General features: G+C 38.7%; 7 protein-coding genes and 1 long non-coding RNA gene across 10 annotated transcripts; 4 read left to right on the forward strand and 4 right to left on the reverse strand.

Moving 5' to 3' along the window:
• Nucleotides 1–8,914: 8,914 nt before the first annotated feature.
• LOC108676709 (hydroxymethylglutaryl-CoA synthase 1-like) lies at nt 8,915–22,680 on the forward strand. 2 transcript variants are annotated; one of them, XM_047881751.1, is made up of 10 exons: nt 8,915–8,950; nt 13,038–13,273; nt 13,539–13,653; nt 13,925–14,125; nt 16,504–16,629; nt 16,786–16,944; nt 17,386–17,545; nt 17,981–18,151; nt 18,974–19,260; nt 19,671–22,680. In XM_047881751.1, exons 2-10 carry the CDS (start codon nt 13,046–13,048, stop codon nt 20,012–20,014), a joined length of 1,791 nt encoding a protein of 596 aa, XP_047737707.1. In that variant the 5' UTR covers nt 8,915–8,950; nt 13,038–13,045; the 3' UTR covers nt 20,015–22,680. The 2 variants fall into 2 exon arrangements, with proteins under 2 accessions (XP_047737707.1, XP_018020327.1); XM_018164838.2 differs by lacking the exon at nt 8,915–8,950 and adding an exon at nt 9,179–9,322.
• Nucleotides 22,681–23,398: 718 nt separating this feature from the next.
• Nucleotides 23,399–31,059, reverse strand: LOC108676673 (protein amnionless). The gene is made up of 11 exons (XM_018164792.1): nt 30,955–31,059; nt 30,122–30,270; nt 29,461–29,605; nt 28,591–28,805; nt 27,852–28,016; nt 27,306–27,390; nt 26,553–26,765; nt 25,950–26,118; nt 25,347–25,575; nt 24,509–24,643; nt 23,399–24,119 (listed from the first exon to the last, which is right to left on the reverse strand). Exons 1-11 carry the CDS (start codon nt 30,977–30,979, stop codon nt 23,631–23,633), a joined length of 2,019 nt encoding a protein of 672 aa, XP_018020281.1. The 5' UTR covers nt 30,980–31,059; the 3' UTR covers nt 23,399–23,630.
• Nucleotides 31,060–32,580: 1,521 nt separating this feature from the next.
• LOC108676684 lies at nt 32,581–58,196 on the reverse strand. Of its 2 annotated transcripts, none has more exons than XM_047881753.1 (6): nt 58,182–58,196; nt 42,118–42,227; nt 37,676–37,822; nt 35,732–35,881; nt 35,015–35,093; nt 32,581–33,983 (listed from the first exon to the last, which is right to left on the reverse strand). In XM_047881753.1, the coding sequence occupies exons 3-6, from the start codon at nt 37,812–37,814 to the stop codon at nt 33,950–33,952; spliced, it is 402 nt and encodes a 133-aa protein (XP_047737709.1). In that variant the 5' UTR covers nt 37,815–37,822; nt 42,118–42,227; nt 58,182–58,196; the 3' UTR covers nt 32,581–33,949. The 2 variants fall into 2 exon arrangements, with proteins under 2 accessions (XP_047737709.1, XP_018020292.1); XM_018164803.2 differs by having other exon boundaries at nt 32,582–33,983; nt 35,015–35,096.
• Nucleotides 51,670–66,886, forward strand: LOC108676683 (serine/arginine repetitive matrix protein 2). The gene is made up of 6 exons (XM_018164802.2): nt 51,670–51,736; nt 59,515–62,513; nt 62,857–62,963; nt 63,365–63,486; nt 64,468–64,762; nt 65,022–66,886. Exons 2-6 carry the CDS (start codon nt 59,520–59,522, stop codon nt 65,671–65,673), a joined length of 4,170 nt encoding a protein of 1,389 aa, XP_018020291.1. The 5' UTR covers nt 51,670–51,736; nt 59,515–59,519; the 3' UTR covers nt 65,674–66,886.
• Nucleotides 66,887–74,241: 7,355 nt separating this feature from the next.
• Nucleotides 74,242–77,123, forward strand: LOC108676672 (dynein light chain Tctex-type protein 2B). Its single transcript, XM_018164790.2, has 4 exons — nt 74,242–74,624; nt 75,123–75,256; nt 75,990–76,126; nt 76,450–77,123. The coding sequence occupies exons 1-4, from the start codon at nt 74,578–74,580 to the stop codon at nt 76,495–76,497; spliced, it is 366 nt and encodes a 121-aa protein (XP_018020279.1). The 5' UTR covers nt 74,242–74,577; the 3' UTR covers nt 76,498–77,123.
• Nucleotides 77,124–77,299: 176 nt separating this feature from the next.
• On the reverse strand, nt 77,300–83,066 carry LOC108676697. Its single transcript, XR_001931188.2, has 2 exons — nt 83,029–83,066; nt 77,300–82,191 (listed from the first exon to the last, which is right to left on the reverse strand). It is a non-coding gene; the product is annotated as an uncharacterized LOC108676697 (long non-coding RNA).
• Nucleotides 83,067–94,015, reverse strand: LOC108676666 (protein bicaudal D; the record flags this gene model as incomplete). Its single annotated transcript, XM_018164782.2, has 15 exons — nt 93,443–94,015; nt 92,982–93,122; nt 92,473–92,687; nt 92,054–92,132; nt 91,534–91,711; nt 90,904–91,100; nt 90,421–90,588; nt 89,748–89,911; nt 89,175–89,312; nt 88,625–88,734; nt 88,361–88,485; nt 87,748–87,898; nt 87,394–87,524; nt 87,124–87,241; nt 83,067–83,218 (listed from the first exon to the last, which is right to left on the reverse strand). Coding segments are annotated over exons 1-15 (2,271 nt in total), but the record flags the coding sequence as incomplete, so codon positions are not given.
• Nucleotides 94,016–104,555: 10,540 nt separating this feature from the next.
• LOC108676690 (E3 ubiquitin-protein ligase PPP1R11) lies at nt 104,556–107,981 on the forward strand. The gene is made up of 4 exons (XM_018164812.2): nt 104,556–104,727; nt 105,038–105,152; nt 105,478–105,633; nt 106,328–107,981. The coding sequence occupies exons 1-4, from the start codon at nt 104,650–104,652 to the stop codon at nt 106,345–106,347; spliced, it is 369 nt and encodes a 122-aa protein (XP_018020301.1). The 5' UTR covers nt 104,556–104,649; the 3' UTR covers nt 106,348–107,981.
• Nucleotides 107,982–108,506: the final 525 nt, after the last annotated feature.

The following is a 108,506-nucleotide window of genomic DNA, read 5'->3' on the forward strand; positions in this document are numbered from 1 at the left end:
TCAAAATCACCAGTTTAGCAAAACATATTCATCATCACATTATTATTATTATTATTCATCGTGCGACATTCATTTTCAAAATATAAATAAGCCTTTTTATAAGCATGAGATTATCCTGATATTATTTCTGCTACAGCAATTTTATACCGTTTACATGGTAATTTTGTGTGATTTACTCTCTTCAATCCCAATTAGGAACTATACAGGCCACCGTTCATACAGCAGTAGAAAGTTACGTAGGCTGTCTCAATTGACTTAACAACACCAGGCAGCCTTTCATTCACCTATGTTATGGCTCAAATGTTATAACACTCATTGAACAATATTTCTTTTAAGAACACATTCTCCCCAAAATACTCTTCAACACTTAACATACGTTCTACGTATATGCTACCATGTTCATGAATGATCGGTGTTCATGAATGATGAAATGTTCATGAATGATCGGTGGCTCATCAATGTCACTGACTTTCATCTCTTGTTATGTCCTCAAAATTCGTCCTCTCTAATAACCAACTCAATTACGGAGCTTTTCTGACCACTTTATTTCACTGGCAGGAAAATAATTAAGCCGTAAAAGCCCATTAATTACCACAACGATCTGTTATAACTCTCAAAAATTAAGCTGTAAATTCACAATCTGCTGAGGCAATCATTTCCTGCATCGTGATCCCAGAATTACCCTGCCTTTATATGGGAATAGTTTTACGAGGATTTTAATTGATTTGCAAGGCTGAAGTGAAATTATAATTATGTCGGCCTTTTTTTAATAGGGAAAAGCAAAATCATTTATCTCATATAATTGTCGTAGCCGCAACAGTCGTTAAAAATTTAGGTTTAACACATAAATGTGCATCTGAAATTTGTCTAAAAATTTAACATTTTTAACCTTAATACCGATTTTAATACATTGATATTTATTGTTTTGATTAAATTTAAGTTGTGAATCTCGATTGGTGGTGCAGAGCGTCCGCATGTGAACGCACGTTTTTTTTCTATACGGAACATCACTAATGTGTCACCTCAAATTTTCAATCAAATATGCAAGCGCTTGTTATTTAATAGTCTCGATAAGAAGCAGTAATGTTGTTTATCTTAAAATAACATCAAAAATTTGTAATCAATTGATTATACCAAAGGGAGCTTATGGTTTTCGAAACGAATATTTAAAGTAGGACTTTACAAGTTTGCGAGGACATACGACATCTAAATGTGTTACATGTACACTCTGAGTCTCATTTCCAAACTACTGAGGGCCAAAATTGAGCGCTTGAGTTATCAAAATAAAGTGCTGAGAGGACAACCTTAATAAATGACAAACACATTCCCGTATTTATCATTATCTTTCATTGTCATCCAATTTACCACCAAAGTACCTTCAATGCATCAATTTTGCAATGTTTGAACTTTTGCATCTACAAAGGCGACATCGGTAGGAAAAGCGACCTAGCTGCCCAAAAAACTCATGGCGTCTTCTCGACGCTGCAGAGGAACTTTTCTGAAATGTTCAGGTTCCTTTAATTCCTTTTCAAGACTTGGGCCGACAGGAGATTGTAGTAGTTCAAGTCCATCGCACCTCGAAAACTTCTTCCAAACTTGCAAATGTGGATTTGCTTGAAAGAATTTCCAGGCAAAACAAGAACTTTTTTTCTCTGAACTAACCTTAGATTGAAAATTTCAAGCATGCAATTTCTAATTTTTATTTATCATGAATTGAATCTTGACTATCCACTCATTCTTTTTTTATCAATCATTTCTTATTTATGAGAAGGAGAGTAATTCGAAAATTGCCATAGAATGAGACACCTCATAAATGCATAAATGACTAAATTATTATATTCATAACTCTTGACATCGCCAGGAGTGATGAATGATGTTCTATCCTGGTACTTTTTTGTTAATTTCTGGTGCCGATCGCCGTATGCCTATTTGAGTCACATGAATCACGTAAGTTTTTCATTCAAAACGCACGTGGGCTCATGGCCTTAAAATACTGCGTGTACCTTAAAATACGCCACTCACCAGGCACGCGTGATCACGGTTTCAACATGCATGGGCACGGGCACGCCACTCACCAGGCACGCGTGATCACGGTTTCAACATGCATAGGCACGGGCACGCCACTCACCAGGCACGCGTGCCCACGTCCTTTAGGCAAGTCTTCCTCGAGACGTTGCCAGCGGCAGCCCTCGAAGGGACTTACGGGAGCTCGGGCCTATAAGCTCATTTGCGCCTCGCCGCTCCTTGGGGCGTATAGTTTCAACATGCATAGGCACGGGCACGCCACTCACCAGGCCCGCGTGATCACGTCTTTTAGGCAAGGCTTCCTCGAGACGTTGCCAGCGGCAGCCCTCGAAGGGACTTACGGGAGCTCGGGCCTATAAGCTCATTTGCGCCTCGCCGCTCCTTGGGGCGTATGGCGCAGGACGACCCGCAGCAGATTACATGATGACGCACGGCAGGCGCCTCCTGCACGACTGGCTGCCGTGCATTTCGAGTGCATTTCCTGAATATCTTGAGGTTTTCGATGTTATTATTCGCTTATGCAGCCATGATATTTGTCCTATCTCTGCCGCAGAAAGTTACAAAGAAATCCTTCTTGTGTTCCGCAAACAATCAATCCTGCTTTTTTATAAATATATACGAAGTTTTGATACCCGCCAGAAACATGGGTATAAATGTTGTTGACATCGTTTAAAGTTTTACAAGCAGAACCAGAAACATGAATTCAATCTGGCATCGTAATTGCTTTAGACACCCAATAATTAAGCACACGTATGCTAATTAAGGTCGAGAATACAACAATATTGACTATCATCGAGCACCTGCTGCAGTCGCTACATCCTGTACATGCAGCGTAAAGCTTCGGTCATGAAACATGTCGGTCAAAGGAGAAACAGGAAGTGCGTGCGTGACACTTTCGCTGCGATGGATGGTTCCTCGTGTGAAAGGTTTCCTTGTGAAAGTTCCTTAAACCACAGCGAAAAGCTGCTCTCTACGAGCAGGTAGCGTGAGTTGAGCAGTTACTGGTGTCAGCTAGTCAGCTGAGCAGTGAGGCAAATAGCGCTTCTGGATACTTGTGGCTTATTAAATGGTGTTCATCTTTCCGTGTTTCAGTTCATGTTGTCGTAGAAATATTTGTTTATATAGTGTCGGTTTGTCAATTTTTAAGCTCAATGTAAAACAGCGCTATCTCTGAAAAATGGATCAGGGCGCTCATAAATAATTTTTTATCCAAAATGTTCGTATTCATTAAGAAAGAATTCGTTCTAATATGCTTGCTGCTGTGCATAAAGTGAAATAATCTATGCTTCACTTTTAAAACATTCTAAAATTTCTCTTAGATAGGTTTAATTTTCAGAAAGGATTATAAAATTTCGATTGAGACCAACACGGCACTTAGGGATATTCTTATTGCGCAAAACAAAAATTTTTAGCCATACGAATTTGCTATCTGTTGCGTGCACTGTGTGATCTACAGCCTCCACTGCGTGATCCACCGCCTCCACTGCGTGATTCACTGCCTCCACTGCGTGATCTACTGCCTCCACTGCGTGATCTACTGCACTTGTTCACTTTAGTTTAAATTGAAACATTTTTGTACAATATCANCAGCCTCCACTGCGTGATTCACTGCCTCCACTGCGTGATCCACGCATACACGGTGTCAATTATGTGTACTTGTTCACTTTAGTTTAAATTGAAACATTTTTGTACAATATCAACTTTGATGCCCCACATATCTGAAAAAACCTTGCTACAAGAAGCATATTGTTGTAAGACATGAAAAATCATATGACTGAGTCTCCGTGCAGGAAGTATTTCTCGAATGTGGTTCGCCAGATCCTTGATAAAAAATCAACTCTGTTTCTGGGAGCATATGCCTGCTAAATCCTTTTTATCCCACTGAGGAATTTCCCTTCTCACTCTTTGTGCAAATATATCTAGAGGCTAGAAACAAAATCAAGATCCATCTCAATTTTCTGTGTCTCCAGAAAATCCTTGGTACTGGAAGCAGGCATGGGCAGTAAATAAGTTTCCGGGGCTGCACGCAATTTTTTCTGTATCCATGAAATGAATTCTTTGTTCCCAACTTTGGGCTCGCAGAAAAATCCTCGGTGTCAGAGTCAGACATGGGCTCTGGCCGGGGAACCTTAACGGTAAAACTTTGCAGAAACTCTAACAAAAGACGAGAGCTTCCTCAACCAATCAAAGCTTTTCGGAGACACAGGCAACTTTGTCCCCAGGGTCTCAGATTGAACAAGTTATAAGTTTTCCTGAGTTCTTCCTTCTCAATTATCCTTTTATTTCCTTTTTATCAAATGCGTCAAAGTTATATCAAAGTTACATAGTTAGTTAAATGGTTGAGCCTGTGGCGTGGAATGTATTTATGTAAAATTTGGTAATCGGATTTTGTAAATGTTTAATTTTATTCGATTGTTTTAGGTTTCATGTATGTGCTATGTGTGCGTGCATATTCCATGTAGTATGTGCGCTAGGATAAGTTAGCTACTGACGTAGGTACATATCTATTATCCAGCAACTGATTATGACTTCTTCACATCTATTATAAAAACCTATATTCTTCCGTAAGATTTCAATTTTCTCATATGCAAAATTAATTAAGTAAAGAGTCGATTTCACCAAACTATTTATTGCTCAATTGTTTTTTGATGTATTGCGAATTGTTCATCCAATTTATTAGTTATAAAAGCTTTCAAACCAACTAACAACTCGGTCCAATTCTTTATTCAAGTCGCCGTTCAACGAGCATCACATGAAAGCGTCAAATGATATTAACAGTAAATAATATTTCAAGAGAAGCTCATGAAAGAAAACGTCGAGGTTTTGTAGGCCATCACTGACCACAAAGCTCCATTGTCACCTTTTGTATAGAGTGCAATTTTTGACAGCTAAAATTTGGCATACATACATTTTGGACTAATTGCATTATGTGCTAAATTTAATTGACCTCATATAAATACAGTGCGCACCTGCGCACTCTCAGAAGCGCTAGCTTTTCAAATACATGCTTGTAACTTTCATAATTTTTTACGATATTACAATTATACTTAGCACTCAAGATAACATTAAGCACACATACAAGATATGCAAAACTCCTCGCCAGTATATTTTAGTTCCCGAAATATCGCTACAATTCTTTTGTGTTCACACACAATGGGGTCTGGCTAATCGCTCACCGTCCCATAATAACTTCTTTAAGGCATAGTAACCAACAATTAAACGTACCAGATAGGTTGCCGTCAGTGTGCAGCAAACAAAAGAACGTTTACCAGGCATTGTGTATTCTCAGCACTGATATGGTGGCTGCAATTATACCTCCTGCATTGTATGCTTCATTAATAACTTAATGCTTCTGACCAATCTGGAAGTCATCTGATCATTTGTGGCAGTGGCTATGTGGTGTGGCACAAATCATGCCTTATGTAGCCGCAATTATTTTGATTGTATTATGTACCTGCATTATATGAGGATTCACTGTCTCCACCGCTCAGCTACGTTGCCAGTTTATAGGCACATTTATCGGCCACCATTGTTCTACATCGTCAGTTTACGGCCACATATATCAGTCGTGACAATAGCAGAGCACTTCAAGCAGCCTCATCTCCCGCATTCGATTATTTAGTAAAGCTCTCTGTTGACTTGACTTCTCGGAGACAAGTTCTCCACGATACGCTGGGTTAAAATGTGCTCCAACAAGCGGTGCATTTCGAGACTGACGCTAATTTCGCTTTAGTCAAAAAGGCGACCGTCGCCAACCTGAGCACGCTATAAAATTCCACAGACCATGTTTCCAAATGTGGTCCCGAGTCATAAAATTAGTTTCAAATGAATAACTTAGTATGTGTAGAGAATTCATGGTGGGAGAAAGTTCAGCAAAACAAAACTGACGAGAGTTAAGTTATTGATTGCTTCCTAGCTTATTCTTTACTAAACGTCCTTCCAGAGAGAGGAATTCAAATCAAAACGCGCATCTAAACTTTACGATTTTTATTTTTTCTATGTTATTTTTTTCTATAACAAATTTTTTGCCATAGACTTGAATACTAGAAAACGCATTTTAAGCATTTCAGAAAACTGAATTCAAACTTTCTGAACAGAATGACGCGCAAGCGATTTTATTAGTCTCTTAGACGCGCTCACATTGCCAGCTCAGCGAAAATGGTTCGCCGCGGGATTGTTCTATGATTAGCTTATTAGCACGCCATGCCTTAGCACATTACCTGGAGGTTTCGTAGCTAAATACTTGAAAGGCAATATTATATCAGATCAAACATCAGTTGGGCATTTTTATTAGCAACATAATTAGGATTCAATGTAGATTATTGTCGCTTTTACCTGCCTTATTTTCTTATTGTTGTCTTGCGAATCTAGTACATCTCGTGAGTGTCTAATGGGGTACTTGAGAAGAATTTAATAACACTGGATTGCGCTCGAAGAATCTTTCGTTTGCGGCACTCCTCGAGCACTCATGATTTAATTTTTTGGCAACATTTCGGTGCTGAGTGGCTGCAGAAGAAGATTTTGTATCCATCATATAACAGAAGAATGGAACATTAGATGTATGGATCAAGTTTCTAATTTTAGTTAAATAAAATACTTATATTTTAATGCAACCAAACTATAGTTTCGTCCACACCACAATTATTATGACTACAGTCGGTCAACAACATTCAGTCAAACGAAATATTCTAAATTTATAGATATATAGGTAGAAATGGTATTTTATGTATCAGTTATAATGATAAGTTTCGACCAAATTAAGCAAGCTCCTAGTGCAAGCTCCTACTCGAAGTTCTTTTCGGCATCGTTTCACAGCATAAAAATCAATGACGCGCGCGATTCCACGCGCGATTCCATCAATTCACACGCGCGATTCCATCAATGTAAGATTCTCAGAAGCCAATGTAAGAACAGTCACGATCAGACTTTTCGTTTTCCAATTCCTAATTTCGACTGTTACAAACTTTCGAGAAAAGTTGAGTGGAGAGCCTAAAGGCTGTTGATATTGATATTGATGGTAAAGGCTGGACTCACACCAACAAATAGCAGAGACTGTGAGATGCCTGAATAGCGAACAAAACCTGAAGGTATAACATGATCGACGTGAGCAATTAAACCAGCAGAATTTACAGTTCTTTTACTTATACGAGTGCGGGACGATTAAATGTGTGCGAGTTCTATAAAGAAGAATATGTACCCAAGAATTTAGAATAGCGTCTAAATGAAAGCAACCAAAATAAAGGTCAAGATTTTCATGACAAAATTAAAAATTTTGGTCGCGCGAGGATTGTTAAAGAGATTTGGACACTCGCATCTAAAAGATAACGAGTTTGGAAATTTTAAACTGGGTATGTGCAACTCAGTATTGAATTGTCAGAACAAGTATTGATACCTAGAGAAACAACTTCATCCGGTTCGACCCGCGGCGAGAGGCCGAAAGCTATGCGGCAGGCGAAGGCGGTCATGGATGGCTATGACCCGGACAGTGGCCAGACATTGGGGATGCAGATCTTAGCGCTCGCCATGTTGGACCTCGCCCCTACACCCTTAAAAAGAGGAAACATATCAGGGCCAAAAGGAAGAAATGTCGATTGGAATTTCCAATTACTCTCATTGGAATTAAAAGTATTTTTATTCAGTATTCATCGCATATTAAGTCTTCATCGACATTCGTTAACTCTAGCAAATTCGGATGCAGGAGCTCACTGTAAATTCGAATGAGGTTCAATTCAGCCCTTCGATCCGTTCATATGTACAAAGTCCTATCAAAAATAATCACCTATCTATTCCCTTTACGCGCCACTGTTTTCTGTACAGGCTAGCATCAACGAAGTTTTTAAATATTTGGCATGCGATATTATATTCATCAAGCACGCAAGCACGGATCGACGTAAGCATCTTTTCTTGCGATGCAGCATTTTTGTGGTAATACTGAGTTAAGCATTTAAGGGAACGTAAAGGCAGTGAAGCAGACCGCGGTAGGCGCAAAAAGAATAATAACGTTGATGGTAAACGTAATTATTCAATTTCAAAATTTCTTGTGCGTTCAGCAGAAACGCAAATCATGCGACTCTCACGCATTCATGCGATCAAAGAAGTAATAATATGTTTAAAAAATACATTTTAATGACAACACTTCTAAAGAATCCAGTGTCTCCAATGTTACATATGTACAATAAATTTCTAATTTTATTTTCGAATATTAAAAAATTTATTTTCCATTTTTTTAATAAATAAAATTTTTTCGAAATTATTCATTCTGTCAATTGATTCATGCATTGCCTCTGACTTCACACAAGTATGCAAAATTTCAGATAAATTGGACAGGTAAAAGTGTGTGGAATATAAATTATAAGATTTGTAGCGGACAAAATTATTTTTTTTTTCAATTTTTTAATATTGGAAAAAAATTGTACTTATTAAAATTATTCATTTTGTTAATTGATTCATGCATTATCTCCAACTTTTCGCAAGTGTGCAAAATGTAAGATCGATAGGATAAGTAGAAGTGTGTTAAATTTCGATAATGAGATTTGTGGCAGACAAACAAACAACAAGAAGTGAAGGTAAAGAGAAGTGTTGTAAAAATTGCACTAATTAATATTAGAATCTAATTATAACATTCGCTACCCGTTCTCAGCACGTCTGCAGGCCTATCAGTTACGTAAAATCTCTTCAAAAAACTCTAGTAAATTTATCGGTAGCGTTATAATGCTGTTAATAGAATATTTTTACCTCAACCGAAATGGTTGCTTACAAGAAACACAATTCAGAAGAGCTGATTTCGACGAAAATTATAGAAGTAAATATCGGATATTACTTCAGCTTTTTCATGGTTGAACTAGTAACTTGTTCAACCATGAGTTTTTTACTCTCTCATATACGGACTTTTTTACCTTGGACCTGACAACAACATTTTGGAAAGGTAAAAGAAAAATTATTTATGTACTAACTTATCACATCCATAAATGGAACATCCAGCCTCACATAGAGATTTAAAACGTAAACTCTTGTAACGTTGACATTTCAAATAAATCTTCGTCTACCTTTGTAAATTTTCGGCATTATTAGAAAAAAAATTCTTACATCACGCCGGCTGACCTTGCAGATGGCTGAGCCCGGCTTCGTTGATTATTTGATCGGGAGACGTCGGTTAGGTGTCATCACGTGCGGCTGGGGTGGTGTCAGTAACTGCTGTGGAGGGCTAAGGAGCTCTCAAATTCCTTTCGACTTAGAAAAAACGCATATTTATCGATTAATCAGACCTTCACAATTAAATTCAAACAAATACGATCACGTGAATTCATTAAAAAATATAACATTTGTGACTGAATAAATAATAATGAATTTTAATGATGATGAACTTGGAATATGAACGAAATTCAAATTTGCAACTTGAAAGTTGAATACCAATACCTCATTGTTTTTTACTGTCTTCCTATAGTTTTGTACTGTCTTGCTTATGGTTTTGTACTGTCAAGTGTCTATCAAGTATCAAGTCAGACTGTCAGACTGTAGTGAGTGTAGTCCAGTAATGATTAATGTTACCTACTCCTAGAGGCTAGTCCTAGTCTTAGGCGCCCACAGGCGACAGGCCCAGTAGTCAGTACTAGACAGTAGGCTACCGCTACACTGCCTAGCTTATACACACTACTGACTACACTGTAGGTACTCGTACTTAGTCTTACTGCTAGATAGTAGGTCGCATTTATTGATTAAGGAAGTTACTGGTCGTGGGGCTCTTAGCCTCCTATACTAGGTAATAAGTATACAGGCTATAGGCTATACTGAGTAAGTATAGTATAAGTTCCGTCCTATCACTATCAGGCTATCACTTTTCACTGACTTATGCTGCATATTGTAATTATCAATCTCAGGCACTCAAATTAGCAGATCCTTGCTAAAATGATATGATTCATATGAAAAAGTTATTTTTTTTACTATTTTGCATTTTTAAAATGTTTTGGAATTGATAATATGCCCTTTATTACTCTTATCATCGTATGTCTTGCTTATTTTTCAGAAAAGTATCATCATACCTAACCAGATTAGGCTATGCAGTCTAATTTTCTACAATCCAATCTGGATTCTGGAATAAATATGAAATACTTATTTCTTAGGTGATTTTAGGAAATAGCTGGCATTTGGCAAAAACATGTCAATTTTATTTTTTATCAAAATAATTTATAAATAGTAAAGAAAATTCAAAGGGAATCTTTTCCTTAATGGCTTTATGAGCCACTACTAACATTAAGGGAGAGTTTCCCTTACACTTTCCTTTACCATCATCATCATGAGTTTATCATCATTAATTTTGATATGTGTTTCTTTTTCATAATCTAGATTGGAATCTTCCCATCCCACTTATGATTATGATTTTATGAATAAAATATCACAACTCCAAAGTTACCTATTTTTTAAACACTCAGAATCTCTTGGCTTGATTATACAATTTTATTAATAGTTTGATACCAGATAATTCACCTGGGGGGGGGGGAATCTTCCAGTATCAAAAATAATTGGAAACTAGTTGCAGCACGAAAGTTGAATGGCTGACATTTTCCAGGCCAGGTTTCATTTATGGGTGGCTTCTGCCTAATTTTCCACCTTTGTTCACATCCATGGCCCATGGGTTTAGGGCAGCATGGAATAAATCCTCCTTTTAAACCTAACTAAAACTTTCAAACCATTTGAAGCCACAAGTTTCCTATTAGATGAATGAGTGAATTATATACCATCTAATGGGGTAATATGGGACTGGTGGGGTAAATCAAGACAGTCCTCCATCATTTCATAGCAATGTTGTTAGTGTTGTCGCAGCTAAACTAATTGAAACATTTCAAAACTACAAATAATGGCATAAAGTTTAAAATTTTTCCTATCTATGTAGTTTAAAGCAAGTTAAGAAACCATTCATTTACTACCTCTAAAAAATCCCTAAAATAAGTGTGAACTTGTGAAGAGTGAGATTTTGGAAAAGTACTGTACCTCTGCTAAGGCCTGTAGCGAAAAAATGCACCATATTAAAAAAATTTTGTAGAAATAAATCATACTTTAGGTTAATTACTTTTCATTCTATGTTGCCCAGTGCACAATTCTATCTATGACATTCTATGCACAATTTTGTGATGGCCCATGATGCATTAGCTTTTCGTGAGGCGAAATTTTTCTACTGGGAGAGGTAGGATATTTAATTGAAATTCTTTGTCAGAAACCAATTTTTAGTGCATTTTCTCATTTATGAAAAAAAATGCACTATTGTGCTCGCCATGTCCGTCTGTCTGTCTGTCTATCCGTCCGTGACTTCACGTTTTTGTCAACGAGAACGTGCGCTCTATCACTCACTGCAGTGAGTACTGAGTTATATATTTTTTTTTTAATCAGAGCCTTTGCTAACCAAGGTTCTGTCATAAAGGCATTTTTAGGGGAGTCCTATATTACCCCCAGCCCCAGGTTGGTGTCCCTAAATACCCCAGCTTGCGGAAATGGTCACCATATTCCTTTGGGTTGAGGTACCCAAATTCCGTCAATGAAGTTTTGAAGCCAACACCTGTCTGCAATTTGTTTTAGCAAAATTTTATAATATGGCAAAAAAAAATTTTACTACAGACCTTAACAGAAGTAACTTTTCAAGATATTACTTTTTAACTTTTTTCAGGGATTTTTTAGATCTAGTAAATCTTTAATTTCTTAACATCCTTTATGCTGCATAGAAAAATTTTTGAAATTTATGCTACTAGTTTTAGGTTTGCAATATTTTGATTAGTTTTGCTGTTATAACATTTTTACGCCATGGTTGAAGCCTGTCCCTTATTATCCTGTTTGACAGTACCGGTACCATGTGCACTTGTTCAAACATTACTCTCCCTGAGTGCTGTTCTAATTTGTAGGTATAAATAACCATAATGATGGTTCACAGGCATGTGCATATGCATAACTTGTTTAAAATACTGTTCATAGTAAATGTAATGATGCAATTTTAGTCTAATGTCCTGCAGCATCTATGATGAAGACCAGTCTTTCAATAGGAAAAAAAACCTGGAATTCTGCTGGTGAAGTTGAGAGGAGGGGAGTTCACCCTTGCAACATTCAAGAGACGACTGGACAAGTGGTTGAGAAAGATCCCGGACTGTCCAGTAATGGGAAACTACCATCAGCAAGCGACAAGCAACAGCATCTTGCATCAGCATGCCCAAATGAGGGCTAATAGACGGAACACGTCCAACGTTACATCCGACGACGACTCGGAGACAAAGGACGACAAAGGCGGCGCATCAGCGTGACCGTGGACTGTGACGTCCTAAACTCGTCATAAGGTCATAAGTTGAATAGAAGAGGAAACTGAGGAAAAATTAAATGTACACAGCATAGAAATGCTCATCACAGAAACTTTATTTCTGATGTGGCTCCTCATTTTCTTTAATCCTAATTTATACATTTGCTTCTTTAAAATGTTGATGCAGTTCAAAATCCTGGAATAAGAATGCATTCAATGAATTGAAACTAACTTTTTGCTCCAAATAGTTGATTGATGTATTATATTCTTGCATGTTATCTGCAACTAAGAAATATTTACCTATGTATGGATCTCATTGTATGTTGTTTGTAGATTTGTACACACATTCTGATGCTTCTATGCTTTCCTTGCTGACTCAGGGAGTCAGGGTTGGCTTGTCTTTGTCTTCGCCAGTCTTTGTCTCAGAACTGAATGGAAGACATGTCCTTAGAAGGCATATTTTGAGAAACATAAAATTATGTTTCTCAAAATATGCCTTCTTTTTTTCAAATTTGAAAAAATTCTCAAGGTTGGGTAAAATGTTGTCAAATAAAATATGGTAATTATTTTTTCCAGCTAGAATGGTATTTTTAGTGATTAATATTTTGCTCCTGAACAGTTTCTCATTTCACATTTATGTACATATATTATACTTAAAGGTATAGGTACCTATCCTTGATTTTGGTTTTTAAAATTGTTTAACAATAATTCTGCATTTATTGCTTTTCCAATTCAGTTTGCATCATGTTCAAAAAGCATTGTGTCAGTGCATGGGAGGGTAACTCAGAGACTGTCAAGTCTAATGGCTGCAATATTGATTCTTTTGATGGAGCGGAGGAAGATTGGAGAAAGAATAGCAGTTTGCCACTGAGGACCTGGCCTCAAGATGTTGGCATTATTGCTATGGAAGTTTACTTCCCAGCACAATTTGTTGACCAAGCTGAATTAGAAGACTTTGATGGTGTGTCAAAGGTAAAGGATGTTATCTTCTTATAGCCGTGTCATTCTAATTTAAATATGGTTACTTGTTCTTGTTTGTTTCAATGTTGTACTATTGTACTAAACAGTTTTATCTATAACCAGGTAGAAGCAATGTAAAAGAAAGTAATAAAAATCTATTATGGTCTATTGAAATTATGATGAATTATTGCTATTAATGTTATTGTTATTTGATTGCTTTTCATTATTATTTGACTAATATCACTTTACAATTGTTTAATTTGTCAGTTGTTTGCAGGGCAAATACACCATTGGGCTTGGTCAAACTCGCATGGGCTTCTGCAGTGATTGTGAAGACATCAACTCTTTATGCCTCACAGCCCTTACCCAATTGATGGAAAAAACTGGTATTGGTAAGTTACAGATATTTTTACTAATGATCTATTTACATGTGGATATTCTATGTTGAGAATTACCTTCAGACTCTTGACCAGAAGTAAAATTCTGTAAAATTTTAATGTTATTTTAATCATTTTGAGTATAAATTCCAGGCTATGTGTAATGTTTTCTTGTATAAATCAAATAATTGTGTAAAAAATCTGCCTATGCTTTTTGCTTTCATGCATCATCCAAAAATAGGAATGAAATTCTAGAGCTAAATGTAACAAAGATTTTTTATTCCAGATTACACAAGTATTGGAAGGCTTGAAGTGGGCACTGAAACTTTAGTTGATAAAAGCAAGAGTGTGAAGTCATTTCTGATGACTGCGTTTGCAGCGTCGGGCAACTCTGATGTTGAGGGTGTTGACTCAACCAATGCCTGCTATGGAGGCACCGCTGCACTATTTAATGCTGTTAATTGGGTGGAAAGTTCTGCCTGGGATGGTAAGGAACTATTACAATCAATTAATTATACTGTTTCTCCATCTGATACTTTGAATTGGGTATGAGTTCTGCATGGGGTGGTGAGAAGTTGCTGTTCCTCTTTATGATGCTGCCGAGTGGGTGGAGAGGTGGGATCTTGAGACCTGACCATTTAATTCATTCTCTAATGCTTTTCTTTAATTGTGGAATTTGGTTCGTTATTGTAAGGAATGCATATATATCCACTTCTACAGTTCCTAGCCTATGCTCTCGTTCAAGTCTTCTAATTCTCTGCACCAAATTTTCATACCGGTAGTTCAGTAACTGTTCAGGTTCATAATATAAAATTAAAGATTGCATTTATAGTGCATATATATAGGAAATATGATTTATGTCAGTGGTTCCCAAAGTGGGCGATATCGCCCCCCTAGGGGGCGGTGGAAAGATTTTGGGGGAAGGCGTTTGGGGGGCGATAGGGGGGCGGTAGTTCGAAGTCAGAAGTTCGAACGTTTGTTTGACGATTTGTACGCAACACGTGCAGCACATCATGACACCCAGCGATGGTTTTTTTCACCCAGATCAGCTTTTTTAACCTCTCCTGGGTTTACGTCTCGGACAAATTAACGGCCGGATTCACGGCCAATTTCCAATTCAATGTTCAAGTAATATCTCTCAGACTCTATATCTAATATAGAGTCTCTATATCTCTATCTATCTCTATATCTCTATATCTATCTCTTAACACGATGAAACTTGGTACACGTATTCATTAGGACCTAACGTAATGTTAAGCTCGTGAATTTTTTTATTTTGCCTTCATTTGTTTTTGCCATAGTTATGGCAATACTGGCCGAAATTCACATTACCGGGTAATAAAAAAAAATTTCAAACTATTGAGCAGATTCGAACGAAATTTTGAATTTACAGTCCTAACTACCGAACGTTAATGAAATGGAAAGGCTCATGAAAATTTATTCGATTGTGCCTTTGTTCTCGAGTTTTTTTCCATTTCACTTCCATTCGTGATTTAAACAGCAATACGTGCCTTAATTCGCAGTAATCAAGAAATTCCTTCCAAAACTACTGAATGGATTTGAACGAAACTTAGTACTTAAATACCTAACCTCAGCAACGGTGATGTTTAGCTCGCTACAATTTTTTCGTTTTGCTTTCGTTTGTGAGTTATACGGCTATACGTATACGGATACACGTAAACGGCTCTTGGTTAAACCGGCCGGTAGAAAAGCCGGTCGTTCCTCCTATATCTGTATAACTCGCAAACGAAAGCAAAATATAAAAATTGTCGCGAGCTAAACATCACCGTTGAGAGGTTAGGTATTTATATACAAAGTTTCGTTGAAATCTTTTCATTAGTTTATAAGAAATTTCTTAATCGCCGCGAATTTAAGCGACAAGTTATCCGGCGATACGGGCTGAATATAAGGAAACGTGAAATCAAGAATGACTGTGAAATGAAAAAAAAAACTCTCAAACGAAGGTAAAATCGAAAATTTTTAAAAGCAAAAAAAAAATTATCGCTTGGTATTTAGGAATGCATATTCAAAATTTCGTTTTCACGAGCTAAAAATCAACGTTAGCTTCTGATGAATATATGTTCCAAGTTTCCTTGAGCTGCATTCATTAGTTTGGGAGATATTACTTGATAATTGAATTTGGAGATTGGTCGTGCGACTGGCCACGAGTCCGGCCGTGAATTTGCCGAGACGTCCTAGGTTTCTAGTGCTGAAACAGTTAAAACAGCTTAAAAACATATTGGTTCACTAAATGGGGTTCTATTTGTGAAATACACATATGTGTTTAACATTTATCTATTAAAATTGCAGCTTAATGAATTTCAAGAAAGTAGCATATGTTTTTATATGTGTCTGTGGGGGCGCTAGAAGTTCACTAGGGAGCCAAAATGGGCGCCAGCCTGAAAAAGTTTGGGAACCACTGATTTATGTTTTATGCTCCCTATCAATAACCTGCAAGATGGATTTTTATGAGGACGAGAGATATTTGATCAATCATGTGATTAACTGTGCTACTGGGTCAATATTCTAAACTCGCATATATATACCTATAATTAATATAACGTGTGCAACAAATCTTTTCTCATTTTGAATCTAAATAAGGCAGTGATGATGATGATATCAACAAGAAACAAGTTGCAATTGGCCTGATTGACACAAGCAATGAGAAAATTTAAGTAATATCATTAGGTACGTATTCAAGATAAGATAATATTTTAAGTAAACCAGTTTCATCACCAGTAGTCTTTTTTTCTTGTTGTTAATCAAAATATTTGCAGACTAATTTCCTGCAATTGTTTTGTCTTATGAATAAAAGTTGTACATGAGTTTACTTGAGTTAAGATCCTGTTGATGACGTTACTTCAGGCCGGTATGCAGTGGTGGTGGCAGGAGACATCGCCGTGTACGCCAGCGGTGCGGCCAGACCCACAAGCGGTGCCGGTGCCATCGCCATGTTAGTTGGACCCAATGCCCCACTGGTCCTCGATCGCGGTCAGACGTTCTACATATATTGTTAAAACATTTGTTTTCCGCACTTTTCAATACATATTAAGTTTATCCAAGTTGAAAACAATACTGAAATAATAAAATTTATGGAGGACCAATTTTTATAATAATTTTTTGTGAACTTTGGCATCTTTACCATAGGAGTACGCAGCAGTCACATGAATCACAGCTATGACTTCTACAAACCTGTGATGAGCTCAGAGTATCCTATTGTTGATGGCAAACTTTCCATCCGATGCTACTTTGCTGCCCTTGACTCATGTTACAAGACCTACCTCTCCAAAGCTCGCAAACATCTCGGTGAGTCATGTTTCCATTTATTGTAGTCCATGTCATTCAGAGCAGTTCACTGCCATGGCAGGCGTGATCAGGGTTGGCAATGATTAAATCAAAATGATTAAATCATGTGATTAAATCACTTGATTTTTTTATAAAAAAATCATGATATTTTTTATNTTTATTTTTTTGATTTAAAAAAAAATCAAAAAAATCGCCAACCCTGGGCTTGATTCGTCCACTCCTGGTTGCATTTTTCTCTGAAATGATTCAGCTATTCCAAGCACGGTCAGAATGAATATAAAAACCATCAGTAGGTACTTTCGAAGCTCTATCGAAGCTTGATGCAACTCGGATCCATCATCTTTGATTTGTTCTGCAGGCAATAAAGTTATTCTAGTGTCAAATTAAGGTGTTTCTTGCAATCCTATTGTCCACTTCTCAAGTCCAGTCCTTTATTTACAGACGAAGAAGTGAAGAGCTTGGCTGACTTCAAGGCTGTTCTCTTCCACACTCCGTACTGCAAACTAGTCCAGAAGTCGTTTGCTCGTCTTGCATATAATGACTTCCGCTGCCTATCTCCTGAAGCTGCAGCAGCTCTTCATCCTTCACTTACTGCTTTCAGGTTAGTTATATTGGTGAATTTTCTTGACTCTTTTCCAGTATATATGTCTTCTTGTTTATTTTTACGTATAGTTTTGCAATTGTAACTCAAATGAAATCTCAGACTGTGCTTTTTTCAAGATCCTAAATTTTAATTCTAAATTAAATATTATTTGTGGTGCCGTTTATATTTGTAGTGCAGTTTATTTTATATCTTCTATGCACGATTTTCTTATTTCTTGTGTTGTTCTCAAACCAATTATAGACGAATCAGTTCGTCAGAAATATTCTTTCTACCTGGGCAAGAATTGAAAGCATCTTGTATTGTGCTTGATTACAAAATAATTTCGAGTAAAATACTTATTGATCGTTACTTTGTAGTATAAGAAATCTTTCTTACTTGATGTTAAATTCATTAGAGAAAAGTAAAGGTACTCATAAGAAATTGCTATTGCAGAGATTTGCCACTTGAAGATACTTACTTCAACCGTGATATTGAGCAAGCATTCATGGCATCAAGCGAAGAAGCTTTCCTGACGCAGACCAAACCATCGCTGCTGCTGGCAACTGAAGTGGGCAACATGTACACGCCGTCGCTCTATGGCGCATTGGCTTCCTTCCTTGCCGGGTAACACAGCTGGCATTTCCGAGTGCACCTCACAAATTCTTCTTTGAATAAGTTCTCTCTTGTAGCTTTGTTGATATGAATCAATTGGCCCGTATGTATAGATTCTCAATTTTATTCAAATTTTGTATCCATAAAGCGAATCATTTGATTTTTTACAAAATTTGCTTCATAATAGCTGCTGAAAATCACCAGCTTCTATGTCATGATCAGTTTATAGCTGTTGATCAAGTTACTATACTTTAATGTGGGAATATGAATGCATTTGTTTTTTCTTTTTCATTGCCTCAGTATCAACTTCTAATAATCATTTCTGTTATTTAAATATCATTCTCTTGTAATGCATAGAAGTAGAAATTCAGGAAAGTATGCCTTTTCCTGAATTAGTATGCAATACTTGTTTTCCTGAATTGGTATGCAATAGGTACTACTAATTTCCATGATTAAGCATGCTATACTAATTTCCCTGAATTAGTATGCAATACTAATAATTTCCATGAATTTGCATGCTATACTAATTTCCCTGAATTAGTATGCAATACTAATAATTTCCATGAATTTGCATGCAATACCTACTAATTTTCCTGAATCAGCATCCAATACTAATTTTCCTGAATTAGCATCCAATACTAATTTTCCTGAATTAGTATGCAATACTAATAATTTCCATGAATTAGCATGCAATACTAATTTCCCTGAATTAGTATGCAATACTAATAATTTCCATGAATTAGCGTGCAATACTAATTTTCCTAAATTAATATGCAATACTAATTTCCTTGAATGTGCATAGACCAACAGATTGAATTTCCTTATGGTCGTCAGGTACTCGGCCGACCCTGACTCGCTGGTAGGCAGTCGGCTGTGCCTGTTCTCGTACGGCTCAGGCTTGGCCTCGACCATGTACAGCATCGTCATAAAATCTGGCTTAGCTCAGCAACGTCTGGGGGCTGATGTCAGATTACCTTCTAGCAATGGACAGGCAGGTTGGAGTCTGTCACAGTTGGTGTCTTCGCTGTCTGACCTGCAACAGAGACTTGCGTCGAGACAGAAAGTGCCGCCGCAAATCTACAGTGACATCATGAAGCTCAGAGAGTCCACGCATCATTTGGGTAAATAAATTCATTATCTTTCTCGTTGCTCTGTTTCATTATTTCGTTTCCATTATTCTCAATGCCTTTCAACTTATATTTTGTCCATATTCAAATCAGAAATATGGCTCAATCATACTTTGGGATGCGAGTTTAAAGGTTATTCGCAACTCCCTGAAGCATCGGAGAGCAGAACGTTCTGACGCATCTCGCCCAGCTTAATCTTTTCTGACACAATTTCATTTATCACTAACTTTTTGCAAAAGACAGATTAATTTGTTTCATTGTTGAAGGAGAAAATGTTATTCTTAGGTTAGAGTTAATTACATGGACAAACATTATAGGTCCTAACGGTATAGTATTGCGGAATTACTCACATTATTTGGCAACCTTACATTTTTGGATAATTAATTCCCTGTATTTTGTGTCAGCTCCATACAAGCCCGTGGGTTGCACCAGCTCTCTGCTGCCCGGCACGTGGTACCTGACGTACATCGACGACCTGCATCGCCGTCAGTATGAACGCGTCCCCCGCAGCGCCTCCTCCTCGGCAGGCGCTGGCGCCACTGCCACTCGAGCTGCCGCCGATATCACCGGCGCTGAAACGGCTGCAAAAATTCCCAAATGCATCGAGACGAATGTTTTTGGTGTAACTCAAGCGTTAACAACAGAAATTTCAGAGGCTAATGCCACCGCTAAAGTTGCCAGTGAGGCTCCAATTTCTGCTTTGACACAAGCGTCGGCAGCTGTTGTCGCGGCAGCGGTCCGGACGTGATCTCGTTCTGATCGGCGCATTGAATTATCAATTTTTAAATTTTCCTTGATTGCCCCGAAACAGAGAACAGAAGGCAGCTTTCAATATGTTGTTTTTGCACCGTCGCAAGATATGGTCCATGAGTTTTAACTGCGCGCGTTCAACTTTGGCTATGCCCGCTTCTCAGCTATGCATCGCTATTAGTGTATATTTTCATTCAATCGGCAGAATTGTACGTTTTCGTGTACATAAGAGATAAAAATATCAGAAATAAGTGCTTGAATCTGACTTGGTCGATCTTTTTGTTATATTTTAGTGTACTAGAATAATTTGCATGCTAGCTTACTATTGCACGTCGTCATTGTTAAATAGCAGCAAAATCAAAGTTTTTTTCTGGTCTACACTTCATGAAGCTTTTGTTTCATCTTGTTGCTCTAGTCGAGTATTTTCGCTTAGCTATATTCTGTGATACTTTGAAGCTGTACTCTTCTGACGAGGCTACGTAGATCTTTACCGTTCATCTTCAGGCATTGCTGGTCGAACTCCTCCTGAGTCCTGACTTACATACTGCGGCCTTTCCAGCGATTACTTTTATTAGCGGCAGTTCGTTATCACTAGTCTTCTTTCAAGTATGAAAACAAAAATTGTCTATTTGAGTATGACTGAAAATAGTGTTCGTTTGAGTATCTAATACGATTGCTAGTATTTTTGTTTGAGTTTGATCGGCGATGTGTTCAATTAATTGAATGTCTTTTCAATTACAGAATCACAACTTTGTCACTCAATGAAAATTTTAAGTTTGTTCAGTTGCTTCGAACACAATTCAGTTTAAAGCAATGATTCTGAAAGGTCGAATCAAAGCTTCAACAATTATTGTTTTGTGAGTTAGAAGTATTCTTGTTAGTTAAAGATCGTGATTATATTTTTGATGTTTACTGCATCTTCACCAAAGTCATTTGCAGGAAGTTGCCGTGGGCGGAAATCGATCTGAAACCGTCGTCGGCTCGTACTGTGCAGCCTAGACGACGTTGTTCTCTATTCATTCTATTACATATCTGCGTATCAAGCAATATATTCTCTTTCCAGTTTTATAGAATTAATGAGTATGAGATTTATTGGATTTCACCGCTGATAGAGATTTTGATGTGGACCAATTTTCCTAATAGCTTTTATTTGAGTTTGTAGAGTAAAAGTGTAGCCTCTCAACACCTGAACTTTCCATTGTTTTTAACACTAAATGGAAGGCACATTATTGAAGGCATTCATTATATTGAAGGCATTGATGAAGAAATTGAGACGCTGATTCGTGAGGCCTCCATTCCTGAGATGTGTACTAATTTACTTAACTTTTTTTTCAAACATGCAAATACCTTCATTGTGTATTAAACATCTAAATTCTGTCAAGATGTTCCCGACATGAGGATTAGGGAGCATAACTTGTGACTTCGAGTAATTTTTATCAAGCTGTCCTGGATTTGGGAAGAAGTTATATCAATTTGAGTATTTTTTAAATTCTTTTCATTTGACATAATCTTGTGCTTAGCTACTTATGTTTAGGCATTGAATTTGAAAGTTTTTGGTTATAAATTCAACAATTATCTACTCTATATTATTTTCTGATATTCTCGTTTTTAGTTGGGACAGTTTAGTTGAATTAAAAGTATCTGATGATATAAAAGCAAATTTGAAAAAGGTTTCATCAATTGAAGCTCCTTGTAGTGCGCGTATGAACTCGACTCAGGGCCAACTATCCCCAAAATCGTCAAAATAATGCACAGATATTGAAAAATTACACGCACATGCTTCTATAACTGGGTGCTGAGTTTCCTGTTCAAACTCCCTACACTAATGGTATTACTAGTTCTCAGAGCGAACGTAGTCGATTAGATGTCAGAATAATCAACGTGAGCCGACTATTTTATCTACTATTCCGTTTTTTATAGGCATATTACACTAAGTTTTCACAAGCAGCACTTGTAAATAGTAATACCATGACTGTTTTCGTTGTATACCATCAACGAGCCAAGATGGTTTTGAAGTATTAAAAAATAACACTTCAGACCGTACTTATCTGCTGATGAACTATTTAGTCGTAGTCCATTTCCTGCGTGTGAACGCAAGTGTGTCTACATACTGTGTAGCGCGGTGCTCACTAAACTTGAATACTCAAGGCACCCTGGCGGTGTGCGATGTCCTGATTTTGAATCTGAGGCTGAATCTTTTTCCTTTATTCCTACTTTTATATCTCTCAAAAGTTACAAATTTGTTATTCGTATATTGGTGATTCTGGATCCGCAGAATTTTCTCCGTTTTCTCCCTGAACGCCGTTTTCAACGTTATGGAATGCACTTAGGTTAATTGTATTTTTAAAGCCTGCGAATATTTCTTTTCCTTGAGGCGATCTATACTCAAGGAAAAACTGCGGTTAATCAATAGTCAAATAGTCCTTCATAATCGTTATTTTCGTCTGAAAATTTCAAAATTGCATTTGTTTATCAAATTTTATTCATGTAGTTCATGTTATGGACTGACAAGTTATTCATGTGACGATTGGAAAGTTGTATTTGTTCTTCAAATATTATTTAGGTTGTTCATGTGATAAACTCCTTGGCGGAGTTCTAAAGTGAGAAGGGGCCAGTATATCTGCATTTCTGTCAAGTTTTTGTTAATAAACGTGCGTTCAGCAATGTTTCTCGCTTCTCCCCCTCCCCCCCTTTCTGAAGGATGACGAGGTTATAGCAAATTGTAAAATTAAAAACTAAGACACTATTAAAGGCAATGAGCGAATTTTACCTCCGCTGCATGCGGGATAACGCGAGAAATATCTATTTTCACTGTTTTTGAAGGATGGGAATAAATCTTTAAATTGCAAAGATCGTTCAGACTGAGCAGAATGATGTCATTAAGTTGACGTGAGTGAAGTTGACGTGAGTGTTGCCGTAGAAACTCGGGAGCTATGCCGCAAAGATCTCCATTGAGAGTATATATCCATTATTGATAGTCTATGACGGCGATTGATCAGCTTTGTCTCATCGTAGTTACTGTGTCCTTGCATGACTTGATCCACATTACCGTGGTTAATCGGTTTACAAGGCGAAATTATCAGCGGAGATTCAATAATCCACGCCCACTCATTTCGTAAAACGTTTGCTCCTACGATTGATTGATTTTCATTTTTAAGTGAATTTCAGCGCTTTGAAGGGCCTTTATTCAGAGCGATAAAACCCAACAAAATTTCGATTGCCACATTAGCGACAAGCGCTATGGTAAAACTTGGGGAACTTTCTCGGAACCGTTTATTATTCTTGGATAAATAACTAATAACTAAAACCTGGGTCTAAATATTGGTTCGAAGGTTAACGCTTTTAATATCTATCATTGTCCCTTCGAGGTAACAAGTAAGCAGAAACTTGTCCTTTTATTCAACTGTACATGTTTCGCAATGCATAAGACCTGCGGTAGATAAGATAATTCATCATGCTTATATATCAGCACGGGATTATAATAGTAACAATGAATAAAATTATGAGGCTGTAATCTCAGATGAACATCACGTCAATTGAGCGCATGCACCGGTTGGTAAAATATTCCTCACAAAATAAACTGATTACAAGCGCTTGCAACTGATAAAGTAACACTAAAATTCATCATCGTCCTCGAACCCGAAATTGATGCCAGGCTCATCGTCAACTTCTTCCAGTTGGCAGCGATCTGCAGTTGCGTGAGAAGCCGTGGCCCCGAAATGCTGCGCGTCATCTGATTTGGTTTGTTCTAGCTCGCTGAAGGGCGCCGCGTGAATATCGATAACAATTTTGGTTTCTCCTTTTCCATCATTGTTTTTATATGCATTTTCTACCATCTGTCCCGTGACTGGGGAGTCTCCAGGTACATCGATCAAAAGACCTGCTCTAGCCAATTCGGCGGGGGTTTCGAGACTGATGATTTCTCTTATATTTTTGTCTAGGCGCTGTGGTTCATCAGTGACAATTTCGTTTGCGTCATCTTCGGTCGAATGAACGTCTTCATCGATGGTGCCAAGTTCGCTGAAACGCATGCTTGACTGCCCCTTGTCTTCCAAGCGCGGCGGCTTCGGAGGACCAGCGTCCGCATCTGTAGCATCGTAGGCCTGCAAGAGTTCAGGGGGTGGGAGTTCTGTTAACATCTATGAATTTGTCATTTAACATTGAAATGAAGTAATCGTGTTCGGTCATGATGTTTTTATCCTTTTCATAAACTACTAAATGTATCTTGACTGATCGAATTGAATCTCGAACAAAGTAACTACTAACAACCACTCGCGTTCTACCATGTCGGAATGACGACTTTCGGTGAAACCAAACTTTGGTACCTTTTTTTGCTGTGCTGTAGTTAGCTAGAATTCACGACTGTTCAAAGGCCTTTTCTCACACCTAAAACAAACGTTACTGCGGGAAATATTATTTCGAATTAAGATCCTGAATAAACTGCCTCAGCAATAATATTTTGCCGGATTAATCTTATGCAACAAACTGTCACCTTCTTCTCGGCATGCGTCATGTGCATGAAGGCGCCGTACATTGGGTTCTCGACCTCAGCAGTGTCCCCAGCTCTTCCTGTCGCGGCGTCATCACACATCCCGCCTTCAGGGTCAATTGGCATAGCAGCCAGGGACTGTGAACCCAAGTGCAAGGTCACATGTACTGCTAGTCAACATTAATTATTGCCATGTTCACTTTATCTCTGCTTCACCATTATTGTTGCTTTGCAAAACAGGGTTTACAAAGTTTCAAAAGGATGCATAGTGAATTAAAAGCATTTAATATACGCCAATTAAGATATTTGGAGATGAAATTGTCTGATTTTTTCTATTTGAATTTGATCAACACCGTATGACATAAATTTACATTCAATTAATTTTCTCTGTTATACTAGCGGTAATCTTGCCTCTAAATAGTTGATATTATCATATTTGCAGCTTTCATAACATCTCCATACATGAATTCGTTCTCTTTCATACATCGCAGCCAGAAAAATTTCACCGAAATCAGCAGTTCCACGTAGAGCAGACCGGCTCAGTGCTTGGACCAGCAAGGTGCAATGCTCACCAAAATACACTCACCTTTTTATAAAAGCTAACTATCACCGAAACTATAATCATAAATTGACACAAAATGTTTCCTGAAAAATATTTTTGAAATAAATCATTTGTTAACTTTACTGATCGTAATTCAGCGTTGCTCAGTTCTCCATTATTTGATGGGCCAGTTCACACCGACAGGTCGCTGCTCTTAAAAAATATTTGCTCGGTCACGACCCGTAAAGCCCATACAGAGTGGAAATTTCCAAGAATCAACGTATCCTGTGCTTAACTGACCGCAGTTGACTTGCTGAAGACAGGATTCATGAAGCGCAGACCGCCGGACTGAACGCTGTAGGTCGGAATGGGGCCTGACATGTCAGGGGTCCTGCTGCTCGGAGCGTCCGAGGCCCGGCGTGCGGACAGCGCGTCGGCGTGCAGGGAGATCCGCGATAAGCGCCGTATCGCCACCATGCTCATCCGCCGGAACTGGAAACTTGCCGGCGAATTTTCTCGAAGTAGAGCTCTGAATTCCACAATAATTGATTATGTTAGCTTTTATTTCCGATGATAATGTCAATGGTTTTATAGCCATGAAGCTTGAATATGTATGCTAATGTTCCCGGGAGATCATAAGGTATCTCGAATATTATGTTTGATTCTACTCTGAATCGTTTACACTCACCACATAACTTTGCGGGGAGCAGTTTTCGTTACTTTTTTCCATAGAGATTTGGGTCTATTGTTTTTTTTTTACCTTAATTTAATTCAAATTCTGAAATTATAGGCTTCATGCAACAAATTTTATTGCTCAATTGATTAATTATTAGATTATATGCATTTAAGAGTGACTTTTCTCGTAAAACTGCAATTATTTGTCTGAAGAGAAAACTCCCGCACCGAACATTATCCGCGTATCCTCTCTTGTGAACGAAGTAAAGCAGGAGCGCCACGAGCACGATGATAACAATGGCCGACACCAGGCCTCCAGCAGAGCTGCTCCCAGACTCCGTCTTGTAGGCGCTTGCGCCTGCTGCTGATTCTTCCAGATGTCCATCGCTGCCCACAGCTGCAATTTCGGTGATTTCAAGCATAAACATTTAAAAACAAATTATTACAAGGTTCTTTATACATTTTACGGGAGTGAGTTCTTGCATTCAGTGAAACACCGTTTTTTTATTGAAAAGTAATGTTCCGTGCCTTCAAAACAAATGGCACATTGAAGATATTTTTAAATATCAACCATATCAATCATCTCTTTTATGTTTTTCATGCTTCTGGTTTAGGTTCGAATTTCGCAATATCAGTTATGCCTTTCCTACCTCTGCTTTTATTTTGAAATTCGCAATATTCGCAATAGTAAAGCACGAAAAGGAAAAGAATTGGCGACAGGCCACATCAGGCCTACACTTCAGCGCCGAGATCACTATGTTATGTTAATATCAGGCATAGATCGTTCAGAAGCCAAGTTTCTGTTCTGCCTATAGTCTCTATTCATCTCACCTTGTTGCAATATCCTCCTGACAACCTGAGCAGCAGCCTCGTAGTCCCCGTCGCGCTCCCTGGCCGCGAGCAGCACATGGTAGCTACCGTCACTCATCAGGCCTGAGAAGCGGGCGACTCCTCGACCCGCCTCTTCAACGTCCAGAGCGCCCAGCAGTCCTTGCAGGTGGCGGCCCCCGCCGCTGTATGAAGATGGCAGTTTGAAGTCCACTCCTGCACGCCATTAAACTGCGCTCAATGTTTAAATTTTTCAGTTGCTCGGTAATATGAATGCTGATTTGGCCTACAGTTATGGCTTGTTCTGTGATGATAGTGAATCAATCGTTTGCGAGTGATGGCATCATTCCATGATATCCGTCGAGTCTTGGTACCTTGGTCTCCTTCTTACCAATGTCATGCATTCGAGCATAAAATCGTTCCTCCGGCGACAGTGTCATAGTGAATGGTATTATGAATGTATACATGAAACTACCAAATGGTGCTAGGCTTAACTTACGTTATAGAAAATAATTTAATGAAACTCTGATTTGTTGAGATTTTATTTAAAATTTACCACACCTTTTCCTTACACGGGAAAGGTATGGTAAATATAAAAAAGGTGTGGTATAATTCCTAAGCCACACCTTTCCCTAACATGGGTTTCAAATTATTTAAATTAAGTGAAATTATACAAACGAAATTATATTTTAAGGGACATTTAAAACCACGAAAATTAATTTATATTATTATCAAACCTACTTACTCTTAACTCACCACACTGAGGACAGCAGAAATCCTGCATTCTAATAGGATTCTCACACATGGGCTCGGGGCACGGGAGTTGGCGGTTGGTGCAGACCTGCTCGTTACAAAAACAAATGTGCTGAACTCAACCAGAAACTAAACGCAAGCACATGCATGAGCGTTCCGCATGCATTATTATCATTGACCATTCAGTCGAGGTTCTCTTTCTTTCTGGGTTAGTTGATTTGATAATTACAACAGAACACTTGGCTACTATATAGGGAAATATTACGAACTAAATTCGTGTTCGGTGTTTGAAGCAGAGCTAAAATTATTGCCATCCTTCCTGAAGCCTGAACAACGATTATTAGCATACAAGCCTTTTCATGCTGGCCTGACTGTCAACGTGCAAATCTGACTACAAACAAAAACGCTTCAGAAGCAATTGTAATAAGTTTAATTGAAACAACATTCAGATAAAGCCGATTTCCCGAGGGCCTCAACAAGAATTGTCTGAGAACAAAATGTGATCATAAATAAATGATATACAAAAAATTTTTACTCGCGTATAGTCACCACTCTAGCGACGTCTGCAGCGTCGTTGCACTGGCAGTCTCGGCCCTCAGAACACCGCGGGTCAGCCTCGGCGTAAAGCAAGACGCCGCCATCAGCTGAGCTGCCTGTCAACTGCCCTGACACGTTGCCTGATGCGTAGTCCAGCAACCCGGAAGTTGTCAACGTCTGTGGTTACAACGCATTTGTTGAGGCGCTTCATACGAGCTCGCAAAACTAATTTAATTTAATTAAAAGGTATTCTTTTATTCCTTTCTAATGCTTTTTGCTTCATTAATTTTTCATAACTTACTTATGTGTGAATTAAATGTATGATTCTCTACTTTTGGAAGCGTTGTTCGGGCCTTAAAGTTTTTTGCTGTTGAACTTGGAATTTCGCCTTTTTTGTCTGTTTCACTGTTTGTTGAATAATTCCAGTGACCATTTAATGCTTATTTTGATTCATTAAATAATAATATATTTCCTTTTTCAACAAACAATGCTTTGAACACCCTTGGCTACCCAAACGGAAAATTTCCCGAGTTCTACAATAACGATTAAAGGTTTTCCGCCGCTATCTGCAGAAATTTTACAAATAATTATCGAAACCTTATTATTATTATTATCGAAACCTTGAATTCATGATGCAATGTTCTGCCACGAATAGCTCATAAAAAAATTGACCTGGAAATTGTTCAATTTCTTATTAGCAAGCAAAGAATTTTTATCAGCTGCGAAAAATACAAAAACTGGAAATATTCACCTGCCCGTTGACTTGCACGGACGCCACTCTGACGGTAGGTGCGGTGAAGTGTATTGGTGAGAGGTACTTGGGAGAGGATCTCAGCACGACGGTATCTGTGGTACACGGCACCCTGTTCAGGTCGGGGATTGCGCTGCTGTTCAGGGTCAGGTCATCAGGCACCTGCCACGACAACGCGTCCCACCACTCGTCTTTGCTCGTGCGCGACCACGTCACTGAAATAAAGTTTATCTTTGCTCTGTTCGAACGGGTTTCAAATTGTATTGCTAACTAGCGCCTCAACCTCGGAACGAATGTTAATCTGATCGGCTAACGGTATAAAATCAAAAATCGGCTAACGATATCAATTGGGTAACGATATAACGAAGTAGACATTAAAGTGATGTGTTTTCATTCTAGTCAGCGTAATGTCATGTGCGTCACCGAAGTTGAATTTACGGAATATTTAACTGGAGACTGTCCGGTAGAGTTGCCGAAATTTCAGCTTTAAATATTCTCGGTGTTTTCATATTATTTTTTCATTTCACATTTCAGCATATTCATATTAGTTTTTTTATACTGTTAATCATCCGAACAGTCAGCTGATTTATATTAGAATACAGTTGTCAATGTTACCACTCAGTGAATGCAATGCATCTCGAGCTTGTAGCTCTGTGACCATAACGACTGTGGATAAAGGAATTATGTAGTCAACACCTCGTCATGGATAGAAATTTTAGCACTGGCAACATTTTTGAAAAGCTCCAGAGCTCTATTATAAAGAACAAAAAGTAAATGCCGAATCAGGCTCGAAGGAATAATAGTTGTACAAAGTTGACGCTACAATAACATTTTATTAAGCTTACGTATTTTGCAGTTGCCAGCACTCACACGTTTTCACTTCAGCCTTACAGTCTGAAGGCCTTCTCTTCGCACCCGCGGTGCCCACCAGGACACTGCCCCCCTCACCGAGCACAACCTCCCCACTCAGCGGCAGCGCGAGCCACTCAACGCTCAGCGAGGAACTCAAGTATGTCTGCTGAACCACAGACTTTAAGGTCAAGTTTGTCTCATAATCGAGCGGCCTAGTTCAGCAATTTTGAAATTACCGTCATTCCACAAAACCTAGTTCAACTATGCCTACCAAGAAATCAATTATGTAATTCATCAGCTCCTTCATTTATTAGTTTTCCTGGGCAAGAGTATTTGCATTTTTATCGCTATCTTAAGGTTAACAAGACGGTGTAATTGGATTTTACAACCGCCGTTGAACTTAAGATTATCGACAGAATTACTAAGATGCACCTCGTAATTCAAAGATGCAACTTGATCATTGATAATCCGGACATGATGACTAATCTCCAGTCAGTCCAACTTGAGATTTATTAAAATCTTTCTCAGTTGTCATCTTACTTCTTAAATTCGCGTCTTCCGATAAAAATACGCATCGATCGCCAATGTGGTAACGGTCTTAAGCGAACATATAATTCGTGCAGGAATTACTTTGATTTTCGACCGTAACGATCATATAATACCCAATCTCAACCAGTACCATATAATCCAGACGTTGCGGCATCTGGAGTCGCTGTCCAGGGCAGTGCACCAAGCCTCCCGACCAGTTGTCGTCATCGTCCAGGTTCCAGCTGCGTGTCCAGTGCTTCGTATAGGCCAGCGCTGCTCCCGAGCATGTCACCAGCCATGCTGCATGGGGTTGAGTTCGTTCATTCCTTATTCATCCTGTCATTCAATTACATAAATGTTTTTTAAATTCCTGTTTCTTAGTTCATTCTTTATTCATCGTGTCATTCCATTACATAAATGTTTTTTAAAGTCATGTTTCCTTCAAAGGCATTTATTGACTTAATGTGATTGGTCTCATCGATTATGTTTGTCGCTTATTGTAATAAAATCGAAACAGCTGATTTTCGTTTAATGAAATTTTGATTTTACTGCATTCAATATCAATTTTATCTACTTCCCTGTTCATTGACGATTTCGGTAAAAATAATGTTGCATGTCTAGAGAGCCTATTCCTTGTTATTATTAATAATATAAATTTATTAGAAAGGCTTGATTCGTAATATTTTTTTTGCTCTGTAATTGCTTTCTGCGCTCAGAAATTTTCGTAGTGAACAGGACCGCGTTCCGAACGTTGTAGATGAAATTTACTAGGATTACTCATTAATTTTTTAAATAAAACTTTTGTTTAATTTCACTGCCATGAAGCCCGTAACACGCACTATTACAATTGCACGCGGCAGGCTGCTAAAGTCTGAACTCGAGGAAAGCATTCAAGATTAAAACGAAACTAAGATCACTATTAGCATTGAAAAGACAAAATTTATCGTAAATACTTGAAATAAAATATAAATTAATTTCCGTCACCTGCGTAACACCAAAATTTCATCATGATCTAGCCGATGTTCACTGAACTGAGTCACACCGCTCACTGCATGAAGCAGCCTCGCACCGCGGCTTTGATGCTGCACACTCCAGTACTCGCCGAGTCACATTGACTCGTTTGCTGTACGGTTTTCTGGCAGTTTTCGCACACAATTCACCATAGAAATCATGTCCAATCTAAGGAACAGAGCTGTGGCATTCAACAAGCTGTGATGTGGGAATCGCAGAATAAAATAAATTTTTATGCTGTTTAGCTGTGAGAAATTTAATGGTATATAGTTTATTTATTATAGTGCTTAAAATTATCATGATTAATCATGATTCGAAATCTAAGTGGGTGTGGCGCCTCACTGATTACGCTCAGGAAATGAACGAGTGTAGTGAGGGAGCAGATCATTTGCCCGATCAATCGTGTATAATTTCCATGACACCCGAACACTATTGGCCATAAATTGTAGCCCATAGTTGATTACTGCTTTCCCGATAACTGAAAATAATATGGACAAAATTTTTTCCGAAATAGTCAGCGTCAGGAAGTTGACCTTCACAATTATTACTTATTATCCTTTGCATGAACGCGATCCATGCAGAATTCGGTACGTGACCATGCTGAGTGACCATGTTCATCATGTAATCAATAAAATACATAATTTAAGGTCTTTTGAATCAGCAGGAGATCATGGAGTCCCGCACAGAAAATATCCAAATCACGAGTAAGCCCTCGTGTGTGCCACGGGCAGAAGGCTACACGATCCGCGCACAGACGGTAACCTGACGCAGGGCTGACCGTCACCGGACACCAGCAGGGCCGCCATGTAGGCAGTGCCTGGTACGATGACATGCGCCTGACTATGCTTACGCTTTTGAAGCTAATTATTGATTTAATTTTAAAACAATTGTGCAGAGATATAATAATTATTAATTGAATACAATTGTGCAAAGTTATAATGACTGTGGTGTTGTGAGAGGCCAAGACACGGCCGACGGTAGCTTATTAGGCAGTAGAGTTAAGACGTATGACATTGACTATTGAAAATTGATAACATATTTCCGTTGACAGACTGAATAGTTTAATACCTACCACCCAAATTAGCTAGAGATGCCGAAAGCAACTCAAACTGAACAACTTGTTTGCATCTGCGATTTGTTCACCATTTCGCATGAAATGAGATAAGTCATTTTTAAGAGCATCAGCTTACAAGGATTAAAATTAATTTTTTCTGATTATCAACTATATATATACATAGGCTTTGTAGGTAGTTCTAAATTCCGAATTTCTAGAACAAATTAAAGTTTGAAAACTAATTACAACTTTCCATATTTTCCCATTAAGGAAAATACAGCGCTCATGATGCTGGTTCTACTTTTCTTGCTCAATTGGTAATTAATTGTAATTTTCTAATTAATCAGTGAAAAGGTGATGAAACATTTCGAACGAAGTGGTCACACGATTTTGACTATCCGATAAACTGCGAGAGAGTAATTAATATTAAACTGCGAGAGAGTACTGAGACTGTTTTATTTGGGGTTTTAGTATCATTGAAGACCTTTCTGGAAGTTTTTGCTTGAAAAATCATATTCTCATAGGGTAATAAATTCTACGCGAAGTTTGCAAAGTGATTTTATTTTCACACTTTACTTGATAATGACATTTTTTAACTTTCACTTCATATTTGGCAAGCAATTGTTCAGCTACCTCTTGTGAAAATTGTTCGAGTTGAGATCCAAAGTTCAGTCAAAGAAGAATATTTATATTCTGATTGCGAAATTGCTGATTGCTGCTGATTGCGAAATTGCTGCTGATATTTTCGTCTGCAATCTAGAATTCAATCACACACACGAGGTGAATTTCACTTGTTTTTTTTTTTTTTTTTTTTGCTTCTACAAGTCATATCTACAATTTCTTTTCATAAATTCGATTTAAGTTGCTGTTTTTTGCTTGTCGATTGTATAGTCCTGTAATCATTTGTCATTTTTAATATCATTATTATAGGGTGATAATGTTTCTTCTTGGGCAATCTTAGGATTACGCTCAAATATTTTCCAACAATTCTGATATAATATGCAAGCAGTATTATGTGATATCTTAACAAAATTCTCATATCACGATTTGATTCATATATTGAAACACTAAATAAATTGTTTCCAAACGAGAATATTTTGTGCAGAAATTATCTAACAGACCAACCACTTTAATTAATGTTAAATTTTATGTAATGCAACTCAACACCCGTTGTCATCCTTAACAATGGTTTGATTTTAACAAATACATACATCGTGTAAAAATGATCGTTAAGCTTGAGCAAGCAAGCATTAAGGTTCGCACACAATGTTCATTAAATCCTTACATGCATTGCTCTTGACTCGCCTTAAATCAAAACTCAGTTTTGATTTATAAATTAAAGGGATGATCATAAAATAAAAGGCGTTCTACCAAATTGGATTTAAACGCAGTTGTGCATCTTTGAAGCTCATACAAATAAGGAGTAAGTTGTGGAATCTTCTTTAACCAAGAAAGATATTTTGAAATTATGTTCTTGAAACTAACGAGTTACACTGGAACCTTTTGGAGGCCTGATCACATTTCACTTTATTAAGCAAGTTATTTGATCTTCATGGCGGGGGAATTTATACAAATGATTTGATGAAAATCTTGATTATTATATTTTAAACATTGTTCGTTATTTCGCTGCTTTCTACTAAATTTTAGCAGTAAGATATCTTTGCATGTTTAGAAAGGTTTCTATGATAACCTTCAATTTTTCTTAAATTTACAATGCTTACGCTCATTCCATACGTTCAATTTTGATTCAAAAATATGAATACGTTTAATATTTTGTTCAAATGAAGAAAATTTTTCACACATCGCATGAATTACAAGATTATCTTCAACGTTTTATTTGTCGCTTGTCCATCAGTCAGTAATGACGAAGCGGCCTGCCGGTGAAACCCTCCTCATCCACTGAGCTTACGCCACTCAGTCGGCCTCCTCGAAGCTGCCGGCCCCGCCCCTGCCCAGAAACTCCATCAAACTTCATCGCTTATGGGCTACTATCGTAGATCCTGCAGTAAGACATCCATCAAAATTTACGACGAAATTCAACTCCAGGATTGTTTTGTCATTCCCGACTAAAGCCAGAAATAGCTCACCTGGAGTTTGTTTAGAACGGAATTTGGTTTACAGCCCTGAAATGAAATTTGTCTTGCAGCTCCCAAATTCAATTATTTTACCAGGCATACAAAATAACGATAAAAAATTGTAGCTGATTAATTTCTTTTTTTATTACGATATTTTTTTTATTACGATATATGAGCCAACCTGTTGACATTAATTTGGGCGATCTTCAATGAATCATTGACTAATAATATTATATTTTGCATCGTTTTGTTTCAATTATTTCAGCATGCGGCGGTGATGTTGCAAGGACTGGTGTGCCGTCGGCATCATTTGTGACGTCTTAGCTCAGCTTCTGAACGCTTTACTGACAAAAACGTGTACCTATAGTAAGAACAAGCACTGTATTGTACTCATTTCTGCAATATTGTTTTACAGGGAAGATGCAGCAGCTAACAAAACGGTTACTTATAAAGTTATAGCATTCACTGGTTTTCATGTCGTAGGTGATTTTTTCAAATTTCGACTGGAAAAAATATTATTGACCAGGGGCAATATTGAGTCTGTAAAATCAGACTCAATTTAAGGATCAGGAAAGCAGCACTTTCAATTAGAACTAAAACGAGCCTTCTGAAATTAATCTTCGTAGATTGTTTTACGAGTTATTTTCATAAATCTAAAGGGTAATCAATTTGTTCGTTCTTGTCGGCTCTGTTCGGCTGATCCTATAAGAAGTGACTTTTATTTGTCTGTTTTGACAAATATTAATGCGCTAAAATCGGCAAAAAAATTGCATCTTTTTCTTTTGCATCTCAGTAAACAATCCAAGATGTTGAGGCTTTAATAATATGATAGTTGAGCTACAGTGAACACTATAAATAAATTATATTTTTTGACCTCATGAATGATGACTTGGTACAGACTTACTTGGCGCAGCGGTAGAGGTCAGGCTGCTCGACGAGCAGGCACAGCGCGTTGTCACTCAGCAGCAGAGACGGCGGGCTAGCTTCTGACCAACAATAATAAGTTAATGAATGATTAATGTCAGCTCAGAGAGTGCGGAAAAAATTGTGCCATGAGAAGAAAATTCATGTCTTAGAATTCTCTAACAAATTTCACCCGAGACGGAAGAGCATTTAAGTCCAAATAAAAAAGGTACCTGGACAACTTCTTAATTTGAAATCTTTGCCTCACGAGGGTGAAAAAGAATGCTGCTACTTCCTTATGAATGCGTGCCCTTGCGTGATTTTTCTGATACGTCGATGTGGCATGGTCAATGGTCATGCCAAATGGCTGTCATGATTCTACACAGGCTAGTGACTTTGTCTTATCTGATCTGCAGCTGGTTGATCAAAACAAAGCTTTGACAAGTTTTTTTTTTTGTTTCAGTAAAGTGACTTTAGCTCCAGATTAGCGTAATTATTTGAATGTAATTGCAATTTTTTAGCGAGCAGAACCATTGTCTATACTCTACAGTTCAACAAAGTTTTAAATTTTATAACGAATTGCTAACACGACTTTATCTTTTATTTATTAATAGGACTAAAATTTTCACAGATTTAGTTTTAAATTGAATTGAATATCTCATCTTCCATTCAACGTACTCAAACACAAATTTGGTGTTTGTGATCAGCCGTAACTCACCTTCTTCCGCGTTGTGCACCTGAGGGTCGGATCGTTTGCCGTATCGGGAGCCCGGGATGAAGCGGTTCGAGCGCGGCGTCAGCTCCAGCTTCACTCCGGAGCGCCCGTACCGGTTAGCGTAAAAGCCCGACGACCCCGACCGCGAACGCACTGGTCGAGGGAGCGTGAGAAACAGATAGGCAGTTATAATTAAACATAATTTCCTTCGAAATCATTTACCTGTTGTCTGTTTTGCTAATCTATTATTTGTAAAAAGGTTGAAGTATAAGGAAAATTGCAGGTTATTTAAAATCATTTGTCTCTGGAATTTTATGGAAAAATTTCTGCATTAATATTTTTAGAGACACTAACTCATGTTCTAACATTTCTGCTGGGGCGTATGCAGAAATGTTACGAAAAAACTAATGTTATAGTAGGTTAAAATTGAGGTCCGAACCGTAAAGTGATAGTGTTGTCGACAATTAACAGTGGTCAGTGTATTATAAAATTGAAGATATTTCTTTCTTCTAATTCATATTATAACAAAATAGGCAATTCTCACTTTCTGTTGCACTGCTAAACATTTAGAAAATATGTCACGTAGTAATAAATGACATAGCTAGCTGCATTCCATCAGTCTTTCATTCTTGCAGGATTAAATGCCTTTATTGCTCTTCGGATGGGCGGAATAGAATCCCTTAGCGGCCCTTTGGACAAGAGTCCGATATCAGAAAACATTCGTGTTTTATCGTTCCAACCAAATACCATAGGTCGCCATTATAAAGTTGATATGTCAGTCGCAATATTTTACTTCTCGCTTTATTCGGGGCTATCTTTAAAGAAGCACTTCGTGAGTATTTTAATTAGAGAATAACAATACAGTGTCTCTCGTACTAAATTATAAATATATTTGCACTTTACATACATTATAAGTGGGTTGCAAATTGAAAAATTATCCAAATTTAAACGTTAAAGACCGGGTCGTATTTATCGTTTTCTGTCAAAATTTATATCGTTTCGAAAATTCAAGAATAGATGTGATATTTGCGAAATTATGTTTGTTAATAAAATATCAACTCAAATTGACAATGCGTGGAAAACAAATAACTTTGTAACAAGTCAGAAAGTTTTGGTAATTTGCCAGATGAATACCGATTTATTTTATCTCATTTCATGAAGAAGATGATTTTGGATCTTAAGAGATTCTTTCGTGACATGCGCTTCTTGTTATGCTCGTATCAATTATTTTACCCAATCAATAAGGCGACGTGTGTTCTGAAGGAACTTTTCCTAATATCTATTTTAAGAACCTAGAGTTGCGTTGAGTGAAGGAAATATGAAGGACTATTGAACAATTTCTCCAATGTAATCGAATAGCATATTATAAAATCCCCTTAAGACCCGGTCGCAATTTTCACAAGACGAAGTGAGGTCAAAGCCTCCGGCGTCCGCTTATCAGTTTACCGGCGAGGTTGCAATTACGGACGATGGAAGAACTGCGATGTCCTGATTATAGGATTGGCTATTCGATGTAGCCCACTTCTGAGTATGAGACTACGGGTACCGGATCTGGGATCGGGAATTCATCAATGGATCTCCTCGAGAGAGATCTACGGAAAATAATGAAACGGCGTCTTAATTTAAGATTGTAGAGTCTCATTGAAAAGTCCTACAGGGTTTATTACCTAGATTGTCCGATTATTGGTGTAATGATTCAATACATTGAGTTATGTATTCAATGTAACTCAATTAAACATTTTACAGTCCTCATTAGAATAATTTGGACAGTGTATAGCCCTTATTTACTCTACTTGTTATAAAGACTTGACTTGATAACATTTACCTGTGATCCTGAACTGATTTTTTATTATGAGATTGATACCGAAGCTGAACGATATGTCGTTCACTCTTGTATTGATAATTACTCAGACTTCAGTTTGATGATAACACGTTGAGAAGACTCACCTGATTGTTGTGTGTTGCCTTCCCTTTTGCCATATCTGCTGGAGTAGAACTGGCCCTGGGCTCGCGCATGCGCACTGCACTGCAGCAGCACCAGCAGCACCACCAGCAGTGCCGCAACACAAGTCATAGAAGGCTTCATTCTAAGGTCTGTTAAAAATACATATTATATAACCCTATATTTAAACCATTTCACATCTCATAATAAGAACAAATAATGCTTATAATGAGTTGAGTTTCATTGAATATTATTTTTTCTATACTTTTGCCAATGCATTTCGATTTTGCCGAGACATTTGACGGTGTTCCACATGAGCAGCTGTTGCGTAAATTGAAGTCTTTGCATGGGAATTGAGAGTAATGTACTCAAACGGATCAGAGATTTTCTAGCAGGGAGACGACAACCTGTCTTTATTAATGGAACCGTATCAGACTGAACTTCAGCGCGCTGCGGCGCGCCACAAGGAAGTGTTCTCAGTTCTGCTTTATTCGTTGCGTTTAAAAACGATCTTCCAAAAGCTGTGTCTAGCGTGTGCTGTTTAAACAGTTTAAATAGTGCTGTTTTAAATAAACACAAAAGTTTATAATACGATGAAGAATACGTCGCAAAAAGTGCCAGTTGCAAGGTGATCATGACAGGTTGGTAGACTGGGCTGATAAATGGCAGCTGCGTTTTAACGCTGAAAAATGTAAAGCAATCCAGCTTGCAAAAATTATGAACAGCAAGGTTACAGTATGAGAAGAAACGGTTGCAACGACAGAGTGATGATGTCGAAGTCGACAATGGGAAAAGATTTAGGAGTTAATGTCGACAATGTGTTGAAATTTTCTAAGCATATTGAAGCTCAAGTTAATAAAGTCAATAAACGACTTGGACTGATCATACGCTTTATGAGTACATAGATGCTGAAGCGATGAAACTGTTGTTTGTTGCTGCCGTGCGCCCGAACCTAGAGTTTGGAAACCCTATACGTGGTCACCGAGACTTGAAAAGTACACAAATTTAATATAAAGTGTTCAAGACGTGCAACAAGGATAATTCGAGGCTTGAATGGCAAGTCTCATGAAGAAATATTGAAGATTATGAAGCTTCCGAGCCTCTGTTATGTATCGACGTCTGCCTGGTGACCTTATTGAAGTATACAAGTATACATACGGTTTATTCAAGGCCCAGAAAGATTACTAAAATTTTAAACAAGAACCAACACCAGGGACCACGGCTATAAACTAAAACACCTGCGTTGTAACACATTCATGCGACAACATTTCTTCTCGTTTCGAGTCACCGACATGTGGAACAGCCTCCCTGATAGCATAGTTGACGCTCCGAATATGAACGCTTTCAAGAACAGACTAGACGAAGCTATGCAGGAGCATATGTTCAGTCTTAAAATGCCCAGCAAATTACGGACCAGGCAATAAGACTAGACGAAGCTATGCAGGAGCATATGTTCAGTCTTAAAATGCCTAGAACCTTACGGACCAGGCAATATATTCCAGCAGCTATCTCAATCAATCGACAGTTATGGAAAGATCGGGTTCCAAAGGCTGGATCCTTTGTGAATCAAGTCTCGAAAAGTAAAGGAATCGGCAACAGGACATGGGCCTATTTCTTCAGTACCGACACTTCTATTCAATTCTATAGATTGTCCACTGCCCAGCATGTAGTGGCCCTAGAACAAATAGGAAAACAGATCCGGATAACACAACGAGTTTCCCCTCCTATATGGGCGCCGTAAATCATAAAAAAATAATTAATTCAAAGACTAATAAACATCACATTAAATTCCATCGTTGTAATATCATAATTACATTACAACCACAAGGTTGTGTTACAATCATTACATCCGCACGGTGTGCAATAGAATCGATATAAAGATATGCTATTATTCGTTACAATCAAATATTCGTTCCATACATAAGGTCGAAACAACTGTAATTGATAGGGAATTGAAACTTCAAAGAATCTGATAGGGAAAAGAAACTTCGAAGGTGTATGAAAATAATCTGCTTATAAATCTGGTGTATGACAATAAAAAGTAAGGAGCTTATCAGTCTCAGCAGCGACCTCTTTGAAAAACGAATCCTAAAGAAATATATTACAGTTATTACAAAGTTAACTGAAATTTCGAATGCCAACCAAGATTTGTAAAGTAAATGATAAGAAATATTAAGAAACTAATTATTCAGCAATTAGGATAAAGTTTAGATTACATTCCACTTTTAAATAACTGCAGGAATTCGACAATGAAACCCATCAACAATACGGGGATTAATTTTCAGCTATATAGATATTTACACGGTAAGTTAGGCGCTTAATTTTTTTAAGCATTGCAGTAATATTGGCTTGAAGTATGTAATGTGCCATAACCTGGCGGTGGCAACGGCGAATGCTTTTGAAAGTTTGCCTTAATAACATTTCTATAAGCAAACGATTATTAAAAAACTTTGATAATTGATATAATTCTTGGGGCAACGAAGGTGCTCAAAATTGAGCAGGCTCGAATATATTAATTAGTCAAAGGATTTGTCATGCACATAAAATACTTTAATAATTTCTTATAATTTAAACTTGATTTACGAAGCAAAACATAGCGGTTAATCTATCGGTATTTACGCATGTATGTTGGGCGAAACACAAATTAGGTGAAGTCTTTCTGAACTTAAATATATAATCTAGTTCTATGAAATAAACATGTCTAATAATATTTCTTTTATTACACATAGTTGCCGCGTGCTTCGGCCCAATTCAATGGAATATTTTAACTATTACACATCGTTTCGCGTGCTTCGGCCTTTTCACGCTTTCGTACCGTCATAGGCATTCAAAGAATGGCTTGTTTCGCTAAGAGAAGGCAAAATTGCTGAGGTTCAATTCCATAATTACAATTTATTATATAATAATACTATGTCATGGGCATAACTCTAACGCAGCTGCTATCACACGTCAATATTACATAACGAACGCTGAGCTGCATAATAGATTCGTAAGATTATTCCTAATACTGTCTTGCAATGATATCACGATTATTTTGTGCAATTTTTATATGATGATCATAGTGTAATGTTCGGTGTTTTAACAATTGTTTTATCACATTTATTACATGTCAAGTGGGTACAAACTGGCGCTAATATTGCTCAGCTCAGTTTGCTTGCAATCACATCGAATGTTGTATAGCCTCAGCGGGAAGCTGAAGTCGTTATTTTGACAGATCTGCTCGAATTCACGCCATGAATGACTCGGTAATTTCCAACCCGAGACTTAATTAGCCACGTAATTAGCTGATCATTTCTTTGCTCCCGCGAGGCTTGTCTGAATTGGCAGAGAAAACTTCACAGAAAACGATACAATTTCACCGCAGCCATGAATGGACGATACTTTGTTTGGGCAACCTTACATTTTTCTTTAATATTTCCTTTGTTATTTCATAATATTTTGATGTTGCATATGTACTGTGTGTATGCATCGCGTTTAACGTGCGCTGCTTTCATCCCCTAATAAAGAGAAGAACGACCAGATATGACCAGTGCACGTAAATTTTTCGTCAATTAGGAATTGTATCCAACGAATTTTAGTAAAATGTTATAATGTTCTAGGCACATTGTCCCTTTATGTTTCACTTGCTGTTATTTGTTTCAGCGAAATATAAAACATCTCGTTTTATTTAAAGGTATACTGATTGGCCGCTTCTCGTTGAGTCAAAATTGGATATAGAAAATATCAAATAATCAGCATGGCTGTCCGAAATAGTCATAGTAAAGCTAATGATAATGAAGGGAAATTTGAGGAAATTTTTAATTCCCGCTCATGAACGCTAGCGCCGCTGACTGATTCGGTCGAATGTACAATGTGGACATCGGTTGACAAAGTCTGCGGAATTTAGTACTAATGTTTCAGTTACTATTCTACGGACTTGTTATACTGTATGTCTGGCATATATTGCTTTTACGAAATAATCAAATCAGTTATATATTTGTAATGCATGCTACGCACTTCATTATGGTATTCCACTTTGCATATGTATCAAGCCTGACACATTTCATAATAGAGTCTTTATGAAAGCTGTCAGTTAATTTGAACACAAAAAATGGTTTTTCGCTGTGAATAAGAGATAATAACGATAAGACTGAAGTATGTAATGATAAGATAATAATGATAAAATGCCAATAGATTGAAGGCGCAAATACCAATAGATTGACCATTTGTAGTAATGTTTCGCTTCGAAAATTCATTTTCTCTTGTCTGAAATTATTAGAGTATTTTCAAATGCATGACAAACCCCTTTTTAATATATAAAAAGAATTTTAAAATAATGAAGGGGGAATCATCATAATATGATGATTCTTATCTTCATAATATGATGATTCTCACAGATTTAGTCATAAAATAGTTGCATAAAAAATATTTATAAAATATCACAGAATTATTCATATCTCAGTCTTACCCTAAAAATTGTCCGGGTGCAGCAGAGTAAAGCTCCTGTAGAATTTATTTTTGCCGAGCCACAGGCTAACAGGTTGAAACTAAATCTTACTAAACCAGGTTTGCTGTTGTCTGGAAACATGACGAACAGTTTTTAATTTCATACACAAATTTGAAACTACCCATAAACTTTGAGCAAGTGCATGAATAACTATTATTATCTTGATTTTAACGACTTTTTACTTTTTTCTATATTCCTGCCGTCCTGTTATCATCCATGCCAAAAGTAAGGTGCTAGTAGGATGTTTTCAGGAGGAACGAGGATGCAATAGATTTCCTGCAGCTTGAAGCCCATAACTAATAAGATGCTCTATACACAATTTACTAGTAAACAAAATCAGAGCTCCGCAAACTTATTTCTCTTGACCCAACATCACTCGCTTGTATTTGCACACATTGCAATTGGCAGACAATGTACAAGGCTGCCCTTTATTGGAACCAATGAAGACCTGGCAAAATGCATTTATTTTCTTTTTAGCCACATCTATGTCAGTTGATGAAGCTAATATAGCATAATTTAACATACGATGTTAAATAAAATTGCATTCTCCTTCCTGCTTTAAACTTGACAATTTTAGATTGAACTTCGGCGGTAGATTTCGGGTTCCACTTTACGTATACCTGGATTTCTGGCCGTTTTTTCTACCGTACCTATGTATTTAATCTATAGCATTGTTCACTTAACAAGTGTTGACAAGATACAGCAACGTATCTGAACGAACACTCAAGGGTGTTCTATAAGAGGGGGAAAGGCAGAGGAGCGACACGCTCCTTTACCTCCTTTCCTCAGGAGCAGATTTCGAATGAAGACATTGGCCAGTTGCCGGCTTTATATAGAGTGTCGCTGCCCCCGTCTCGGTCACAAATTTCCAGCTTTAGCCTTCTAAGGATCGGACATTTTTGGTACCAGAAATTGCTAAATGCTGATATCATATCATTCATTGATCGCAAAAAGTTAGACATTCTAGTCTCGCTAAGTTTTCCAAATGGTTTTAAATATCTGCAATTGTTTTTAGGTTCAAATCATTGTTGTTTTTCACAAATATCATCTTTTTCGCCGTTAATTATCAGCATTCGTATCTGAAATTCCGAAAAGTTTCTTCATGTTTAATTCCATAACAACAAATTACCGTAAAGTTGACCTTCTACCCTTGCATCGGGTCATTTTGTTTAAAACCAATGCATGAATAAAGCTTACATGAATAAGATGTTGCTAATTCTTCATGCAGAAATTGAGCTAACGTTAAAGATGAAATAAATAAGATGTTGTTAATTCTTCATGCAGAAAATGAGCTAACATTAAAGATGAAATAAATAAGATGTTATTAATTCTTCATGCAGAGAGTGAGCTAACATTAAAGATGAAATAAATAAGATGTTGCTAATTCTTCATGCAGAAAGTGAGCTAACATCAATCGAAGTTGATGATGAGTGTTGCGTTGAGGTTGACCAGGTTCCGACGACCGGCCATTTCTCACCCACGCCGCTACCTCATCTCGAAACCAAGTGCCAATTGCGATCAGAATTATCGCTTGTTTACCAGGCCATAAGAGTCCTGCACCATTCCCGTGACGGTCATGGGCGATGACGAACTAACGGTGATCCGTTGGACTTGTCCAGAACGTACCCTCGACCTTGATTCATACACGCGAACGCTGTTTAACCGCCATTTTGAAACGTACATCTGAAATTGATTCAAACTCGTATAGGCTGTTAGACATCCGATCTCAAATTCTGTCTTAAAATTTTCCATCAGTAGTTTAGATTTTGTTATAGAATTGATAAATTTATGTATGATTACGGAAAATCCTTGTTCGAGTTAAATCTGTGATGGTAAAATCTTTGCGCTGTTAATGTTAAAACAATTATATGTGTATTGAAATATCTTTAAATTTGCTAGCTGCCCAAGAAGTCGATCATAAAATCATTTATTTTTCTTCAAATTGATGATTAACATTATAAGACAATTTTGTTAAAGAATCTGAACTGAAATCTTCCATCATTAGAGATAACACATCAAATGTTTCGAATGCGCTGGCTTTACATTTATGTAGGACATAACTTCAACGTTAGTGTTGCTATCATCGCGAGTCCCAACGAACATAGATTAATTAAATACCAATTCCTTTTATGGGTTCGATAAAAGTCTTCATAAGGTGAAAAAACTTGTATTTTATCTCATCACTTTCATGGGTTGCACTGCGTGGGGAGTTGACACAGATTAAAGCTGCCAGCACTGAACAAACGTATTAACACTTCTATCATATTTTGGGGGTTTGACACAAGCTTGAACTGCTGGTCTACGTCATAATCCAAGCCCCGGGATTCGGGCGCCGGTAGCGCGTATCGTTTATAAGCGGCAGCATCACAAAACAGCTCGCGTCTCTGGGGTAATAACGCAAATGAGGGCAACAGCGCACTCTCTACTGCAGCCCGCAAAATATTACGCACTTTTTATAGCCTCGTCACTAATAAAGTCAACGTGTGTTTCTAAAAAGACAATAAGCGATCGTCTGAGCTCGATCGAGCTCCATTGTCTGACCAATTCGAATTTTAATCAAATATAAATTATTTATCTGTATGTATAATTGAATTATTTGAAGTGCTGCCGCATATCGTAATGTATTTTTCATGAGATGGTACTCGTAAAATAACTTAGGTGGGAGTAGTCTAAAGTATATTCAATACCGAGCACAGAAACGTGAAAACTACCTTGGGATTCTGGGTAGCCCATGAGGTGGTAGAACAGGGTCGCCTGCCGAAGACCACCACTGCCCCGGATGTAATGGGCCATCATGATTCCTGCCTTTCGGAACGTAGCCTTCAACACTTCAAGCCGTCCGTATCCAGGCCGTGGGTCGAACCAGCCCTCGGTCGAATGGCCACTTGTCGAAGGACGATAAATTTTGAAACAGAACTATGCTATCTGAAACCTAACCTCAGATGCGGTGAACGTAAAATTACGTAATTTAACGATGCCTGGAAGTCATATTCGAGCCACGGCCTGGTGGTGCACGGCAGGTGGTGGTCAAGGCCGGAAGAGGAAAAAGCCGAGTGGTGCACGGCTGATTGGTGTAGGTCCAGAGAGATCCAAGGCGTTCGATTCAGGGCTTATTGGTGCACAAAATTGGTGGTGCACGGCTGCGCTCCCGTAGAAACAAAATCCATCGCGGTATCTTAAGCACGAATTATCTCATTTATTGATCCTGCCGCCACCCACTCTTGACCCTGCTGCACGCCTCCCTTGATCCTGCTGCACGCCTCACTTGATCCTGCTGCACGCCTCACTTGATCCTGCTGCACGCCTCGCTTGGTCCTGCTGCACGCCTCACTTGATCCTGCTGCACGCCTCGCTTGATCCTGCTGCACGCCTCTCTTGATCCTGCTGCACGCTTCTCTTGATCCTGCTGCGTGGCTCATTCTAACCTACTGCCCATCAATTGAAAACTTATTCAAACCTATTGCCTAAATTATTTGCTTTGCTTGTGCTTATAATGGGTAAATAATTTCTTTTGCCAAACCTTCTTCGCAATGCACCTGTTCTCATATTTTCTGCTTGTGTTTTGAGTTAGAATGCGCCTTCTCCCAAACCCTTAAGAAACTAGACTGAGAACTCAAGCCTTACTGCAGGCATAAATTACTGGTCTCATATGGGACAAGATTGTTTCCTTTGAAATGAATATCATGCAGCTTGGAAGAGTGGAAGTTTAAAATATGAGATACACACGACTGTCTGACCTCAAAGTCACAAAATGCTTTATTGAACTTTCTTAGTCAGTCTAAACCTCCATTTGAGTAAATGGTGTCCATCGTTCAGGAGATATCGCATTCTAACTTGTGATTTCATGATCAATTGACCTTTGGCTTACTTCAAGTTTCGTGTTACTGCATTCACGCAATAGGAAGTGCTTCAAAAAAATTTCCTGTTCATCGCGTAATATAACGATAATTCAAGGTATGAGGGGCAAGTCCTATGTAGAAAGATTAAAGATAATGCTTCCAAGCCTCTGTTATCGACGTCTGCGTGGGAACAAATTCACCAACCTTTCCCCAGCTAGCCTTCATAACTGCACCATGAACCTCATTATTAGGAATATAAAACACACCGGTACCTTGTTTCCAAATAATTTGGTGTGTTACAGTCAGTAAAAGTTTTCCTCGCTCTAAACTTAGTTGTATTGTTTCTTGCTGTCTCTTTGTGAATGTTGAACGCGTTCCTTTTTCTTGTAAGCTAATGCAATATTACTCTTCAAATAATATCATGAAAGAAAACAAGTTGAGAACAACACGTAAAAAATGTAGGCAATACACTCTCATATTGCAATAGAAGCAAGTAATAACATGCAAATTATTTTAATGCAATGCTGACTTGATGCTGCGTTTCATCAGTTATTTTCTCGAATAAATAAATACAGCTGCACTGCATGAAATCACTGAAGTAGCCTTGGTCATGACTGCGCGGAGCTTGAACTCGGATGAAACGGCGGAACTCTGATATTCTTCTCGATGGTTGTCTTCACACGAACCTTCAACAAAATTTGAGACTCATAACATTCATTTTGTTCGATGCAAAACAATGTATTGTTTTTAAAGTTGGGGACTCCTTCCCAGTTCATATCGTTATGCAAGAATAGATGAGTTTAGGTTTGGTTGTGTGATCCAGACTTCATGAGTATACCTGGTATTGAGTATCGATGGTTAAATTTATTTATAGCTAAAAAGTTATGTAATCTTTCTATGTCAAAAGTAAATAATCGATTAATTGCAAATGAGCATTGGTCCGTCGGTGATTTCAAGTGCAAGCGTCACTAGTCTGGTCGAAATCTGCCGCAACATGGTTTTGATAGATATCTTAATAATAATCAAGCCAACAGCGCTATTGCTACGCCGTTAAGAATGTTGCTGGATCATTTATGCTTTGCTAGGCCCCGTAAAAATGCTACCACCTGACATTTGTAACCCGACACTCGCGTCCATGTGGGACTTGAGATGCCCGTCACCTCCGTTCCCATAACCGCGATACTGCGCATCATTAGAGGCTCATGCAACATTGGAGACGATGCTTCAAAATTTATTAGCTCTTCAGTTCACATCATTTCAATCATGCCCTCAAACTTTATTAATGCCATTGATTTAGTTTTGTGCATGTTCCATATCGACATCAGAATTTAATATCTAAATGACGATCGAATTTTTTTGCAAAACTAGCAATAATTTTTCTACAAATTCGCTGTTCAATGAACATGGCACTTAATCAAGTAACTGATTTAGAAAAATACTTTTGTTTGGTTGTTCAATTTTTCCCATCTAATGAGAAACTATAATTATTTAATTATAAATTTCTCTATAACCAAGCACCATCGCCTCAAATTAAATGATCCGTTAGTAATTTTCAACTCCCAATTACCGCTGCTGATATATTCGATTTTTCGAGACCCTGATTGATACGAGTTGTTAGCTGCGGCGACCATCAGTAAGCTTCATATCAGGTCCGCATAAGAAGGGGACACACAGCCCTACCCCTGGCTTCTTATGTATCGTGAACTAACTCATCAAAATTTAATGGCCTTAACAGTCAACTGGACTCTCCCTCATAAAGGCGTAATTGTGGGGGAGCGTTCGTGGAAACGCGCGTGCGCAAGTTTGTCGGTTCAGCCAGCAGCTCATGACATTCTCTTGAGGCGTCAAGGACACGGGAAGTCATACACTTTATACAAGCTCATTGGATGTAGTATCCTCAACGAACTCAATCGAATCAAAAAGTTTTTAAAAACTAGATTGATTAAATCTCATACATTTTTATCTCATTTTTTTTTATCTTTTAGTTCCTTCTAATGGGGTCAGCGAGAATTAATATCTTGAATTCTCGCTATGTCAAATAAACTCACCAAATATCTTGTTACTATTCAAGTAAAAGAACATATGCCCGATAATGTGCATTAATATTTATTTAAATTCGAATATATAATTATATTATTAAAGATCAACGGAGGAAGGTTTATATGCAAAGTTTATTCACAAGGATTCCTTCCCTCAATTATTTGAGAACTTTCTTTGTTGAACTAATGAAACTATCTTTTATTTTAGGTGAACCGTGACGCCGCTTTCAAAAAAAAAAACATTGCATTGAGGTGAATATGTGTTGACTCGATTATACACAGCCAGTATTTTGAACCAAAGAGGAACATTACGAATTAAAAATGAGCCGTTTTTTCTTAAAAAAGAATTTTTCACGAGATTGATCGGCGTAACACTTCACTTGATGTTCGAGCGTTGTTAAACTGCGAATTAGAAATAACTGTTACGGAACATAATCGCTCTAAGGCTTCAAACGATAAGTACACATCGCACGCGTATTGGATGCGACAACATCTCGCTGACTTTCATTCTCGTTGTGAGCATCTCTCCATTCCTTGCACCTATAAAGCCAAAGAACTCACGTTACAGCAAAGTAATGTATACAATACGCAAGCACAGAATAAAACCATTTTTCCGTTAACAAAAAATTTGACCGTACAACAAATTTTGTTCGCCTTCGCTCTGTTACACCGCGTGGCACGAACCTTTCCTTATGGCGACGCTGCCAAAAATATAAGTTTGCATATTAGAACACATATATGGTGTCATCATTAGCACGGGAAAGGCTGTATGTCGCAGAGCTTCAGGGAAGCTACAAGCCAAAATCGCAATGCATCGTTACCTCAGGAGCTAGTGAACCAAATTCGGCGTCTGAAACTGAAGAATAACTTCACATTTTTAGATTCCGCTGGAGACTGCATATTTCAGGAAGAAGATGCAATACCTGAGCCCTGAATTCTGGGATACCTAAATACCTGTACGGGCATTTTTCTCTTCTTAGTTTCAGAATGGCATTACGCTTATGAAAAACGTATTATGTAGGAACATATTTCATTGACCCTATGATTATAAAGGGCATTGACTCCTAAAAAATAATCTCTTAAAATTTCTGCCTAGTAACACTCATCTGAATGAAGAGAAAAACGATCAACTGCAGCATGGATATTGTATTTTCAAATTTTAGTGTTTTTGGAGGTGTCATTTTTTACGCTTTCATTTACTGTGGTACCTGTGGAATGACATATTTAGTGTTCCCAATTGGCCGTATACATTTCAGGGACGGCACCATGTGTCGGAAGCAGGATACGCTTTGTTATTTGTTTAATTGAAAGCAAGGGGAGAAAGTCATCTCATGACTGTCATATAAAAAAGCGTCCTCAAAAAAGCATAAACGATCGCCTTCATAAACGTAAATATCGCTCCATGTGAGTTATTTGTTCGTCAACTTATTTCAGGCATGCCCGAATGCAATCCACTTCAGAACAACTATTGCCCTGGTTAGTTGATGCCGAATGTGCCTTGGCACCCTTATGTGGGGAGGCTTAGCTAAAAGGACATTCCTACAACTGTGATCTTGCAGGGTTTTGACACGAGCCTCACTCTCCCGAGCCTTTATCACGACCCACAGTTTGCGGGTCAATTGCAAAGCTCTTCGGTCGTAATCAATCACAATAAAAAGCTATCAATCGATCATAACGATCGTGATAAAGGCTCGGGGAGTAAGGCTCATGTCAAAACACAGTAAGATCACAGTTGTAGGAATGTCTTTTAGATATATAGGAATAATTATTAATTTATTATAGATATGATGAATTTCTTGCAATAAGGTTCATGGATGCCACCAGGAAGTGGCAGACTTACCAATGCTTTAGTCCTCGCAACACCAAGAGATTTTCCCGTTCGGTGGAGGATTCAATTTCTACAAATATATGTAAGATAATTGTTCGATAACTGCATGATGATATTGGGATAATTCTGATAACTGCATAATGATCGTGACGTACGCCTTGTTGTATTATATTTAATGAGGACTGGTCGATCATGGAGGAGAATGCTGGCAAATGTGTATCCATGTTGGCAAATATGTCGTGAAGGAGTATATTCATTAGTGGCTAGGGTAGTTTCAGTTTTTCATGTCTAAGGTATTCGAATACTTTGGAAGATATGGAAGAATCTACGTGCTTTACTGTGTGACCTTCAGCCCGTAATCACACCCACCCGTAATCAGCCTGTATTTTTTGAGGCGGGGGCGCCCCTGCAGGATGGTGAGGAGGGAATCCACAACACATGTAAAAGGTTGTAATGCAGTCTTATCTACGAAAAAAAATTGTAGAAACAGAAATAGATAGATAATAAGTCATACTTTCTTAGCAACAGGCAGTTACTTCTGAAAGTCTGTTAATTCTCCTTATAGTCTCCAGGTATAGGAATAGTTCAGGCACTAACGAACAGAACCATAAAATATAGGCACGTAAGGTCACAAGTGATTGAGAAACATGAGCGAAAATTCTTGAACTTGTGTTCAGATTGCCCATTCAGCAAACGACCGGTGGCTGGAGTGAGATTGGTGGCCGATCTGAGACGTAAGGTGCAGCATCTTGATGTGTGCCATGGAGCACGGCCGAGTGGAGAGTTGGTGACTGGGATGCGATCATGCGACATGTAACTTGATGTAAGGTGCCGAGTCTCATGTTACCGAATACGTCTGAGTTTCAACATAACCGTGTAGAAACACTTAAATGTTCACTCTTTTAAGTTTGGACAAACTCACCTGCTCTTTGAGAGGGCTTGCTGGCCCTGAATTTAGTTCTAAAACAAGTAAGGACTAAATGGAATTTCAAACTAATCTCAAGCTGGCTATGTGGCAGTTTAAAATTTGTCATAGTAGTCACAAACAAATTAGAAGAAAATATAACTCAGTATTCACTGCAGTGAGTGACAGAGAGCGCATTTTCTCGTCGACAAAAATGTGAAGTCACGGAAAGACAGACGGACATGACGGCCACAGGAGCGCCTTTTTCCATAAATGAGAAAATGCGCTAAAAATATTGCACATCTAATAAATGCATGTGATATTTTGTCAATTGTCAAGCTTGACACAGGAATGTTTTAGGTGCACGAACATTGAAAAATTATGTCCGTTTCCTCTAAATATAAATAAATATGAATATTACTATCAAATATATGATAAACCATAAAATATAAATCCAAGTCAAGCAAATTTAAAGCTTCATAATTGTTAATAAAAGTTACTCTCTAGTCTTCGGTCCGATCGTTGTAGAAATTTGTGATCGAAATTTGATCACAATTTTTCACGACCGTCGGGAAATATTTATCATTTATATGCCTTCATCATTGTGCCAATACTATTATATTATTAACATTATTCCAACACAGGACTTCATTAAAAAATTTCTTGGCATCAAATCGTTACCAAAATCATGAGTAATCACTAATGAGATAAATTTTTAGCAGTAAATATTACTATGAATTTAGCATTTTTCGCAAAAATATCCCATCGAATAAATATATATATAGTAAGTGATCTAAATTGAAATGAAATTTAGTTATTTATCTCAAGATGCTACAAATCTACAATTGCCTTTCATCTTGCCTTGATGTACATGACTTTTAGTATAGTGAAGAATGTGTGTGTGAGTGGGGCAGATGCAAAATTATTCTGCGATGTTTTTCATATCAAAATCATTGTTTATTTAATTTATGTAAGTATTGGAAACAATTAATAATGACTTGATTTTATAATTTATTTCTGTTGTTTGTCAATTCATGTTTTTTTGGCTTCTGTGTTGGTACGAGTACGACATGTGGAATGCGAATCGTCAACGATTTCTCACCCATGCTTGTTTTCTCCGCGCCATGACTTGACTTATTTATATGAATAAACTTAGGGCTACATTAAATTCCTTACAAAGAACTTTTTGGGGGTTCTCGTGGTTCCTTTTACTCAACATTTGTATTTTAATGTGTCAATGAGTTTTTTCTTATTTGACCTAAATGAAATAGGTAGGTATATGCAAGATCAGCAAGAATTGGCGTGATTGGCAGTTGCCTCGCACAATCACATGACAATCTTACAATGCCACATGCTCGTTTTAAATGTCAGTTTATAATAGTTAAGCATGGTCATGAATCATGACAGTGGGATTAGTGGCCAAGCCAGGACTTTTTAGATTTTTCCTCTCTGAGTCAAATGAAATGACCCTGGTCCCTGAAATACCTAATCATCATTCATCATCATTGAAACCAGCTTGAGCTTGGCAGCTTCTAAATTTCATACCTAGTGTGTTGTGGCCACTGGTCAGTGGTCACTGTGGTCAGAGTTGTAAGAATTTCAACAACTTTTGGAGGAGTTAAATGACCAATATTTTTATTTTTCAAAAGCTGGATAGCAGGATAAACAGTTGAGTTAAATTTTACAACAACTAGGCCTGCTGCCTAGGCCCCTAGGGTANATAACTCCTTCAATACTTAACAGATCTGCTTAAAATTAAATTATCAAGATTCAGATGCAGTAAATGAAAATTGGAATATGTGCACTTTATTTATGGTATTTAATTTCACGATAGGGGTTTCTTCCGAAGGCATGCGGATAAGCATTCTTTCAACCAGGTATCATATCAAAATTAAATCATGAACATGAACTCCCTAATGCCTTCAGCACGTGTCTAGATCATAGCATTTCTTTCCGACAACTGCTGCGTTCTCAAGTTATAAGACTTATTATTCGACTTGTGACCTGTCATCCAAGACAACCAAAAATTATATCCAAACTTCAGATATGATTCCAATGAAAAATAGCACTTAAACCTTTTTCTCGCATCTATGTAGTACATTTTTTGTGCATAATAATCTTGTTCACTAATTATAGGACATCCATGATGATGGAATCTTTGGCTTACACAGTTCATTTAGTAATAATAATAATAGCAGTTTCAGCATTTAGTAGGCCATAGGCCTGTCGCTGATTCTTAACATTGCAGAACATTCACAGCATTTTTGCGGTCTTGAATTCGCAATGCACTGCTACAATTCTGCTGTGCTTAACTGCCCGGCCTCCTTGCCGATTCTGACCAAAAACTGGCGCACAGAGCTGGGATCTAACCCGCCCCTCTCTGCCCCAATCTTGGTACTCTGAACTTTAACCACTGGGCCACCCTGCGCAGTACCAATTTATTTGAGTAAAAACCATTTGCCATTGAGCTGCCCATCCAAACCTGTAACTCGTGGATAAAATAAATCTCGGATGTCATTTATAAGTCATTTATTAGCAAAAGATAATTGTTAAAACAAATTCCCCATTGATTCATATTAAAGCGTGTGATCTGACCTGCAACATAAGATACTCATATAAATTTTTCCAATGAGTTGATTATCATGGAATATGTGCGTGTTACAAACATCTCGGACAAATTTGAGACCGTAAATGCTGCCGGTCTCACTGTAAATATCTAAATTCAGTGAGCAATCAATATTCCCAAAGTAATGACCTTAGCTCAATGAAACTTGTACACGTACCGTAAAATGGGGTAACTTTGACCACTTTTTTATTTAAAAACAATGCCATTTTTTTACTAGATAAATTAGACTTAAATTGAAACATGCAAAATACAGGTCTATATGTACTCTAGCTTTACTTGCCATAAATTGCTGACTCCTGCCTCTCATAGTTTTGATGTAATTTTAAAAAAAGTGATGGTCTTTGTTACCCCAGCTCTTGGGGTTTCTTTGACTGGGTGGTAAAATCAAAGGTATCATATCAAAATTAAATCATGAACAAGAACTCACTAAAGCCTTCAGCATGTGTCTAGATCATGGCATTTCTTTCCGACAACTGCTGCGTTCTCAAGTTATATGACTTATCATTAGACTCGTGACCTGTCATCCAAGACAACCAAAAATTATATCCAAACTTCAGATATGATTCCAATGAAAAATAGCACTTAAGCCTTTTTCTTGCATCTATGTAGTACATTTTTTGTGCATAATAATCTTGTTCACTAATTATAGGGCCATTAGGTTTTAGCCATTTTTATTCAGAAGTGTCTTAGTTACATGAAATTAACCTCAACATCCATGATAATGGAATCTTTGGCTTACACAGTTCATTTAGTAATAATAATAGCAGTTTCAGCGTTTAGTAGACCATAGGCCTGTCGCCGATCCTTAACATTGCAGCACATTCACAGCATTTTGCGGTCTTGAATTCGCAATTCACTGCTACAATTCTGCTGTGCTTAACTGCCCGGCCTCCTTGCCGATTCTGACCAGAAACTGGCGCACAGAGCTGGGATCAAACCCACGCCTCTCTGCGCCAATCTTGGTACTCTGAACTTTAACCACTGGACCACCCTGCCCAGGACCTATTTATTTGAGTAAAAACCATTTGCCATTGAGCTGCCCATCCAAGCCTGTAACTCGCGGATAAAATAAATCTTGCATGTCATTTATTAGCAAAAGATAATTGTAAAAACAAATTCCCCATTGATTCATATTAAAGCGTGTGATCTGACTTGCAACATAATGATACTTGTATAAATTTTTCCAGCGAGTTGAATATCATGGAATATGCGCGTGTTACAAACGTCTCGGACAAATTTGAGACCGTAAATGCTGCCAGTCTCACTGTAAATATCTAAATTCNTGGAAATTTTATTTCAGTTATTTATAGACAGATAACTTGGAAATTGCCATTGGAAATTGGAAATTTTATTTCAGTTATTTATAGACAGATAACTTTGAAACTTGGTACACATACATAAAAATAAATTTAAGACTTTTTTTATTCATGTGAAATTTTCGAAAAAATTAAAGAAAACTTGAAATTATTAGAAAACCAAAGGTTTTTTAAAGGCGACTTGAAAGTACGATTTGGCGGTAAAGGGTTAATTCTGAACTACTGAACTGATTTGGACAAAACATTGAATATACATTCCTAACCTTCCATCGGTTATGTTTAGCTTGTGACAATTTTTTCAATTTTCTCTTTGTTTGCGAGTAATACAGCTATAAGTATATATGGCTGGTTGTCAATGCAAATTTAAAAATTGGCCTTAAAAATGCCAGTCGTTTCTTTGTAGAACTCTCGAACGAAAGTGAAATCGAAAATTTTTTCACTAACTGAGAGGTTAGGATTGTGTATTCAAAGTCTCAATAAAACCTATTCAGTAGTTTAGAAGAAATTTCTTGTTCACTGCAAATTTCGGCCCAAATTGCGATGTACCTCACGAATGAAGATAAATGGAAAAAAACTTGAAAAGGAAGGTAAAACGCAAAAAATTGTCACAAGCTATACATAACCATTGGAAGGTTAGGAATATATTGCGGTGCTTTTATGCATGATATGATTAGTATATTCAAAGTTTTGTTTGAATCTGTTCAGTAGTTTTAAAGAAATTTCTTGGTCATTGCAAATTTTGTCTCAAATTTTTTGTATAACTCAGGAATGAAGGTGAAATGGAAAGAAATTTTACAATCTAAGCATCACCGTTAGGCCTTATGAAGTTTCATCAAGCTTGCCATTTCATTGCTTACAAACTTTCAGATGTACGTAATGTTGAAGTGCACACGTATCTTGAATAATGGCATTGTAATATATTGCATGCAAGCTTTCAGATGTACGTAGTGTTGAAGTGCATGCATAACATGAATACAGGCATTGTGATATATAGCATACAGGTTTTCAGATGTGCGTAGTAAGTTGAAGTGCGTGAATTTTATGCACACAAACATAGTAATATTTTGCATACAAATTTTTAGATGTATGTAATCGGTTAAAATGCATGAGTATCATGCATAAAAGCACCGCAATATATTGCACACCTACATGCTCTTACATGTCAAGGTTAAAATAAAAATATAACATGCAGAAAATTTCCTCAATAAAGTTTGGTTCTAACTTCTAAGTAAAAAAAAAAAAACACTGGCATAATCAGTCCAATTATTTTTGCAAGCTTCAATACATATGATGGTTGCATTGTTCCGGCGCTAAACATTTTACGTCTGCTTGTAATGCGGTGTTGGATCATAAGTTTATCGTGTCGTGTCTCGCCAGTTGGCACTTGGTAGTCGTCATATGTTTATCATGAATAAGTCTCTCTAGTTGGCAGTCGTTGAAAAAGATAAATGACCTATTATTTTAGCTGGAAAGTTGATGTAAAGTAAAAAAATTGGTCGATAACTTCAGCGAAAGTTGATAACTTTGCACAATTTTAATCGAGTCAAGTGATTTCACTATAACAAAAAAAAAAAAAAAATTGTAAGAAACATAACTGAAACAGGAAGGAACATTTTAGTGACAACCATCATATTTTTGGTGAAATAAATCATAGTTTAGGTTAATTACCTTTCATTCTTTGTTGCCCAGTGCTCAATTCTATCTGTGACATTCTATGCACAATTTTGTGATGACTGATGCAGTAATTTTGTATTAAGTGACATTTTTTCACTGAGTAAGGTAAATGTAATCAAAATTCTTTGTTGTTGATTGATTTTTAGTGCATTTCCTCATATATGGAAAAAATGCACTATTGTGCTTGCCATGTCCGTCTGTCTGTCCGTCCGTCCGTCAGTCCGTCCGTCCGTGACCACGTTTTCATCGACAAGAAAATGCGCTCTGTCACTCACTGCAGTGCGTACTGAGTTATATTTTTTCATTAACAGGAGCCTTTGCTAACAAAGGTTCTACTGTAAATGCAATTTTAGAGGTGTCCCTTATTACCCCAGGGGGGTGTCCCTTATTACCCCAGGGGGGTGTCCCTTATTACCCCAGGGGGTGTCCCTTATTACCCCAGGGGGGTGAACTTTTTTCAGGGATTTTTTAGAGGTAATAAATGTATGATTTCTTAACTTGCTTTATGCTGCATAGATAGTAAAAATGTTGAACTTTACACCACTATTTTTAGTTTTGCAATATTTTAATTAGTTTAGCTGCTACAGCATTTCTACAAAATGTTGGAGGACTGTCCCTTTTTTACCCCGCCCGTCCCTTTTTACCCCGTTTGATGGTACTACTCAAAAATCAAAATGGTTAGAAATGATTACAAAATCGCAAAAATATGAAGATAATCAAGAATTTAAAATACCAAAAATCACTCTGAAAAGTCTCAAGGTTCTGACAAATCCCAGTAGTTTGAAGGTTGATGGCTGGAGTCCCATCCATAATAATGAGGGCCTCAGCTATCATGAGTCAGTTGGGGTCAGAGCATTGCATGACAATGCTGGTGCATTCTTCCAGCACCGTACAGGTGATGATCTTGTTGTGGGCTTCCATCAGGTGGTTTCTTGGTCCACCTGACTGATGGTGTTGGGGCACTCCTAACATTCGAGCTCTAAAGGTCCGGTAAGACCAATATAGTATTGGCTTTTATCTTGCGGAAAACTAGTTGAACCAACCGAACAGCAGGACAATGAAACACAATACCAATCCAGATAAATGAACTCAAAACCAAGGAGACAGACGAGATATACATTGAGATGATATGCACATATGATGGTGAGGGGTTAGTGGAGTTAAGGGATGGTACATACACAGGATGAGAATGGATGAAACACAATAAATAAAGAAATTGCAAGAACCCTAAAACCCTAACCAACTCTAAACTATCGTGGTGATCAGTAAAACGTGGTAAAGGGAACAGTGACAATAAAACTTAATACTAACATCTCACACACGTAGAACTCTTCAAGGCAGGCTATCTTCCGAGTTAGGTGATTCCAAGTTTCCATCTTGAATCTCTAGCGTCCGGGTTAAGCTTCAGGTTATGCGCACTCTTGAGACTGGGTCAACCAGCTCCTAGTCCTACCCAGACTGGGCAACAAATCAATGGTTGCCTGTGACTCCCAAGTAACACTGGAGTACACCTTATAAGCAATGAGCACTGAATATCACTGGATAGCACTGAATTACACTGGTCAAGACTGGCTGGCACTGAGTTGCACTGGATCTCTGAATAATACAGGTTGTACTGTGTAGTCCTGAGTATCACTGACTAGCACTGGGCGGCTGAATAGCACTGGGTAATACTGGGTATCACTGGGCGGTACTGAAACTGTGGATAGCACGGAGTAGCACTGGAGTAACACTGGCACCAGGGTCACAGCCCTCCAATCAGTAACCTCAGAGCACTTGTCACACATCAATCCAGTAACCAGTAAAACGTGCTAGGATAGCCCAAACCTGCCACAATCCAGAGAACTCTCAGTGCATAGGCTACTTTCATAATCAATGGTCAATACACATGATCTATAAATGTGATCTGTACCTGTACGTACACACATAGAAGGAATAAGTGTGATCTGGAACGAGAAGAGACACAAGGGATTAGGGAGAAATGCATGAGAGAAGGAATGGCAACACAAAATACATGGAGCAAAAAGCCATTCCCTCACAATGGTGGCACATGAATCATTGGCTTACTGTTGTAGTTGTGAGCCCAATGAAGTCCATGTTGGGGAGAAGTCTACAAACTACTCTATTGCAGGAAAATTCAGACTAACATGATCTGGAAAATTCCTGTTTTTTGCAGGGGTTATTGTTCATTACAAGATTCTGTATTTTCTCATTTTTATAATAGATCAGTAGTTTAATTTGATTATTAGTTACGTTCATGTTGTTGTTTTGAACGATAGAATGAAGGATCCATTCGTCTGCTTTATAACCGCTGGTCATTTGGTTCTCATAGTAGATTGTTGTGTTAGTCTCTGGTTCATGGTTGAGTCTGTTTTGATACATTCAATGTTTTTAAATTAATGCTTAAATGCTTAGATGAACAAATTTTGTCAGCCTACACTAACATATACTATAAAATGGAGTAGGTAATAAGGGATGGGTGGGTAAATTGGGACAGTCTTCCCACATTTTGTAGAAATGTTGTAGCAAGGGTTGGCATTGATTAAATCAAACTGATTAAATCATTTGATCTTTTATGAAAAATCATGATTTTATATTTTATATAAATATTTTTTTATACATTTAAATATATTGAGTGGCAGTCATTAATATATTTTAAGGTATTGTTATTCATGGTTTAGCATAAATGTACTATGACAAATTGGCATATAAAATTTTTGCCTTTAATGTGTATTAGGTCCCAATGAATTGTACGTTTTTGTTACAGAGGCATCGAGTGTTGCAATACATTATACATAGCTAACAGCTTAGCTAATTCTTACAAGGCTATAAGTAGTCTTTAACTATTTGACTATTAGTTATATATTGAGTAAAATATACAATTTAAATATGTTAGCTACTTATACATGGTGAGGCAGAACCGATTGAGCAGTTTTGAGGCAAAATAAAAGAGTAATGGAGGTACATAAAGAAGAAAGTTTATTTTCCTCGAGGTTAGCATAACATACCATGTAAAATACTTATGTTTTGAAAATGAACAATATATGTTTTGTACTAAATGTTTTTTCATATGTATGTACATATGAAATGTTTTGTACTATATGGTACCTACTAACAATATATGTTTTGCAGGAGTCATGCTGTCTGCTGATGTGCCTGAGTTTGTACCAAAAGCTCAACGTGATAGAGCTCCTCTGGAGTCGAATGGAGCAGACTGTGATGTTGAGGAGCAGATTGAAACTTCATCACCAAATATTGAGGACATACCACCCCCAACCACCTCACAAAATGAAGATGAGAGTGTAGAAGTACCTAGGACTGTAGGAGATGCTGTTCATCGTAATGTCACTGACAACACCGTAGACAATACAGATGCTGCTACTGTTGCTCAGGGTTCAATCCCTGGAGCTGAAGCACTGAATCCTGATGAAGTAGACTGCTCATTAAGCCATGTTAATGGTGCTGCTAGCTTGACCATGGTTTCTTCTTGTGATATTAACCATGTCATTGAAAATAAGTACCCTCATAGCAAACTTTCAGCTACTGTTGCTGAATTTATCCCTGCAAGCGTAGTTTACATAAACAGTAATTCCACAGAGTCGCCAAGTCCACATAACCCATTCAGCCCTGCAACTGGCCCTGCATATGTCTATCCTGCCCCATATGGATATTATCCCCCATGGACCCCGGAACTAGACTACTCTTCAGGTTACTATAATTCCATGCCCAATAATGGCCACTACTCAGGAGGAGAGTTGTTTGTTCCTGATGGCGGTTTTGTCTATGATGGAACTGAGACTTACTCCTTGCCTGGTGCTGGAATGGTTATGGATCCCATATACTATGATTCTGGTATGATGGGCATTGATTATGGTGGTGGAGCAATGGCCTATAATGCGTATAGTGGCTTCAGTGGACGTGGTGGCAAGAGTAATACAAACTTCAGCAGACGCCCGTTCAATTCCAACAACAAAAACAAAGGGCGCAAGTTCGAATCTACCAGAGGAGGAGCAAGAGGTGGAGGAGGTCGACAACCTTCTACTGAAATTGGCATCTGCAGCCAAACTGGCGAGATGACTGTTGGAAAGCGCAAGCCTAACCAGGCTCCTCAGACCAAGAGTGATGCTAATGGGTGGTCTTCTCGGTCGCATGTCCACGCATCAAATATTCTTGGTAATGCTAATAACTGGCCTTCTCTAGCTACTGGTAAACCTGATCAGTCAATAGCTGCGCCAGTAGAGCTGCCTCGTCAACAGGAATCTAGTCCACCCTTGCCAGCTGAACCTCTTCTCCCTGTAGCACAGAGCAACAGCTTTTCGTCTATTGCCAGAAAAAAATCTGGTAACGGTGAAAGTATATCAGAGAAGCCAAGGAAAGAGGCGAAGTGTATTCCTAATCCCAAAAATCAAACCCCTGCAAAAGCCACATGTAATGTTACTGAAACGCCTTCGTTTAATGGTGATAACTCAGCAGCTTCCCTTGTTGAAGCAGCATCTAGCATCAGTTGTAATGGTCCGATAAGCAGCTCAGATGATGGCAATGGAGAGAAAATTATCACGAAATCCGACTCTCGTGATCCTGAATCCAGTGAAGCTGCTGAGAACGGGTCTCTATTATCTAAAAGTGCTAAAAAGAAAGCCAAGAAAAAACAGAAGAAGTTGAAGGAGGCAAAGGACCAGATCTCTCAGCAATTCAATCTTGAGACGTCTAGCAAAACCCCAGCTCAAGATGTCGAGCCATCGGCAACAAAAACTTCAACCAATGAAGTTGTATCTCACCCTCCATCTATGGCCGAAGTGTTGTCCAATCGTTCAAAACATGGCAAGATGGCAGCAAATGGTACTGCTCCTTCTAAAATCAATCACGCTCCAGTGAAAGAACCGTGCAGGACGAAGGAGGTTCCTGTCGTCGCAAAAACAGTTGATACTCCAATTAACAATACTGAAATTTCTACTGTAACTGCCGAGGAAAATGTCACTGTAAATAATCTTGCTGAAGTAGATACTGCCACAGAGCCCATAGAAGATGAATGGATTACTGTAAGCAAGAGGTCGAAGTCAAAGAAAAGCCAACTTGCCAAGGCTGAAAGAACTGGGGCCTTGGGGTTTCGCCAGTCACGCAACAGCGTTGGCAATAATACAAATTTTCGGCAACAAAACTCCAACAGCAACGGTGTAAATTTTCGTGCATCCCACTACAGTGTTGAACGGGACCACTATAATCGACGGAATTCCAACATTGAGGATAAGGGCGAAAACTTTCGTGGTTCACAGCAAATCAAGTTAACAAATTCCGAGCATAGACTGGATGAGACAGAACGACCTGCCTCTGAAAGATTGAACCTCCCAGATAAGGTTTCTTCAGAAGTGTACGATATTAATAGTAAGAGTACAACAGAGATCAATGGCAGTGTCAGTGTTTCTTCTCCTGATAAAGTTGCTGCCGTTGCCCCATCTGAGGCTAAATCTAAAGATAAAAATGACCCTGAAACTCAGGAAATATTGAAAAGACGAGCACTGAAAAAGGAAAAGGCAAAGCAGGAGAAAAAGATCATGAGAGAGAACACAGCTTTACAGAAGCAGACCAACGCGCGGAAGGATTCAAAGCTTTCCGTTGTACCAACTGCAGCTGAAAAAACTTGTTCTAATCCAAAAAACTTGCATACGGGGACGTTTGTGATGAACTCTGAGGAATACCCAACTCTTGGGGTGGGTGTTAGCAAGAAGTCTAAACCTTCACCAGATTCTTCAACCAAAATAGAACTAAAAAACTTGAATGGCATCATTCAGAGCTCTCCCAAAAATGTCCCCGTATCGACTTCTGCTTGGACGAATGCAAGCAATCTTGTTGATGAACTGAATTCGTCTGTCGGTGAGATGAATTCTGCAATGAATGGAAGCACCGAGTTCAAAATTAGCAGGCAGCCTTCGAGGTCTGATGTTAAACCTGCTTCGGCTCTGGGCGACAGCAGCGTCAGAAGAAAAGTCAAGAATGGTCAGATGCTGAATTCGGATGATTCGAGTAAAGTCAGGTCTCAAGAGAACAAAGGGAAACGAAGCACTGGCCCCGCTCCCTCTAAGCACGTCAAGTCCTCGCACAAGATTACTCTCAGTTTAGATGCATTAATTAAGGTGCGCCCTGAGTTCATTAACTTCCACACACGGAAGCCTATTTAGCGTTCTAAGTTTCTTTTATTTCGGTCATTGAATTACTAGATCCTTTAGTAAATTTAACTCTTTAATAATTACCTTCCTTCGTGTATTTCTGCTTATTTTTTAAACATCTGTTAGGGCCGTCATATGGATGTCACAAATGTTCCATGACCAGATGTCACTATGGTTATTTTTAGTTCACATATTTTCATGTAAATTCTGTACTTATTATCTGTATTCTGATTGATGAAGGTTCCTACATTTTTCCCCTTACTACCACGCTACCGATGCCGTGTTTAATGCTCGTGTTTGTTGGTGTCAGAGCTCAAGCCAGCGCGGCAAGACAGCTGTGAGGAGACCGCTTGCAGTGCGGACTATGGAGCCCTTGCGACGGCCAGCTGCATCGAGCTCCTCTTCAAAGCCCACAAGGTTTGGAATTAATTCAATTAATTATGGAGTCATTCCATTTCACTTGTCCATCTGTAACCGTAATAATAATACTGCTTGTTTGTCAATGAAAATGTAAAAGTTCGACTGGAATTACGATCTCAAGTGCTCACTGTGCATTTTTATTTGTTCAACTAAAACGTACCATTTTTCTTTCCACAGTAGCAATATTTTAATGTTGCGAAGGCATGCAATTAGTGAACCAATACTTTTAAGCTTTTTAATGATCAGCTTTCCGTTGAAAAAAAAAAATTTGTTCGCGTCCTTCTACGGAATCATTGTTTGCATTTTTAAATTGAATATTCCGTTGTATAATGTTATTTGTATAGCTAACGTGAATCCTCATCAGTGCCAAATAATGTTGTATGCCGGTTCGTTGACAGGCTTGTTGATGGTGCCTCGGCAGGACTGCGTGAGAAAGGCAAGAAGAAGAAGAGTTTAACTCCCGCTCAGCGCTACAGGAAGATCCGCGCGCAGTACAGGGAGAAGTTGCTCATGCTGTCAGGTCTATTGAAGTTCTTTTCTCTTAGTATAATCAATAGAGAAACACCTTAAGTAACATATGAACCGAAGATGACAACAAAAATTATATATATAGACATATTTGGCGTTCAAAATTTGCAGTCTGAGTTTTTCAACTTGGATCATTTCTTTATTTGAGCTAACAGGGAGAAGTTGCTCATGTTGTCAGGTCTATCAAAGTTCACTTCTCTTAGTATAATCAATAGAGAAACATCTTTATTTGAGCTATTGCAGAAGTTGCTCATGTTGTCAGGTCAATCAAAGTTCACTTCTCTTAGTATAATCAATAGAGAAACACCTTTATTTGAGCTAACAGGGAGAAGTTGCTCATGTTGTCAGGTCGATTAAAGTTCACTTAGTATAATCAATAGAGAAACGCCTTTATTTGAGCTAACAGGGAGAATCGCCAAGTTCTTGAAAATACATCGACACTCTGAAAGTCTTCAATTGTTCTTTGATTGATCTCTACTTAGTTTCGTCGGCAAAAATTTTCTGGCTGCATTTGAAGGTTAAAATGATTTCAGGTTGACAGAATTGGTGTAATAGCCTCGCTCTAAATAAGAACTAAGATTCAATTTTTTTTTGGTTGAGGCTTTTTAGCAAGCCCCTTAGAATGTTTTTTACTCAGCGAGCATTTTCTATTATCTTTTACTTCGTGTTCTAATCAATGTTTAGTATTATTCATGTAACGTCATTGAGTTTGTATTGTTTTCGCTAGTTTGTTATCATGCGAGATGTGGAAAAGTCATGTTTAAGCCTTATGTTGTTGACGGTCACTCGTTGCCAGACCTCAAGGGACAAAAGCTTTGACGCCAGTCAATGTATCCTAACACATGTATGGGTAAGCAGTTCTAACTGCAGAGTTTCGTCGTCCTCCGACAGAACTCTTCGCCCCACGACTTGCAAGCGTGTGTAATTTGTCGTAAATGTGATGTAAAGTTGATGCCTATCGTACGTTTAACAGAAATCCAGAGAATACGAGAAGGCGGAGAACCTGCAGATGTCAACACCGAGGGCTTCAGAGAAGACAGTCCAGGAGCTGCTGCCACTGACGGCTGGACGGACGTCGACGAAGTTGGCTGTGTCGTCAAGACGGCTGGTGACGAGGCGGCAGGGCTTGTCAAGGTTGACGCTGACGAGGCTGCTAGTTCCGTAACGACGGACGTCAAGCCGACTCTGAAAAGTCTATCCGTGGCTGACAAATTATTGGACGAAATCCTCTTCTACTCTCAGAAGAAAACTTGTCCCGCTTTAGATGCGTGAGTGTTCTTCATTTGGAATGAATATTATGCATTATTTATTCTCTCGCATTTTATTTATTTTCGAATTTATGCGCATTGTATTTCGGCAAGATGAGTACATTTTTAGAAGTGTCGTAAATTCACGTAGCTATGTAGAGTGCCAGGTATTTGCATGCGAAAATATTTCAATTGCAGCTTGTTTTTCTTTCCTAGCATGAATATTTATTGTGAAAATTCTCTAGTGCAGTTTTAAGAGATTTAATATTCTCCAACACAGATACGTGAAGAACGTCATAACCCCAGAACTAAACAGCAACCTTGAGCTGATGCTCTCGGACTTGGTGCGATTCCAGAGGCGCCAATATGCAACAGAACCCATCAAAGCTAAGGCCAAGCGCCGCTATATCTGCGGCATCAAAGAAACCACCAAAAAAATGGAGAAAATACGTCTTTTGGTTGTAGCTCCAGACCCCGACATGTGGAAAAGCTCGCCCGTTGTGGTCGAGAGCTTGTCCGTACTTCTCCAACGAGCAGAAAGCTTACAAATTCCCGTGATCTTTGGGTTGTCTCGTACGAAGCTCGCTAGAGTGTGTCGGACTATTAAAAACAGGCGAGTGAGTTGTGTGGGCGTCTTGAACTACCAAGGAGCTGAGGAGCATGCTAATGCTATCCTTGCGTTACTTCCAGAACTTAAAAAACAATGGTTGCTTAGAAATGACCCCAAAAAAGTTACTAAATGTGAACCTTCTTGCCAGTCCCTAGCTTCGTGTTCCGATGCAGCTCATGTGCGCGAAAATGCGGCTGCTAAAAATCACACACTTTCTAGAGGCAAGAATGGGATTGCCAAGAATTGTAACGCTGCGGATTCCTCAACATTGGTCTCCCAGAAAATTCTAGACATTCTCAGAAAAGAGGCCGAGTCAAGTTGATGGTGAACCTTGGAGTGATCTACGTTGTTCGTTGGTGTTTCCTTATGTTGTGGTGTATGTATTGGGAGTGCTAAACGTGTGACATTACCAATTTCGTGTTGGGCTTAGCTAGGTCTTTATTTCAAGTTGACGTCTGAGAGTGTGCTCATCGTGTTATTTTCACTTTAATGCACAGTGTACATTTAAGAGTATTTCCTGCTGAACTGCGTATTTATATATATGTGTTTTGGCGCGAACTGTTTCTTGTAGAGTCGTAGTGTCTGCACGGCACTGGACTGGCTCGGCATAATATATCAGTTTTAGAGGGTATATTTCTGACAAGTCAGGCTTAGGATACAGCCAATGGAGTATTTACAAGGGTTAATTTTTACTTATTATTTCATTATTTTCTGCATACTAGTAGGATAAATCAAGTTGTAGCGGTTAGCGTGGCTACGTTTAACTGAATTCTGCTTCGGTTTGGTGGTCAAACTAACAATGCTTACAAGAGTTCAAGCTCGATTTGTTCTGCAATTTAATATCGTTCTAGAGTGCGAAACAATGGTTATTCTTCCTCGATTTTTGTCGTTTACTTTGGAATTATTTAGTTTACTCAACGCGACCTATCGATAGTAAAATTTTTCAAATTGTAGATTTTGTACATGGAAGTCTGTTTGCTTATTACTGGACTTGCATCATATTTTCGAACGGCGTTGCGAACATGTCTGTTCTATCATTTATTGATACCGTCTGTTCTATCATTTATTGATACTGTCTGTTCTGTCATTTATTGATACTGTCTGTTCTGTCATTTATTGGTACTGTCTGTTCTGTCATTTTTTGATACTGTCTGTTCTATCATTTATTGATACTGTCTGTTCTGTCATTTCTTAATACTGTCAGTGTGCATTACGTCACCAACACAGCAGGTCTTAAAAATTTATTAAGGAACAATGGTAAGAAGTCGAAATTATCTATTCTGGTTATTTGTCAGCACTCAATTGTCTTGTTTTTGTCTTCGCTCTTATCTATACAAATCGGGGGTCGTTTTGCGTTTCTGAAGATTGCTATTTCGGTTTTTGGAAATAGGCTGTTTTTTTGAAGTTGCCAGAAAGAGGATCTTTGAATGGATCCTTTTTATGTGGCTGATTTTCCCTCCGATTCGAGGTTGCCCTTTGTACATTCGTTGGTGTAGTTTCGTTGATTAGTTCAAGCTTGGTGTCGCAATGCTCGTCGACCTTACCGATGTTTCGGTATTTATGTAAATCTCATCCCCTGTTGTTTGGACTGGTGTATGGAAATGTGCGTTTTCGAACGCAGTTTTGACTTGTTTAAATTTATAAAGAAAAGAAAATTAAACATGCTTACAGGAAATTTATTTTGTTCTGTTAGAAATAATTTGGGTATTCCATCGTTAACTTGCATGACAGCAATCTAATTTCTCGCACATGGAATGTTCATTTTGCCAAGCACCACCTCAAAAGCAAGAATTGTTATCTGGGTTCTGTTTAGGTTTAACGAACTGGTCAGTTCCTCTCGTACGACAATGGTTGGATGTATTTTTACGAGATACCCGCTATTTCCTGGAGGCAGAGCGGCTGCTGACACGTGTAGCGAAGTGGAGATAGAGCTTCTGTTCTCTTATTTCTAGCGCACAACGTACCAATTCGATGTGCTAATGAAAAAATCCTCCGCATTCGAGTTTTTGTCTATTAAAAGCCCATACTCTCAAAGAAAAGTTATGAGCAACATATTGTTTGCACACGGCTGCTCCGCTCAGCAGCGATAGCTAGAACTCTCGCCTCGCACGTTCCGCTGTCTGCTGCTACTGACATCTATCACTACAGTCACTACGCCTTGGCATGTATTCAGAATACTTTTGATGACACGAGTCTGAGTGAGCGTTAACAGTTCGAACGTTTCGCCTGAGTTGCTCCATTACGTTTCGTCAGCGTCGTAAATGTCCGAGTTACAACTTGACGTGTTGATCACAGGACTCACGCTTTATTATTTGCCTCCCTAATGTGCCCGTCAATTCTCTTGTGATATTTTGTTAATCTCTGTAAACATGAAGCTGTTTTGCAAATTCTTCGTGTCAAGATGCTATGAAAATTTTCATTACGGATATTTCCACCCAGATTATTATTTCCAGCAAGTCGTGTAGCCGACCTGCGTCGTCCGGTTAGCCCGCGGTAGGTTGGTATTACTTGCGATAGCTGGCCGCATATTTATTCTTGCTGTAACATTTGTCACCTTTGCATTATGCTACGCTAGTAATTATTTCCTACAAATCTAATCTTAGCTTGTCTATCGTAATTCTTGTGGGTTTTTGGAGTGTTGAGAGTGCGTGTGTCGCCAGTGTAGGGTCTTGATGCTGTCGCTGACTCGTGTTATTCGTACTAACGAATAGATTGAAAAATTTAGACAGTGCTTGCCTTTTGGCATGAAGGAATTCAGTTTAGATATAAGTGAAACTGTTGCCCTGTGATCCTATTACCTGTGCATTAGTCCTTGAATAGAGCCTGTTAATGTGAGCGCCTCTCGAGATATGTGGCTATTGATGCTTATTTGGGCGCCTGTCGAGTCGCTGCTAGTTCAATTCATAGGTCGCTCCAGAGACTGTCTTCATTAATTTGTTCCGCGTGCTATTAGCCTGTGTAATAATTAATACTACATTACTACTTACGAATGGAATACTTACAAATGGCTGTCAGTTCTTAAATCCCGATCATCTACTTGCTGACAAAGAATTTAGGAACATCCCGTGGCCCGTGCAGATCATGTGTGTGAATATCGTAAATTTTGACCGTTGCTCATTAATCTTGACTGCTTACATCCGGCATATTTATGTGTGTATTACAAAGGGAAAGGTTATTTTCTTGTTCATGTACCTGCTTATAGCTCATTTTCTTCTTCTAACATTTGAACGCACACAATGGAGAACATTTGTCGTATTTTGTGTGAATTTAGAGCTTGAAAGATCTCCTGAAGAATTCAAACTGCAATTGATATATTTCTGTTTTATAAGTCATAGATCAGTGCAAATTGAGTTCTTTATATCATGATGAGGTTATTGCATTACTATTAGTTGTATGTACAATAGTATATCTTATAATGAGTACGTAATGTGTGTTTTAGTGACGCAAATATATGGCGCCTCCAAGCCGGCGAAAGTTATTCTTTTGGATCTGGTGCGGCTCTGCTGCAAAATTTTTTTGCCCATATGTGTCATGTTATACATTGCCAGAAAGCAGCTAATCAACTGCTCTATCATATAATTGCGCTGTATGCGAGGTTTTGTAAATTTAAGAAATAGGAGGCATTTACGAGCAGCATTGGCCATATGGTGCGACGATGCAAGTTACGCTGCGATGACTAAAGGTTGAACGGAGCCATCGTGTTGGTCGCTGATGGAAATCTTCTCTGTCAGCCGTCAACCCAAGCTGTTGCCTAATTGCGCATTGAAAGCAAAGCAACTGCAACGGATTTAGCTAGCGTGGCGTCTCGTATTTTCTCTATATATCAAGTTTTTCAATATTGAAGTAATTTTTAGACTTAGTTGAAAACGACCTTGAGAAAGTTCTTCTACATCCGATATTGTATGGCGGAATTTTGAAAGCAAACGCCTTTAAATTAGTCAAGTTTATGGAGCGCCTAACATTGAATTTCGAATTGAATTGCTGCGCGTTATTTTTGCTAATTTTGTAAATATTTGCTCTTGTCTTGCACTAAGTGTGATGATTTCTTTCTTAAGTTGTTAAGCTGCGCCGTAAGCGGGCAAGCGCCTCGTTGGAATGCAAAAGGGCTTGAAAGATTAAGTGATCAAGTCTGAAAGCTTGTCCATGATAGCCTGTATGTTAGACAATTTAGTGTAGGTGTATTTACAAGACTTAAGACTAATTTGAATAATGCTCACCATGACAAAAGCAGCCTGCAAGCTGAACAGCGGAGACAAGTAGCTAATTCGATAAGTTATCTCTAGACATTTTTAATTTATGATTTGAATGTTATATATAGTCTCAGAGGGATGGTATTTTTGGTACGGCTCTAATCCTCGCACCCGTTCTGCATCAGGTCGCAAATTTTGCTCGGCTAGAATCGCTTTCGGTGCGTGCAAGAACCTGATGAATCTAAACTGAATTTGAGAAGAGGAGCGATAAAAAAATAACGTTATTTTTAACGCATGTTTCGATGGTTATCGTGTAGTCTATATATCCGCATCACATTTGTCACATGTTCCACCGCGCTGGTACGCGTTAGTGTCATCCTCCCACGTGTACGGTTAGTGGCGCTTGATAGTGTCAGGGGTTGGAGGCATGCTAGCCACCAATGTGGAGTGGCAGGGGTTGGAGGCATGCTAGCCACCAATGTGGAGTGGCGGGGGTTGGAGGCATGCTAGCCACCAATGAAGAGTGGCAGGGGTTGGAGGCATGCTAGCCACCAATGTGGAGTGGCAGTTAATGAGTGGCATTAAGACTTATACAAATCTCATCTCATGACGACTCCTGGTTGATGCTTGATATGGATCCTTATCATGTGAGGTAGGGATGTTCAACATGCTTGTGATCGTTATCATGTAAGGTATGTTCAGCATGCTTGTGATTGCATGTACTCACGAAGTTGCAGGATTCGGTCAGGTTGATATAATTGCACCTCATTTACATATAGCGTAATACTAATTATCAATCCGTGTGCAGCATTCACGCTTTACAACAAAGTTTTTCCTTATAAACCCACTCACTCAACCAAGTTCCTGTCTCACCACATGGTTTTTCTCTTTTTCTAGAATTATTATTAAAATATCATTAGTTTGTATCGTTGAGTAAGCACGTGTGGGATTGACGAAGGGACTTTAATTAACGGAATCTATGTTAAGTATATTCATGTAGCTTAAGAACCTGCCGAGTGTAATTCTCTGAGCTGTCTCTATAGTTATAATTTAGTTAGTTTTTTTTATAGAACTGCATAAAATATGACTGCTTCTCTGGTTGTGGGATTTTTTTCGCTATAAGTTTGTGCCTGATAGTTATTTTGTTGATGCCTTGTTACTTTCTTCATTTGTAGTACGTTATTTCTAGTTTGTTCATACGACACGACTTTTTTTCATTGCATCGGAAGCTTGGTGTGGAAATAAGCATGCACACTTTTCTTTTGTTAAATCGTTCAGGAATTGTGTCTTTAATTTTTAGCATTTAATTCTGTGTCTAATTTTTTGTGAGAGGACGGTAAATGTTCGTTAAGTGCCTGCGTAAATTTCCACGCGCACCATACTTCTTGTATGACTTTCATTCTATAAGTATTGCGGAATTCATTATCATGATACATAACGTTCTCTGTTAAATCATATCCGAATTTGCCACTAGTGTCGCGTGTCATTTAGTACAATTAACTTTCATTCACGGTTTTCCGAATGAAAAAGTGTCGCGTATGATCGCTTATGCGGTCATAGGAACAGGCGACACGACGATGTCCCTCGTGTTCACGTTTCAACCATGACCGCTTCATTAGTATGTCTCATGTTCCCTCAAACTGCGAAGGTATCCCCTTGTTACGCCAAATCAGTGTGTCAGCTAACATTAACTTCAAGGATCTCTCGTTTGCGTTCAAGTATTGTTGTTTTCATGCTGCACTGGAGCAGCGCAATAGAGCTAAAGACGAAACTGTGGTCCCAGATAAAAACTAACGAGCCGTTTAAGGTTACAATTCCTAAATTTTTTGCACGTACATTTATTCCAGGGACCTTCGTTTGATGCTAGCACGTAAAAACTGCTGCAAGAAAACTATCGAGCTGCTCGCATTTATTAGGAAAGACACATCGGTTATTGTTTCCTGCTGAGCAGCCACCTGATATCTGGCTGAGCATAAATTTACAGGATCTTTGATCACATGTGAGTGTAGCTCTTGGCGACACAGGCCATCGTCGATCGTTCTTATTTGCGTCGTTCTCGCGTCAGCGGCTTAGAGTTGCTTGCACATGGTGTGTCAAATTGCAGTTTATTTTCTTGTTACTGTTTGAAAACTCGTTCTTTATCCTAACCTTCGATGAATTTCCCAGTCATTAATTCAATTGAAGGTTACTCTGCATAACATAGCTCGTAGAACTTTGTGACAGCATTTAAATTATGTATTCCGTCGAACCTATAGCTCTCTGTACACTCACAAGCTGGAGAAGTCGTCAGAAATAATTATAGTTGATATTAGCCACGAGTATTTTTCTCAGTTCTACTGCTTATGCCGTCGAGCTGTCCGAGCTACACCTGACTCCACTCGTCTGCAACGCTTTAATAATTCTTACTGTTAATAATGCTTGATTCCACACAGTTAGTGTCCGCTCCCAGCAATAATTCGTTAAACACTTAAAATTAATCAAATTCGCATTGTAGTTTGATTTTATGGAAACCTGAGCTGTAATCAGCTTTCCTCACCATGCTTGCAAAAAATATTTTTGTGCGTTTGTTTTCAAAAGTTTAGTGTTTAATTTGAAGGCTGCGATGTGACTATAGGACTTGCGTGCTGTTATCACATATTGTGATCGGCAGCCAACTTAATTTTTTCATTTGCTTGAACCTATTCTAGGCAAGTGTCCATATTACAGCATTGTAGTAGACCATAATTTAGCTGCCTTCTCTAATCTACATATAACGCGATCGAATTAAGGTAAATGGATATTTTTTCAATTGGCTAATAGTTGTTGATTATTTACAAATAAATTATCTATGTCAATTGCCTCGATGTCTCGTACGCTTGATCTCACTAATTTTTTTTCTCCAATACCGTCGAATAATTCCTGCTCAATGCCAAACTTATGTATTGTGAGCCTCTAAATCTCTACACTAATGCAGGATAGTTTTGGATCCTTCGGGTAGAGGTCAATGCACATCTCGGGTATACGGTGTCGTATTCAGATCATTTATTGAATTTATACGTGTTGGCGCTTTGTAATTAGCGTGAATAAAACTCGCTTGATGGATGCCACACAATATTTCTGCACATCTTCTGACGAATTTCTTTGTCCAAAAGTGTAGGAAATTAGACTGGCCATTAGTCGATGTATCCAAATTCATCTCAATTTCTTTTTTCCTTCCATAGAATATTCTTTACATTAGGTCTTTACCTGGACTACGATCCTGAATATTATTGATTCTAGCTCTGAAGGAATATGCAGTGTAAAATTGCAAGAGATCTGAGCCTTGAAATGCAGTGTGTACAAGTGAGAACGAAGACCAGATTCTGTTAATGTATTTGACCGGGCTAAGTAATTTAGAGATTTGGTTGAAGCTTTGTGTTTGAGCTGCACAATGTTGTTTAGTGTGAAGGTACTTCGTATCCGCGAGCATCATGTCCTTAACTCGGCTTGTGCTAATCGCTCTTCAAATGTTTGCCAAGTTGGATCGTGTGTGCCTAAATTCCTATTCATTAAATGACTATTTATTCTGGCCAAAAAACTGGCACAATGTAGAATTTATCTACACGCTCGCGCGATGAATTGATTCAAGTTGTACTTGAGTAGTTTAGCTATATCATTTATTCCGTAGCTTTCTTCATCAAACATGCACTCCATTGCTACTTATGGTATCACCCGCATTAATTCTGAACTGTAACCGTTAACAAGAGCAAAATTATCGAAGCATGAAGAGATGTTTTAAAGTAACGATGAAATTTTCAGACGTTTCAAGCTGAGTGTTCGCTTCAATACTGCCCATGGATAGATATCTCACCTGACGCATGGTTACTTGCCTGATGTGTTTATTGATCACTATATTTAAAGATATATTGCTTTCTCTATAGTTGGTATCCACTACACTAGATAGAAATGTCGTTTGGCTATTACTATGTAAGCAAGAACTGGATCCTTAGTGTGTTTCATGATGTGTATACAGCTCTTTGTGTTTTATATCCATTGTTGAGTATATTTTGAACGAAAAATGTCAAGCAAGTTTTATTTTTCCTTTAAAAATTTTTTAATTATTTTCTGGACTGAATCTTCCAGTTGGACAGGAAATTTTAGAACTTAAGTGCAGCTTTGCTTATCAAATGGTTGGATTTAATAGCATTTCATGACGCTCATTTTCTCTTGGTCGGGCTGATCTAGAACTACTCTTGTAAAATGTATGCCTTGCATCAAACTAGTGCCAAGACGAACACCGAACAGCCATTCATGATGCGAATGCCAGACAGCCAATTTTGGCGGAAATTTGCCGCTTCAACTCGTTCTTAATTTTTGTATTAGGACATTTTTTTGAACCCTTGGTTGAGCTTGCAAACACGTTGTGACATACTAATTAAGCCTTTAGCACGTATTTCTTCACCCGCTTGTCGTTTCACTGATTATTGTTTCAATTAACTCCGAATAGATATTTTTGAGAAGTGTCCCATGTTATCGCCCGTCTATCAAATTTGGCTGATTTAGGCGCGAGTTAGTGCTGAAGTTACGAGGTTTTTTTTTTTGCAGCTCCAGATTTCGCCATGTAATGAGAATTCTTTCGAAGTTGTTCGCACACTTCTGGCATCCAAAATAAGAATCAAGAGTCCACGAATTAAACGTTATGTTTTTAATTAAAATTCGAAACAAATGCCTCAAGGGGACGTTTACTGAGCGTCCAAGGGCCTGGCACACCCTGGGCACCTTAGCCGTTTTGAAGCGCCGTGACGACTGCGTTAACTCTTTTTTCTGTTCGAAGTTATTAAATCACATTGAGCGCATGTGAAGCGGATGGGGCTGATTGAAATTATTTGTCTATCTTTAAACACATGAAAGAACTCCCAGTGAATACTTACGATTTTTTTGTGGTCAATCAGCTTCCGTTTCACTTTCTCAAACGGTTCGCTAAAACATTCGTATGTTTTGAAAATAATTGCACTTTACGAGCATTATTTAACTAGAATTGTACAACATAAGTGGCCGTCTTAGACGCTGCTGGCGGCATGGACGCCAACCAAAACTTCCAAATCAGACCGCCAGCTAAAGAAAAGTGAGTGAGTAGTTAAATGTCGTCAGATATTTTTGGAGACCAGTTCCATATTCAGTTTAAAATTAGTAAATACATGTACAATCAACAGGCCAACTTTTAACAGTAAAGTAATAAACTTAAATAGCCAGTTTAACACGCTAAGCAACGTTAAAAAGCTGTCGATTTGTAATTTTAAGTGGAAAAGAAGCGTTATCACAGGTTTATCAAGATCCGTTTATGATTTTTTATTGTTAAGTGTATTTACACAGCTTAGACTTTCATATGGCTTGTGGGTTTTTATCTCTTCTCTGTAAATCTGGTCATTCTGTTTATTAAATGAACTGATGATGGTGCTGGTCTCCGAAATGTTTCCAATGATACCATGGTGAATTTACTTGGCACTTATTTGCCAGATTGAGTTTTGACTTGAGTACGATTCCTGTGTAAAGCCGTGGCTGCTATAAATGCAGAAATATTTCGATTATTTTGTTTGAGCTATGTTTAGTGTGTGTTGAGCAGGCTGCGCGCAAGCGTGGTGAAGGAGATCCTACACACAGTAATGGTGGAGCAGTTGTCTGAGTATCGCTACGACGAACACAACGCTGACGAGACCGTCAACTGCCTCGTGGAGAGCATCAGGGAGCGGCTGTGTAGTGAGAACAGCTTATATTGTGTGTGATGAATGTTTGGTGGCCCAGTGGTTACAATTCAGCAGAGTTCCAAGATTGGCGCAGAGAGGCGCGGGTTCGATCCCAGCTCTGAGCGCCAGTTTCTGGTCGCAATCGGCGAGGAGGCCGGGCGGTTAAGCGCAGCAGAATTGTAGCAGCGAGTTGCGAGTTCGAGACCGCAAAATGCTGTGAATGTTCTGCGATGTTAAGAATCGGCGACAGGCCTATGGCCTACTAAACGCTGAAACAGTTATATTATATTATATTGCTTGCCTTATTCAAGTTATCCTTGTTTACTTCTTAGAGTGTGTCAGTAGAATGTCGTCGCGTAGGCACGGCGCTAAATTTAATCACGCAATTCACAGTTGGCTGACAGGGTAGAATTTCTCGTCATACTACATAATTCTAGTCGTACTAGATAATTTTAGTCTGATGAAAAAGATGTTCAGATAATTCTGAACTACGTTTTTCCCCTAGTCTTCATTGTCTTGAATCAATTTTATTGTCTTCCGAACACCTGTTTTTTCAACTTCTGAAAAAGCTATTATTATTTTTTTTTATTTATTCATCTGTAAAAATTGTGATCTCCAAAGCTTTACGGCGTCAATTTTCAGCATACAAATTAAGAATATTTTCCTGTGTGTAGAATCGACTTTTTTTTGATACTTGGAAAGATTCTCGTATTGTGATGGAAGTTCATGCAAGAGTGTGTGTGCAGAGGAGCTATCGGCGCTGCGCTACAAGGTCGTGGTGAACGCCGTCTTGGGAGAGCAACGTGGCGGAGGCGTGAAGATCGGCGCGCGGTGTCTCTGGGACACCGATACTGACAACAGCGTGCATGATAACTTCTTATCCGTGAGTATCATGTCTCGCAGGTGCTTGCTACCGTTGTAGTGTTAAGATTTCGTGTACTGACGCGTGCTTATTACGAATTAATTTCTCAGAATGTGACGGTGCGAGTAAAGGTTTAGGCCAGTCTCTTGGTTGTTATTTTTTTGCATAATATGTGTTACGAGCGTATTTACTGGTCCCTCTTGCAGGCAATGTCATTAATTACATTTTTTGCATAACCAGTGTTACTCTCGAGGCCCCAAATTTGTCATTGTGCCTAATTGAATAAAGTAATGCATGGCTAGCGGATATATTGGACTTACGCACATGTGTCTGCTCTTATGCAGGAGACGTTTTTCTGCTCTGCTGTTGTCTTTGGTGCGTACTTCTACTGAAAGTTTCGACAATGCAAGGTATCAGTCCCGCCTTCACATAGCACCTCACCACTGCTAGACTTGCTCTCCAGCATCACGTTACCACGGTCATCTTTTCTTCACTATTGACATCATTTTACATCTGAATCACGCACGTGCCTTTCCAATCCAACCGACTTCGTAACTGTGTGCTCTGAATATTAAAGTTCAAGGATAATCTGCAGTGGTGATTAAAGTTAAGCACATATGAGATTTTTACAATACTGTTGTTTACCAAGCGGCTAGTTTATTTGAGCGAGGTAATTTTCCTAGCTTAGATGTATTTTGTTCTCTGGAGAGCATTTTATTTTTTTTGTACCTGGTTTTCATTAAATAGATAAACTAAGATTATTTATTTCATAGTTTACGTTCATTATTGAACGGATGTGTTGTATTTATTTATTAGCTATCATGTTCTAGGTATGTATCTACGGATGCTTGTATAGGAATGCCACAACAGAAGTTATTTTCCAGCAAGCTTATCTACATTACAAGTTGGCATTATCTCCGTCCAGATTTGAATGTATTTTAAGTATATACTTTACTTATGCAGCTGATTAAGTTATTAAAGCTAGTCTTGAATAAAGTTGACGTAATAATGTGCTCACGTTGTTGTCTTTAGCTTACACTGAGTGTGCAATGAATGGCACACGCCAGTTTGCTCAATTGAACTACAAATATACACTAATGAGATTTTATGGCAAGAAACAAAGTTCACACTTCCGACTTACGTATTGGCTACGAGGGGCTGTCGCGGACTTCTCTGGGGATAAGAAAGGCAGTCTTAGTCACGGACTTCCTGTTTATTTGCCATCCACAGTGTAAGAAGGTGTAGTGAATTAGGGTCAAGTATGCGTTACTTAGACTTGAGAGTTGCGTTGCTCGATGCTCTAAAGTGAACGTTAAAATTGCAACGACTCAATTGACAGAAATATTGCAATATTTATAGTAGATAGTATATTTTGGTGCAGTGAATTCCGTTTGCTTTATAATGATCAAAACAATTCTATTTATAATCCTAAAAATTATAATGCATCAAATATTTCATATTGATACGAAAAGAAAAAAATGAACAACGGCGAGTTTCGGTCTACGTTTCCCACTAAATATATTCATTTATTAAATGACATCACGAAATATTACGACTGCGAGGCTTTTTAAAAGGTGAGAAGATACCCACATCCATCCCGTAGCACGGAACAACCAATATAATCGTCTTTGGTGCTAGTCAGAATGTTAGAAACATTTCTATGAGAGTCGCAACATTTATTTTCAACCTGGAGCATCAATAATTTGTTTCACTGTACATCTAATTACACTCCTCCATCCACGTCCCCGGAAGGAGGGGACATGACGCGCCATCAAAAATGGCGCGTACTGCGGTATTAATTTCACGAGAAGGCAACTCGACAAGACGCGTGTATCTTCATGAAGCACGCAAGAACAGGGAGTCCTACATCAGCGACAAGCGCTCGCTGTATCGATCTCTTCCTACCGCGCGACACGTTAAAGGTTCCTGTTCGATGTTGCCGAGTATTATGTTTAGACATTAAAAAAAAATAGAATCAAGCTGAGTGAATTCATAGAGTCACTTTTAGAAGACACTTCAAGTTTAGTGAGTAGCAACAGAGAATACTGAACTCTCTTAAATCATCTTTATCTGAACATAAGCGTGAAATAGCATGAGATTCAAGTGAGGGCTTCATAGCTATGCCTGAAAAAGATGCGATAGTAGGTTAGGAATATCTACAGTGACGATAAGGTTTGTCCCTAACATGTGAGCACATAGTATGAATGTATGCGATGCTAATGACGATAGCCTCGATGAAATGCCAACTGTAACCAAAACTATAAATTGAAATGAAGGTGGAGAGTGAGGGCTCATCTTCAAATGTCAACGAGAAGCTGCACGTTGAAAAGCTCGGAAACCAAATTTAGTTTCCTCTTGGAAAAATACACCTTCTCTAATTTGCGACTTGCATTACGCTAGATTCTTGTGCAATAATTGAAACAAGCTAGCCGTGACATTAGCTCCTAGCTTTTAATTTGCGGTAGCATGAAAATAGGAGTATGAAAAACATACGCCCAGTTCCTGAGCCACCGTAACGTTTGGGAAGCTCAATCACAAATGTGGTGTACAGAAACCACGTCAAAATTTCAATAACATGCCGTCGAAGCTTAATTCGAGAATTTGATTGAAGCTTGGGAATTATTCCTAACTTTATATCAAATGAACTACATAAAATTCTTACAAATTAAATACAAGTAATAGCAACCCATCAACAGCAAATGTTCACAATCTGACCATTGCCAAGCTCGACAATCTAAATACTAAACATGAATGCTATATGCCTCTTGACATGAATTGAACTAAATTCTGAAGCAGAATTCAAACACAAAATACTTGTGACAATAAAAATGACTTTAAATTAGGACAAATACATTAAAGTAACTAGAGTAGCTGGGCGTATAAAAGAGCTGCTCAGCAATCAACAGTCATGGACGGAGGTCTAACTTGGTGAATTCTTGGCGACGCGCACGAAGCCGCTCGGTCTTCCCGGCTCATTCGACAACATAACAATAAATGAGAACATTTACACGAATAAAAAAGTAGAATTTACCTAGAATGAAAACATTCTCCATTAAAAATGCAACGAAAGGTAGTGAACATAATTTTGTTTATTCTAATTACATTATTCTGGGATGCCAGGAAGTAATTCTTGTTGCTTAAGAAAGTGATGACATGAACACGGAGCGATGAGGTTGACGTACAGAGAGCACGAGGCTCGTAAGGCTTCTCAAGCTGATCGTATACACACGAATGTCTATTGGGATATTGGAATATTAAGTACAAGAGTCGGCTACAAATTTAGTTACAAATTGAAGGAAAGTAATCACTTTGATACAGCTCCGTCATGAGTAAAATTAATCATATGTCGCGTAGTACCAAAAAAACTAAGAATCAAAATAGTTATTGCCACTCATTCGGGACTGAATGAGAAGAGATATGTAAATTTTAAAGGGAAAAACAATTCGGAACAAATGATAGAACAAAAGGAGGATACATAGGACGGAATATGTGCATGGTGGACAGATTTACATGGGATGGTAGAGAGTCAATTTTGAATCGTTTACGCATTCGAAGAGTTACGTGTATTTCTCAGAGGATAGATGCTAAAATTCGATTAAAAGGTATAAAGGTGAATAGTTGAAAGCGTAGAGCGCAAATATGAGGAGGAAATTCAGCACATGTATACGAGTGGACATTCAAAATTCGCAAAAATTGTGGTCAAAATGATATATATATCCACAACCAAAAAATCAAACAAATTTTAGAAACTCAGTTAAGCTTCCAAAAAACACAGTCCTCTTAAAACAGCAAAGGTAAAAGTAGAATAAAATTTTTATTTTGACACGCTCACTCCGCAGGAGTGTTGTCTTGCTGCACAATATCCTGAGCACATGACAGAGCATTAATTAAGCTATGATCTCACAACGCAATGCTAATCTATATTACTATATTAAAGAACGAATTTGTGAGTAAACGTGGCCTAGTAACACGTCTTACATGTCAAACTTCAAGAACTCTTCATGCGAAGTCGTTCTTGGGGAAAAATAGAGTAAATTCGTATAACATTTTTCAGATAAATTCTCAGAAGTTTTCCATAACACCATTGAATCTCAGAAAAAACATAGGTCTTTCTTCATCCTCCAAATAAGTTTTTAGTAAATTCGGCTGCATACAACTAGATATTGAATAATCAACAAAATATTATTAAAAGCCTCGTATGAGTCAAGGGAACATACAAGACAAATTAAGTTTTTATCATTCTATACAAATTCCAGTCGGGTAGATTATTTCTCGAAATAAAGCTATTTAAGTAATTTTCATCTACCTATTACAAAAATCTTCGAATGGATAGAATTAAAAAGCCCACTCCTAAAGCATCTGTCAACGACTACACATAAATTCAAATGTGCCCACAACCTTACCTGAAATTCAATAATCGAACGGTGAAATTTCTTATTCCAATGTATTTATTCGTTGAAATCGGCGAAGCTAAGATTAGGGTCTTGACCACCCGTGACAGGCACTCAGAGGGTGATGATAAGATACACGTTTTTTGGCTATAGAACCGTGCCAAATTGATCAATAAAATATACCTCGCTCATCTGTTAGATCCAAAATACTTGAAATGTTAGCCATTTCCTAGACGACATCAACATTCTTTAAACTTGTCTATACACGTGCAATTGATGACCAGAGAATACTTTTGAATAGAATTTCACCTGCGTTACCTTATATCTATTCAATGATGAAACGTCACTATGACTGCGGGGCTTTGTTATAGCTTATAAGATTGCGACGTTCATACCACGGCACGAAATCAATAAAAATGTCTTCGATGATCAAAATGTGCGAAAAATTACTATAAAAAATAGGAGTCCCTCTAATTTTTAAACCTGGCGTATCAATAACCGGTTTGATTGTAAATTTACGCACGTACCTCTAAATTTTACTCAAATGCATTCTCTGTACATTATTCGCATAAATACAATGAAGCAAATTGTGTCATCTAATTCTAATTTTTAAAGCTATGTACTCACAAACTCCGAGAAAATGGTATCAACTTTCAAGTCTGTAAAGGAATGATTATTCTACACAACTCGTAGTGGCTTGTGAGATGAAGAGCCTTGAGAACTACACGGTAACGTCTGCAATTGCGAACACATTTTTTCACCTTTGATGAACACTCAGCGGACGCATTGTAGTAAAATACGATACGGTGATACAGTGACGTATAGATATGACCATTGTTTTGCACACACTCGCCACCTCATGTCACGCCAGCCATAATGCCCTAAGAAACCAGTTTTACGCATCATTGCAACAAGTCCGGCGTTTGAACTAAAAAAATATAGTTGGACCAGAAAGAATTTAAAAAAGTTTATGATAACAAGAGAACAGTCATCACTTAACTTTCAAGAATAAAATTTTGCTTCAACGATATTGAAACTGACAACAGCTGATCTTTGGTCAAAGCAGTTTTCCACTCCTCATAGTCTGAAACTAAGCGATTCTAGAAATGAAGGCAGCAATGAGAGGGAATATTGCCACAAACATGTTTGACTTGCAACGGGAGATACGCGGGAGCAAATCTTATACCTACCAACCTTACGATACACTTCACATAACAGTTCATGCTCTGATAACACTTCTTTCCCTATAAATACCAATAACAGATGAACACAAACATTCCACCTAGATGACACTATCTAAGACGCAGTTGAAGTAGAACAAACAGAGGTTGGAAACGCAATAGTTCCACCGAATGCTAATTCGTAGTTCTCAAAACACTCGCTCCTAAATGTGCGATACAAGTTCATCAAGACGCAGATTCTCACTCAGCTACAGTAGACTAATAGTTCACAACGTGGATGACTGACTGCACATTGAACCAGCCAAAAATTAATAATCCACACAAAACAAGCCTTCACTAAAGTGACAGTTACTAGCAACAGAGGTCAGGCAGCTACCGTTGTAAATGAGGAGCAGAGTGACGGCGCATGGCAACTCGTCTCCAGTGACGTGACCACGAGTACACGCATAGCACACAAGTGGCAGAGCTGCAATCTGGTGATTCATGGTGCGGTGACGAAAATTAATTGAAGAATCTGAAAAAAACGACTCCCATATACTTAAAATTTAACTAATCTACAGTCTTATATTATGCAAAGAAAAAGCTAGGAGCAGATTTCACAACAGATATCTTCGGAATAGGGAGGAGTGAGCGAAGAACTCCCCAAATTGAATGGTAAATAATAAGTTGTAACAAAATTGGGATTTCAAGCACACACTAACGTCATAGAATTTGAGCTATTGTTTCAGCAGCAATGAATGTTAGAAAGCCCATGTTGGATGCAATGTTGTTGTAGAATAAAGATTAATGAGATATATATACATGGATCGAATGAAAACCTATGCGTTTAATCAAGTTTCCATTGAGGTTACATTGCGGCCTACGGGAAGACTGAAGGACAGCCAAATGCTTGGTCTTTCATATGTCCGGCGGCGGCCTGACGCGGCAAGTGTGACTAAGGCAAGCGATGTTGCACACAATCTTTTCGTAATAACCAACATAGAAAGATGCGGCCGACGTTAATGTTTCCCTATATTACTCAGGGAGTTTTGGTCAAATTGCTTGGCGTTCAAATTCCACTTAAATATACTATACCATACCAACGACATTAATGGGATTAAATTAGGCCAAACGCTTCAATATTCTTAATGTAGGAGGCGAGTCAAGGTTCTATCGCTCCTTGTATCCACTCGAATCTGTCAAAACCACAACGTCCCCAACATAGATCATAATTCAATTCTTTACTAACTATGGCTTGCATCACTAATTTTTGTTATGAAATATTTTTTTTTAGATAATAACGCGATTTCACTTTTCTTCTTTGACGTCCTTCAGATACTAGAACCCAAAAGTATTTTCAAAGGAAACTCACCAGGCAATGCGGCAGGATCAATAGTTGTCCCGGCGAGGACGCTGCGTAAGGCTAAGCTTCTGTTGGATGGCCATCCTAAGAAGGGAGTTCAGGGTTTTCTTTTCTTCTTCAGCCGCCATCAACTGCCGCTGCGCTTCGTCCAACTGAGTGACGTATTCCTCACACCGAGCCCCGAACATCGAGCGTAAACCTGTAATTAATAATTCCGTGGTCATACAACTAAAACAGGCATCAAATCAGACGGACAGACATTACAGACTAACAAATGACAATGTTTGAGGCCTCATGCTCCCTCTTATAGAAAAAGACAAATTGATTACTAAACGCGAAGATAAATACAGCAAAATTGCTGAGTTGAATACTTTCCAGCAAGGAAAAAACGACCGCATGAGGTCGACCGGACACAGCAGCGAGGTGCCCCTCAAGTATATGCTTACTTCATGATTCCCTTGTCTTAAAGAATTCACTTAATCTTGTATGATTTATTGCTGTCTTTCAAAGTGCGCTTTTGGATTCATGTAATATACTTAGTGCAAATTGTATGAAGCTCCCATAGAATTAACCGGCACCTCTTTATGCCGTAGGCTTTGTGATAAGAAACTTGGCTTTGTTCTGCAGATGAGCTTATTAATATGATGAACAGCGACGCTTATGTGCAAAGCTTGCAGGAAATTTCAAACAAATAACGGGAAACCAAGGAATCTTCTGCTGAGACAAGTTTCACCTTCATATTAAATAGCAAAATGCAGTCCTGCTTGGACGTGGAATAGCACACGAATTCGTTTTCAGCCTACTTCGTCCAGCCACTATAACCGCGCACGGCAGCCGGGGGTTTTGCCGTAGCCACGACCGTGCACGCTAGCATTAGTAGATGTTCCCCGGTCACGCCAGTAGTAGTAGAATGGTTTACTATTGCTTCAGCTATTAAGCTATTTCGCACCGGAGGTAAAAAAAAATAACGTCGCCCGACAAGGCAGAAGGTCTCAGTTATTTAAAGTCTCAAATTAATCATAATCCACTAGGGGCGGAAAGTCTCAGCTGTCCAGCCCGCTGAAGCTGACTCGAAAGAAGCAGCGTTAGCATCTCAAAGAGACGAAGTGACAAGGAGGGACAGGTTGAAAGCAGCAGAAACGAAGACACTCGAACAAGAGGTCGCTTACATGGGAGAAACAGAGAAAGGGGAAATGGAAGGAATCCTACCTACATAATAACTCGATGTAAGGAATCCTATACCTACATAATAACTTGATGAAAGGAATCCTACATAATAAATGCAAGGAATCCTACTTACATAATAACTTGACCCCACAACTGAGACACGCAGTCAGACACCGCGAGCTCAGCGGTGGGGCGCTCAGGAACAATCCCCGTAGGAGCGCAAAATCCCATAGGACTTCTGACGAGCACAGACGCGCGTCAGAAGTCCCCCCTGAGGGGGGTCACGCCAGAAAACCCGCCCCGCGCAGGAGAGCCGCCACCCGAGCCGGTTCAGACCAAAGCTGTTCGCTGGATGTTATGCCGCTCCGGAGCCTGGGTGCTGTCAGCTCCGGGCACTCAAGCATAAGATGCTTGACGGTGTGGGGGAGTGCATGACACTACTGGATGGCATAGGTTCGAGTGAGTGCTGTCCAGGCAGTGTTTGTAGGAGTATAGTGAGGGATAGTGACCCCAGCGGAATCTGCTGAAGTGCACCTTGTCTGCACGGTTTAACGCTGTTCTGTATGGCTGATGTCTGGTGGTATGTCGTCTATGATGTTGTTGATTGGAAGATTAGGGAGTGGGTTCCGGGTTGGATGTGCGTGTATATGTTTGATAAAGTTGGCTGGGTTTGTTGGCGGGATAAAGGAGTTGAATTTTGTGAGATAGTAGTTGTATGAAGTGTTAGCTATTGGTCTGGGTGTACGGGCTAAATGCTCAAGGGTGGTGGCAGGGGCGGGGGTTGTAAAGTGCCGATTCAAGCAATTTGGTGCCTCTCATATGTGTGGTCTGGGTGCTGCCAAGTGCGATTCTGAGTGCTGTGTTTTGAATGGTTTGTAGGTGGTTGTGAAGTGTGGGTGAAATAATAGGTGCCTAGGCTGATACGGGCATAGTCCAGCACTGAGTGTATATATTGTTTGTACACTAGTGCGAGAGTTTCTTTGTTTTATCCGAATGTTGTTCCTGTGAGGGCTGAGTGTGTTTAGCCTAGGTCTGCGATTTGTTTTTATTTGTTGTATGTGTAGCCCAAAAGACATAGAAGTGTTGTAAGTGACACCTAGAATCTTGGTTTCATGTGTGTGTGGTATGATGGTGTTGTTTAGTGGGACTGTGGGTCTGTTTTGATGCTCCTTTGTGTGGCTTGTTAGTAGCGTGCATGTTGATTTCGTGGGGGCTACTTTGAGTCAGTTGCGTGCTAGCCAGCCCTCTAGTTGTGTGTTGTAGGGTTGTACTTGTATGGAGCATGTGTTTGCATTGGTGTGTGTTGATGTAATTGTGATGTCGTAAGATGAAGTGTGAATATTGTCGGGTGGGGCTGGGATATCATGCATGTAAACGTTAAAAAGGGTTGGCGAGAGGACTGATCCTAGGTGTACTCCATGGGGTATGTTCCTTGTGTGTGATGATTTGCCATTGTAGTGTACGAGTGACTGTCTGCTTGTTAAGTAGTTGGCAATGCAGCGTCTGGTGTCATGTAGTATTGTATTGCAGATTTTGTCTGTCAGTGGGAGGCGCGAGATGGTATCAAAGGCTCTGCTAATGTCTATTGTAATCAGGAGTATGCGATGTGCAGGGCGTTTGGAATTAATGTCATCTTGTATACGTTGTGTGAGGTTGGTGAGGACTGTGGTGGTGGAGTGATGGGTCCTTTAACCGTGTTGTGTGGGTTAGAGGGGAATGTGGAGCGTGGTTATGGAGAGTATGAGGCGCTCCATAAGTTTGGATGGCGAGCAGAGGAGTGTAATGGGACTGTAGGAGGCTGCCTTGGTGGGGGGTTTGTTTGGTTTCAGGAGGGTTATGATTTTGCTAGTTTTCCAGCTTGATGGTATGATGCAGTGGGCGTATGGAAAGTTAGCAATATTGTTGAGAGTGGTGACATCTAGGTGTTAGTTTGGAATGGATGAGGTATTTTGAGAGTGCCTGAGGTTTGTCTCTTGTATGATGGCGACGTGAATTTTGATAGAGTGCATGAATTGTTCGAGTCCGACGTGCTTAGTGCAGAGGATATCAGTGTTGAGTTGTAGGATGTTGAGTTGTAGGATGTTGAGGAGAAGGTACAGGCAGCAGGCCGCCTGGTCTCCAAGTTTTCCATCAGAAAAAACGTTGGTCCAGGCCAAACGGGTAGCGCCTCCCAGGACGCAACACCCTGGGGAACCATCCCCCCACGGCTCCCCAGTGAGGGTGAAGTTGAGGCTCCCAGGTGAGGCCCTCCCAGAAGGGTGTCGTCACGACGTAGACACGCGTCCAATGTACGCTAGTTGGAGGTTTTACCGAAGCCACAACTACTGAACACGGTATTTGGAGGTTCGACCTTAGCCAAAACGAGTGTTCACGGTAATTCGTATTCCGGCAAGATCAGACGTCAACTACACATCAAATGTAAAACGAACTCTAAGAAAACAATCAACGTCGCAGAAGCTCCGAGCTAAGTTCTCGAGAGTGTGAAAGGCTAAAATTATTATAGGCAGACGTGCTTGGATAATTCGCACTGCAGCGCAAATTCTGCCGAATATTGCCCCGCATCCGAAATAAGACTACACGAACTGTGCCGAGAGCGTCGTGACCTTCATGTGAGAACCGAGCCAAGTGCCACTACCGGTCGTGACTGCAACTGCATTTACATCCATAGAAGACCCGGTGAAATGCTCAATAATCAGCGTCTTTCGTCTGACAATATTATAAGAAATTTTCTTTGTGTATCATTGACCATCCTGTGCATTTACATCGGTTCAACGCTAAACCAAGAGAACTCTAATTAAAAACGCCAGCAGACCGGTATCTTGGAATTGCAGCCACGCTGCCTAGCAAATAAAAATTCCGATCAATATAAAAATTTTGACAAGTCGAAGGAAAAAATTAATTTATAAATTTCTATTGAGAAAGCAAAAGTGAACTTGCTTGAGAAAGTAGCAGCATCTTCCTTGAGGTGCCGGAGTTCATTGCGCAGTTTCATCATGGCTTCCGACACAATCGTCTTCTCGGTGTCATACTTGGATTTCAGGTTTGTCAGTGCAACCTGAGAATGAAAAAGCAAACAGAAATGAGACTGGATGGATCCTTCGTTTGCCTACGAAATGCCTAACATGTTAAGTAATGAGAAATAATGCAATCCCCAACGACGATGTCAAATGGTAAGGAAATGACGTTGGAATCTTTGAGTTAAGTTACCTCAGCAGTTTGTTTGTTGGCCTTGAGCACAGTCCTGAGGGTGGCGATCTGCTCCCGCTTGACGGACAGCAAAGCCTTCAGTTTGATCACCTGCTCCTGCAGCTCCTGGACCTCAATTTCACTCAAGCTTCCTGTAGCCATGAAAATAATTCACTCTTCGCACAAAATTACCCACAAATTTTGAGAATCGCTTAATAACATTATATTTTCTACTTTTTGCTCAAATATCAAATACTTATTTTAATAAAATATAAAAATATACCTATTTGATAATGATCTGCATCTTGGAACAGAAGTCGTCTTTGATGACTATTAAATTAGTATTAAATTCTGATAAGACCGAAGTGAACTGACCAGTTTCACCCAACGCTTCAGATGTCTGCTGCTGATGATGCAGCTGCTGCTTGCTGCTGTCGATGGTGTGCTGCACAGCACGTCGCAGATGCCGTACCTGGTCTTGTATTGTGTCTGTCACAGCCCGTAAATCACCGGGACAATATTCTTTCTGTGAAGGGAGAAAAAGATCATCTTTAATTCTCGCAATACCTACATCAAGTAGGCAAATCCTAAGAGTGCCTTTGTCTAGCCTCGTCGATTTGGAAGGTCAAACAAAATATTATGCTCATGAAAGAGTAATATAGAAAATGAAGAACCGCTATCATCACGGAGAAGAGAATCGTCACCTTTCTACCCTAAGGCTACTCGTTTTGCTCTAGTTTTTACCGCAAATCTTGCGACGCTGAATGTACAAGGTACTAGATGATATAGCCATCACGCCACGCGGTCACGATAGCAGAGAGCACTAGTTGGGCAACTTTAGGAATGATCAAATCCTGTATGTCAGTTTGAGCTGATGGATGTTTGACAAAGTCGAAACACTCGGTTATCCGTTGCAAATAAGGTCATTAATGAACTCGTAGTCAAACATCTGCGGCCTAAATTCAAATAATAAAAAATTAGAGCTCACATCGACGCTCAGGTTGACGTCAGTACGAAGTTTCGACCTCAACAACTCAAGCTGAGAAATGGCCACACTTGAGCTGTTGTTGCTGTTATTTTCCATTTTATCCGAGTCTGCATTGCTGTTATTTTCTGTGAAAAAAAGAGGAATAGTTGAAGTCTCTCCGATTTCATGCAATAAAAATACTACAATACAACTAGAAAAGAAAAAGAAATATCACTTATGTTCCCATGCCGGTAAGTTTTTATGCGCTTCATTACAATGGCTGACCCTGGTCGGTTGCTGTGCCCTTGCTGTGGTCGAGCATAACACGAGAAGGAGTTTGTCCGTTGACGGTGCACACGTGATGGTAGAGCTGAGCCAGCTCCTCTGACATGGCCCTGTCCGCATCAACATCAATTATACAATAACAATATATCTCGGCCAGACTAGCTCCTAATGCTTAAAAGATTTCAAGCCAATTTTTAGCTTCGACTGAGGAGCTCAGTGATTTTTTCTTCCACATTTTAACTTGGAGAGAAATGCACAGATAACGTTTGAACTTGGGAGACCATATTGAAACACATCAACCTTCAATATCTGAGCAAGTTTCTGTTGCAATTAAGCAAAGCGAGAGTTCAGTTCATGGAATATCAGCATCATGACTCCTGTTAGTAATAAATCTCTGAAAATTAGTGGCGCCTAATTTTATTATCCTGCAACCCAATGTCACATGTCACAATGATCATGTTATTGTTATCATAAATACATGGCTAATATATATAAATTTATCAATAAGTAGTGCGCAATTACACAATACTGGACTAGAAGAACAACTCACTGCAGTTGTGTGTGCGTTATAGACAAGGCGCCCTCTCGTGTGTTCATCATCTGGCACAGCAACTGAACGTCGTTCGACGCGTCCGCTTTGCGCTGTTCACTCTCCATAAGCTTGGATCGCAGTGATGAAACCTCATTCCTGTGTAGAATAAAATACTCAACATTCCTCAGATAAACTATGATGTCTTGATTATCCCTGAAATCGGACATAGTGTATGGACTTATTCATCTACTCCGAATAAGATATGACACATTGTTTCCTTCAAGACAATGTTGTATTAATCCATTGATATTATATTTAAATGACAAATTACACTACATTATCTTCTACACTCCAATTTGAATTATAGCCGTTTACTTTCTCCACCATAGCTGAGCTCTACCATTGATCATCTCTAAACACAGTGGGAAATTTTGCTCAATAGTTTTTTGCTGAAGTGTTGATTATAGTTTAGAATCTTTAAAATTGGTTATTAAACGATGGATCTGAAAAAAATGGGTGTTGTTTTTTTGGGGAAATTTAAAATAAATTTAATAGACGTAATCTCGATTAAGAGGCTTAAAGAAATGGCACCTGAGCTGCAGGAGGGCTTCTGAAGGCTGCGGTTGGTCGCTTTTCTGGAGGTCCTGCAGAGTTTGGTCCAACTCGGCCAGCTCCCTGGCAGCGACCTCGTAGCGCTGCTTCTGCTGCTCCAGTGCCTCGGTCATGGCGCTTTTTTCTTCATTGCTAATACTTATCTGCAAATTACCATCAAATTTATATAAAGCCACAGTAAACTGTGGTATATTAAACAGTACACAGTAAACAGTTACCACAGTACATTGTGGTATAGTATAAAACCATTAAGCAGGCCAAAAAGATAAAATTTATCACTAACAACAAATTTATCTTTACAAGTTTACAACATACTAAATAAATGTGATTGAAAACCAATAGTTCGTTGTGCAAATGAAATAGATTTTACAACACGTTTGAGCAAATCAGTTCCCTACATAATTACACTAGTTCTGGATGAAGCAATGATAGAAGCTACTTTCATTAGTCAGTATTAAATTAAAAAACTATTATTGGCTCTAAACCAACTCAGAGATCTTTTCGATCGTATTGCCATTTGAACAATAGAGGGAAATTTGAATGAATACTCGGATATCTAATCATCGTCGAGGACAGCAGAATAATTAATACATTAAGCAACTGTGATCAACTCTAATAATATAACTCATAACTGAACACAGCCCTAAGTTACTTTGTTGAGAGCGCCAGCAGTGTTGACGTGTAGTGTTTGTAATGCCGCCACGTGGCCGATGAGGCGAGTGATGTTGACGTGTTGAGCAGACACTTCAGCACGTGTCTTGTCCAGCGCCTCTTGCGTCTCACTCAGCATACTGTTCGTGCTGCTCTTCTCAACCTCCAGCTGTAAATATATATTTTTTATGAAACAGACTGAATTGTTGGAAATTTCATAAATATAAAACAATGTTCCTTTTACTTTGCATTATTATGGTATTCAAAATTTTATAATACATGCCTCGCTTGTAGCTCCAAAGAAAACTCAACTATTGAGATCCCATACTGAAGCCATATTTTTTGCCAAATGAAAGACTGAATCAGTATAAATATTGCAATTCTATTAAAATAACTTGATAGTTTACATGGAAAACATAAAGAAACCATGAATAATCTACATAAACACATGACTGAAGTCAAGTTGATCATAGAGCGCAGTTACCTCGCTGATTTTGGTCTCGAGTTTCTTGATTCTGTTGCCGTGTATCTCAGAGAAGAGGTCGCCTTCGCCCCCCTCAGGACCGGCGCCCCCCCGCGCCGCCTGCTGCTCCAGCAGCTCTGACTCGAGCTGCCGCAGCGCACCGGGTGTCTGCTCGTCGTCGTCACCACCATCCTCACCATCACCAAACTCAGAGCTGCCTGCGGGTCGAATGATTCAACTTATTATAGGTATATATATTCCAAGTACAGTCACCTAAAAGATTAATGTAGAAGATTGAGTCATTCAGTAATTTAATAAATGTTATAGTAATTTCCTTTTCTTTCAAGTTAGAACTGAATTGCCAAGGTTAATAAAAGAAGGAAATTCAAGTTTAGATTTTATTCCTAGCTGAAAACGCAAGACATATGTTGGAAGAAAAATTTATCGTATCATTACTAAAGAACTAAAAGAAGTAACAACAATAATGTTTTTTTTTTTTTTTTGCCATACGGTCACAGCAATGTACGCGATGGTAGATTCAGACACACAACAAACTTGATAGGGCATCATACAGACGAGGCCCACACAAAATCTTTTAACAAGCACATTTGAAATAAGCAGAATATAGATATTGATTCGGCATGGGCATACCTGAAAGTTTCATGGACATAGCAGCCAGGTTGGAGAGTGTATACATAGACTCCTTGTTGAGCCTCGTGTCAAGCTCTTTCTTGAGAGCGTACTTGGCTTCTCGTTCTGCTTGCAGCGAAATCAGAGCTTCCTCCATTTGCCGCTCAGCTATTTCACGAAGCTTCACCATGTCTTCCATCTTAAACGTTTATACAAGAGTTGTCACAAGTATTGACTTTTTTAGCACTGACCATGCAGGCACAAAAAATTTAAATGACATAAACATACCCACACACACCTACAATGCTACCGTAATGATAGAACTTTCTACCCATTTTCAATTTTCTTCACAAAATAGTAAAAATTACCAGTAAAAAAAAGTTCAATGGAAAAAAACTCCCACACTACGGTAAGAATATCTGCTGTACAGGCAACACGTGAGAAGGGGGGCTAGATAAAATAAAGTAAGCCTATTTATACCTAATGAGACTAGCAAACTATAGCTATAATATGTCATTATCTTCTTCTCACTGCAACTCACTTGTGAGTTGAGTACATCCACCTCTTCGGTGAGGCGCCGGATTTCATGTTTGGCACCTTCAAACTCGACTTGTGATGATCTGGAACCAATCATTTGTTCAATATCACAGAAGTTCTTATGAATTTTTCTATCAACTATGTTCAATTAACTGTGCTATTTAATTATTTACTCGCAAATAATATGTTATACCTAACTTTTTAATTAAAGGTTCTTGAAAATAGTATACTTTATCATTCCAGCAGGTGATTAATTTTGCGTCAAACAATTTATGGCTGGATTACATCTGGAAACAATTTTTGAAGAATTATAGTAGTAACTCATGCGTGTATATATATTTTTTTCCATTTTTTTCATTTTTCTGCAACTAACAGGATGCTATAGAAGGATAACAGGATGTTAAAGATTAGTTGAAGTCATACTTGAGGTTTGAGATTTGTTTCTGAAGAGAAATGTTCTCATCTTCCAGCTCAGAATAGTCCTGAAACAGACGCGTTTCTCGGAACTTAAGATCCTTGAGCTCCGCCTTGATCTGCATCTTCTCATGATCACTAATGTCCTTGGACCTGAGTATTTCTGCCAAATCATTGGCAAAGCGCTCCTTCTCACTCTGCACCCTCTCTAGCTCCAACCGCACCTTTGTTAACAAGAAAGGCAATATAATATACCAAATAAATAAATAGAAAAATTATAACATAAAACAAAACTTTGACTTTGATTTACTTTGACATTTTTAGTTACTTTAAACTATAATGTCACTAATAGTTAAAAAAATTAATTCAAAATTAAAATGGGTAAATTTTTGCTGTAATATGCTACAACTGAATAGAGGCAACTATGTAGCATAATTTGAAAACAATCAGGCTGCTTGATCAAAGAATTACTATACAGTATTCCATGCTAGACTGCTTGGTAAGCTAGATTGGCCTACCTGTTTTGCTTCTAGTTCCAGTTCTGCAATCTGAGAGTTAAGTGATGTCTCCCGAGCGGCTGATTCAGATATGAGGCTCTCTTCAGTCTCAATGCCACTTGCTGTTGCCACTCGATGAGTATTTTGGAACTTGGCCAAGGCCTGCAGGTTAAGAGGGATTTAATTAGTAAGGTAAAGAGGTTAATAACTTCAATAATCTAGAACATGTATAAGTAAAGTGCAATTTTCAGTACGGTATACCAAAAATCAATAATGAAGAGACAGATAATGCAATTACTTTTTAAAACTTGATGTTACATTTGAATGAGACCTTCAACTCCCATATCAAACACAAATAATTTTGGTCCAGAAGAATGGTATCTCAATTATATTATTTCCCATTACCTGAACATTAACAAGAATTGATGTCTAATAAATATCATAAAAATTGCAATGAAAATTTCACAGAAGACACTACAAACCTCTTGAGTAACAAGGAGTTCATGCTTAGTATTCTCATAGAGGGCCTCCAGCTGTTCACAACGAGTCTTAAGAGACTCCTTCTCCTCAAGCAGCACCAAGCCATACTGTGCAGCCTGGGTTTTCTGATTGCTGGTGTGATCAAGCTCATTGGTGAGACGCTCTATCTCAAGCTGTAAACTCTGTGGATCATCATTGATCTCCATTGAAAGAATTGAGCACTTGACAAAGCTCTGCCTCCCAGTGTTATAAAAACTCAATGGACATTAGAGGCTGCTAAATAATACTAAGTAGATCAACATTCAAATTCAGACCAGTTATTTCTAAAACAATTAAAATCATTGACAAAATGAGTGAACCAAATTATAAAAGTATAATAGCACCCTTCAAGAATGAAGCTAACAACATCAGAGGTTTTGTATTCTGAAAAAAGAAACAATATCATGAGAATGCATGAAAACAAAGAACATGGTATAAACCATCAAAGGAAGACTGGTGATCAAGTAAATTACATAAATAAAAAAATATACAAAAAATACCTCCTAAAAGGGATGCCAATACTGAAGTTAAATTCATAATATGAAAATTAAAAAAAAGCCTATGAGTAGTTCAGTTGCAGACTTGCAGATCCTGGTTGAACAAGGAATAGGTAAATAATCAATTACAAATTAAAGATATAGTGTTTCTTATCAAGTCTGAAGTTGGTCAAATTTGAATATAGGTACCTATATCAGGCATAGCAGTGATTCAAGTATATAGGAATATAACTTAAACTTAATATAACAACTTAAAAAAGCATAGTTAATAGTTGATAATGGATCAATCAATTAGAATCAATACATGGATCAATCAATCATTACTGCCCGTGTGGATTGACCAATCTACACTGCCATGCAGTGTACCAATCTACACTGGGCACCTGCTAGGGAAGCTGCCCACCTACCCACTTGGGCCGGGCTTTTTAACTTAAAAAAACCCATGGAGAGAGAGAGGTGGGTCTTGAAGAAAACTCAAGAATGCATCAAATCAATCAAGTGGTTTTGAACTTCAAAAACAATAATACTGTATACATATATATATGTATACAGTATTAAGCTACCAAGGAAATATCTATAAGGCTTTCTTAAACAAAAGCAGTCATCTCATATGTACCCTCAAATGGGGTAATATGCATCATTTTTTTTTTGTTTTGTTTTTCAATGATAACTTCTAACCATGAAACATTCCATAAACGAGTTTAGGCTCAATTTAAAGGTATTTGCAGGGGCAATTATACGGTGTTTCTGAAAAAATTCTGCATGCTACCATCAAACGGGATAATATGGGATGGTTTTGAGCTTTTTTTTGTTAATAACTTCTTACCATTAAACATTTCATAAACAAGTTTAGGCTTATTTTAAAGCTCTTTGCAAGGGCTATCAAATGGCATCTCCAAAAAAATTCCACATGCTATTGGTAAGGTGCCAGACACAAAATAAAAGCATCCCGAATTACCCCTGGAAAGTGGAAATAGGGTAATCTGGGAGACTTGAAATGAAACTCAATTTTAAAACGTTCGAAGCATGCAGAGTGTACTCATCCAATACTATCATCTTCCTTTGTAGATGATGTAGAATAAATGACATTTTCTGTGATTTCTACTTGTTTTTCCATTATTGATATACAGGGTGGAGCAGGGTAATTTGCTTTTTTGCACTGCATGCTGTGGTGGGCGGCATTGTCGGTCAAAGACAGGAGAGAGTGGGCGTGGCTTACAGTGGCTGATGAGAGATTTGTATTCCTCCGGCTTTCAGTTGCCATCATGCAGTGGACACGTGAGGAGAGGTCATTTTTTTGTAGAAGCGTATTTTTCAAATGCCCACTAGATCATTGCAGTGCAGAGTGCTTTTCATTTACAATTTGCTGTTCCTCCACGCGGACGTGTTCCTGGAAGACAATCAATTGTAAATTGGGTGAATGCATTCAGAACAGCAAGGAATGTGTCATGTCTACAAAGGGGACCTGAGAGAAGGATTACAACACCACAAAACATCGAGAGAGTTAGAGCAGCAGTGCTGCAATCTCCAAAACACTGCTCGGAAGCAATCATTTGCTCCTGGCATTTCAAGACATTCTCTCCACCAGATTCTTCATGATGAACTGAATTTTAACCCATATAAAATGTGCGTGGTCCCTCAATTGTCAGCATGGGACTATTTGGCACGGTGGACCTCTTGTAAAGACATTTTAGCAACTATACCTCATGACACAAATGTGTTTTTTCTGATGAGGCACATTTTCACCTCAGTGGGTGTGCAAAGAAACAAAATATGCATTACTGGAGGGAAGCAAACTCCAGAGAAGTTCATGAGAGACCTCTGCATTTGGACCGCGTCACTGTGTGGTGCGCCATATCATGAGTAGGCATCATTGGTCCTTACTTTTTTCAGGATAACAGTTGTGCCATAACTGAGAACTTCGAACAGTACTCATCCATGGTACAGGATTATTTTCAGCGAACTCTTGAGGCAATGGAATTAGAGGATACATTGTTCCAACAGGATGGTGTGAGGGAATGGCTTTTTGCTCCATGTATTTTGTGTTGCCATTCCTTTTCTCATGCATTTCTCCCTAATCCCTTGTGTCTCTTCTTGTTCCAGATCATCAATTATGATAAATAGCCTATGCACAGATTGTTTTCTGGATTGTTGCATGGTTATGTGATTTCAGCATGTTATATGGATCACCAGTTTGGTTGGTCTCAGTTGCCTAACAGTGCACAAATGAGCAGTGATTGGCAATTGGCAATAGTAATTGTTCTTCCAACTGCATTGATGTCTTGTGCACTCACTGCTTTGACTGTGATGCTGGAGGACCAGTGATCTCTTGTGCAGTGTATTTCAGTGGTTCCCTGTTAAGCCAGAATTGGAAATCTGAGGTCGGGAGAATAAGCAACCTTTGAGATTGTTCTCAACTGTGCTGAAAATTTACCTCTTTGCCAAGTGCAACCAATTGCTATTTTTATCTTGCTAAGTGTTTAGTCCAAGCAAGTGCAAGTGTTTATTCTTGGTGCAGTGTCAGTTAATCACAAGTTATACAAGCTGTGCTGCTGTGAACTGGTGAACCCTGAACCTTACCCTTGCCTCAGCCGTGAGAATGGACAGGATACCAAGAAGAGAAGAGTCCTTTGCTCAAGGACTGGCCATGGATCCTGGAAGTCTCTGGAACAAGCAAAATGTTTAGTGAGCCTATTGTTGTATAGGATTTTTACTGTTCCCTTTATAACGTTTTACTGATCATCAATATATTATAGGGTTTTAGGGTTCTTGCAATTTCTTTATTTATTGTGTTTCACCCATTCTCATTCCCGTGTATCACCATTACACTAACCCCTCATCATCATGTATCTCATTCAATTGTAAAATATGTGTGCACTTGTTTTAGAGTTCATTTAGTGGGATTGGTATTGTGTTTCATTGTCAATTGAATGGTAAATAATAAGTTGTAACAAAATTGGGATTTCAAGCACACACTAACGTCATAGAATTTGAGCTATTGTTTCAGCAGCAATGAATGTTAGAAAGCCCATGTTGGATGCAATGTTGTTGTAGAATAAAGATTAATGAGATATATATACATGGATCGAATGAAAACCTATGCGTTTAATTAAGTTTCCATTGAGGTTACATTGCGGCCTACGGGAAGACTGAAGGACAGCCAAATGCTTGGTCTTTCATATGTCCGGCGGCGGCCTGACGCGGCAAGTGTGACTAAGGCAAGCGATGTTGCACACAATCTTTTCGTAATAACCAACATAGAAAGATGCGGCCGACGTTAATGTTTCCCTATATTACTCAGGGAGTTTTGGTCAAATTGCTTGGCGTTCAAATTCCACTTAAATATACTATACCATACCAACGACATTAATGGGATTAAATTAGGCCAAACGCTTCAATATTCTTAATGTAGGAGGCGAGTCAAGGTTCTATCGCTCCTTGTATCCACTCGAATCTGTCAAAACCACAACGTCCCCAACATAGATCATAATTCAATTCTTTACTAACTATGGCTTGCATCACTAATTTTTGTTATGAAATATTTTTTTTAGATAATAACGCGATTTCACTTTTCTTCTTTGACGTCCTTCAGATACTAGAACCCAAAAGTATTTTCAAAGGAAACTCACCAGGCAATGCGGCAGGATCAATAGTTGTCCCGGCGAGGCGGGTAGTTGTGATGCGCAGGGGAGGTGTGAGCAATGTTATGGAACCGCGGCCCTCCCGCCGGCCCTGGCCCACCTCCACGCCCTCCTCGACCCGTGCTCGGGTGCTTGCGCAAGTTGAACCTGCTCATATAATACCTCTAATATACCTGCTCATATAACACCTCAAATATTCCTTCTAATATAACACCTCAAATATTCCTGCTAATATAATACCTTTGATATACCTGCTTGCAAAAACTTCTAATATACCTGCTCGCAAAACCTCTTATATACCTGCTTCAAGAAAATAAACTTGCAGTGCTTTGTTCCGAAGCTGGGTCGCAATAATGGATATCGGTTCGAGTCAATAATCTTACTTTGATAACATAAAAACTCCACCAATGACTTCCAACCAAGACTCAATGATCCCACATTAAACGATTTGAAAAATGTGAGAACAAATCAAAAGATGACCACAGTTCGAGTCAAACGAGTCGCTCATCTGCCATTTCTAATCCTCAGCATCCTTAGACAACATCCCATGCCTTAAAATAATCGGCGAAGCTTCTTCATATGCAAAAGTAATGGCAAGTTAGTGTTTCATCAGTGCGAATTTTGTTTTTTAATTTAGATTCTGCGTCTCGTATAACAATCAAGTTAGTAAATACCTACTATCGTTATAGATAGATAATAAATGATTTTCATTGCATGACGGTATGATCGAAGAATACCTAAGTAGATTTCAATTACTCAAAGGTCTCAACATTTCAGCTGTTGACCAGCGTGCACACGCTGCAAGTATTTTGACGTGTTAAGAATATATGTCACAAGANCGCCGACAAGGCAGAAGGTCTCAGTTATTCAAAGTCTCAAATTAATCATCACCCACTAGGGGCGGAAGGTCTCAGCTGTCCAGCCCGCTGAAGCTGGCTCGTAAGAAGCAGCGTTAGCAGCTCAAAGAGACGAAGTGACAAGGAGGGACAGGTTGAAAGCAGCAGAAACGAAGACACTCGAACAAGAGGTCGCTTACACGGGAGAGACAGAGAAGGGAAATGGAAGGAATCCTACCTACATAATAACTCATGTAAGGAATCCTATACCTACATAATAACTTGATGTAAGGAATCTTAATTACATAATAAATGTAAGGAATCCTACTTACATAATAACTTGACCCCACAACTGAGACACGCAGTCAGACACCGCGAGCTCAGCGGCGGGGCGCTCAGGAACAATCCCTTTAGAGCGCAAAATCACATAGGACTTCTGACGAGCACAGACGCGGGCCAGAAGTCCCCCCTGAGGGGGGTCACGCTAGAAAACCCGCTCCGCGCAGGAAAGCCGCCACCCGAGCCGGTTCGGACCAAAGCTGTTCGATGGATGTTATGCCGCTCCGGAGCCTGGGTGCTGTCAGCTCCGGGCACTCAAGCCTAAGATGCTTGACGGTGTGAGGGAGTGCATGACACTACTGGAGGTCATAGGTTCGAGTGAGTGCCGTCCAGGCGGTGTTTGTAGGAGTATAGTGAGGGATAGTGACCCCAGCGGAGTCTGCTGAAGTGCACCCTGTCGGCACGGTTTAACGCTGTTCTGTATGGCTGATGTATTGTGGTATGTCGTCTATGATGTTGTTGATTGGTAGATTCGGGAATGCGTTCCGGGTTGGATGTGCCTGTATATGTTTGATAAAGTTGGCTGGGTTTGTTGGCGGGATAAAGGAGTTGAATTTTGTGAGATAGTAGTTGTATAAAGTGTTAGGACGTGCTCTGTGCGGACGTGGCTGGATGGTGTGGTCTGGGTGCTGCCATGTGCTATTCCGAGTGCTGTGTTTTGAATGGTTTGTAGGTGGTTGTGGAGTGTGGGTGAAATAATAGGTGCCTAGGCTGAACGGACATAGTCCAGCACTGAGTGTATATATTGTTTGTACACTAGAGCGAGAGTTTCTTTGTTCTGTCCGAATGTTGTTCCTGTGAGGGCTGAGTATGTTTAGCCTAGGTCTGCAATTTGTTTTTATTTGTTGTATGTATGGCCCAAAAGACATAGAAGTGTTGTAAGTGACACCTAGAATCTTGATTTCATGTGTGTGTGGTATGATGGTGTTGTTTAGTGGGACTGAAGGTCTGTGTTGATGTTCCTTTGTGGGCTTGTTATTAGCGCGCTTGTTGATTTGGTGGGGGCTACTTCGAGTCAGTTGCGTGCTAGCCAGCCCTCTAGTTGTGTGATGTAAGGTTGTACTTGTATGGAGCATGTGTTTGCATTGGTGTGTGTTGATGTAATTGTGATGTAGTCTGCGTAAGATGAAATGTGAATATTGTCGGGTGGGGCTGGAATGTTATGTATGTAAAGGTTGAAAAGGGTTGGTGAGAGGATTGATCCTTGGGGTACTCCATTGGGTACGTTCCATGTGCGTGATGACTTGCCACTGTAGTGTACGAGTGACTGTCTGCCTGTTAACTAGTTGGCCAGGCAGCGTTTGGTGTTGTTATGTAGTGTTGTATTGTAGATTTTGTCTGTGAGTCGGAGGCGCGGGATGGTATCAAAGGCTCTGCTAAAGTCTATTGTAATCAGAAGTATGCGATGTGCAGGGCGTTTGGAATTAATGTCATCTTGTATACGTTGTGTGAGGTTGTTGAGGAGTGTGGTGGTGGAGTGATGGGTCCTGTAACCGTGTTGTGTGGGTTAGAGGGGAATGTGGAGCGTGGTTGTGGAGAGTGTGATGCGCTCCATAAGTTTGGATTGTGAGCAGAGGAGTGTAATGGGCCTGTAGGAGGCTGCCTCGGTGGGGGGTTTGTTTGGTTTCAGGAGGGTTATGATTTTGCCTGTTCTCCAGCTTGATGGTATGATGCAGTGGGCGTATGGAAAGTTAGCTATAATGTTGAGAGTGGTGACATCTAGGTGCTAGTTTGGGAAGGAGAGTGCCTGAGGTTCGTCTCTTGTATGATGGCGACGTGAATTTTGATAGAGTGCATGTATTGCTCGAGTTCGACGGGCTTAGTGCGGAGGCCATCAGTGTTGAGTTGTAGGATGTTGAGGAGAAGGTACACTACAGGCACCAGGCCGTCGGGTCCCCAAGTTTTTCCATCAGAAAAAACGTTGGTCCAGGCCAAACGGGTAGCGCCTCCCAGGACGCAACACCCTGGGGAACCATCCCCCCACGGCTCCCCAGTGAGGGTGAAGTTGAGGCTCCCAGGTGAGGCCCTCCCAGAAGGGTGTCGTCACGACGTAGACACGCGTCCAATGTACGCTAGTTGGAGGTTTTACCGAAGCCACAACTACTGAACACGGTATTTGGAGGTTCGACCTTAGCCAAAACGAGTGTTCACGGTAATTCGTATTCCGGCAAGATCAGACGTCAACTACACATCAAATGTAAAACGAACTCTAAGAAAACAATCAACGTCGCAGAAGCTCCGAGCTAAGTTCTCGAGAGTGTGAAAGGCTAAAATTATTATAGGCAGACGTGCTTGGATAATTCGCACTGCAGCGCAAATTCTGCCGAATATTGCCCCGCATCCGAAATAAGACTACACGAACTGTGCCGAGAGCGTCGTGACCTTCATGTGAGAACCGAGCCAAGTGCCACTACCGGTCGTGACTGCAACTGCATTTACATCCATAGAAGACCCGGTGAAATGCTCAATAATCAGCGTCTTTCGTCCGAAAATATTATAAGAAATCTACTTTGTGTATCATTGACCATCCTGTGCATTTACATCGGTTCAACGCTAAATCAAGAGAACTCTAATTAAAAACGCCAGCAGACCGGTATCTTGGAATATATATATATATAATTGTGCACCGGGCATCATAGAATGAAAAGTAATTGACCTAAACTATGATTTATTTCTCCAAAATATATGATGGTTGTCACTAAAACATTCCTTTCTGTTTCAGGTATGTTTTTCACGATTTTTTTTATGGTAAATTCACTTAACCCAATTGAAATGGCGCATAAACGAGCACATGGCGCATAAACGAGCACTATTGTGCTTGCCATATCCGTCTGTCTGTCTGTCCGTTCATCTGTGACCTCAAGATTTCGTCGAGAAGAAAATGCGCTCCCTGTCACTCACTGCAGTGAGTACTGAGTTATATTTTTTTATAGTAAATTCACTCAAACCAATTAAAATGGTGTGAAATTACAAGCCATCATGTGAGCGTACAGATACAGAAAAAATGCTATAAGGCTGCTGATATAAAGCTTGCAGTGGACAAGGTTGTTGTAAATGCTCAATGGCATGTTTATGGATATGGTAATATCACATCAATAATACAGTAATATCACATCAATAATATGGTACCGTCAACTGGGGTGACTTGGGCTGTGTTTTTGATTTGTTTTGCAAACAAAAGCGGGGTCATAAATGATGCCCAAAGTCACTCTGGCATTTATGACCTTGTTTATGACCCTGGCGTTTATGACCCCGGCGTTTACGACCCCATTTTTGTTTGCAAAACAAAATCAAAAAGGCAGCCAAAGTCACCCCAGTTGACTGTAATTAATGTTTATGGTAATATCATCAATAAATGAAAAACAAGTGAAAATCACTGAAAATGTCATTTATTCTACCTCTATATCATCTACAATGAAAGAGGAGGACTTCAGAGTACTGTTAGTAATGGATGAGTACACTCTGCATGCTTCAAATATTTTAAAATGAAGTTTTATTGCAAGTGTCCTGAGTAGCCCCATTCGACGGGGCTACTCGGGATACTCTTTTTTTTTTTGCTTCTGGCACCTTAGGAATAGCATATGGAATTTTTTTGACAATGCCATTTGATACATAGCCCTGGCAAAGAGCTATAAAATGAGCCTAAATATGTTTATGAAATGTTTCATCATAAGAATTTATTAACAGTTATTAACAAAAAAAATGCTCAAATCTGTCCCGAGTAGCAACAGTTGACAGCAATCTTTCAAAGGCTTAAAAAATTTATAAAAGTTCCACTCTAAAAAAGGCAGATCAAAATCAAAAGCCAGCAAAAATTTGATACGGGGGTTTCAAGTTGGAGGAACTTGAGTTGGAAATGACCTTATCTGGGTTAATAGGACAAATTTTGTTGTGGATGACAAGGTTACTGAGTTTCCTTTGATGGGTCTGACCAGTAAGTTTCCTGAATGCTTCTGTAGACCATCTAGCATGTTGGTGGATAGCAAAGGCATTGAAGGTGAAAAATTATGGACCAACTTATACTTCACTTTTGGAAGCCAAATTGGTTAAAAATTCTAGAGTCTTCCTCTTGGAGGATAATTCCCTGGAGAGGAGCTTGTTCTGCCATGATTGATAAAAATTGGAATTATGAAGCCACCATTTGTAAAGTTTAAATCTCCGAAACTTGAGAAAAACATGTAAATCTTATACTTCACCAGGAAATCAATGTCTAACAAAGTCTTTGCTGTCTTTTGGAGAAGATCACAGTATTTTATTAAAAGGTGGCAACCATCTTAATCTTTGCCATATTTTGATCATACACAAGTATCAATGTCATTATATTGCTTTAATTGCAGATTTATAGTTAGATGGGGTAAGACAGGACCGAAATTACTAACAAGCCTGTAGCATCTAAACCAAGAATAACTAAAAACCCTAAACCTATCACAAGGTGTATACATATATGTATGTGCAATGGGCTTCTAAGCTACAACTCAAACGTTTTGCATCTAACATAGTTTTCTGTACAGATTAAAAAAAGTGAGCTGGTCCCATCTTACCCCACTGGGGTAAGATGGGACCAGGCATGGGGTAAGACAGGACCAACTGGCAATTCTTATGTTACACGGTTTTTAATAAAAGTACGAATCTGATATTCAATATTATCAATCTAGAAACACATTATTTGATTAAACAACCACTAGTTACTGTTTTGTGTTGCGGGAAATCAACTCTAATATCAGTCGCATTGGAGTTTTTGTCATGAGAAAACTTTGTTAAGCATAGTAATAGTGGGTTGGCTTTGGTTCATTGTAGAGCACTGCTAAATGCTTCATGTATATTCCATTAGTGTCATTGTCTGATAAATTTGTCAAATTGGTAATAAAACCAATGGATAATAACTTAAGTGTCAGACCTCATGTGTTTTCTTGCTAACTGCATTTGTGGTGTACTTCTTCTAATGTAGCCCATGCCCTCTCACAGAGTTGTGATAATAATTATTTTTCATGTTTCACAGAATGATTTTTCCCCCAGCCAATCTTGCACATACTAGTTCAGCAGCTCACTAATGGGAAGAGATATCCCTATTTTCTATGTCCCTTTGATGCAATTTAAAAAGTGCACTAAATTTCTTTAATTAAAAAAGCTAACAAGTTATAATGAAGTTTGAGCCATAGATAAAATTTTTGACCAAAATACTCTATGTACTGCACAATAATATATTCATTTAAAAACTATTTTTGATAAACTGTACCTAGGGTAATAGAGGACCATTTGTGGGGGAAGACAGGACCATTTGTGGGGGAAGACAGGACCATTTGTGGGGTAAGATAGGACCACTTGTGGGGTAAAACAGGATCATTTAGTGGTCCCGTCTTACCCCATGTCCGGTCCTTTTTTACCCCATTTTAGAATAGATGTCAGGCAGTGATGGTAGCAGGTAGGAATGCCTAGTATGTTTCAAAAGTTGCTTATTACTTGAGGTTACCTGCCTACATCCACTAACCTGGCCAAAAAATTTTTTGTTATTAGACAGAGCTTATTTCCCAAACAGGGTTAACTATTTTGTGACCCTTCTTTACTTAGGTTTTCTTCCAAAATTAGCCAGAAATTCATTATTTGCTAAAGAGGGTTGCCATAAACACTGGAATGACAGGCAATGATTGCTCTAACATATTCTTTTGTCAAATTAAATTCAGTGCAATTAGAATGCACGCCATGGGCTGGTCCTTTCTTACCCCATGAAGGCTGCGATCCTGTCTTACCCCATTTGACTATACAGGGAATTCATAGTAATACGGTACTACTGATAAATCATAGTACTAATTTTCTTCCATCTCTAGATTTTGACATATTTCACAGGTATTTCATATTAATGTCAGCAATGATGTCTGATTCCTCTGGTGCCAGCACTGTTGTGCAAAACCCTGATCAGCAATCAAGTCCTGAGCAAGTAAGATTTTTTGTTTATATATTTTTGTTGACATTTGAGCTATTTTTACCAAGCTATTCAAAGCTTGAAAAAAAAATTTTTCTGTAAAATAGAATTTATTGTCCATTTCTTTGTTTATAAAGTTAATAATGTTGAAGTATGATTTTTTATAGCAGATGATGACTCCATTGGATGTATTTTTAATGCTTGCTATTTCATCCTCTGAATGTTAATTTTTTTGACTATTCTGATTTTCAATGAATGACTACAGTTAACCTGAATTCTTGAAAAATAATTGCCATTTCTTCCATTTCATTAATTATGTCTCTAGGTTGCTCGAGAAGTAGTGCGTCTAAAGTTGACCCGCGGCCCAAAGCATCAAAAGAAAGTCAAGTGGACCAACAATACTGTTGATAATGAAAATTTAGGCAAGAAAAAATCGAAATGTAAGTCATTTGATAAATCCATGATGTACACTTCATTTTATAAAATTCTTGGTGTGATTTTGAGAAAAAGTTTTGTATATTCACTTAATTCTCATGTTTTGTTTGAGTGCTGAATGTTTACTGCACTAAGATTGCCTCAGTTAGTTACAACTCTGATACCTAAAGCTATCTATGAAATGTGGTTAAAATTGTTGAGATGGCCAGATGGTTTAAAATTGGATAGTAGCAGTTAGTTGACCATTCAAATCACCAGGAAGATATGAAAATTCTGAAATCATTACCAGCACTACAGTATTTCTTTTATGAAGAAGATCTTTTACCTCAGGTTGCTGTGTTTACGTCAAGCCCAGAAATTTTGATGAGAGTGAGACAGATGAAAGTGAAGGAGAATGTGAGAACTGCTCAGGGCATGTTGAGAAGAGGAAGCATGGAAGTGGGGCCCCGCCTCCTGATGACCCACCTCCTACTGGAGGACCACAAGGTGGGTACATGGTAGCACTGAGCCTGTGGTAACTCACTCTGTAAGCAGGACTAATTGTGAACTAATGTATTGCAAAAGTTCGTATTATTATATTTGAATAATTCACAAGATCAAGGTTGAAGAATTGGTGTAGTCTTTGAAAGTCCTGTGCTAAGAGTTGTCGATTTCTGGTATCATGACATTAATGTTAACACTCACAGAAATTCTTGGTTCTTGACTGATCATCACACATTTCCATTTTAATACTATTGTAATGATGGAAAAAATGTGGTGTGTAATATTTAAAGATTAAAATGTAATATCTTAACTTTATTGGTAGCCTGAAATTGTATATTTTTTTCAAACTTCAATAAATATCATGACTTAATAAAGTTGCAGAAAAGTCTTGATTATCATATATTTAAGCAGGGTATATATTCTGGGATTAGTTTTAATAATAAAATTTCTAGATTGTACACGTTTGTGGAGTTTATGTATTCATACTTTAGACTTGTCAATACTCTTGGCTTAGTTTGCAGTCTGTGAATTACTTGTTTCAATGTTATCAGTGATGTTCAAAGTTTAAGCACACAGATTTCAGATTTTCTCTTCCGAATGTTAACACATATTGAATAAATTCTCTTGAATCATTTTTCTCCAAGTGTTTATTTATGAATTAAAGCAAAACAGCTTAATACTTCATCTGATCCAACAGAGATTCAAGCTGCAAACTGAAGCCATCTACTGGTGATGCTCCTGTAGCTGCCGCTTGGTACGAGTGCTGTGATCTTCCATGTGGGAAAGTCAATGAGTTGTATTTATGTAATACAATATTGGAGAGGCATGTTCATTTTTATTATTCTCCGAGATACTATAGAAGGAAGGCTCTGAGTTGCCGTATGTTGAGATATTTCTACATTTATTTTATCTTGCTTTTAGTCACTTCCATTCTAATTTTATTTTTGCCATAACTATTTTATTAATCACTTTGTTGCAAGAGGTGATTAACTTTTGGAAAGTTACTGAATTTGCTCAAGATTGCTTGTTTCTTCTACATAGAATCTGTATTTAAATGGAACTCGACTGGAGACAAGTGTACACCTTTTTTCACCGTTCTGATACGTGGATGTATGCCGTGCAGTCGTGCTTTTGATATTCTATTATCTCAGTTTAGGTTCTGTGTTACAAAACTCATAGTTGATTGTGGATTATTTGTTCATTTCTCTTGCCTTACAATGAAGGCAGATATTTCATCCTGGATTTTAGCCTTATATCGCTTATTTGCACCTGAATTCCGCAGATCTTGTTTGTAACATATTTTATCTATTTCTTATCTTGAAATTTTTCAATCAATATTTCAACCGGTTGGGGGATAGATTTAGGCTTTTATTTATGGCTTTTATCATTACTAAAAATATGTGCCTATGTGCGTGTAATATTGTGTGCCTGCTTGTATTTGATGTTACCTCACGTGTCCCTCTAGGGTCTCTACATATATAACAAAATATTTTATCGTGATGATTGCAGATTTTGATAACATTGTTTCCTGGTCGTTCCTTCCAGATGTAGGTACTAAAATAAGGTTAAAGGCGGTGTTTTCAAAAATACTCGAACTATCGTCCATTCACCACCTGACGAGCAGCAACAATTTTATCTATTGCATGTGGGAAATCCGTGTCGGGATTTCACGTCATCTAAGATCACTAGATAGTTTTCCAAATTTTTGAGCATCCACCCTCTGGTTGTGTGGTGTTATACTAAAACTGAACGTTGTTACCGAATTTTATAAAAACTAGAATCAGTTATTCATGGAATGTAAGAAATTTTTTTGATTTACTCTAATAATCGTCTGAAAAGATTTTGGTTTCTGATGTGCTCTCCTATTTTAGTTGCTGTCGTATTAGCTAGCAAGCATTATGTTTTTTGGCCCCACCCTTAATGTACAAATTAAGAACTGAATTATCGAAGTTATTCTCATGTTTAAATTTTGGAGTTTAAACGCAACCGTTTGAGCTGCCAGGTTATGTTGATTTTAATTTCAAGTTACCATGATGTTACCTGTAAGTAGTTAAAAAAATAATATTGGGAGTGTTGAGATGGGTTTTTATTAATTTAGTTGGGCCATGTGATGGAGACAATTGTTAGATGTCAGAAATAAATTTGAACCGCTTACTGGGTGCCTGCTATAGCAGTGATTAGAGTTTGACGTTCGTTGAGGTTTGATACCCTTTGCCATGTTACGAAATATGTTAAGATTCACTGCGCAATAGCAATCCTATCTATTTAGATTGTATACTGCAATCTTCGTCGCATTTAAAGGTTTTTTAATTGTGTTGATTTTTGCCGAATAAAAAATTATTATTTCAGTATATACCTCTATTCAAAGCAGTTGATTTCGTAGCCAGTCTTACAATGAGGTGAGTATTATTCACATCACTTCATCTGTCATCAATCCTTATTTTTATATTTTTCTCAAATTTTATCCAATCTCGATTTCGAGGTGACTTGCTGGTCAAGGTCCTCAAAATAGTGAATTGCGGGGTCGAAACCACGTTTCGAGATAAGTGAGCGCCTACCTATAATTCTTACTTCGTATCTGCATTGGTTTTCCTATTCCCGATTTTATAGCGTTTATTTATATGGAAAAAATTCCATAGGAAGCATCAGAAAGCTTCCAACTGCATTCACCTCTCCTGGATGAGTGTTTTGTTTGACGTTGTAAATCTTTTGGTCATCTCATACTTGTGGGTGAATTCTTCCGATGTTTAATTTGTTTGCAAAGGATTCATTCTCTCGACTGTCCCGTAATACTTATCATTTTCTAAACGCCTTTGTGAGCTAGTGAAGTTACTGCTCCGGCCACGTTAAAGTTTCATTATTTTTAAATTAGGGAA

The sequence above is a fragment of the Hyalella azteca genome, unplaced genomic scaffold (genome assembly GCF_000764305.2).
Source record: "Hyalella azteca isolate HAZT.00-mixed unplaced genomic scaffold, Hazt_2.0.2 contig8774, whole genome shotgun sequence".
In the NCBI taxonomy this organism is placed as follows: Eukaryota; Metazoa; Arthropoda; class Malacostraca; order Amphipoda; family Hyalellidae; genus Hyalella; species Hyalella azteca.

What these genes read in the sequence shown, in the direction of transcription:
- LOC108676684 (XM_018164803.2), bottom strand. Translation starts at nt 37,814, where the DNA reads ATGAAGCCTTCTATGACTTGTGTTGCGGCACTGCTGGTGGTGCTGCTG. An exon ending in GGTGCACAACGCGGAAGAAG is followed by an intron (nt 35,097 to 35,731) that starts GTGAGTTACGGC and finishes ATTGTTGGTCAG; the next exon opens with AAGCTAGCCCGCCGTCTCTG. An exon ending in GACCTCTACCGCTGCGCCAA is followed by an intron (nt 33,984 to 35,014) that starts GTAAGTCTGTAC and finishes GTTTCTGGGCAG; the next exon opens with GGGCGGGGCCGGCAGCTTCG.
- LOC108676672 (XM_018164790.2), top strand. Translation starts at nt 74,578, where the DNA reads ATGGACGCCAACCAAAACTTCCAAATCAGACCGCCAGCTAAAGAAAA. An exon ending in CATCAGGGAGCGGCTGTGTA is followed by an intron (nt 75,257 to 75,989) that starts GTGAGAACAGCT and finishes GTGTGTGTGCAG; the next exon opens with AGGAGCTATCGGCGCTGCGC. An exon ending in TGCATGATAACTTCTTATCC is followed by an intron (nt 76,127 to 76,449) that starts GTGAGTATCATG and finishes GCTCTTATGCAG; the next exon opens with GAGACGTTTTTCTGCTCTGC.
- LOC108676683 (XM_018164802.2), top strand. Translation starts at nt 59,520, where the DNA reads ATGCTGTCTGCTGATGTGCCTGAGTTTGTACCAAAAGCTCAACGTGAT. An exon ending in TCCTCTTCAAAGCCCACAAG is followed by an intron (nt 62,964 to 63,364) that starts GTTTGGAATTAA and finishes GTTCGTTGACAG; the next exon opens with GCTTGTTGATGGTGCCTCGG. An exon ending in GAAGTTGCTCATGCTGTCAG is followed by an intron (nt 63,487 to 64,467) that starts GTCTATTGAAGT and finishes TACGTTTAACAG; the next exon opens with AAATCCAGAGAATACGAGAA.
- LOC108676709 (XM_047881751.1), top strand. Translation starts at nt 13,046, where the DNA reads ATGTTCAAAAAGCATTGTGTCAGTGCATGGGAGGGTAACTCAGAGACT. An exon ending in ACTTTGATGGTGTGTCAAAG is followed by an intron (nt 13,274 to 13,538) that starts GTAAAGGATGTT and finishes AGTTGTTTGCAG; the next exon opens with GGCAAATACACCATTGGGCT. An exon ending in AGAGTCCACGCATCATTTGG is followed by an intron (nt 19,261 to 19,670) that starts GTAAATAAATTC and finishes ATTTTGTGTCAG; the next exon opens with CTCCATACAAGCCCGTGGGT.
- LOC108676690 (XM_018164812.2), top strand. Translation starts at nt 104,650, where the DNA reads ATGTCAGCAATGATGTCTGATTCCTCTGGTGCCAGCACTGTTGTGCAA. An exon ending in AGGCAAGAAAAAATCGAAAT is followed by an intron (nt 105,153 to 105,477) that starts GTAAGTCATTTG and finishes CTTTTACCTCAG; the next exon opens with GTTGCTGTGTTTACGTCAAG. An exon ending in TCCTACTGGAGGACCACAAG is followed by an intron (nt 105,634 to 106,327) that starts GTGGGTACATGG and finishes CTGATCCAACAG; the next exon opens with AGATTCAAGCTGCAAACTGA.
- LOC108676673 (XM_018164792.1), bottom strand. Translation starts at nt 30,979, where the DNA reads ATGATGAAATTTTGGTGTTACGCAG. An exon ending in GAAATTTTGGTGTTACGCAG is followed by an intron (nt 30,271 to 30,954) that starts GTGACGGAAATT and finishes AACCCCATGCAG; the next exon opens with CATGGCTGGTGACATGCTCG. An exon ending in CCGTGCAAGTCAACGGGCAG is followed by an intron (nt 28,017 to 28,590) that starts GTGAATATTTCC and finishes TTGTAACCACAG; the next exon opens with ACGTTGACAACTTCCGGGTT.